Source organism: Martes martes, assembly GCF_963455335.1.
Source record: "Martes martes genome assembly, chromosome: 8".
In the NCBI taxonomy this organism is placed as follows: Eukaryota; Metazoa; Chordata; class Mammalia; order Carnivora; family Mustelidae; genus Martes; species Martes martes.
The window spans coordinates 38,874,137-39,018,315 of record NC_137895.1 but is presented as its reverse complement, the minus strand read 5'-3'; the positions used below and the strand labels follow the sequence as shown (position 1 = coordinate 39,018,315).

Sequence of the window (144,179 nt, the reverse complement as noted above, 5' to 3'; positions counted from 1 at the left end):
TTCAAGTGGGCCATATTTGGACAAAGATTGCTATGTTATTTTTTCTATCTTTTGTATTTTCCCTGCTATATAATAACATTAACACTCTTTACACAGGTCAGCACTATTTACCCAAGACTTTCCCACAGGTTTCTCTTTTTTCCTACCATCTCTTCTCAAAGCATCATGAGTACATGCTACATTTTTTTGAGGGGAAAAATAAAATAGAGGAAAAATATATAGAAATTAGTCAGGTGGGGATTGTAACTCAGCAAATCCACATTTACTGAGGCGAAGATGGAGCTGAAAATTAGTCCCAAGGTTTAAAGATCATGTTTCAACAGAAGACTTCCGGAGAGTTGGGCCAACATTGTGTTTCACAGCAGGTGAGGAGAGAAAAAAATACAGGAAAACAAAGACAAGAAAATGCTGTGGAAGATGACTGACTCCTGAGCAAAACCTGACTAGGTGGACTATTGACAAAGCACGGAGATGGGCTTGGGAGTTTTGCAGATGACACCAGTGGCTTTCATCCACCTCCTCACAAACCCGGGAACATTACCAAGAAGACATCACAGCCTTTTCTTTTACAGGCACCCTCTTTACAGTCTTTACAGGACTGTGCCCCAGGAAATCAGGGAACAAGCACCTCTTTGGCTCCAGCTTCCCTTTACAAATCCAAGATCTTGGCACACTGGGACAAACAAAAACAGAGGTAGGAAAGGATAAACAGGAGATGAGATCCCAGTTGTAACTGCCTAAATAGAGTTGTTTTAGAACACAACAACTTGGCTTTAGTCTGTATTATTCTGAATGTATAATCACTGTGGCCATCTTTTTCCAGGAAAAGAATTTTTGTTTTACTATTTTTCTTCTACCCTTTCACTCAGAATGAATGCCTTCCTCATTAGGCAGTGTTCACATGCCCTGGGAAAATGTGTTTGGAATAGAGACTCCCTGGAATCGCAGATTAAAATGCCAGCAGAGTTGAGTACGTTCTTCCCTATTCTGAGCTCGTTAAATGAGAACTCATGTCGTTCTCCTTGCAGGGAAATTCTCAGGTAAGACTGTTAAAGCCATGGAGCCATCTACTTAGTGTGGTTATTAAAATCTTATCGCACTCAGGTAAATAGTGAGTAAATTGGCAGCTAGAACATCTTTTCCTGTTCCAGCCTCTGTATTTCCTGGATTTATAGAGGCAAAACAAATAGGGAAGATTTGGGCCTTCTCACCCATTTTGAAGATAATAACTGAACACCTACGCAATGTATTAGCCCCTGGAGTGCAACAATGAACAGGGCCTAGTCGTCTTTGCCTTCAGAGTCTAGAGTCATGAGGGAAACAAGCCAGTTAAAGGCAATTATAACTTCACATCTACTAGGGTAACTATCATTTAAAAATCACCCAAAAAGCATAAATAGCAAGGGTTGGCAAGGAGGTGGAAAAATTAGAACCCTCACAGATTGTTGTGGGAATATAAAATGGTATTGAAATGGTGTGGAAAACAGTTACCACATGGTCTAGGAATACCATCCCTAGGTACATATCTGAGAGAATTAGAAACACAGGATTACAGAAAAACTTGTACACAAATGTTCATTAGAAGCATTATTCATAGTAGTCAAAAAGAGAAAATGACTTAAATGTCCATAAATTAATAAACTAATGACTATCGGATAAGCAAAATGTGGTATATTCATACCATGGAATATTATTCAGCCATAAAAAGGGATGGAGTACTGACACAGACTACAAAATGGATGATCCTTACATTATGCTTAGTGAAAGAAGCCAGACACAAAAAGACAAATGTTGTATGATTCCAATTATATGAAATGCCCAGAACAGGCAAATACACAGAGGTAGAAATCAGATTAGTAGTTGTCAGTGGATGGGAGAAGTGGGGGGGATTGGGGAGCAACTATCAATAGATGTGTGATTTCTTTGGGGGAGGATGAAACTGTTCTGAAATTATACAGTGGTGATGGGTGCACAACCCTGTGAATATAAAAACCCCGGAATTGGGGCACCTGGGTGACTCAGTGGGTTAAAGCCTCTGCCTTCGGCTCCGGCCATGATCTCGGGGTCCTGGGATCGAGCCCCGCATCGGGCTCTCCGCTCAGCGGGGAGCCTGCTTCCTCCTCTCTCTGCCTGCCTCTCTGCCTACTTGTGATCTCTGTCTGCCAAATAAATAAATACATCTTAAAAAGGAGGGGGGAAAAAAACTTAAAAACAAAACAAAATAGAACAAAACCTGGAATTGTATGCTTTGAAAGGGTGAATTTTATGGTATGTGAGTTATATCTCAATAAAATGAGTTAATTACAATGCCACATGACAAGTACCTCATGAGAACACAGTGCTGTTTGACATATTTGGAGTGGAGCTGGAGAAGGAGTCCAGAAAGGCTTTCTGAAAGAAGAGGCTCTCAAGCAGAGACCACGAAAGACACGTAGGAGTAAGAGGGACAAAGGAGGGGGAATGATCAAGGCTGAGGAGAGAGCAGAGCATGCCCACTGCTGAGGGGAGAGAACACAGGGCACTGCAAGCAGAAAGAACGTCTGCTAAGCCCAAGCAGTGCTGGCCGCAGGCAGAGGAGAGAAAAGAGCCTAGGGATAAAAGGGGCCAACAGGCTAAAGAATTTGGACTTTGTCCAGATTATAAGAGAAAACCCTTGCAAGAGTTAAAGCTCGGGAGCAACGGATCTGAACCGCTCTTCCAAAGGGTGCTTCCAAGAGCAGTGTGAAGAACAGACTGAGAGTGAGGCAAGGCTAGTGGCTGAGAGATTAGTTAGATTACTGCACTAATACAAGTCAGAACTGACCAAATAGGGGAAACTGGAAGGTACTGGGGAAGTTTATCCAAGCTCTCTGTAATGTTCTGCCAACCCTAACAGCACTGGCCTCCACCAGGAACGAGAAGATGTGGTCCTGTAAAGACGTAGTGCTGAGACTAACAGCAGGCCCTAGCCCTGCCTTTGGTCTAAAGTTTCTATTCAATCCCCTCTAGACTTGGTTTCCCTTTTCCAGCCACCATGACCATAAATATCCTCACCATTTGCAATGGAAAACTAGTCTACTCTTCATAGAGGATGAAATTGAGAGTCAGAAACACTTGGGATTTCAAATTCCTATTCTGCCATTTTCAAACTATGTGACCTTACGTAAGCCGTTCCATTTCTGACCTCAGTTTTCTTCAAATGTGAAATTCGGAAGAAACTGCATATCTCATAGTTTTTACTGAGAGTTATGACTACAGATGTAAAAAGCAGCCTTGTACCAGGCCTGTCCTGTAGTGGGTGTCCAACAGATGTGGTTCTGTACCATTCAAGCCCTCTGAGATGGTAACTCTGTGGTTAAAGTTGCCATCATAATTTCTCAATGCGAGTATGAAATCAAAGAGTGGTAAGTAAGCCTTAGGCCCTGTGCTGTCAATATTTTAGGAAGCGAGGAAAGACTATTCCACTAACAATCTAGAGACAGGTATTTGACCAGATGACAAACCTAAGTCATTTGCATCCATGGCTCATTAAGTACCACTTCAAAATCAAATATATTTAAATCAATTCCTAAAAGGAAAGATCTGAGAGCTCCTCAGACAAGTCATCAAACAGGGCTTGTTTACACCCAAACAGAAAGGCCAAAGTTCCAGGTAAAGGCTCTCCTTTCTGGCGGCTCAGCATAACTCCGGGGCAGCAGACCATATAAATAGTTTGAGGTACTGAACAAATGGAATGCTGTCTGGAATGATAATGTGGAAAGAGAAAAACAGTTCATGTAAACACAGCAGGCAATTTAATTTAAAGAAACACATTTAACAAGCCACCTCTATGGAGCTTTCTAGGCACAAGTGTCTGGTTAGGTTTTTATGCAGAAAGGTACGCATTTAAAGAACAGCTAAGAAGAGAAAAATATCACAAAACGTCTTAAAACCTTACTTAAGGAGCTTATTGTTAATCAGCACTAAAACCAAGGTCTTCACTCTCCTGCTTTACTAGGATGCAGTTTCTAGTGGTAAAATGTAACCTCGTAAATGAGCCCCTAAACTTTTGGAAAGATTTCTCTCTCTCCCTTTATCTCTCTTCACACCCACACTCACACCCACACACACAATTATCTTCCATGCATTTGAAATGTTTCTTTCTCACCCTCTTTTTATCGTAAGAAAATTTATCTCCAAAGAAACAACAACCTTCCCAAGTATTTTTCTTTGTTCGCAGATTACTGTAATGGGTTTCCAAAAGCACAAGGTGGCAGAAGCGCACTAGGAATGGGGCTGGAATCAGCTTGGCTATCCTGGAAACTGCAGCAACAATCAAGTTATTTTTTAAGAACTTGTAAGAACAAATATGCTCAATAAAGCATGTGAAATAGGACTGTAAAAAGAAGAAAGAGAATGCTATCACCCAGAGATACAAATGTTTAATTCTTCTTCCAACTATCTCAGTAGTTGTGACTATACTAGAACATGCAACTTTATGTCTTCCTTTTAAAACTTTAATAAGGTAAGCACTTTTGAAACTTATTTATTCATATAGCTCATTCCAAAAAAGATCGTTCATTAGAATGTGGCTTATTTAATCTAGCCATTTTCCTATTACCAACAACTACTTTAAGTGAAACATAACCAATAATGTCTCACTAAGTAAATTTACATTTTTAAGATGCCATTTCCAAAAATAAAAAGCCAGTTATCAGAGAAAATCAGAACTGAGCAAATATAACGGTAACCATTTTTTTTTTTCTAAAACAGAGAATGAAATGATGGTATCCTTCTCTGTCCAAACAGCATCTACTCAGACTTTTGTAACTCCAGTAAACAAATACAGAACATATGATCTCTTGAGCTGACCTATATGTAATTGGATCTTATTTTTCAAAACTGTATCTATTGTGTATAATATGTATTATATGTGTGTATACCTGTTCATTTATGTACAATTTTAAATGTAGAAAATATACATAATAAATTAGTTTTTTAAATATTTAAGTTCTTCCCAAAGCAGCCAAAAGTCATTTATATTTTTAAAAGATTGCTATAATTAGCTTTGCTCTTAGAAAATTAGCCAAAGCCAAAATTTATTGCTGCTTTGGAATCATGAATCTGAATGCTGAAAGGAACTGCATACAAATAACATTGTTCGAATAAGCCATTATTGTTCCCCTCTGTTCAGGCAAGTGAAGCTTGCACCAATATCAGGCAACTAAGGAGGAGACGTGGTACTTAGAACTCTGTAGCAATTGGAAAAATTTCATATGTTTTGGGTCCTTAATTCACACCTTTAACACACAGGTCAAACTGAGCAATTAGAAATAATGTGATGACTCCTCTCCTTTTTTAAATGAAAACTTAATTTGCTCTGTTAAATGAGCAAAATACTGACTTCTGTAGGAGGGAAAATTCAATTGTCAGGAACAAATACTATTACATTCAAGAAACTCCTGAATGCTAAGTCTTGACTCTCTCCTTTGTAAGAACTTAGTAGGTATCACATGAAATTCTCTTTGAAGAACAACTCTATTCATGACTCCCCCTACCCAGTCAGAACTTCAAACCAAAGGGCTCTCACTCTGATGGTTTCACTTGCTCCTTTCCAGCCTCCTTACCAGGCGGCTTTGAAGAAGTTTCTCATTTTATTCAAGTGCTCTCAGTCAGTTCACAGAGGGGATTTCTTCTCCTCTGAACACCAAGGTTAAGTCTTCAGGGTTCAATACACTGCAGTTGGAAAATAGCTGAAGAGGGGAAAAAAATCACCTTAAAGAAATTAATAGTGCAGGAACTTACTGCACTTTATCAACATTTCTTCTCTTTAGGCCTATATAAGAAACTCAAGAGTCTAGATAATCTGTCTATAACCTCAGTTTCAGAAACTTTTTCTGCCTCCGTGATTGCTGAGGTTCCCCAAAGATTGGGCTTATCCATTTCCAGAGCCCTGGGGAAGATGAAAAAACAAGAACTATATTAAGTAGCAAGCCTTGTCTTCGGAGCATCCACATGTTAAAAGCCTAGAGATTCTGGTTTGGAAAAGCTAAAAAAGTAAACACCAACTATGATGACTGGAGAAGTTAATCTTTCCTTTGCTCAATCTTGTCCTCAAACTTCCAATAAAAATAATTTAGGTTTTTGCCCTCGGAATTATTTCCTTACAGAAACTGCTTACCATCATACAAGAATAGCTTCCCCTATTTTTTGTTTATTTGTCTTTCCTCTATTTCTATTCTTTCCCACATAGATTAAACCAAAATAAGATTAGCCAGACCTAATTTGATTCCAATCCAAACCACACACCCTATGTATTCCATTCCAAATCAAGTTTAATTTACTGACTTCCTTGGGTCCCAACTGAATGACCTACTGGAATTCATGAACGAGGTCACAGAATATTATTGCAGGCCAAAAAAAGAATGTGAAAAACACAAACAAGCCTGGAAACAGATTGGCCCAAAGACATGACTTTCTTAAGGATGTTTTTTGTGGAATTCAAATGATAAAAGATCAAGTCTTCCAACAGGAAAAGCAGATGAAGAGAAGCAGATGCATTTGTATTTACCTATCATTCATTCATACATTCATTTGTTCATTCATTCATTCATTCATTCAGCAAATATTTATTGAGTACCTATCATACCATCAGCCCTTCCATACTCACAGACCTTACAAAAGCACAGGAGACTTGAAGAAAACATCTGCTTTTCTGGTTCCCAATTTTGCACTGAACTGTATGTTGTAAAAACTGCGAGCATGAGCTTTACTTTTTATCTGCTTTATCTTTTGGTAATTTAGAAGCTAAATTAAAAACCTCCCTTTTGATTCTGGCAACCACAGCTTTTGGATTCTTTAATCCAAAGGATTTTAGACTTTTTTAAAAAAACCTTTGAAATAAGATTGACTGCTAAAAGGTAAAGCCAATTTCATTTGATAACAATACAAGAGCTAATAAGATAACAGCTTTATATGGTTTTATACTAGTGGTAAGTCACTAATACTGTTATAGCTCATGTTACAAACTTCCACAGTATTTTTAATCAAGAATTCCTCCTTATGATTCAGAAGATTCCTGCTTAGTCCTAAATCTTTGGTTTTGCTTTAACAATATATCATCTGCTCCATTTGGTTTAAAAACAGAAATTAAACACATGATAACAACAGAGTATAAATAGATAAGACTTCCATAAATAGAACAAAAATGGTCACTTCTTGGTTATAGCATGTCATTTTGGTGGACAGGAAATCAGAAAAACTATTTTAGTCCCCATTTCAGCATTATTTAGCTAATTAATTTTGGGCAAGTCCCTCAAGTTCTGTGCCACAATTTTATACACTATTAAGTGGGTATAAAAATTGTCCTTTTAAGTTTTACAAGCAGTACAAAATCATTAATTGTAAAGTATTTTATTGTAAAGTATTTTAAAGTATTTTATGTAAAGTATTTTATGTAGTTCCTAGTGCTACTGGTATACGAATTCTGAAAAGGTCCAGAAAAAAGTCCATTTCCAGTTTCATTTCATGTAGTATCTTAAGAGACAAGGTACATTTTTTTTTTTTAGGTTTCTTGTTTAATATCTAGAATATTGTGTTCAGATTCAATGAATTCTTTAAATTCCTTTTACTGACATTCATTTGGACCATGAATCCAGAATCATGTAGGCATTTTTGCTATTACATGAATATACTAACTAGTTTGCTCAAGTTACACAGTAAGTTAGTAGCAGGATCAAAGGTCAAAATCTCTGATCAATATCCTAAGATGCCAGGATCATTAGGTGACACCTCTGCTAACAAGCGAGAACTGTGACACCCTCTCTAATATATCAACAGAATTCTCTAAGCAGAGCCTTATTTTAGCTATCAGTTTCTCTCAATTCAGATACTAATTTTTTTTTTTAACCAGATCTGCTTCTTTCTCTTTCTCTATTCATGCCTAACAAGCAAAGACACAGATAAAAAGAAACCTGTAAGTGCAGAGGCAAAGAATGTGAATAATCCACAAGCCAGAAAAACCTGACTAAATGAGAATTAACTAAATGGATTTCTTTTCTACAGTTTAGAAAGTGGATTACCTTAAATCATATGGTTAGTCTCAAGATATACGGCAAGGTACAATGTGAGTGCAATTAAATTTCATTTTCATGAAAACTTTTACATAGTCATAACCTGGAGATGAGGAAGTGTGTAAGTTGGCTTATCCTAAGAGAAAGAAAAACATCTGTTACAACTCTGTCACCAGGACAAAACAGTAAAAAATCATGAAAAGCTTTCAGAAAAGTTAGTATAGTCATCGAAAGTAATTTATAAATTGGCTGGAGATCTATTAGTAGTACAGAGTCCTTAGAGATTAGGAAGAACTGGAATATACAGACAAAGCATATATGGAAATAACAATACCAATGGTTCTGCATTTACCATATGACACACATTGATTGATCCAGGAATTCTTTAAAATCTTACTTAATTCTTACAAATGCTAGATCCTGGGGCGCCTGGGTGGCTCAGTGGGTTAAAGCCTCTGCTTTCAGCTCGGGTCATGATCCCAGGGTCCTGGGATTGAGCCCCACATCGCATCGGGCTCTCTGCTCAGCAGGGAGCCTCCCCGCCCCCCCACCGCCTGCCTCTCTGCCTACTTGTGTTCTGTCAAATAAACAAAATCTCTAAAAAACAAACAAACAAAAAAACACACACAAAAAATGCTAGATCCTTAAAAAGTTCACCAATCCTTTCAGAGAATTAATCTCTCCTTCCTCTGTACTTGTTTACATTATGTCCATCCTTTATGTAAATTTACCGAAAACAGAGGCAGTCTGATTGCCTGTAGTATGCCTTGGGCATCTATCATAGTGCCCTGCCCAATAAATAGTCTGGTTTAAGTGAGTGGTTTTCAAACTTTGGATGCATAATGATTACCAACAGATTTGTTAAAAGGGCAAATCCCCAGGCTCCAGAAAACTGGACTCGGTACAGCTGAACTGAATCTAGTGATTAATTCAGATATTCAATAAACATTTATTAAATACTTTATGTGGTAGGTGTTATTAACTCCACTTTATAGACAAGGAAACAAAGCCATGGGTAAAGTAACTTCCTAATGGTCATAAAACTTGTAATAGATAAGACTCAGGGTTAGGCTAACATAGCAATCAATCAATGTTTCTCATTCACTCATTCATTCTTTCTTGCATTTACTTATTCAACAAGTATTTGAAAACCTCCTATGGGCTTTCAAAAGGAAAATGGAGGCAGACACTAAATGCCAATTATTTCAGCACCATTAACTAGCAGTCCTGGAAAAGCTTTCCCCTACTAATATAGCCTGGAGTAGCCATCAGAAAGGGTGCAAATCCAGAAGACAAAAGGGATGTCCTAGAGTTTTATTTCTAGATACAGCAGCGCTTCACTATTTTAGGAATAGCTTTTTACTTTGTACACTAAATTTATTCTATTGGGAATGTATTCTTTAAACTACTTTTTCGATCTCTTTTTCTGTGTAGCAGCTTAGTTGGCCATTTTTAAGACATCAAGAAAATCCAACTATATTCTCTAATCCATATTACCTTTGGTAACCCCCACCAATTGAAATTTAAGTCCCAAATATTTTTAGTTGAAAAACTAAACTCTATTGCCTGCCTTTTCTTATTAATGTCACTCATAGGGAAAAGTTCCTATTTCTGAACTTAATTAGAGATTGGAACACCTTGGTGGCTCAGTTGGTTGAGCACCCTACTTTTGATTTCAGCTCAGGTCACAATCTCAGGGCTGTGATATCGAGCCCCATGTCGTCAAGCTCTGTGCTCAGCAGGCAGTCTGCTGGAGATTCTCTCTTCCTCTGCCCCTCCTTCTTGTGTGTGAATGCTCTCTCTAAAAATAAATAAATCTTAAAATAAATACAAAAGAGATTAAACTTTCTTATACTCTACAAATTTCATATAATGAAAAGTGAATCACCTGTTTAAGCTGAGCAAGATAGTATCCTGCTAGAGTGATACTAATCAGAAATGTAAGATCTAGGAACAGACAAGTATAAAATCCAGTATTTGAGGACAGACTACAAAAGGAATTAAGACTGTGTGTACAATTTCAAGTTAATACATATTATTGGACAATAAAATGTTCACATCCTAGTTAACTCTTTTTTTAAGTCAGAAGATAAACATTGCTTTCAAATTTGTGCAATTCAGAGGGAAAGATGTTTTGTTCTAATCTTTTTGAATACCCCGTGGCATTCTGCCACAGTGGTCAAAAAAATCATCCCCAGTAACACCTATAATTGCCATTCTCTATTTTACTGACTTACAGTAAGCATATCCAAATCAACAAAAATTGCTTCTTGTTATCAAGGACCAGGTCAGTAGACAAACAACTTCTTGCTTTGATATGCTTCCTGTTCTCTGTTATTAGGACATACTGGTCATAATAATCAGGTACACTGAAAAGACAAGTAAAGTAGAGAAAGAAATTGATTTGTTGCCAACCTTCGTGAATTCACGCTGATTCATCCTGTTTGTTTAGTTCTCATAGCAGCTTGGCTAATGACACTGCCCTGGAATATATTTGTTCAGGAGTCCAGGCAGAGGCATTTCTTAGCAGGAAAGCAGGCTGAGGATGAGGCTGGGGATTTGGAAAGAAGGGAGACCTAACTGGGAAATACTCAGAGCTTCTCAAGTAAACTAACTCAAGAAGCTCTTTATTTCTAGAAGATATTTTCCTTTATCCAAGACTTTGTCCAATGTTCCTTCAGTAGCTACATTTAGCAGGGAATATAGAAATTGTATTAGATTTTTATCAATACATACTGCATTCTTTTTTAGCGCAGAGTTTTGACTTGCTTCTAAGGACAACCTCCCTAGAAAAGCAGCAATATAAATCCAAACGGTAGTTTTATTACTTATCCAGAGCTTCCTGACAACTTTTTTTTTTTTTTTTTAATTTCAGGAAAGACAACCATTATAATGTTCTCAACTCCATTGGTACAAATCATACTATAAGAATTACCTCACTTTAATTCTTCTCCCTCATAGCTATGAACAGGCATTGTATCACACATTTTACATGTATTATCTCATTTATTCTTCACAATGACCCAGCTAAGTTGGCACTACTTTGTCTTGTTGCAGATGGTGAGATTATAAAGCAACTTGTTCAAGGTCACACATCTAACAGTGGTACAGCCAGGATCTGATTTCAAGTAGGTCTAACTTGGAAACCAGTGCTCAAGTGGGTTGGAAGCTACCCCTTCAATAGGTGGTATGCATACAAAGAGCATTAGATGAGGCCCTTCGCTGTAAAACCAGGATTCATCAGATGAATACATTTTCTAAATATTCCTGGCTATAGTTGATACCAACCCTTCCTCCCCAACTCCTTCAAAGTTTGCTTCAAATGCTAGGTCCTAAAGAAGTCTTTCCCAGGCTTCCGGGAATTCAATCTCTTGCTCCTCTTTTACTTGTGTAGATTCTATTCTTTAAACATATGTAAGCTTTTCAGGAATAGTCTGACTCCTTTGAGTATTCCTGTGGATGCCAAGGGACTCTGATGTAGGAACAGAACAACTATCACACTTGAACACTGCCTTCGACTATTTGTGACACTGAATTGAAATCATGTTCTAAAGAGGTAAGGTTAAAGTAAGAGTTAATTTCAATTCTCCATCAAACAGTAAGTTTTATAACTTTCTGTATCTTACAGTATTTTGTAATCTCTAACATTCCCTTTAAACAGACCCGTGTTGCAGACCAATCTTGTCAGTAATCAGACACCTCAGTTTTCAGGTCCTAGAAAGATATGATTCCATTTATACCACCATGTGAAATGAGGGTAAATGACATGTTATTCTCAGGCTTACTTCCTCATGTACAGAGATCATCGGCTTTTTAAAAGTTAGGAAGATGTTATAAACCCATTTGAGACCAAATAAGAGAACCTCCTCAAGTAGCCTGAAAAAGAGAAATAGCTCTTACCAAATTGCTATTTTTAAGAGTTTTTAAAAATCTAAGTATAAAAAGACTAATGCTATTCTATAAGTGAACCAGGGGTAAATCCTCAAAACTGGATCTAATTCTCCCACATATATCCTTTCCAAATAAATCTTTAGGCAAGGACCACAAGAAAAGGATAAAATGTACTAACCACTCAATTACCAAAAAAAAAAAAAAAAAAAAAAAGGGGCAATTGATGATTTCATCACAGGGGGAGCATTTCTCAAGTAACTAGACAACAAAAGCCTGTGAAATACACTGTACTTAGTTCTACCTCAACGGCAGAGCTCAGAAGAAAAGAAAAATCCAGGAAGAAATAATTTTATTTAGCTGTGGGTGACTTTGGGGCTCTAAATCCACGATCACTTTCAATTTCTCAAGATTAGGGGAATAAGTCCTTTCCAAACATTAGATTTATAAGCATGATTTTGAGAACATAACTATATAGCCCATGACATGTATTAGGGCTACCACTGCTGTCAAAAGATAAATGAATTTCAATTCTCATCTTTGGAAGGTCCAAAGTACATTCTAAGAAGCAACCACTCCTCAACCCTGTGTCCACATTTTTATTGGGCAGTAAGAATAAAATGATGTAGGTTAGGATTTTTTCACTGCTATGTCCCCCTTGTAGGTAGAGCAAAACCTAGCACAAAGTAGTATATAATAAGTATTTGTGAATCAATGCAATATGCAAGAATTTAGGCTAAGGTTGATTTCCATATTCAGGAATAAGAGTGGATCCTTCTTTTTGGATGGTATTGGCAGGGGTAAATGATTTTGCCAATATTAATAATTAGGTAGTCCCCTAGGTGATGACTGCCAACAGCTAGGTTTTATTCTAAGCACTGTTTAAGGACTCTTGATGGCTCAATCAGTCACATGGTAACTTCACAACCTGCCCTCTAACCATCATCCAACATTTTTTTTTTTCATTAAAAAAGTAAGGGAGTTTATATTAAGCAACATGTACCCTAACACTCAAGTTGATGCCTTTTTAAAAATAAAACCTAGTGTAGTTAACATATCGTGTGATATTAGTTTCAGGTGTACAATATAGTGATTCAACAATTCTATCATGTCACTCAGTGTTCATCAAGATAAGTGTACTCTTAAAACTCAATGACCTATATCACCCATTCTTTCTCTGGTAACCATCAGTTTGTTCTCCATAGTTGAAGCATCTGTTTCTCATTTTATCTCTTTCTCTTTGTTCATTTGTTTCTTAAATTCCACTAGTGAAATCATATGGCATTTCTTTTTCTGACTTATTTCACTTCTACTCTCTGTCTCCAACCATTTACTACAAATGACAAGATTTCATTTTTTTTATGGCTGAGTAAAATTCCATTGTATATTCCATATTGCCCCCCCCCCCCCAACACTCACATTTTCTTCATCCATTCATCCATCACTGGACACTTGGGCTGCTTCCATATTTTGGCTATTGTAAATAATGCTGCAATAAACACAGGGGTGCATGTATCTTTTCAAATTAGTGTTTTCATATTTAGGTAAACACTCTGAAGTAGAATTACTAGATCATATGGTAGTTCTATGTTTAATTTTTTAGTAATCCCCACACTGTTTTACACAGTGGCTGTACCAGTTTGCATTTCATCATCCAACATTCTTATTGCCCTCCACACCAGGACTGGCTCACAACCAGCTATGAAGATTAATCAATGGCTGGCACCTCTGCATAGACTCTCATTCAGAGTTGATTAGATATAGAAATGCCTAGTCTCTATTAAAATCCACAGGATGAGTTTGAGTCAAATTTTAATGTGGTGGGGTGAAGAAACTGCAATTCGGGCACTTTTTTATTATGAATTTTAGCTTATTATATAAGCTGTCTTTTCACACCCAACTTAATATTTATACATTTTTACACAGTTATGTGGCTGCATTCTAACTTGGAACACTTTAAAGTGACTTACCTACTTAAAAAAAAAAATCTGGACTTTTATAATTAATCTCCTGAGATTCTCAATAAACATGAATAGATTTAAATTTCAAAAAAAAAATCAAGATATATTTAGGATTTACCTTTTATTTGCCCAGAAAATGGGTAAGAAGATAAGTGAAAAATGGCAAAGGATCAAGTACATTTCTGTCATCTCCTTAAAAATTTTCCCATGAAAACATAAGTTGGAATATTTCAATATCCACATAGCTTTCACAGTTAGGAAGAGCTCTATGAATGTCCTCTGGTTTTTATATCGTCTGATAATTTCAATGACTATCAAGGCTTTAATTTTTCACAAAGAAAGGTAGCTCTTGATTCTGTGTCCTGAAAGGGAGTATACAGGATAAGACTCTAAACCTTATGCTGGAAAACCAGGAAGGGCCAAAGGGAGACAAAAGCCAACTTGGAAGGGACTCCTACTAGCTAAACATGAGACAATTTGGACATAAAAATAGTAACTGCAGTGGACTAATACACACTAAATATATAAACATACATATGACTTACCTTTGGAGATTGCTTTAGCTGTGGTCTATTATTACTAAAATGATAAAGGGAAACAACCAATGTCATCTTATCTTACTCATATTTTAAGGAACCAAGGATTGGTAATTCAAAGTTTCTCTTTAAAGAATTCCAACTACTAAGGCACATAGAATCAAAGAATTAGAAAACTATATGATATAATGGGTCTGGGCAATAATTATCAATGTCTGCTAAAATCATTACATAAAAGGTTGAGGAGGAACTTTAAAATAGTATAATCAAGCTAACACTATCCAAATCTGTTATTCTTAACATTACTAAAAGTGAGAAAAGACACAGGGTGCCTCCTCATGTGATTCAATACAAAGTACACACCACCTATGAATTACTGTACAAAGGGTATATATATTGAATCTAATAAAGCCTCTATCTAATCAATAATTTGCAGGAAACGGTGGGGGTAGAGGAACAAATTAAACAGCATCATTAAGATGCAATCTGTCAAATCCAGAGTGTGGGAAATTCTACAGAGCAAATTATCTAATTTCCTCAATTTGAAAAATGGCATAAAAATTGGAGGTATAATTTATATGCTAAAAAAGACTTAAGAGACAGATCGACTAAATGACTCTCATTTAGATCTTTATTTGAATAAACTACAGTAAGGACATTTTTGAGGTGTCTGGGGAAATCAGAACATAAAGTACTTACCATCTATGTGAGAGCCATGCAAAGGGGTCTCTCTAGTCTCCTACTGTGGGGAAGGTAATTAACTGATAGTTCTGTGGTCTGAATTTACCATGGTCTTCAACTAAGGCCCTGTTTCCTGCAGCTGCTCCCTGCCAACAAAGGAGCATAGCATAGAATACAAAGTCAATCCCACCCCTGCAAGATGTAGGTCTACTCTGATGAACAGGCACCTTTGGTTTGAGGACTTTTACACTTCCCTAAAACTTCTTTCAAACTGCACTATTATAAAGACTTCCTGCTCAGCCATCCTTCTTCCCTCTCTCCTTCACAGTAATCAGACCTGTATTAAGATCTCCCAGCCTCTCCTAGGTCCTCACGGGTATTTTCCCCCAATAAATCTCTTGCAGGCCTTCCCCTCAGGAACCTACGCTAAACAGATGATATCAAGAAATTAGCATTAAATTTCTTAGGTATGATAATATTATGGTTATTTCTTAAGTTCTTATCTATTAGAGATACATACATGAAATGATAGGATGATTAAAATTTAACTTTACAATACCCCAGGATAAAAAGAAAAACGGAGGATAAAATAAGATTAGCAATATATGAATCATTATTTTCTCAACTTCTGTGCATATCTGGAGATGGCCATAGTAACAAGTGAAAAATACCTGACCGGTAATCCTCAAAACTGTCAATGTCATCAAAAATAAGAGAAGAATAAGAAACTCTCACAACTAAGAGGACTGTTCAGAAATATAACTACTAAATGTAATGTGGTATCTTAGACTGGAACCTGGAACAGAGAAAAGACATCAGGGGAAAACTGAGGAAATCTGAATCAAGTATGGACTTTAGTTAATAATAATGCATCAATATTGGTTCATTAGTTGTGAAAAATGCACCATACTATTTTTTAAAAGATATATTTATTTTAGAGACAGAGTGCAAGTCAGAGGTGGGGAAGGGCAGAGAGAGATAGAGAATCCCAAGCAGACTCTGTGCCTAGCTCAGAGTCCAGTGTGGAACTTGATCCCATGACCCTGACATCATGACCTGAGCTGAAACCAAGAGTCAACTGTACCACCCAGGTGCCCCCAGTGACATTTTTTTAAATTAACATATAACGTATTATTTGTCCCAGGGGTATTGGTCTGTGAATCATTAGTCTTACACATTTCACAGCACTCACCATAGCACATACCCTCCCCAGTGTCCATAACCCAGCCACCCTATCCCTACCTCCCAACCCCCCAGTAGCCCTCAGTTTGTTTCATGAGATTAAGAGTCTCTTATGGTTTGACTCCCTCCCAATCCCATCTTGTTTCATTTCTTCCCTCCTTATCCTCCACAACCCCCTGCCCTGCCTCTCAAATTCCTCATATCAGAGAGATCATATGGTAATTGTCTTTCTCCAATTGACTTATTTCACTTAGCATCATACCCTCTAGTTTCATCCATGTTACCGCAAATGGCAAGATTTCGTTTCTTTTGATGGCTGCATAGTATTCCATTGTATATATATACCACATCTTCTTTATTCATTCATCTGTCGATGGACATCTAGGTTCTTTCCATAGTCTGGCTATTGTAGACATTGCTGCTATAAACATTCAGGTGCACATGCCCCTTCGGATCACTGCATTTGTATCTTTAGGGTAAATACCCAGTAGTGCAATTGCTGGGTCATAGGGTAGTTCTACTTTCAGCTTTTTAAAGAATCTCCATGCTGTTTTCCAGAGTGGCTGCACCAGCTTGCCTTCCCACCAACAGTGTAGGAGGGTTCCCCTTTCTCCGCATCCTCGCCAGCATCTGTCATTTCCTGACTTGTTAATTTTAGCCATTCTGACTGGTGTGAGGTGATATCTCATTGTGGTTTTGATTTGTATTTCCCTGATGCCGAGTGATGTGGAGCACTTTTTCATGTGTCTGTTGGCCATCTGGATGTCTTCTTTGCAGAAATGTCCGTTCATGTCCTCTGCCCATTTCTTGATTGGATTATTTGTTCTTTGGGTGTTGAGTTTGATAAACTCTTTGTAGATTTTGGATACCAGCCCTTTATCTGATAGGTCATTTGCAAATATCTTCTCCCATTCTGTCAGTTGTCTTTTGGTTTTGTTAACTGTTTCCTTTGCTGTGCAAAAGCTTTTGATCTTGATGAAGTCCCAATAGTTCATTTTTGCCCTTGCTTCCCTTGCCTTTGGTGATGTTCCTAGGAAGAAGTTGCTGCGGCTGAGGTCGAAGAGGTTGCTGCCTGTGTTCTCCTCAAGGATAATGATGGATTTCTTTCTCACATTGAAGTCCTTCATCCATTTTGAGTCTGTTTTCATGTGTGGTGTAAGGAAATGGTCCAGTTTCATTTTTCTGCATGTGACCGTCCAATTTTCCCAACACCATTTGTTGAAGAGACTTTTTTCCATTGGACATTCTTTCCTTTGTCGAAGATGAGTTGACCATAGAGTTGAGAGTCTATTTCTGGGCTCTCTCCTCTGTTCCATTGATCTATATGTCTGTTTTTGTGCCAGTACCATACTGTCTTGATGATGACAGCTTTGTAATAGAGCTTGAAGTCTGGAATTGTGATGCCACCAACTTTGGCTTTCCTTTTCAATATTCCTCAAGCTATTCGAGGTCTTTTCTGGTTCCACGTAAGTTTTAGGATTATTTGTTCCATTTCTTTGAAAAAAAATGGATGGGACTTTGATAGGGATTGCATTAAATGTATAGATTGCTTTAGGTAGAATAGACATTTTCACAATATTTGTTCTTCCAATCCATGAACATGGAACATTTTTCCATTTCTTTGTGTCTTCCTCAATTTCTTTCATGAGTGCTTTATAGTTTTCTGAGATTCTTTGCCTCTTTGGTTAGGTTTATTCCTAGATATCTTACAGTTTTGGGTGCAACTGTAAATGGGATTGACTCCTTAATTTCTCTTTCTTCAGTCTTGTTGTTGGTGTAGAGAAATGCAACTGATTTCTGTGCATTCATTTTATATCCTGACACTGTACTGAATTCCTGTACAAGTTCTAGCAGATTTGGAGTGGAGTCTTTTGGGTTTTCCACATAAAGTATCATATCATCTGCAAAGAGTGATAGTTTGATTTCTTCTTAGCTGATTTGGATGCCTTTTATTTCTTTTTGTTGTCTGATTGCTGAGGCTAGGACTTCTAGTACTATGTTGAATAGCAGTGGCATGCACCATACTAATGAAAAACATTAGTAATGAGGAAAACTGGGTGTGAGGTATTCAACTACTCACTGTACTAACTTCTCGGTAACTATCATTTAAAATTCCTCTCTAGTACTTAAAAAGCAGAAATAATTAAAAATAAACTACCTGCGGGGCACCTGGGTGGCTCAGTGGGTTAAAGCCTCTGCCTTTGGCTCAGGTCATGATCCCAGTGACCTGGGATCGAGCCCCGCATCAGGCTCTCTGCTCTGCGGGGAGCCTGCTTCCTCCTCTCTCTCTGCCTGCCGTTCTGCCTAGTTGTGATTTCTGTCTGTCAAATAAATAAAATATTTAAAAAAAAAAAAAACTACCTGGAAAGAAAAGAATTATTCTAAATCAATAAACATAGACTTTAAATTTTTTCTTTACTCACTGATATGCAACACTGAATTTCTCCTTACTGATGAATTAGCTAGAAGATACTACTGATTTTCTGAGTTCACAGTGAACTTTGAAGACTCAACCTCCCCATGGGCCACCCCAGTGTCCATACATGGAAAAAAACAAACCCCAAAACCAACAAAAACAAAACTGTAACTGATGAAACATATATTTATTTGTTCCAATCAAGTTTTAAAATTTGAAAAAAAAAAAAAAAAACCATGTTACTAAAAACCTTCACGCAATAAGAGAGATCAAGCTTAACACAGTAAAACAAAGATTTCATTCCACAGTCCCTTGAACTTAAGAAACCATTTTAGTTCCAGAGATAATACTAAACTAATGCAGTTATGTCAAGCTGCCAATATCCACGCTGGGTCTTTTCCTAATACACTCTTTTGCATTGTAAACAACAATGAAAAGATCACCTTTTTTTTTTTTTTAAGTCCACATTATATTATTTATATAATGTCCAAAAAAAGACCAAGATCTTTACCTAAAAATAGAAATGCACAATGCAAATTTGCAAGCATTGATCTGTATCAGAATCACTTCAAGGGCCTGTTAAAACATAGATTGCTGGGCCTTACCTCATTCAGGATCCAAGAGTTACCATTTCTAATAGGTTTCAAAGTGAAGTCAATACTACTAGTGTGGGGACCACACTTTGAGAACCACTGGCAGACTGTTGAATGGTACAATGATTATGTCATAAAAGTGAATATGTTACAGCAAAGCACAAAGCACTGCTTTGTGACTTTGGGCAAATTACCCTTCCCAATCTGTATTTTGCACAAGTTTTAAAGAGTCAAATAAAAATATTTAAAGCACTTAACACAATGCCTGGCAAATAGTGCTACCGAACTTCTAATTATTTAATGCTGTTATGCTATCTTGCATTAGTGTTAAAGTTGTGCTCAGACTGTCAGCTGAGTCACTATACTTAGCTGAACCTCTTAAGCTACCCTGATCTTAAAGGAGTTACAAGAAACATACTTAGTTTTTTGAAAGTGAAGAGTAAAGTTGGGCATTTGGTCCAATATTAAAAGGGAAGGTTTGTTTTCTAGCTTCCTTTTCAACCTTATCTGGTTAGACATCAAAATAAAATGAATGAATTGTAAAGGATATTATAACCAGTCCTATCTCTTTAGTATGAAGGTCCAAAATTACATAATTTCTCTCCAAGAAGTTAACCAGGAAGAAAATGTAACCGCTTATAGACGTGAAAAGGAAACTAGACACAGGAGATTAAGAAAATATGTGGGTAGTATACGGCTACTGATAGAATTGTGTGCAGGCACAGAGTGAGTCAGAAGAAAAAAAATAGGGATTTGATGAAGTCTAAGATAAAGGGCTCAAGGTCCCATTACGACTAAGAGACCTTACAATTTTTTCAACAGGCTTACTAATGGAGTAGGTTCTTATGTAAGGACTTGAGACATTATCTAAACAGTCTGACTGAAGGATGCTTGTTCACTTGTTAGACACGTATGACATTACTGAGAAGATTAATTTAGAGTTCTAGAAGTAAAGAAGACTGATTAGCTTGTGCAGGTGTATGAAAAACAACACATTAGCAAAAGGTTATGTAAACCATTTACTCAAAAAACAAAGACCAGATTTTTACATTCCCAGACTCCTACTTATCTTTTTCAAACTATAAAGGACCTGAAATTCTTTGAACACCATCAGACTTAGTTGATAATAGATCCAATTTTGAATCAGGAAATTATTCATGTAGTTTTAAAACAAAGACCATTAAAATTTTCAGTCAGATTGAACATGTGTACACTTCCTCACTTCTTCAAGAAGTCCCACCACTGAAGTATACAGATCTTATCAATACGGCATTTTTATTTTTTACAACATTTTTCCTTCTACAATAATGTATACTAAAGATTCAAATGTACTGTTTTAGTAAGAGGCACACAAATTAATTAGAATATTAACATTATCCCTTAACTCCAAAAGTAAAACTCAAGGTCAGGGTTTTACTGATAGTTCAGGGAGGAAAAAAAAATAATTAACCAGTGTTGAAAAATAAATGAAAATTTATTTTTTATTGAGTATTATTTTACATGCAAAACATATTAAAAGTGAATCTATATCAAGTTGACTATTCCAACATGAAAACCTATGCCATGGGAATTATAAAAGCTCTGTACACAATACTAATGTGGTCAATAAATTATCCAGGTGTTTTTCTATAAATATTTAATTACCTGAATTAACTGATTTTTCAACAAAACAGTAAATTTTAGTTTTCATATGGTTTTTGCTGGTAGCAGCAGCCATCTGATACTTAAACTCAGAAGAAAAACCCTGATTAAAATAGCCAAATCTTCCCAAAAAAAGTTCACCAAAAAAAGCAATGTATATCTGTTAGGTATCCAGAGGAGTCAAAACAAAACAGGTACGTAATTAGTGTCCATCAAGAGATCATCACTAACACTCTATTATTACCAAAGAAATATGTGTCAGGATGTGAACTGCTTATTAAATGTTAATACTTTAAAACAAACTAGTAATCAATAATGTACAGAGAGAATACCATTAATAGTTTGTTGTATCATTATGAGTTCTTTTTACTTCATTACTGCTATATTCCTTAAAAACATTCTCTTCATAAAGAATAATTACCTAAATGAAATATAGTAAGATATTTCCCAACATGCATCAGGTCTTCCACTCCACAATTCAGTAAATGCTGCAGCAAATTAAATGGTACCTATTAACTAGACCTGAAAGACAATGGCTAGATAATACCAAAACCAAAAACCAAAAACCAAAAAACAAATTTTTGAATGAACTATTCAGATTAGACCAGCTAATGTTAATTAAGGTTATACTTTGTGCTACTGACACACACTACACAGACTGTACACTGCTAAATGAAAGAGCTGATCCATGTCCATTTTTAAAAAAGTCTATAAAAACTATAATTAGATACCTATCAGATTAGTAAATACTTGTGAAAAGATATGAAAATTTAATATATTTATAGTCCTCATCCATATTCCTCTCATATACTGACACATAATTACTTTTAGAATGGGGAGAACATTTTAACATGCTGTGAGAGTCTAGCTAAGTAAAATAAAAAACAATATGGGTTTAGGTTTTCTATGATAATTTTTTAAGTCTTAATACTGAGAATGAAACAACCAACTTCTATACTTTAATGAGAAACTTAACAACATGGGGGAAGCACCTGAAGGGCAAAGCATTTGTTGTCTATTAGTATCATGCTTTCAGCTTAATGGAACAACAAAAGTGGCACTAGTTCTCAGATAAGTAATATATAAATTATAATCCTAGTTGATGGGATGTCCTTTACTTATGAGAGTGAACATAGTTCCAAAGCAAAGGAAGTAAAGCTTACCGTTACATATTAGGAATGGTTCAGATACAGTAAGAGAATGTTTAGCACTGACTTTAACATGTTATTTTGAAATTCTAACTCCTTGAATGCTAGTTCTTTCTAACTTACTATTTCTCCCAATGAAAAACTGGTGTGTTTGGTTTCTTACATTACAAGATGAAAATCTATGCCGGAATCTTGTAACAGGCTATTAACTAAACCATGAACAGTTACTAAATAAGTGCCAATACTGCATGGAAATTACTAGACACGGACTCAAGATTATAAAACTACAAAAAAGACGAAAGATGACTATCACTATACATATGAATATTGTCTAGGACATCAGATCAATGATCAAACCATAGGTCTTTCCTGTTTTATATTACAGTGTTGAACTTACAAAGTCATTATACTGACTTATATTTTCAACAAAGTGTTAGTGGACTCAAAATGTTACATTTTAATTTGCAATTATAAAAATCCAGATTAATCCAGAAAACATAAACCCACATATAATTGAGGTAGGGTTTTCACCTTAAGAATACATTGCTTTAAACCACAATTAAAAAGTTAACTTAAAAAAAAAATCATTGCTACATGTGTCTGCCCTGATACTAATTTTTTATGTTTTAAACTACTTGAGCCAGTGTGACTGTGCTAATCTTAATCTCTGTATTTAGTAAATTCCCTTAGAAATACATAACCACCAACCTCTTCCTTTCTAAAAGTAACTGTAGTACAATAAAATTAATAACAATTCTAGAAAAATGAAAAATGGAGGTTACTTTGTAATTCCAAGTTACTGCATGTCAGAAATCAGGGGAGACAAGTCATGTTCATGCTTCAAAATTAATAAACTTATTGTTTTGAAAATAATATCATAAACACATTAAAACTTTGAATATGCTTTATTATGCCATAAATTCCCAGGAAATATAAGAAATATCATTTCTGAGTGGTACTAAAAATTTCACAAATACTAGCATTTTACCGACAACAGCCAAGTTTTCTAAGGTAGTGCACATGTCTTTACCTTTTTAAAATCTCAGTGTTTTCAACCTCAATGCTTTTTATACATTTTAAAGGGAAATTGTAAAAGATCCTACTTAATTTTTCAATATTCAGTGTCAAAATCTGTAAGTGATATAAATATACATTTTAAGGCCAAGAGGAAGGACTGCTTGTGAACTGCTTTGCTTAAGTTGTCAGGCTCCTGTATTTGCACTAGGTATTACATAAAAAATCATTGTTGGAAATTTTCCTAACAAACCGAAGAAAAGGAAAATTTAAAACCAGCCCCATCTTTAAAAGCACTAATAACCGGCATAATTTTAAAAAGGGAAATGAAATATTCCTTTATTTACATATGGATTAAATAGAAGTTTCAAAAACTTTACTGAAAAACCAGCACACTAATATATTTTAAGGATACTGGATACTGACAGCATTTTCACAACATCCAAAGCTTGGATGCAAACTAGGAAATACCACTATTTCTGCCACATACTTAAGGGTAATTGAAGGGAGATGAGTGCCTCAGAGCCAAGGCAGTAACTGAACCTGGCATACCACTCTGATATGTGGAAAGCAGGTCACTATTCCCATGTTTGCTAACATTCTTCAAAAAGGATGCCCTTATGCAATAATTCTGTAACTATATCAAGTTTGGTAATCTAACATTGAACTTTTGGGTAAATATATTTAAACATATGAAAACTTCCCCAGAGACCAGATAAATTATTAAATAAACTAAAAGGGGGACAAAATGCTCATAGCTAACATATGTTAATTCTAGGGTCTGCAGTGGAAGATACAGAAAGGAAAGAGTTAACAGGAGCTATTTCCAAACCTAGGTTATGATCAGAATCATCAGACGGTGAGATTTAAAAATTCTGTCCAGGGTCTCAACCTGAATCTATGTAGAAATTACAGCCAGGGAATTCTTTGTAGGCAAAAGTGATTCTGATGATCAACCAAGGCTGAAACTTCTGAATGAGAAGCCAATCTAGGTTAACCACAAAGAATTATAGAATTCAACATGGGTGATATTTATCATTTACTCTACATTTTGTCCAACTGTCTCACTTCCCTATTTTTCTAATAGTAAATAATGAAGAGACTTGGCAAGCAAAGAAAAAGTTAGTAGGTTACCCCAAATGGATTTTACTATGTTTAATTGGACAAAACAGCATTAGTATACTGTTTGGGATTCAATTATCAGACAGACATTTCTTAATGTTTATATATTTTAAAAGAGGGGGTTTTCCTTACTCAACATGAAAATTTAATATACAACTCTAAACACTAAGTGATATTTAATAGAAAATTTATATACTTCAAAAATTTTAGAAATTGTTTTTAAAAATCCAATGTTAGGAAGAAAATCCCTTAAATTTGAGGTAGGGGAATAATTCTCTCAAATGAGAATAACTGTATCACAGTGTTATTCTCTAAGTTAGAAATAAGCGAAGTATTTTGATACTATTTCTGTTTATGTATTGTTTTGTAAATGTAAGTATAAATGTTTAAAGTGTGGATAAATATTTTGGTTTTGTTTTTAATGCAAATGATAATTAAAAATATAAATTTTTTTCTTTTACATTGAAATTGTACACACTCTCCTGGAATGATGAGTTAACAACTTTTTAAATATTCCATGTTCATTTATAAACCTTGGAATAATAAAAAACATAGTACCTACATAAGAAATTTTACAATGAAATTACAAGTTTATGTTTTTCAGAAGCTAAAGTGATTTTAAATTTTTTTCAATATTCAAATACAAAAATTATATTTTAAGTTACTGTAGCACAATTCAAGTATTCTCTAAAATTTTTTATATTTAGCCAACTGGTACATGATATTAAATGACTTTTCATAATAGCTTTCCTTTTTAAAGATGACTGTTAGTACAAAATGGTATGACACTCTATTACTCTAAACTGCTTTGAATAAGTTGAAAGAACAAATGACAATAGAAAAAGCCTCTATGAGTAAATCAACAACACATAAGTTTGCACACATCAGTAATAAGGCAATTGCAGGTAATTCCCCAAAAGTATTTGAATCCATGTAAACAAAGACTATGTATATTCCTTTAGGGAGAAAACATACTACCATAGATAAAATATATTCAAATGGTTGTGACTTTAAACCATATATTATTTGAATACCACACAAAACCAAAAGAGGCATAACCGATCATTTTAATAACTGAAAGATGTTACTTATTGGTGAAACAGAAGGTTGATACTGTTTTGAAATAATGAAAAAGAAGTACTTTGAAAATAAACACCCACTGTTTTCTAGAAATAAATATACATACTTAATGTATTGCAGCATAGGAATATTATCCTAGCATTAACCATAACATTCAATCAGTAGTTTTAAAATGTTTTTTCCACACTGGGTCTTGAATCTTCTACCTTGTTAGCTGACCAACAACTTTCAAAAGAGTTTTATTTTCCTGCTTTAGTTGTTCATTTTCATCTTCTATGTCATCTAGGTCCTTAAGCAAACAAAAAAGAAAATAACATAGAGGAGTTTTTTAAGTACTTAAAAATATTCTAAAGGTGATTTAGAAAAACACTTTAAAATAAATACATTCAAAGATAATTCATACATGCACTTAATTTGGAAACAAGGACAAGTTCCAAAAACAACTTTAGATGGAGTATGCCCCACACCTGAAGGGAGCACCCACTACTCAACTCCTTCTCGTTATTATCATGGTTAAAACTAGATCACGTCTTGCCAGATTTTTCATTTTTAAGAAGTCAAAAATCAGAATTCTTTAATTGTGAATCTTCTAATTTTTAATCATTATAAACAGCTTAATTTTTTAGTTAAGAACAAATCTCCCCTTACCTCAAATTGAGGGCTAAACAAAATAAATATGTGGGCAGTATGAGGTTCAGGGTCTCGGATAACAGACTGTGTCAAATGAGACATCAGAAAGATCGAGGTACGAGTTCTGGATGTACTCCTACCACCTTGTATGATCTTTAACAAGAGTGTATGTTGTGAGGTGAAAATCTGAGGAAGTGATCAAATGGAGGCATACAGTAAAGGAGATGTGGAACACAGAGAGTTGATCTGGTTCAATTCATGTTAGGTTCCTCTATAACATTTTGTTTGAGAAAAAGGGTTTTAAAGCTCAAAAAAAAGAAAGCCACTAAACTAAGTAATCATCCTCCAGCTTTAAAGTTATATGATTCCAGGTCTATGTTCCCTATGTTAATCCCAGCACCATATATACAACAATATACAACAATTTGGTAAATATGAAGATAATCCACTCTAAGTTTTAGTTAGAAGAAACTATTTCAAGGCAGAATGCTTACTGATAGTTGTAAAAGCACATATTTTAGAATTATCCTTGTAATTCAAAATACTAAAACTTGGAGTAATCAATTTAAATTATAAGCATGCTGCCAGATAGCAGCATTCTGATAAATTCAGCATACTGCCTTTGGACAATTATGTAAATGTTTTTAAAATGTGCAAAAATAGAATCTGCATTTACTCACAAACCAAATGAACGATGCTGGGGAACTTACCTGTTGAAAGCAACAATAATATACAAGATTCTGAAAATTACTACAACTGAGACCTTTCTAAGATATAGAATTAAATATGATATATTTCTGTATCATTACTAGATTATAAACTCTGTAAGAGCAGGTGTTTTATTATTCTTTTTATTAATGCACAGTGCCTAAGACAGTGCTAATATATCACAGACTTCAAAACTATTTTCCGATTTTATTAAGTCATATTCCAAAACCAGTACAGGAACACCTGTGTTCTAAACCAAGATGGAAGACTGTCTACAAAAATGGAAGAGCTCAGAATTAGGATTTTGGAATACCTGATGTCAAATACTGGCTCAGATAGTTACTCTGTGATTACCACCTATGACCTTGAGCAAGTTAAACTAAGTTTTGCTGTCCTTACCTATTACCTATAGTTAATGCCTTAGAGCTTTATTTAGAATGGGTCTATATAATGAAGCCTCTTTATTGCCTCTTCTTTCATTCTTAGTGTTAAGACCAGATTAGGAATGTTTCCCTCCCCCCACCCCCAAGCAAACTTTTTTTTTTTTAAAGATTTTATTTATATATTTATTTGACAGACAGAGATCACAAGTAGGCAGAGAGGCAGGAAGAGAGAGAGGAAAGACAGCAGGCTACCTGTCAAACAGACAGCCTGCTGCGGGCTCAATCCCAGGCAGGGTTCAATCCCAGGACCCTGGGATCATGACCTGAGCCAAAGGCAGAGGCTTTAAACCCACTGAGCCACCCTGGCGCCCCAAACTTTTTTCTTTTATCTAAAGCATTCCAGTATGCAAAACTATGGAATCTCTTCTCATCAGCATTACTTAAGTATGGCCCAGCACTAACACTTGCTTCTTAAGCAAAAAGTAAATTCTAGGGCGCCTGAGTGGCTCAGTTGGTTGAGCGACTGCCTTCGGCTCAGGTCATGATCCCGGACTTCCAGGATCGAGTCCCACATCGGGCTCCCAGCTCACTGGGGAGTCTGCTTCTCCCTCTGACCTTCTCCTCTCTCATGCTCTCTCTCACTCATTCTCTCTCAAAAAAATAAATAAAATCTTTAAAAAAAAAAAAAAAAGTAAATTCTAGAGCTGAAAGCAAGAAAAAGAATTACAAAATAGTATAATAGAGACCTAGTATAATGCTAAACTTAAAGCTGGACATGCATTAAGTACAACTGGGGGGAAAAAGGTGGTAAAACACAAAGACACCTCAAGTTTCTTATGGCAAGAAAGCAGCAAGTTTTGCTCTTCACTGAGGCAACTCTGTACCAATGTCTTTTTATGTGTGGTGGTGACCAAGCTGCCTCTCACCTCCAGACTCTAACAAAACACTAAACAAATCCATTCATCAGTCCATCCCCAAAAGAACAATATTAACTGAATACAACTGATAACTGGCCAGAGGAAATCAGTTTATAGAAAGAAATGATGATTCTTATTACCACAAATTACCATCTCTTTAATAAAATAATGAATTTACACAATCTCTTCATATATATGTATTTTCATCCAACTGCCAGGAAAAAAAAACAACTGTGAAACTGAAATGTGTGAATACTTACTCGATTTAACAAATCAATTTCTTCTTTGAGTTTTCCGATCATTTCCTCTTTATCTTGCATTAGTCTCACAAGTCTTAAGTTTTCTTGCCTTTCTCTTACTACTTCCTGGTAGATATAATTAATATGAAGTATTAATTGTGAAGTAACTGGTTGTATTTAACCTTAAATGACATGTATCTGCCAAGTTTGGTGAGGCACCTTAGATATACAAAGATTTCAATGGATTTCTTAAGTCACCTGGTGAGGGAAGGAAAAACCCAGCCTAGGAAAGACCCCAAGAATGAGAGGAATACAGGAGATGTAAGATATATTCCTTCTTCTTCTTCTTTTTTTTCTTTTTAAAGGATTTATATATTTTATTTGAGAGAGAGAGAGAAAGAGAGAATGCCCCGGTAAAGGTGAGCATGGGAAAAAGGGGAGAGGGAAAGAATCCAAGCAAAATCCCAAGGCGGGGCTTGATCTCACAATCTATTAGATCATGATACGAGAAGAACCCAAGAGTCAGATGCTTAACCAAATGAGCCATCCAGGTGCCCCATATTTTGATTAAACTGATGTTTACACAATTCTTTAACAAACAGTAATACCCAATGACTTACCCTCTTTAGTTTATTACCACCATTAGTAATGATATATCTTATTTTTTAAATGGATAATATCCTGTTTGAAGAAATTCAAATTTGTTATTCAAAATACAAAGTTTAAGGTGCACCTGGGTGGTGCAGTTGGTTAAGCCTCCTATTCAGGTAGTGATCTCTGAGCCCCTTGTCAGCTCCAAGCTCAGCAGGGTGTGCTTGGGATTCTCTTTCCCTCACCGCCTGTCCCTCCCCAACCAAATAATAAATATATGTTAAAAACAAAACAAAACAAAACAACAAACCCACAAAGTTTAAGAAAAGGAGATGGCTCTGGAAAACTAAACAGAAAAACAATGGTTCTCAATGTTACCTGTGGCTCTACCAGTTAATGGATAAAATAAAGGAACTGAAATAGATTACTGGTTTTTAAACTTTTTTTTTTTTTTAAACAATGCAACACCTTTTTCAAAGAAATCTGATTTAGAATCCGGGGCCTTGGGCTGGGTTGACTACCATGGGGGCAAAAGAAAAGCAGAACTGAAAAATTTTGCTCAGAATTTAACCTCTTTTCTGCTAGCCCTCAGAAAAAGCAGCCAGCGGGCCTCATTAAACAGCTGCTGCCAAACTAATCAGGACTGGATCCAAACTCATGTGGAACTGCAAAAGCCTTTCTAAAGAAAGCTTTTAAACCGGTTAGACTATGTATTCCTTGAAGTTTTTAATTTAAACTCACAGAAACTGGTATCAAAGCTGAAATATGAACTAAAAAACAATCGTAATGCTATACAAATTTTTTTAAATTAAATTTCTACTTAAAGCAATCTTTGTATCATAGGGAGTAATTTCAAGTCAGCAATACAAAACATTTTCAACAATCAGAAAGTAATCAGCACCATTACCAACTTTACATATTAAATGTCGAAAGAAAAAAAAAAAAACCCCAGAGACTGTATGGTTAATATATTTATGACAATATTCATTTAACTTGTTCTCAACTACACTCCTGAATAGGTCTATTCTGACAATTGTTTCAAACACCAAAGATGACTCTAAGCTCTAAACAAAATCCAGAAGAAAGTCTACAAATGATACACTATACAGATAATATAATAAACACACAGCAGGGCACACTGCCAGCATAGACTTAGAATCATTTAAAAACAACGACTGTCTTTTAAAATGTTAGCGGTAACATGTAGCAGAATGGGAGTATACATTAAATATTAAAGAATACAAGAACTGGCTCCATTCCTAAAAGTTTTAACAACAGAACTGGATAGGGAAATGTTAATGGAGTCAGAAAATGTCTAGCCACAATGCATCTGGAAAATATATACTTAAGACAGTGATTTCAAGATGCAACTTGACTATATATGGAAATACCAATTAACCCTAATGGTATCTTCTGCTAGCACCTCTCATTCTTTTCCTTTTGTTGGCACTATCTCTCCCATACAAATTTCAATTTATTTTCTCAGCTGCTATGAAGGTAAAAAAAGGAATCCCTACGGTATATGAAATTTATCAATCTTAAAATAGTTTGTAATTCATACCTTTTCAAGATCTTCAATTTTCTTTTCCAACATGCTACTCGAGACCAAATTAACTGAAGCATTTGCATCCCTGTTATATCTGCTGAACCCACTTCTATCTGTTCGGGGATATCTACTTGAGACATCTTCTTCAGAGGCAGTTGTGCTATGGAAATAAAAAGATGTATTTTATAAAAGTATCTAATACCAGCAAGAAGAATGCCAAGAATATTTTCTATTCACCATAAATAATTACCATTCCCTGAGGACATATGGTTATAGTAGCCAACACATTTATAACTAAAGAAGTTAATCATTATTCCAACACAACGAAAAAAAAATAAAAAAACAAAAAGTTAATTCTTCTGACCAATAACTACTGAGTAGCCACTAAGTACCAGACACTATTCTGTGCATGAAGATATAGCAGCAAAGAAAGACATGGACTCTGCCTTTCAAAGAGCTTTCAGTCTAACAGGGAATATAACCGATCACAATAAAGCAAGATGATCACCACAATAAGGTTAAATGTAGGGTACTATGACAACTGACAGGGAACTTAATGTAGATTACCTGTGGTGGAAAACCATTTTGTTTTCTTTTTCCATTTTTTTTTTTTTTAATTCTAATCCATCATGGACCAATAGATCAAATGAAAACAAACTAGTGGAAAAACGGGCCATATAAAATACAAGTTCACTGTTTTATTAGCTATGTCCATAAAATTATATTTCAATAATTAGAATGAACAGAAAAAAGAACTACATAAAATTGTGTACGTTCACTGAACTGTGCATATAGGCAATCACAAAAAACAGCCATCACACTAATAACTTTTGCCATTTCATAATTATAAGTGAAAGTGATGACTGAAATGGCAATTCTTCATATTAAACACCAATTCACATTCCCTGAACTAATAGCATATATGCTCATATTTAAAGTTTTTAACATAAGTGAGTTTGCTTCTTGTTTTTCATATTAGTTATTTATTACTACATTAAAAGTTACACCAAAACTTAGTGGCTTAAAACACCACACACTTACCTCACAATTTCTGTTGGTTAGGAATCTGGAAGCAGTTTAGCTGGGTGGTTATGTTTCAAGGTCTTATATGAGGTTTTGGTCAGGACTACAGTCATCTGAAGGCCTGACTAGTCTAGAAAAATTTGCCTTTGAGCTCACTCATATGGCTGATGGCAAAAGGCTTCAGTTTCTAACTGGCTATTGACCAAAAGCCTTAGTTCCTCAGTATGTAGGCCTCATGTAGGGTTGTTCACCACATGACAGCTGGTTTCCGGAGGCAGACAAGACAGACACTGCAGTATCTATGACCTAATCTTATAAGTGACATACTATCACATCAACCCTATATATACTGCCATGTGGAAGGAGATTACAAAGATGTAAATACCAGGAGGTAGGGCATCCTGGGAGCTCTGTCAGAGGCTGGCTACCATGCTTGTTAATTGACCTATACTAGGCTCGACTGATGACAATGCCAGCCATGAGGGATAAGGTATATCTAAACTACTTCTATGTTTTCTTTTAATAGCACTCATAAAAGAAAAAGTAGTTTCATAGCTGTATGTTAACAGGAATAGAAGATATTTTAAAGCAATTTCAGCTCAGGATACTAATTTTTAACTTTTACCCAAAATCCAGAAAATGATGCTTTTTAAAATTTGTCTTCAATCCTTTTTTAGTAGCTAATATCAATAATTTATCCATCAAAATTATAGTTCAATCCACAATAGTTTTTGATGAAAAAAAAGGATTCTTGAGCTATTGATTTTATATGCACTGACTTTCTTTTAATAAAAAATAAAATTCAAAGTGTGTCTTACCAAATTTGTAAATCTGACAAACTTCTTACCAAGTCTGCCTTACCAATTTGATATTAACATTTTATAAATGTGCACTACAAAAATCACCAACGATTTTACTGACAATTGTTATTGTGAAACCCATCATAACAATCTATGGAAATTTTTTCCCAAAATTTCTAAGTTTCATTTTTGTCCTTTGATATTATATAATATTAAAAACATCTGATTTTCTTTCCTTGCATGGAAAGCTAAAATCATTTTTAAAAAAGAATAAGGCTATCAGACAAATAAATCTAATTCACATATTCAAAAAGTTTGGGGACCAAACTGGTTCCCTGCAAAAACACTACGCATTCATCCCAAAGTTCAAACACTTCTGTCTGAACATTTCCCTTTGAAAATTATTGTATTCCTTAGCATATGGTAACAATTGACTGGCTCAGCTTCCAAACTATAGTTTATTTTTTTTAATCTCAAATTTAATGCATTAGTGTTTGAGCAATTCACACTTTTAGTGAACTACTGCTAATTTAGCTGATAAAGGAAGTATACTGTTTAGTTCAGCTGACAATAGCAAGGCTTTCTCAATGAAAGAAGCAGGACATTGATTCACATTATGGCACAGGTTCCAGCTTGTTTTTCTTGTCACCATCTCTCTATAATCAGAACATACTCCTACAAAAGCAAAAAAACCCTCCAAACCATATCTGTTGATTTGTTAACCTTTTAAAGTTTTACATAAGTCCTAGTAAGTTGTGTTTGTCAATAAGGAAGCTGAAAAATAAATTCTGCCTTCCTATCACTTTCATATTAACAAAATCAACGTGATCATCAAATTGTAACAAAAAATTCCTTTGCTATTCCTATCTGTCCAAGAGTCAGTCTTCTGTATCACTAAACTATTCCTAAACACATCAAGCTATGGTGTTGTCAGAAAGTATTACATAAACTACCTTCTCTGCTATGGATTCATCCAACATTTCCAAAGAAACACCTTTGTCTTTTCATTTTTGTGTAGTTGTTTTTAATGTTAGCAACATGAAAATGAGACTTTGAAAGAAACTAAAAAAGCCCTAATGATTACATAAGAAATCCTGCAGATCTGCTTCTGTCAGCTTAACTGTAATATTCCTTCTTTCAAATAATTCATTTGTGGTTGTGAATGTACTTATGTAATACATATAAATGCCACTTAAATTTTGATGTTATTATGTTGTAGCAGCCAGCACATCACTGCAAATAAACCACTGTGGTTTTAGCACTTCACCATCAATTACGGGTAAAAACCGAACTCAACACAGGCATCCCTCGGCGATACTTTGGGTTTGGTTCCATACCAACACAATGAAGCGCGTATCGCAAAAGAGTCAAATGAATTTTTTGGTTTTCCAGTGCATATAAAAGTTATGTTTACACCATACTGTAGACTATTTTTAAAAATTTTATTAACTACAAAATATTTGTAAGTTTTTTTTTAAAGACTTTATCTATTTATTTGACAAAGAAAGAGAAAGAGATCACAAGTAGGCACAGAGGCAGGGGGAAGCAGGCTCCCTGCTAAGCAAAGAGCCTGATGTGGGGCTTGATCCTAAAACCCTGAGATCATGACCTGAGCTGAAGGCAGACGCTTAACCGGCTGAGCCACCCAGGCACCCCTGTAAGTTGTCTTTTGTTTGTTTGTTTTTTTACTATTTAAATTCTAGTTAGTTAAAATACAGTACAATATTGGTTTCAGGAGTAGAAATTCAGTGATTCATCACTTACATACAACATCCAGTCCTCATCATAACAAGTGCCCTCCTTTATCCCCATCACCCATCTAGCCATCTCTCCCTCTCTCAACCCTCAGTTTGTCCTCTATCATTGAGTCTCTTATGGCTTGGCTCCCTCTCCTTTTTTCTTTTCTCCCCTCCCATATGTTCATCTGTTTTGTTTCTTAAATTCCACATATGAATGAAATCATATGGTAAGTCTTTCTCTGACTTATTTTGCTTAGCATAATACTCTCTAGCTCCATCCACATCATTGCAAAAGGCAAGATTTCATTCTTTTTGATGGTTAAGTAATAATCCATTGTATATACTACTACATCTTCTTTATCCATTCATCAGTCGATGGACATTTGAGCTCTTTTCATAGTTTGGCTACTGTTGATAATGCTTCTTATAAACATCAGGGTAAATGTACCCCTTTGAATCAGTATTTTTGTATTCGTTGAGTAATTACCTAGTAGTGAAATTGCCAGCTGATATGGCAGTTCTATTTTTAACTTTTTGAGGACCTCTATACTGTTTTTCCAGAGTGGCTGTACCAGTTTGCATTCCCACCAATAGTGCAAAAGGGGTTTCCCTTTCTCCCCATCTTTGCCGACACCTGTACTATAGCCTATTAAGTGTGCAATAACATTATGTTAAAAAAACAATGTACATGCTTAAATTTACAAATATTTTTTTAAATGCTAACCATCATCTGAACTTTCAATGAGTCATAAGCTTTTTGCTGGTATTGGGGGGCAGGGGTCCATACTACCCAAAGCAATGTCTATACTACCCCAGAGCAATCTACATCTACCTCTGTGTTAATGGCTGCTGACTGATCAGGGTGATGGTTGCTAAAGGCTGGGGTGGTTGTGGCAATTTCTCAAAATAAGACAACAATGAAGTCTGATGGGTTGACTGAATCTTTCTTTCACAAACAATTTCTCTGTAGCATGCAATGCTGTTACATAGCATTTTATCCACAGCAGAGTTTCTTTCAAAACTGGGAGTCATTCTCTCAAACCCTGCCAATGCTTCATCAACTACATTTATGTATTATCTAAATCCTCTGTTGTCCTTTCAACAATCTTCACAGCATCTTCACCAGGAGTGAAGATGAAAATACCCATCTCAACAAACCACTTTTTCTGCCCATTCATAAGAGGCAACTCCTCATCCAGTAAGGTTCTATCACAAGACTTCAACAACTCAGTCACATCTTCAGGCTTCACTTCTAATTCTACTTCTCTTGTTTTTTTCCTACCCCATGTGCAGTTACTTCCCTCTACTGGTCTTGAACTTCAAACTATAAAAAACACAGTAACTACAAAACAAAAAAGCAAAGTGCAATAAAAGACGGTATGCCTATATAGGAAAACAAATGCTTTCCAACAAAACTAGCACAAACTCTTTTGGTCTGTAACTCTTTGAAATTATTTGCATCATCATCGTCATCATCATCATCATCATTTGGTTTTGCTAGTGTCGCATTCAGAAAAGGTATTCTCTTTTCCTCTCAAAAGAAGTCTAGTAAAGCTTGTTTTATTATTTATAAATAGGATTAAAAATAAGGATTAAAATTTTACTTCCTAGATTTAGATAATACTAACAAAAGCAGAAATGGAAAAGAATGAAAAAGATTTTCTATTTATTTTTAATTATTACATACTCACTTTTTAATTATCTTCTTTATGAAACAAGAATAAATAATGCCAGATTTTTAAAGTAAATAAATCCTTGTTGTTTCCTTCAGTTCTTACACATTTTGGATTACAACTGACTAACATAAAAATATTCTAGACCATAAAACACACCTTCACAAATTTAGAAGAACAGAAATCATACAAGGTCTGCTTTTAGACCAAAACAGAATTAAACTGGAAATTAATAACAGAAAGATAACCGGAAAATTGTAAAATGTGTAGAACTTAGTTATCGGAGTTCTAAATAATACATGAGTCAAAGAAGAAATCCCAAAGAATTTTTAAAATGTTTGAACTAAACAAAAATGAACCCACAACCTAAAATTTGTGCAATGAAAGCAGTATTTGCAGGGAACTTTATAGCACTGAATGCCTATGTTAGAAAAGAAAGAAAATCTAAAATCAATACTTTAGGTTTCTGCCATAGGAAACTGGAAAAGGCAAATTAATCCAAAGCAAGCAGAAGAAATAAGAATCAGACCAGAAATCAATTATATTGAAAACAGGAAATCAATAAAGAAAATCAATGAAACCAAAAACTATCTCTTTGAAAAGATCAATAAATTCAATAGGCTAGGCTAACTAAGCAAATGAGGGGACACAGATTATTAGTATCAGAAAAGAAAGAAGGGACAGCACTAGAGAGTCTATGGCCATTCTGGACAACAGCATGGAGGTTCCTCAAAAAGCTGAAAGTAGAACTACCCTATGACCCAGCAATTGCACTACTGGGTATTTACCCTAAAGATACAAATGCAGTGATCCGAAGGGGCACGTGCACCCGAATGTTTATAGCAGCAATGTCTACAATAGCCAGACTATGGAAAGAACCTAGATGTCCATCGACAGATGAATGGATAAAGAAGATGTGGTATATATGTACAATGGAATACTATGCAGCCATCAAAGGAAATGAAATCTTGTCATTTGTGATGACCTGGGTGGAACTAGAGGGTATTATGCTAAGCAAAATAAAGAAGATGTGGTATATATACACAATGGAATACTATGCACCCATCAAAAGAAATGAAATCTTGCCATTTGCGACGACATGGATGGAACTAGAGGGTATCATGCTTAGTGAAATAAGTCAATAGGAGAAAGACAACTATCATATGATCTCCCTGATATGAGGAAGTGGAGATACAACATGGGGGGTTGGGGGGTAGAAGAAGAATAAATGAAACAAGATGGGATCGGGAGGGAGACAAACCATGAGTGACTCTTAATCTCACAAAACAAACTGAGGGTTGCTGGGGGGAAGGGGGTCGCGAGAGGGGGGTGGGGCTATGGACATTGGGGAGGGTATGTGCTATGGTGAGTGCTGTGAAGTGTGTAAACCTGGCGATTCACAGATCTGTACTCCTGGGGATAAAAATACATTATATGTTTATAAAAAAATAATAATAATAAATCTAAAAATTTAAAAAAAAGGGAATACTGTGAACAACTCTTCTCACAAATTAATAACCTAGGTGAAATGGACCAATTCCTTAAAAGATACAGTCCACCAAAACTCACACAAGAAGAAGCAGAAAATCTGAATAGGCCTATATCTGTTAAAGAAATTGACTCGATAATTGATAACCTTCCAAAACAGAAACTACCAGGCCCAGACAGGTTCACTGGTGAATCCTGTCAAACATCTAAGGAAGAATTATACCAATTCTCTACAATATCTTTCAGAAAGACAGAAGCAGAAGGAATACTTCCTAACTTATTCTGGAAGGCCAGCATTACTCTAACACCAAAATCAGCTGAAGATATCATAAGAACACTACAGACTGTTATCGCTCATGAACATATAGATGCAAAAATCCTCAATAAAATATTTGCAAATAAAATTTAACATTGTATAAAAAAATTATAGGGGAACCTGGGTGACTCAGTTAAGTGTCTGCCTATGACTCAGGCATGATCCCAGGGTTCTGGGACCTGGCCCCATGTTGGGCTTCCTGCTCAGCGGGGAATCTGCTCCTCCTTCTCCCTCTGCCTGCAGCTCTCCCTACCTGTTCTCTCTCTCTCTCTAATACACACATAAAATCTTTTTAAAAAAATTATATTAAGCAGAATTTCCCAGGTATTCAAGGTGGTTCAACATTCCAAAATCAATTAATGTAACTGACAGCTTTCCCCTAAGGTCAGAAACAAGACAGGATGTCTACTCTCACCAGTTTAATTCAACACAGTACTGGTGGCCTTAGCCAAAGCAATCAGACAGCATAAAGAAATAAAAGTCATCCAAATTGATACAGAAAAAGTAAAACTCTCACTATTTACAGATGATACAATACTATATACAGAAAACCCTAAAGAATCCACAAAAAGACCACTAGAACTAATAATTGAATTCAGTAAAGTAGCAGAATATTAAATCAATGTACAGAAATCTGTTGCATTCTTATACACTAATAATAAAACAGCAGAAAGTGAAATTAAGAAAATAATCCCATTTACGAAAACTGCAACAAAAGCAATAAAATACCAAGGAACAAATTTAACCAAAGAGGTGAAAGACCTATACTCTGAAAATTATAAAACACTGATGTAAGAAATTCAAGATGACACAAACAAATGGAAAGACATTCCATGCTCATGTGTAGGAAAAATAAATACTGTTAAAATGTTTATACTACCAAAAGCAATCTATACATTTAATGCAATCCCAATAAAAATACCAACAGCATCTTTCACAGATCTAGAACAAACAATTCTAAAATTTTATGGAACTACAAAAGACCTTGTACAGCTAAAGCAATCTTGAAAAAGAAAAACTAAATTGCAAGTATCGTAATCCCAGATCTCAAGTTATATTACAAAGCAGTGGTAATTAAACAGTATGGTACTGACATAAAAATAAATGCACAGATCAATGGGACAGAACACAAAAAACCTGGAAATAAACTCACAATTACATAGTGAACTAATCTTTGACAAAGGAGGAAAGAATATACAATGGAAAAAAGACAGTCTCTTCAACAAACGGTGTTGGGACAACTGGACAGCAACAGGCAAAAGAATGAAACTGGACTACTTTCTTTCGCCATACACAAAAATAAACTCCAAATGGATTAAACATCTAAATGTGAGACCTGACACCATAGAAATCCTTGAAGACAGCACCGGCAGTAATCTCTCGGGGCCATAACATCTTCTAGCTATGTCTTCTAAGGCAAAGGAAATAAAATGAAAAATAAACTCCTGGGACTACATCAAAACAAAAAGTTTCTGCACAGCAAAGGAAAACAACAGAAATGAATGGGAGGTTATATTTGATATGGGAGGACATAGCCGACAAATGATTAGTATCCAAAACATATAAAGTACTGATACAATTCAATACTTCAAAACAAATAATCCAATTAAAAATGGGCAGAAGACATGAACAGACATTTCTCCACTGAAGACATACAGATGGCCAACAGACACACAAAAAATTCTCAACATCATTTATCATCGAGAAAATGCAAATCAAAACTACAATGAAATACCACCTTACACCTGGCAGACTGGCTAAAATCAAAAACACAAACAGCAAGTGTTGACAAGGACATGGATCAAAAGGAATCGTCTTGCAGTATGGATGGAAATGCAAATTGGTACAGCCACTGTGGAAAACATCATGGAGGTTCCTCAAAGAATTAAAAACAGAACTATCTTATGACCCAGGAATCACACTACTAAGTGACCAAGAAGTATGAAAACTAATTCAAAGGGATACATGCACTCTTATGTTTACTGCAGCATTATTTACAATAGCCAAGATATGGAAGCAGTCCAAGTGTCCATCAATAGATGAATGGATAAAGAAGAGGTGATATATATATATATCATATATCTATAACATCATCTTGATATATATATATATCAAGAGGTGATATATATGTATATATTTATAGCTGAATAATATATACATTATTCAGCCATAAAAAAATTTCCATTTCTAACAACATGGACAGAGTTAGAGGGTATAATGTTAATCTAAGTCAGTCAGAAAAAGACAAACAGCATATGATTTCACTCATATGTGGAATTTAAGAAAAAAACAAATGAGCAAAGGAAAAAAGACAGAGACAAACCAAGAAGCAGACTTTTAATTATGGAGAACAAACTGATGAGGTTACCAGAAGGGAGGTGGGTGGAGAGATGGGTGAAAAAGAGGATGGGATTTGGAGTATACTTATCATGATTGAAAAAAAAAAAAAAACCCCAATTAAAAAAAACAAAAATCAATATAGTCCATCATATCAAAAAGCTAAAGAAAAAAATCAAATGATCATACCAATAGATGTAGAAAAAAATCACATGACAAAATCCAACTATTATTCATGAAGAAAATCTGAGACAAATTAAGCACAGAAGGGAATTTTCCTCAACCTGAAAAAGAATACCTACAAAAAAACCTCCATCATACTAAATGGTGAGACACTTGAAGCTACTCCATCAAAAGACCAGGAACAAGGCCAAAACGTCTCCTCTCAGCCCTCCTTTTCAACATCTTAGAGGAATCCTAGCTAATGCAACAAAACAAGAAAAGGAGATAAAAGGTATACAGATTGGGAAGACAAAAATAAAACCGTATTTGTTCACTGATGACATCATTGTCTATGTAGAAAATCTGAAAGAATCAACAAAAAAATTCCCGGAACTAACAATTATAGCAAGGTTGAAAGATACAAGTTTAATACACAAGTCAATCAATCACTGTACTAGCAAGTGGAATATGTAATTAAAATACAATATATTTATATTAGCTCTCCCAAATGAAATACTTGGCTATAAATCTAGTAAGAAAGTACTGTATCTATAGGAGGAAAACTACAAAACTCTTGATGAAAGATATCAAAGAAGAACTAAGTAACTGTAGAGATATTCTCAGCTAATGAATAGGAAGATTCAATATTGGTAAAATGTCAATTTTTCCCAACTTGGTCTGTAGTCAACACAAGTCCAATCACAATCCCAGCCATGTTATTTTGTATTGACAAACTAATTCTGAAGTTCACACAGACAGGCAATAAATAAATAAATAAATATGTAAAAATCCAGAATAGCTAACACAAGATTGAAAAACAAAGCTGGAAGACTGATTATACTCAACTCAATACTTACTATAAAGCTACCGTAACCAAGACAGTGTGGTACTATTGAAAGAATAAACAAATAGAGCAACAGAACAGATAGGAAGCCCAGAAATAAACTAACATAAATAACCCACAACTGATCTTTGACAAAGGAGCAAAGGCAATACAATGGAGAAAAGACAGTCTCTTCAACAACTGGTGCTAGAACAGCTGAACATTCACATGAATTTTTCAAATTAAAAATTAAGACAAAGATCTTATACCCTTCACAAAAAAAACAACTCAAAATGGATAACAGACCTAAATGTAAAATGCAAAACTACGAACTCCTAGAAGGTAAGCAACATAGGAGAAAACCTAGAAAACCCTGGTCATGGCAATGACTTTTTAGATTCAACACCAAAGGCATAATCTACAAAAGAAACAATCAACAGCAGGACTTTATTAAAATTAAAAATTTCTGCTCTGTAAAGGACAATGTTAAGAAAAAGGGAAAGGGGATCTTGGGTGGCTCAGTCGGTTAAGCATCTGCCTCCCATTCAGGTCATGATCTCAGGGTTCTGGGATCAAGCCCCATGTCTGGCTTTCTGCTTAGCAGGGAGTCTGCTTCTCCCTCTCCTTCTGCCTGCCACTCCCCTTGCTTGTGTTCTCCCTGGAGCTACTACTCCCTCTGTCAAATAAATAAATAAAATCTTAAAAAAAAAAGGGAAGAGAAACCACACTGAGAAAAAATACTTATAAAAGACACGCACAACAAAGAACTATTACCCAAAATGTACAAAGAACTTTTAAAATTCAATAGTAAATAAACAACCCTTTTTAAAAAATAGGCCAAAGACCTTAACAGACACCTTATCAAAGAAGATATACAGGTAGCAAATCAGCATATGAAAAGACGTTCCATATTATGTCATCAGGGAGATGCAAATTAAAACAATAATGCACACCCATAAGAATGGCTAAAATCAGAAACAATGACAATCCCAAATGCTATTGAGGATTTAGAACTGCTAGTAGGAATGTAAAATGGCACAACTACTATGGAAGACAGTTTGGTAGCTTCTTATAAACTAAATATACTCTCAACCACATGATCCATCAGTCATGCTTCTTGGCATTTACCTGAAGAAACTTCTGTCTACACAAAAATCTGCACAGGGATGTTTACAGCAGCTTTATTCCCAATTGCCAAAATTTAGAAGCAATTATAATATCCTTGCATAGATCAATGGACAAATAAACTGTGGTATCTGCAGACAATGGGATATTATTCAGTGCTAAAAAGAAGCTTAAATGCCTATTACTAAGTGACAGAAGCCAGAATGAGAAAACTATATACTGTATGATTTCAATTATATGACATTGTGGAAAAGGCAAAACTATGCTCCAAGTAAAGATAGGTAGTTTCCAAGGGGTCAGGGGAGAGATAATACAGGGAAGGATAAACAGATGCAGTACATAGGATTTTCAGAGCAGGGAAATACTCTGTATGCCATAATGATGAATACATGTCATTCATTTGTCCAAACCCATAGAATGTACAACACTAAGACTGACCCATAATGTAAACTATGCACTTTGGGTGATCATGATGTGATATGGAATTTATCAGTTTTAACAACTGTGCCTCTCTGTTGGGGAATACTGATAATGCGGGAGGCTATGAGTGAGGGGAGGCAGGGGATATACTGGAAACCTCTGTACCTTTCCCTCAATTTTGCTGTTAATTTTAAACAGCTCTAAAAAAAACCTTGAGTTAAAAAAGGAAATCACACAAGCATCATGGTACTTGAACTAGTTAATATCCTATTGAGAAAGGAGACCACTGATCATGCACTTAGATGTGAGGATGACAATATCAAAATGCAATTCAAGCTTCGAAATGTTTACTCTCAAGTTCTGTTCTGTTCTTGTCATGGGCTGGTAAGAGTTGAAGGACCATACTTTGAGTAGCACTATGCATGCTAGCGAATATTTAAGCTAAGACTTAAAAGAGGAATAAGAATGTACAAATATCTACAAACAAAGAGTATATGGCTCATTTAAGAAACAGAAAAGTCCAATATAGCTAAGGTATGAAATATAAATATAGGCATGGTAAGATATGATTCTTGAAAAGCAGACAGGAAACCTGAAAGGTATTTTATAGAAAAATTTGAACTAATGATCTCCAAACTTTACTTACTACATAACCATGTTGGTATGTGTCTTTGTCTACTATTTTTATAATGACTTATAAACATATTATATAAATAATACATTTACATATTATACATTACCATACAAATATGAAATATATAATATATAATACATGTACATAATATATATAAAATATTATTTACAATATAATCATACCATGAAAATGTTATCTGTATCACAAAAAATAGAACACAAAGGGATGAAAAGAATTTATGTTTTAATTATTTATGATACAAAATTTTTTTGTTTTCTTAAAAACAGACTATAGTATTTTTAATGAAAGTATAGTTGAGTATGTTTCATTACTTCTTAGGGTCTTACTTTAACACTCTGTGACATAGAGATTCAAAGAGCTAGTTCTAAGATCAGTTAGCAAATTTGATCTTAAGTGGCCATTATAGCAAAAAGAGGTAACTGAAAATAAGAACTTAAATTTTAAAAACCTTTCACTTAAAACTCCGAAATAAGGGTATAAGAACAGATCTGATTTTGTGTATTTTGCCTGCTGACCAACCATGAGATCATCTTTGTACCTTTTTTTTTAAAGATTTATTTATTTACTTGAGAGAGAAAAAGTGTATGCGCACATGAGTGGAGAGGGAGAGGGGAAGCAGACTCCCCACTGAGTGCAGAGGCCCAGATGGGGCTCAATCCCACACCCTGAGGTCATGACCTGAAATTTTTAAAAAGATTTTCTTCTTGCATACTAGCATTATCTTGTGTATCACCCTACCTTGGAGACTAGTTTAGACTTAATTCAAAGGTCAGAGGAAGCCATTAAAGCAGGGAAAGTGAAAAACTCATTTAACAAAAAGCATGAAAGATAAACAAAACTGGAAGCCAGGAAGCCAGTTTGGAAGCTATCCTAATAATCTATGTAAGAGATGATAATGTCCTAGACTGGTGTGTTGGCACTGAAGATATGCAGGAGATATAAACTCAGTCTTGATAAATGCCTGAATGTAGATGAGGCAGTGGAGGGAAAACAAAGGTCATAAACAATGTCCAGATTTGTAGCTTGAGCAAAAGTAGATTATGATGTCAACTACTGAAATTTAGCAGGTTTAACAAGTTTACTTTTGAACATGCTGAGTTTTGAAATACTCCTGAGATACCTCTAAGTAGATGTTTAAAAGTTGTTGGTTATACAGATACAGAGTCAAGGACTTAGGAGCCACAGGTGTATGTATAGGTAGTACTGGAAGTCTGAGAAGTAAAGAAAATTTCTGGCACAAATACACAAATACACAGAACAAAAAGAAAATAAAGTTGAAGACAGATAGCTGAGTAATACCAACACATAAAGAACAAGTACAGGAAAGGATGAACTACAAATAAGACTGGGAAATAGCAGCAAAATGGTAGAGAGGAAATCAAGAGAGTAAGGTATCACTGAAGCCATATCATATTATAGAAGGGCACTGGAATAACTCTTAAAAAGCTTTTCACTTAAAAAATCTAGTTATCTGTATCAACCACAACACCATTTATGTAGAAATTACAATGCTGGCAACCACGAAAATAAAAGCCTAGAAATATGGATATCCCTTAAGAGTTCGTATTTGCGGGGCACCTGGGTGGCTCAGTGGGTTAAAGCCTCTGCCTTCGGCTCAGGTCATGATCCCAGGGTCCTGGGATCAAGCCCCACATTGGGCTCCCTGCTCATGGGGAGCCTGCTTCCCTTCCTCTCTCTCTGCCTGCCTCTCTGCCTACTTGTGATGTCTGTCAAATAAATAAATTAAAAAAAAAAAGTTTTGTATATGCTTGATGCAGAAGCTTAGGACAGTATTTCAGAAAATTTAAACCATTAACAATTTCTGAAATCCTTCATATTAGGCTAGTAACTATATAAATGATACTATTATATAATTTCAAAACAAGGAATAATTACTACTAAAAACATCAGTGCTTTATGTGTTATGTATTAGGTTTATAAGGAATAGTGTCAAAATTATGAATAGTTATCTTTTGCCAAATTTAGCACTGTTTATTTATTTATGTATTTATTTAAAAGATTTTATTTATTTATTTGTCAGAGAGAGAGAGAGGGAGAGAGAGCGAAGGAGCACAGGAAGGCAGAGTGGCAGGCAAAGGCAGAGGGAGAAGCAGGCTCCCTGCTGAGCAAGGAGCCCAATGCGGGACTCGATCCCAGAACGCTGGGATCATGACCTGAGCCGAAGGCAGCCGCTTAACCAACTGAGCCACCCAGGCGTCCCAGCACTGTTTATTTTAAAAACAGAAATGTTTTCAACCTATTTTGAGGGACAGATATGTACAGTACAAAATATACAGAATAAAAGGTTGTTTCGTTAACTCCAAAGAGTTTGTAATATTCTACTTAGGAATGTTAACATAAAGCTCTAATACAATTCCAAAAAGAATCCCCTCTGCCCTTAGCTATTAAAGATATTAACTATAAAGTTCAGAAGAGGGAAAAGAATAAAGTGTCATAAAAGACATTCACTGGAAGTTTTTCCCCTCTGGGAATTTTCACATCTTCTGTGGAAAGACTAGAAGGTGTTACATTGGGGAATAAAAAACTGTTATTCTAAAACTATCATGAGAACAAGATTGACACAGCATTATAAGATTACAGCTAGAGGAATTTTCCACTAAAATAGGTATTTTAAGGCTTAGCAATTAGAAGAAATACAAGACTCATGAGTAAAATCCCACTTTTAGAATGGTATCAAATATTTAGCAGTATTGGATAAACTATGAAATCCCTAAATAACCAACCAGTACAGGATCGTCCTTCATATTTTTAACATGTTTTGCTATCTTATTCTCTCCCACCGTTACTCACACTCCTCCCTCAAAACAGCCCCTTTCTCTGTGTAAGTCTTCACTTTCTTCCTATACAAACACACATACACACAGAGTAACAACTAAAGATCAAAATAAAAAACTCTCAGACTCATTCAAATTTATATATATTAACTGCAGGAAACAAAAAATATAAATCACTCATCTCAGTAATCCCACCAATGCAGAGATAACGACTGATATATTGTGCAACATAGCAGTTCTTAACTTTTTTGGATCACAGCCCCCTTTGAAAATCTGATTAAATGATAATTATTTATTAATAAACATTACATTCTACTACATATAATTTTAGTAGATTTCAAGTTATGAAGACTTAATATATATTATGATACTTTGTTTTGTATCATTCTCTTTGTAACATGCCCACCCTCTACCCATTTAACATAAATAGGTAATAATTGTCCTACATAATTGTTTTCTACAGCATCAGATTAATGTCTGCATTATAACTATTTATAATATATTAATATATTATAGCTAATAACCTCCTCATTGTTAGAAATTTAAGTTTTTCCAGTTAGGGGCTATCATACATGCTCATTTCTGGTATATTACATATATTGAATTATCCTAACGAGATCAAATATGACAGTTATCTCACCAGATTTTACTCAAATACCTGGTTGCTAAATTTCACTACCTGAGGGACAGACAAAACAAACCCAGAAAACATTCTTCCACAGGTAAGTCACTGCATTTGCTAAGAACAGCTAAGACTATATACTTTTCATTATTCTCTTAGCACGTGTCTCCCAAACACCAAGCATAGTACCTTGTACCTCAGAATTATTCAAAACATATTGACATAAAACATCTACTTTTTTCAGAAAAATTTTCAACTAAGCAATATGGAAAATTTCTGTGTATTAAGAATAAGTAAGAACCACAAAAATTTACACATGAATGTTCATAGCATACTATATACTACATATCCTAATATAATTCCTATGAGCCAAAAGGTGGAAACACCCTAAATATCCACAAATGATGAATGGTTAAACAAAATGTGGTTTTATCCAGGTAGGCTACAACACAGACAAATCTTGGCAGGATTATGCTATATGAAAGAAGTCAGACCAAAAAGCCACATATTATATGATTTCATTTATATGCATTACCCAGCATATGAAAATCTATAAAAAAAAAAACACAAAACAGAGTACTGGTTGCTAAAGCTAAGGGGAAGGGAATATGGGGACTGGCTGGCCATTTAACAGGCATGGAGTTTCCCCTTTTTTTTTGGTGTGTGGGTAGTTCTGGAACTAGATCATGGTAATGGATATACAACACTGCGTAAGTACTATCAACCACTGAATTGTATACTTTCAAAGGATGAACTTTATGATATCTGAAGTACATTTCAAAGCTCTTAAAAACAGAGATTAAATATGGAAGAGCAAATTCAGATTAGTGGTTAATTCCTAAGGAAATATAATACATAAAATGCACTTAAAAATAATGTACCAAATGTTATCACACAATTTATCTTCCATGATTATAAAGATAACTTTAGATCTTGTTGGATTTGAAGATTATAAGAAAAAAACTTATTTTCCCATGCTGTAGCCAGAACAAAAGTAAAGATAGCTGAGTGAACTCTGTGAAATCCAAAGCCACATGAGTAGTAAACTATGTTAAACAACAAAAAAATCTAGTTATGGGTACCTTCCAGTTACTTGGGAGTCAAAATAAGCGAAATCAAACTCTGAACCAAATAACTCTACATTCTACCAACACTAAGCAAATTAATATTACCATGAGGTAAAGCAAACATATGTTGATAAAATCAACCATATGTCTGATCTCAAAAAGACATTAAATTTCACTGTTCCTCAGTTTGCTCATTTGTAAAATGGGGATAATAAAACACCTTCCTCATAAGGTGACTAGATTTAACTGAATTAATGTATAAGGAAAGTACTCTGAATAGTGTATATTACATAATAAATACTATATAAATCCTAGCTACTAATATTTATAGCATAGATAAAAATTCGCAGATCCACAAGGGAACCATGAGGTCCACAAAACGTACCAGTATCTCCATTATTTTTAAATTATCATTTTTTTGACATTCACATTCATTTGTAATATCCATTCACCAGAAGAACCACAGCTAGAACATACAGCTACTGTATGCCTTATAGCATTAGGTAAAATAAAGAATATATTAATAAAAAAATAAGACATTTTGTAAAGGAATATATTTCCTTAGAAAATACATAAAGTCCAAGAAACCTGGTTCCTCTTCAGTTACCAGAAGATACATTTGGTCTTTAGTCTGTAATTCTCACCTTTAAACAATCCAGCTGATTGTTTTGGTTTGATCCCTAACCAACAAACCAAAGAAATTTCTTGTGACTCAGTGGTTCTCAAAACACATGTGCAATCAAACAAGAACTACTGGTTTTAAAACAATGGTTATAGAGAAAGTGACATTTAGAAAAAAGTTGCAACATCTTAAAATCTTTGCATGAAATTTTTCTGAATAAATTATTTACCTTCCAAACTTAAATAGGTTCTATTTAATTTCCTATGAAAGAGCCTCAGAATCAAGTGACAACTAAAGGTTTGAATTTCTCTGTTTGGTAGTTCAAAACAACAGATCTGAGATAATATCTGAGAAATAATCTGAAGATACAATATCTTTTAAAAGTGATCCCTCTTTTTTTTCCACAAGAAGTATAAGAAGGAGAGTTATCTGAAATCAAATGGGAAGTTGTGACACCACATGTGAATGAATGGCTGTGACTCACACTCAAGTCTAGCTGGTAGATGTCTGAAGTGTATGTTTTTTGTGTCTTCCTACATGGTTCAGTTAAGCTGGGTACAGTTTTAGGTGCTTACCTAGTGTTTCTGATGAATAAAATTGTGTATTGGCAAACACAAAAATCTGTGTTATGGCCAAACTGTTCCCTAATATATCCACTGGGACAAATTCAAGTTTCCAAAAACATGTATTATAGCAGAACTGACAGGAAGATAATGCTGTAGTCACATCTGTCCTAATAAAGAATTGAGGGACCCTGGCTGGCTTAGTCAGAACAGCATGCAACTTTTTGATCTCAGGCCCATGTTGGGTATAGAGATTACTTAAATAAATAAAAACTTAAAAATAAAAAATAAAGAAATTAAGGGTCCCCAAAGGAGTTACAATGAGTGTCTCTGGTATATTTATGCTATACTTCATACATCCATTATGCCCATGGTCATTCAAATAAAAGCCTAAAAAATAATGTGGAAGTAAAAAATTAAAATAATGTTAATAATGATTATCTTGGAGGGTAGTGTTATGAGTGGGCTTTTCCAATTCAAATCTTCAATAGTGAGGACTGCCTTTAAAGAGAAGAAAACAATTTTTTAAATCATATAGAAATTCTACCCTGATCGCTTTTAGTAACAGCAAAAAATTATAAGGGAAGAAAAGTCCCAGTGAAGGTACACACATTAGAGTTATAGAAAGAAGTAGAGGGCGCCTGGGTGGCTCAGTGGGTTAAGCCTCTGCCTTCAGCTCAGGTCATGATCCCAGGGTCCTGGGATCGAGTCCCGCATCATGCTCTCTGCTCAGCAGGGAGCCTGCTTCCTGCCCCCCTCCCACCCCGTCTGTTTCTCTGCCTACTTGTGATCTCTCTCTCTGGCAAATATAAATAAAGAATCTTAAAAAAAAAAAAAAAAGAAAAAAGAAAGAAGTAGAGTAATAACATAAAACACTACAGGTCTGAAATAGGATTTTGCACCTCTGTTTAAGACAATTTTTCTTCTTTCTAACATTCATATCCTGATGTGTCCATGCTCTTTGTAAAAGCAAAACCTTGTGGTGCCCAGGTGGTTCAGTCGGTTAAGCTTCAAGACTCTTGATTTCAGTTCCCGCTCCTATCAAGATCATCATCTAAATGACCTTGAGATTAGGCTCCTTGACAAGCTCAGTGGGGAGTCTGCTTCTCCCTTTGCACCCCCCCCACCCCCGCCACTGGGGGTAGGTACCGTCTCTCACTCTATCAAATCTTTACAATAAAAAAAATAAAGGAAAACCTTGTAATATTTCCTCTCTTGTAACTTAACTAATTTCTGCTCAGAGGGCATGTGGTAAAACAAAGGGTTCACTGAACTAAAGCCTTTTTCTTCACTTTGGAAAGAAGATACCTGTCCCGCTACTTGATAGGATTACTGTTGGGTAATGTCTGTGAAGGTGCTTTGCATACCATTAAAAACTACATAAATGTAACCTAATGTTAAGGTTACTAGAGGGGGGAAGGACTTAGAAGCACTTATGACTCCGTAATTACTTAATAAAACAATACTGCATTAAATACATTTGTGAAAACAAAGAGAACAGTTAATTACTATGTGAGAATGATAAAACTTAGTATTTGTCCTAACTCGCTTCCCTATTTTTTAATCAGAGCCATCCCTGACGGCTGAATTACATACATAGATAAAAATGGTAAATTATACACCCCGGTTAATCCTGCCCTTTGCAAGTCATGTAGAACTGTCTTGCCTTTTTGGGTTTTTTTTTTTTTTTTTGGTGTATGACAGTTTTATTTAGATATCACACTAAGTAGGGTATCTGCAAGCACACGTCTAATAACCTGTCTTGCCTTTTTAAAAAAACCTTATTTTGACAAATGCACTATAAACTTAAACAAGTAGGCATATTAAGAAAAATCACACACTGAAAAAAACAAAAACAAAAACCTACGAATATATGATACTGATTCATTTTTCCTAAATCTTGAGTTGCAGAAATTTCATGATTCCCACTTTCAAATAGTTTCTAAATATGGGGTTTTTTTTGAGATTTTATTTATTTGAGGGAGACAGGAGAGAGAGACAGGGCACAGGCAGGGGGAGGAGCAGAAGAAGAGGGAGAAGCAAACACCTCTTTGAGCAGGGAGCCCAATGTGGGACTTGATCTTGGGACTCCCCATGACCTGAGCCAAAGACAGCCACTTAACCAAGCCACCCAGGTGCCTCTAAATATGTTTTAAAAAGGAAATTAGTCCATATATAAGAGATGCCCGAGATAAACAAGAGTTGATTCAATAAAATACAGCCTAACTAGTATTTAACAGACTCAATTCTCAAAAACTACATTCTTGCTATTTGTAAGAAAAATTAAATATTTAATTCATAATTTATAACAGCACACAAACTAGTTTGGTGAGTTCTTGTATCCTCCAATTACTTTTTAAGAATTTGTCTAGCTGTGTACAGTATCTCATAAATTATTTGGTAGTGGAAACATTTTTTTTTAAAGATTTTATTTATTTATTTGACAGACAGAGATCACAAGTAGGCAGAGAGGCAGGCAGAGAGAGAGAGGAGGAAGCAGGTCCCCCGCTGAGCAGAGAGCCCGATGCGGGACTCGATCCCATGACCCTGAGATCATGACCTGAGCTGAAGGCAGGGGCTTTTACCCACTGAGCCATCCAGGTGCCCCTAGTAGTGGAAACATTTTCTAACATATGAGGCCAAATTTCTATTCTTTAGGCAGTCTTCCTTCTTTTAAATGCCCATTAGTCAGCAGACACCCTCACCAAGAACATCCATTCTCTAGTCCCTGCAACACGTGCTGACACATTAATGAAAGTAATGAGCTGCTGATATACAATTTAACAAATTCTTTTAGATAAGGAATTAATAATTTCAAATTAGATTCTAGATTTTATGTTATGTTTTTATTTTTTTAGTTATTTTTCTCCTTTTTAAACAGTATTCAAACTACAAGTTGCTGTAAGTCAGGGAATAATGACTAGAAGCTTTAAAAAATGTTTGTTTTATAACAGAATTAAACAGGGCTAAACCTTTGAAAGCTGAAAATTAACAAAACATGCTCTAGGTCACGAAAACAAAAAAACTATCAGTATAGGAACAAGTCCCAAGTGAAATAATGGTCTGAAAAGCTTAAAAATAGAAACATACATGTTGGAGGGGCGCCTGGGTGGCTCAGTGGGTTCAAGCCTCTGCCTTCGGCTCAGGTCATGATCCCAGGGTCCTGAGATCGAGCCCCGCATCGGGCTCTCTGCTCAGCAGGGAGCCTGCTTCACCCCCCTCTCTCTGCCTGCCTCTCTGCCTACTTGTGATCTCTGTCTGTCAAATAAATAAAATCTTTAAAAAAAAAAAAAAAAAGAAACATACATGTTGGAAAACCAATCTTCTTCCTGATTTAACACAATGAAATGTAAATGAAGTATTTGATGAGTATTCATAAGAAAATTATTCCCTTGTTGATCCTACTTAACACTAATCTGAGAAGTATCAATTATAATTCAAGGTTTACTATTTAATAAGTAAATATTTATACATTTACTAAGTTACTGAAGTTTATCTTTATCCCCAAACCAAAAACTAATGATAAAAATGTTTCTGGTTTGAGAATGTGGCCTGGAAATAAGCCAAATCAAAGCTATTTGACTGGCAATAATTTCTGGCAAAAGAAATGAGATTCTTTCCAGTTTAAGCTACTCATGTTAAGTAAAAATTATTAAGCAATGAAAAAAAATTATTAAGCAATGTACAAATGTTAGACACTTAAAAAGAATCACAGGTTTCATTATACCTAAATCAAAATTACTCAGAAATGAAAATTAAAACAGAAGCAGTAGCAAATATATTAAGTTTACCTGAGACCGTTTCACTTTCTTACACTCAATTGTTGCTTATTTTGGTCTTCTTACCTTTTTCTACTACTAGTAGATATTATGGCCCATACTAAAAATTAAAAATTGAGTTTTATTTATATGTAATAGTATTAAAATTAGAGCTCCTCTTAATCAATGTTTTATTTTAGATGGAATAACCAAAACTTCCAACCAAACACTTCAAACTTTAACATACAAATAGAGGAAATCGACGGTTTTGTGTGTATAGATCTACATAGATGGTGCAGGCATGTATATTCTGGAATCAGGCTGTTTGAGTTCAAATCATGACTCTGCTAATGACTAACATGCCTTATTCCCTAGTGAAATTATTCTACCTCTTGAATCCCACACTTCTCTCATCTACAAAATGAAAGTAAACATTGTATCTGTTGTACCTACCTTTTAAGATAATTGTGAGAATTGAATGAGATCGCTCTATGTAAAACACCTGAGACATTATAAGCACTTCATAAGGTTTACCACTATTCTATGATTATTAGCGCATGTATGACCATATCTTCTGTAACCTTTATGACGTCACCAGGGAAAGAGGAAGCTAAGAGCCCAAGCATCTCCATTAAACAACTTCTCCTATCTAATTCTGATTTTCCTCCTATACACGTACATACATACTCAAACACATTTTTTGGTAAAAGTATTACTCATAGTGTAGAAGACTTGGTATTGTCTGAGTGTTCTGCAACCTCCCAAAAATTGTATGTTGAAATCCTCATGTTCAATGTGGTAGTATTAGGAGATAGAGCTTAGAGGTGTTTCAGAGGGTCTTAGGTCACAAACACAGAGTCCTCATGGATGGAATTAGTGGTCTGATAAAGCAATCTGAGAGAGCTCCTTGGCCCCTTCCTTACCACCATAAGGACAGAGCAAGAAGTCTGCAACCATGAAGATGGCCTTCACCAAAATCTGACCTTGGTGGCTCTCTGATCTCTAATTGCCAGCCTCCAGAACCATGAGAAAAGTAATTTGTTTACACCCTCCCTTTCTATGGTGTTTTGTTATGGCAGTCCAAACTGACTAATAAAGGTAGTATACTTATATTTTCAATGTTCAAATACATAAGGGGATATGATTCTTAGTTTCTATTTTGCTTAATTTCATCAGTTCCATATAAATTCATGGTATGCACAGTTTTCAAAGACAGCAGGGTATAACAGAATAAGTCATGATCAAACAGACATTACTATACTCCTGCCTACAATGTAATTTCTTAACAGCACAATATTAAGGTTTCTTGTTTTTCAACAAGCTGTTTGAAACAGTTCTACTTAGTTAAGCCATGGTCAGACAGATATTACAGTCACATCTATAATATGTTGTAAGTTAAAACTTAAGGAGTCTTACCTTTTATATCTGCCCGAAACTGTTCTAGATGGGTCCTGTAAAGCAATAATAATGACATCAATTTCGGTGTATGTGCAAGAACACAATTCCACATTACATAAAACAGTTAATAAATGATTTTGAAAGAAATTAATTTGGAACAAATATCACTGCTTTAAAAACTTGACAATGCTGGTCAAACAAAATAAGAGTCTACATCTGATTTCTCAGACAAAACCAACCAGCTTTTAAAATTGTATTTTTAATTTAGAAGATTTTTAAAACTCAGAAAATTGAAAAAGGAAGCATTATTTATCAACCAATCAGCTTAAATCACTTTGGAAGTCACTGAGCATTTAAAAACACAATTAGAATACACACACACACACACACACACACACACACACGATACAGATACATATACATATATAATGTATCTCCCTCTTCTGCTTTTTTATACCCTCAATTAAAAAAAGACTCACCTCAAATACATATAATGATTAATGCTTATTTTAAAAGACAGCTAAAAATTAAAAGAAAGAAAGTATTCTTTATGCTGATTGTATGCTATTCAAAAGAAAGGCTGTTGTAAATTAACATTAACCACTGGGATGGGGAAATTATTACCTTGCAATTAACCAGGCATTTTTCTGTTCAATCTTTTTTTTTTTTTTTTAAGATTTTATTTATTTATTTGAGAGGGAGTGAGTGTGCGCACCTGGGAGCACTGGGAGGAGCACCGGAGGAGGGGAAGGAAGGTGGAAGAATCTCAGACAGACAGTGCTGGGCTTGATCCCTCCACCCTGATCATGACCTGAGCTGAAACCAAGAGTCAGACACTTAACCAAGTGAGCAACTCAGGCACACCATTCAATCTTTGTTTTTTTTTAAGATTTGATTTATTCACTTGAGAGAGAGAGAGACATCAAGAGACAGCATAAGCGGGTAGGAGAGAGAGAAGCAGGCTCCCTGATGAACAGAGATCCCGATGCAGGGCTCAATCCCAAGACCCTAGTAACATGACCCCTAAGCAACTGAGCCACCCAGGTGCCCCAACCCCTTTCAATCTTTTAATACCCCGGGCTCTCCAAATATTTTTTGCAGTTTCATTTTAATAAAACCTGTCAAAATGAAATGATGAGTCTTTTTAAAAACTGATCATTCTCTTCTTCTAGTTATCATTTAAAGTATTCAAGACTCTACAGTTAAAGAATGTCCCATGTTAAAATCAGAGAATCCACCCCTTTTATAAATAAGATAACCAGATTCCAGATTAAAACAGCAAATACTGATTGCATGGTGCAATAAAGGACTCATCAATGTAGAGGAAACAGTATAGTAAACCACATGGTTTAGAGTAAGATTAGATCCAAGTTCCAACCAGACAGGCTTCAGTAGCTGTGAAGCAATGGTAAGTTATTTAACTTCTATCAGTTTCAGTTTCCTCATCTCTAAAATAGGAGTAACAATGTCTATGTTATTGGATTATTGTGGGGATTAAAGGACATAAGTGAGTAAAAAAAGTCCTTTACAATAGGCTTACAATTTAAATTTTGAAGCGAAGATTTTTTTTTTTAACTGGGATACAGAATAATCTTTACCAATTTTTCTATGTGGAATTTTAATAAATCTGTTTCAATTGTTCCAAGTCAGTACATACCCATTACAACAGTCTAACCAACTTACTTAAATAAAAGTTTATCTCATTTTTTCATGTCTGGTATATATCTTATTTTCTGGAAGATGGGGATTCCCGGGGCACCTGGGTGGCTCAGTGGGTTAAAGCCTCTGCCTACAGCTCAGGTCATGATCCCAGGGTCCTGGGATCGAGCCCCGCATCAGGCTCTCTGCTCAGCAGGGAGCCTGCTTCCCTTCCTCTCTCTCTGCCCGCCTCTCGGCCTACTTGTGATCTCTGCCTGTCAAATAAATAAATAAATAAAATCTTTAAAAAAAAAAAAAAAAAAGATGGGGATTCCCACCTTTGATAACTTTTTTGTCCCAAACCCCAGCTCAAATAGTATGGAATAAATATATATGGGCAATGTATGAAAATAGCCTCTCTAGTAACCTGCCACTAGAGAAAAATACCACTTTGGAATTAAGCAGTTGCAAAAAGTAACCAGGTGACAGATAGGATGCTAGAAGTGTCCGTATGTATGGGCTTGACCCCTAAACAGATTACCTTTGAGGAAGTTATGCTTTGACAGCTGGTTTAAAGACATTTTAAATCTCCCCACCCTGACATCAGCTGTTCTTACAGAAGGGAGTAACAAAGCCTACCAAGTAAATGTGAAAGAATTTATCAGCCTGTATTAAAGTGGCAGTACCTAAAGATAAGGCAGGTGAATCTTTGTACTTTATACATCAAACATGTAAACAAATTGTTTACAAAAATATTTCTTAAAATCAACAAAAAATAAACTTTGTAAAACCTAGCTTTTCAGTTATTTTTAAAACCACAATAACTAGATTAAAATGTCTAATCACTTGCTGAAAAAGCATTTGACAAAGTAAAGCATTCTTTCCTGATCAAAACTCTTCAAAGTGTAGGGATAGAGGGCACATACCTCAATATCATCAAAGCCATCTATGAAACACCCACCGCAAATATCATTCTCAATGAAGAAAAACTGAGAGCTTTTCCACTAAGGTCAGGAACACGGCAGGGATGTCCATTATCACCACCGCTATTCAACATAGTATTAGAAGTCCTAGCCTCAACAATCAGAAGACAAAAAGAAATAAAAGGCATCCAAATCGGCAAAGAAGAAATCAAACTATCACTCTTTGCAGATGATATGATACTTTATGTGGAAAACCCAAAAGACCACTCCAAATCTGCTAGAACTTGTACAGGAATTCAGTAAAGTGTCAGGATATAAAATGAATGCACAGAAATCAGTTGCATTTCTCTACACCAACAACAAGACTGAAGAAAGAGAAATTAAGGAGTCAATCCCATTTACAATTGAACCCAAAACTATAAGATACCTAGGAATAAACCTAACCAAGGAGGCAAACAATCTCAGAAAACTATAAAGCACTCATGAAAGAAATTGAGGAAGACACAAAGAAATGGAAAAATGTTCCATGTTCATGGATTGGAAGAACAAATATTGTGAAAATGTCTATGCTACCTAAAGCAATCTACACATTTAATGCAATCCCTATCAAAATCCCACCCATTTTTTTTAAAAGAAATGGAAAAAATAATCCTAAAACTTATGTAGAACCAGAAAAGACCTCGAATAGCTTGAGGAATATTGAAAAGGAAAGCCAAAGTTGGTGGCATCACAATTCCAGACTTCAAGCTCTATTACAAAGCTGTCATCATCAAGACAGTATGGTACTGGCACAAAAACAGACACATAGATCAATGGAACAGAAGAGATAGCCCAGAAACAGATTCTCACATCTATGGTCAACTAATCTTTGACAAAGCAGGAAAGAATGACCAATGGAAAAAAGGCAGTCTCTTCAATAAATGGTGTTGGGAAAGTTGGACGGCCACTTGCAGAAAAATGAAACTGGACCATTTCCTTACACCACACACAAAAATAAACTCAAAATGGATGAAGGACTTCAATGTGAGAAAGAAATCCATCATTATCCTTGAGGAGAACACAGGCAGCAATCTCTTCGACCTCAGCCGCAGCAACTTCTTCCTAGGAACATCACCAAAGGCAAGGGAAGCAAGGGCAAAAATGAACTATTGGGACTTCACCAAGATTAAAAGCTTTTGCACAGCAAAGGAAACAGTTAACAAAACCAAAAGACAACTGACAGAATGGGAGAAGATATTTGCAAATGACCTATCAGATAAAGGGCTGGTATCCAAAATCTACAAAGAGTTTATCAAACTCAACACCCAAAGAACAAATAATCCAATCAAGAAATGGGCAGAGGACATGAACGGACATTTCTGCAAAGAAGACATCCAGATGGCCAACAGACACATGAAAAAGTGCTCCACATCACTCGGCATCAGGGAAATACAAATCAAAACCACAATGAGATATCACCTCACACCAGTCAGAATGGCTAAAATTAACAAGTCAGGAAATGACAGATGCTGGCGAGGATGCGGAGAAAGGGGAACCCTCCTACACTGTTGGTGGGAAGGCAAGCTGGTGCAGCCACTCTGGAAAACAGCATGGAGGTTCTTTAAAAAGCTGAAAGTAGAACTACCCTATGACCCAGCAATTGCACTACTGGGTATTTACCCTAAAGATACAAATGCAGTGATCCGAAGGGGCACGTGCACCCGAATGTTTATAGCAGCAATGTCTACAATAGCCAGACTATGGAAAGAACCTAGATGTCCATCGACAGATGAATGGATAAAGAAGATGTGGTATATATGTACAATGGAATACTATGCAGCCATCAAAGGAAATGAAATCTTGTCATTTGTGATGACCTGGGTGGAACTAGAGGGTATTATGCTAAGCAAAATAAAGAAGATGTGGTATATATACACAATGGAATACTATGCACCCATCAAAAGAAATGAAATCTTGCCATTTGGGACGACGTGGATGGAACTAGAGGGTATCATGCTTAGTGAAATAAGTCAATAGGAGAAAGACAACTATCATATGCTCTCCCTGATAAGAGAAGGGGAGATGCAATGTGGGGGGTTTGGGGATAGGAAAAGAATAAATGAAACAAGATGGGATTGGGAGGGAGACAAACCATAAGAGACTCTTAATCTCACAAAACAAACTGAGGGTTGCCGGGGAGAGGTGGGTAGGGGAGAGTGGTAGGGTTATAGACACTGGGGAGGGTATGTGCTATGGTGAGTGCTGTGAAGTGTGTAAACCTGGCGATTCACAGACCTGTACCCCTGGGGTACAGGGGTATTATGTTAATAAAAAAATAAAAAATTAATTTAAAAAATGTCTAATCACTTATTATTTAGAAAAAGCAGAAATTCTAGGCGTATGTGTATCCAAAATACATTTTATTGAATGCAGATGATGATTTCATATGAAACTTTTACCTCTAAATTTTCACAAACAGTACTCAACTAACATTTTATAAAGGCTGTCATATAAATTTCCCTGATCTTATTCTACATGAACTAAACAAAGACATAACATTAAATGATGTCCGTCTAAATATGCATTAGAAAAAATGTTAATGCCATAGATTCCAAAACAACGCTCTCTCTGTTTGGATATAACTGAAATATTTTAAAACATGACATCAGCTTGATTGCCCAGACTACCTTTTCCTGAAAGGAGTAATAACCAGAATTGCTGAACGAGAACAGCCTTTACTGGATTTACTGATTTGTGGGTTACTGAGAACACTGATTGAAATGATATGAACATTGCAATAAATAATATTTATGAAGCTTAACACAGGAATTTTCTTGAATATGGTAAATTTTGATTAATACAGAGTTAGAGCAGAATTTTTAAAAATATAGAAATATGAAATGAAGGCTGTTTTCAGCAACACTAAACTATAGTGGCATTATACTAATTTTATACTTTGACCCAATTATAAATGACTTAAAGTCAATATCAGAGAAGTTTCTAGTTGAATGTACTAATAGGAAGTTATATAAGTTTTCCATATTTCTTGCAGCTTTTTAAAAAAACAATTAGTCACTTAAAACATATCTCAATCAAGTTTCACACAGTATTTTCTATATAGCTAGTATAGAAATCGGTAAAATAAGAATTCTGATCAAATCATTCCATGTTTATATCCAAGATGTGTAAACAATTAGAATTTAAGCTTATTTCTATATAACCACTGTTTCAATAGTGAAGATTCTGAAGCAGACAGAAGACACTTAAGCTTATTCTTTATTAGTAGATTTAAATGGGGTATTTTATTAGATTATATATTTTGTAGCTAAATGTTATTTTGCAGTAATTCTAGTAATCAAATTACATTCCTTTAACAATGGAATGTTCCCCAAACTGGACAGACTATATTAGTATGAGAACTAGTACCAGAAGAAATTGGGAGGAGTGGTAGTAGTCTGCTTCTCATGTGCATTTAATATGGTCAATTACAGATGGAGTTTAAAGAGATTTCTAACCTCTATCCAAAGAGAAAAAACTGAGCATTTCTTGAATGAGAAATATTAGACAGAAAAAGCAAAATCAACCTCTATACTGCAGCAAGAGTCTCCTACAATTTTAAGAAGGAAAATGCTTGATGTTTTTACACATTAATACACAAATATAAACTTCACCTCAGATTTTTTAACAAGAAATCTCTGTATTTCTGTGGCAATAAAGACTTCCAAACAAAGGATGACAACTCAGTAATTATGATACCTGTTAAAGTTGGCAACTGCATTCTAAATGGGGGTGGGAGGTAAAAGAAATACCAGTATCACTGAAACCACTTAGAAGAACTACAACTGCTAAGAGTGACACTGGTCTTAAAAGTTTCAAAGACTATGTAATTAGACCTTCCAATAACCCCAAAGCCTGTTATACAACTGATTTAAATATGCTTTGCCTGAAATAATCTCCCTTGCAATGAGATAGTTTATATTACTAAAGGGAGGGGTAAAGACCAAAATGTTGGCAAGACACAAACTGTTTTGTGTAAGTTTAAATAAAACATGCTGCTTCAGTCAAGCTTAGAATGGTCAATGAGGAAATCCCATGAATTGTCTTTACAGGTGCAGTGGCAGATCAGAACTAAAGTATAAACAAATATAAAAGCATATGTGAAATAAGATCAGAGAAAATCAAGACCAGCTAAATATAGCAAAATAATACTGAAGTTATTCAAACAAACTAATTACTGACAAAGCCATAGCCCTCAATAAAATTAGGGCATTACATGCTAACTGGCCCTCAGGACTAACTTACAGGACTTATACTGGTACACATAATGTAGCAAGATATACTGTCGAAGATGAATTCAGAACAAAATATCTGCAATGTGTAACTGATAAAAACAGCTAAGAAAATGAAAAACAAAACAAGAACTTTATAAAATTAACAAAGATTTTAAAAGGAAAAACTCATCATTCCCCTTCCTTTCTGAATGATTCAGTCCTAAAACCATTAGGTGGGGCAGAGCTAGATGGAGAGGAAACATAGTGGCCCAAACCAGTGTATCAGAGTACTAGAGCCCTATATGAAGAAGAGCTGCCTGGCACAGAGAATCAGAGTCTAAGCAATCTGAAGAGAATATCCATACAGCAGGGGAACTTTGCTTAGACTGAGAAATCAGACCCAGAGCAGAAATGAGGGTGTCTACAGAGCAGGAAGGGGAAGGCAGACTATCAGTCCTGAGACAATGTCAGAAGCGAGCCCCATATACAGAACATCAAGAGGCCCAAGCAGGGTGTGAGGGTCATCCACCCAGGAGCACAGAGAACAGGTGGCAGAGAACAGAGTTTTAGAGCCCCAGAAGAGTACAAAAGCAGCATGGCATAGGAAGTTCGCAGCACTTGCAGAGAGCCTCTCTACAGAGAGATGAACAGGGATGATATGCCAGAGCCAAAACACGATGAAGAGAGTGTCCACATTGAATGGTATTCTGGTCTGAAGGTGTCAAAACCCAATCAGGTTGATGATGGGTCTCCATGGAGAAGCAAATCAGCATGAGGTCTCAGAATCTGAACATGAACAAAGACCCTAGGAAGGGCAGCCTATCATAAGATGACAGAAGCTAAGCGGTATAAGGAATCCCGGGGGGGGGGGGTGCGTTGTGATCCAGTGTGGGGAGTCACAATTCAAGCAGGGTATGTAGGGCATCCTACAGCCTTGCATAGGATGCCCAAGCCTGAAGAGGGTCAACAAGTGTTCATGCACAAAGAAAGCCACCAAGGGATGTCAGAACCCACTTGTGATGAGGAGGGTATAAATATGGGGAAGGAGTGGCAATGGGAGATAAGTTACATAAAAGGGGATTGAACAAATAAGAAAACATTAAGGATAACGGGAAACAAGTTTCTCAATGTCACAAAAGGGAGTTACAACTACTAGAATAAAACCCTATAGTATTAGATTAGATTGGAACTTATCAGTATAAATTAGTTTCAGTATCTACACAGATGTAGGCAGGTGGGCAGACAGAAGACTGATATGTATATATACAGATATACATATATTCTGTAGGTCTAAACACAGAGACGGACCAGGAATGGTGCCATTTCAGTATCAAGAACAAACCTACAGCCCAGATCGTGGCTTCAAAGTACTTTCTAGTGAAAGGAATCGGAGCTCCTTAGCTTCTCAAAGAAATGGCTGCTTCCAATGACTGTGTAGGAAAGTTAAAAATGAGCCTGTTAACATCATATTATGCCAAGAAGTATTCCAAGAATGATGGAGATGTGGCAAAGGATACAAAAGCTCGAAAAAGTTTCCACTGGCAAAATCTAAGATAATGTGAACATCAAAATAAATAATAACGGTGTGGTAGGCAGAATAATGACCCTCAAAAATGTCTATGTCCTAATTCCTATAACCTTCAAACATATTAGGTTATCCAACAAAGGGAAATAAAGGTTGCTAATCAACAACCTTAAATAGGGAGATTATCCTAGATTGTCTGACAGGCTCAATGTAATCACAAGATTCATTAAAAGTGGAAGACAGAGGCAGAAGAAGGTCAGAGGGAGATATGATTAAGAAGAAAGGTCAGAAGGACAAGCTGCAGGCAGTACTCAACCTACGGCTGCAGGCTTTGATGGAAGAAGGAGGGCCATAATCCAAAGAATGTGGGTAGTCACTGAGAAAGAGCTAACAAGGTAAGAAAATGGATTCTCCCCTAAGGCCTCCAAAAAGGAATGTAGTCCTGTTTTCCCCTTTGAAGCCTTTGATTTTAGTCCTTGATTTTGGCCAATTAGAACCGTGCTGGACTACCAAATTACAAAACTGTAAAATGATAAGTTTGTGCTGTTTTTAAGACAACAAATTTGTAGTAATTTGTTACAGGAGCAACAGTTAACTATTAGATTGTAACAGGGTACACAACCCATCAGATAAAATAGGTAACAGTGAGTCAATACAGATATACAGATATAAAGGCAGGAAGATGATAAATAAAGTTCGATGGAGATTAAGATATCTACATGGTTCAAAGCACTTACCCACAAAATACTTTTTCTTTTTCTGTTAAAGGACTCATTTGATCATCAGTTCCACAAAATACTTATTAAGAAAGGGAAAGTGAAGCCTGAAAAAAAACTACCTTAATCACATGACCAGAGTGACCAGCAGCCATGAGGGGACAAATTACAATTATGTGTGAACTGATAGGCTACATAACGAGAAGAATATAGCATCAATTCTGTGATATTCCTGGCACAGATCTATCACCTGAATCTAGAAGTAAATAGCAGGTAACCCAAACTGAAGGTATATCATAAAGTAACTGCCCTGTAACCCTACAATCTTTTATTATTTTTAAAGATTTTATTCATTCATTTGAGAGAAAGAGAGAAAGCACAAGCACGGGGAGAGGCAGGGAGAGAGGAAGAAGCAGACTCCCCGCTGAGCAGGGACCCCCCCCCCCCAATGAGGCAATCGATCCCAGGACCTTGGGATCATGACCTGAGCTGAAGACAGACGCTTAACCATCTGAGCCACCCAGGCGCCCACCCTATAATCTTTTAAAGTGGGAAGATTAAGAAATTTATTTTTTTAAAGATTGATTGATTTGACTGATTTGACAGAGAGAAAGAGCACAAGCAGGGAGAGTGGCAGGCAGAGGGAGAAGCAGGCTCCCGCCAAGCAGGGAGCCCAATGTGGGGCTCCATCCCAGGGTCCTGGGATCATGACCTGAGCCAAAGGCAGACATTTAACCAACTGAGCCACCTAGGCCCCCATGATAAGACACTTAAAGAGAGACTATTTCAGATTACAGGAAACTAAAAGGATAACAGCAACTAAATGCAACACCTGATTTTGAATGAGATCCTTCTGCTATACTTTGGAATATCACTGGGATAACTGGTGAAACCTGAATAAGGTCTAAGTATTAGATGGTAAGAATGTGTTATTTTTAATTTTCTATTTTTAAGAGCCATGTTGTTGTTATGTAGGCGACTCTGTTTGTAGAAAATACTCAGTAAAGGAAAGAAAGGCTCTTTCCTTTCTCTCTGGCAGCCATCAGCTCAAAGGTAAGCCAAGATGGGCAAAATTGTTCCTACCAACTCAGGAGTCCATTCAGGAACTATGGAGGAAGAAGTAGTCCACTATAATGCCCTTTATTCTCAGGGTCCACTGCTGGCAGTACCACCAGCTCTCTGCACTCCATGGGGCCCCTGCTCAACCTGGCCCAATAAAGCAGACAGACTAGGGTACAATGCCAAGCAAAGTTACGTCATATTTAGGATTCGTGCACAATGTGGTAGCCACAAATGCTCAGTGCCTACAGGTACGACCTATGGCAAGCTTGTCCACCATGGTGTTAACCAGCTCAAGTTTGCCAGAAGCCTTCAGTCTGTTGCAGAGGAGTGAGCTGGACACCACTGTGGGCATCTGAAAGTCCTAGAAATTCTTACTTGGTTGGCAAAGATTCCATATACAAATTGAGGTTATCCTCATTGATCCATTCTATAAAGCTAGCAAAAGAAATCCTGACACCCAGTGGATCACACCACCAGTCCACAAGCACAGCGAGACACAAAGGCTGACATCTGCAGGCCACAAGAATGTGGCCTTGGAAAGGGTCACAAGTCTCACCACACTAATGGTGGTTCTCACTGTGCAGCATGGGGTAACTCCACCATTACTGCTAATATAAGTAATGTTTGTAAAATTAAAAGCGTTCTTTGTCAAAATTAGTTGTCTACAGAATGTTCCATGAATGCACTGTCAAATTATGAAAGTTAAAGTGCAATAACGTTTGAAGACTAAAAGTGAGGGTGAGGGTATATCTTGTTTCTTACAAGAGAAACGCTTTTATCTTTGCTCTACCTTATTAGAGTGTTTATACATCAGTGTTTAAAATGCTATTTGGTATAACAGGTATAATACAAATTCTGTAAAAGTGGAATGCAGAAGTTAGCCACATAGATTTGCTGGTGCATGTAATGAAACCTACAGCTTCACTGTAGGCTGATGTTCACTGTACATCATCCGAGATGATGTAATGCTCTGCTGGTTTATTCTCAAATGGCTGTTTTTAAGGGTTTGGTAGGAACATTTTTTTTTTTAATTTTAATTTTTTATTATTTATTTGTTTTTTTTTAATTTTTAATTTTAATTTTTTTAATTTTAATTTTTTGTTATTTATTTGTTTGTTTGTTTGAGAGAGAGAGAGCACTGTGGGGGGGGAGGGGTCAGAGGGAGAAGCAGATTCCCCGCAGAGGTGCCTGGTGCTACTTGAATATACCAAAGTGGTATGACCAAGAATTAAAATTTTAATTCTTAATAAATTTTTTAAAAGATTTTATTTATTTATTTGACAGAGATCACAAGTAGGCAGAGAGGCAGGCAAAGGGGTGGGGAGGGAAGCAGGCTCCCTGCTGAGCAGAGAGCCCGATGACAGGCTCCATCCCAGGACCCTGAGATAACATGATGAGTCGAAGGCAGAGGTTAATCCACTGAGCCACCCAGGTGCCCCCTTAATAAATTTATTCTTAATAAAAATACTGTATTGTCTCTATTTCAATAAATTAAGCCTCTATCTTCACCTGGAATACACCCAGATTTAACTTCAATTTTGTTAAACAAAGGATACAAAGATGTTTTAGACTATGAATAGTCACACAGATACTGAGAGAAACATGGCTTATTAGCTTACACCATGTCATAATAGGGTAGGTACTTCTAGTAACAGCAACTTAGATACAAAGAACAGATAAACTTGTATCACTTCATCATTCTTCAGATCAGTGTATCTGCCTCAAAGAGCAGATGACAAAGAAGCTTTTGCACCTGCATTTCCAAACCACTTCAAAAATATCTGCCTCTTTCAAATGCCTTATCATAACCTTACAAAGTAATAGTTTATATTTAATTTTTTTCATTAGTAAAATGGGGAGATATTCGACCTGCTCAGAAACTCCTTTTAAAGTGATATATAATAAAATGCATTTAAAAATTCAAAACTAGAGGCACCTGGCTGCCTCAGTCAGAAGGCATACAACTCTTGATCTCAGGGTCACATGTTTGAGCCCCAAACTGGGTACAGAGGTTACTTAAATAATTATTTTCTTGACATCAAAAATGAACTCTGAGAAGATGACAGAGTAGTTTATGATCTCAATCATCAAATTAACATAAGATTAGATTATATCACAATCATTCCCAAATTCCAATTTAAATTAAACAATTCTGGAGGAGTCAAGATGGCAGAGAAGTAGCAGGCTGAGACTACATCAGGTAGCAGGAGATCAGCTAGATAGATTATCAAACCATTGCAAACACCTACAAATCCACCAGGAGATCGAAGAGAAGAACAGCAATTCTAGAAACAGAAAATCGACCACTTTCTGAAAGGTAGGACCAGCGGATAAGTGAATCCAAAGCGACGGGAAGATAGACCATGGGGGGAGGGGCCGGCTCCCAGCAAGCGGCGGAGCAATGGAGCTCTAAATCAGGACTTTTAAAAGTTTGCTCCACTGAGGGACATCACTCCAGAGGCTAAACCGAGGTGAAGCCCATGCGGGGCCAGCGTGGCCCTAGGTCCCGCAGGGTCACAGAAGGATCAGGGATGTCTGAGTGTCTCAGAGCTCACAGGTATTAGACAGGGGAAGCCAGCTACAGAGACAGAGCCAAGGAGTGAGCTCTCAGCTCGGGGTTACCTTGAACCGGTCGCAGGCTCGGTGAGCTCGGAGCACGGCCAGAGGCCAGGGAGACGAGAGTGATTGGGCTCTTTTCTCTGAGAGTGCACTGAGGAGTGGGGCCCCGAGCTCTCGGCTCCTTTGGGCCGGAGATTGGAAGGCCGTCATTTTCATTCCCGTCCTCTGGAACTCTACGGAAAGCGTTCAGAGGACAAAAGCTCCCAAAAGCGAACCTGATCATCGGATTACTTAGCCTGGCCCCTGGTAAGGGCGGTGCAATTCCGCCTCGGGCAAAGAAACTTGAGAATCACTACAACAGGCCCCTCCCCTAGAAGATCAACAAGAAATCCAGCCAAGACCAAGTTCACCTACTAAGGACAGCAGCAGAATTCCAGAGGAGGAGAAAGCAAAGCACGGAACTCATGGCATTCTCCCCACGATTCTTTAGTCTTGCGGTTAATTTAATTTTTTTTTTATTCTGCTAAATTTTTTTTAACTTTTACCCTTTTCTTTTTTAATGTTTTTTAATTAGTTTATCTAATATATATATATATACTTTTTTCTTTTTTATATTTTTTATTTGTTTTGTTTTTTTAATTTATTGTTTTCTGAACTTCTTTTTATCCCCTTTCTCCCCCCCACAATTTGGGGTCTCTTTTGATTTGGTTAAAGTGCATTTTCCTGGGGTCTTTGCCACACTTTCAGTATTTTATTTGCTCTTTCATATACTCTTATCTGGACAAAATGACAAGGCGGAAAAACTCACCACAAAAAAAAGAACAAGAGGCAGTACCAAAGGCTAGGGACCTAATCAATACAGACATTGGTAATATGTCAGATCTAGAGTTCAGAATGACGATTCTCAAGGTTCTAGCCAGGCTCAAAAAAGGCATTGAAGATATTAGAGAAACCCTCTCTGGAGAGATAAAAGCCCTGTCTGGAGAAATAAAAGAACCAAAATCTAACCAAGTTGAAATTAAAAAAAGCTATTAATGAGGTGCAATCAAAAATGGAGGCTCTTACTGCTAAGATAAATGAGACAGAAGAAAGAATTAGTGATATAGAAGACCAAATGAATAAGAAATGAAGACCAGAGAATAAAGAAGCTGAGCAAAAGAGGGACAAACAGCTACTGGACCACGAGGGGAGAATTAGAGATATAAGTGACACAATAAGACGAAACAACAGAATAATTGGGATTCTAGAAGAACAAGAAAGAGAGGGGAGCAGAAGGTATATTGGAGAGAATTACTGTAGACAATTTCCCTAATATGGCAAAGGGAACAAGCATCAAAATACAGGAGGTGCAGAGAACCCCCCTCAAAATCAACAAGAATAGGTCCATACCCCGTCACCTAATAGTAAAATTTACAAGTCTTAGCGACAAAGAGAAAATCCTGAAAGCAGCCTGAGAAAAGAAGTCTGTAACATACAATGGTAAAAATATTAGACTGGCAGCAGACTTATCCACAGAGACCTGGCAGGCCAGAAAGAACTGGCATGATATATTCAGAGCACTAAACGAGAAAAACATGCAGCCAAGAATACTATATCCAGCTAGGCTATCACTGAAAATAGAAGGAGAGATAAAAAGCTTCCAGGACAAAGAAAAACTGAAAGTATTTGCAAACACCAAACCAGCTCTACAGGAAATATTGAAAGGGGCCCTCTAAGCAAAGAGAGAGCCTAAAAGTAACAGATCAGAAAGGAACAGAGACAATATACAGTAACAGTCACCTTACAGGCAATACAATGGCACTAAATTCATCTCTCTCAATAGTTACCCTGAATGTTAATGGGCTAAATGCCCCAATCAAAAGACACAGGGTAATAGATAAAAAAACAAAACCCATCAATTGTTGCCTACAAGAAACTCATTTTAGACCCGAAGATACATCCAGATTTAAAGTGAGGGGGTGGAAAACAATGTACCATGCTAATGGACATCAGAAGAAAGCTGAGGTGGCAATCCTTATATCAGATCAATTAGATTTTAAACCAAAGACTATAATAAGAGATGAGGAAGGACACTATATCACAAAGGGTCTGTCCAACAAGAAGATCTAACAATTTTAAATATCTATGCCCCTAACGTGGGAGCAGCCAACTATATAAACCAATTAATAACAAAATCAAAGAAACACATCAACAATAATACAATAATAGTAGGGGGCTTTAACACTCCCCTCACTGAAATGGACAGATCATCCAAGCAAAAGATCAACAAGGAAATAAAGGCCTTAAATGACACAGTGGACCAGATGGATACCACAGATATATTCAGAACATTTCATCCCAAAGCAACCAAATACACATTCTTCTCTAGTGCACATGGAACATTCTCCAGAATAGATCACATCCTGGGTCATAAATCAGGTCTCAACCGGTATCAAAAGACTGGGATCATACCCTGCACATTTTCAGACCACAGTGCTCTGAAGCTAGAACTCAATCACAAGAGGAAATTTGGAAAGAACCCAAATACATGGAGACTAAACAGCATCCTTCTAAAGAATGAATGGGTCAACCAGGAAATTAAAGAAGAATTGGAAAAATTCATGGAAACAAATGATAATGAAAACACAATGGTTCAAAATCTGTGGGACACAGCAAAGGCAGTCCTGAGAGGAAAATATATAGCAGTACAAACCTTTCTCAAGAAACAAGAAAGGTCTCAAATACACAACCTAACCCTACACCTAAAGGAGCTGGAGAAAGAACAACAAAGAAAGCCTAAACCCAGCAGGAGAAGAGAAATCATAAAGATCAGAGCAGAAATTAATGAAATAGAAACCAAAAAAACAACAGAACAAATCAATGAAACTAGGAACTGGTTCTTTGAAAGAATTAATAAGATTGATAAACCCCTGGCCAGACTTATCAAAAAGAAAAGAGAAAGGACCCAAATAAATAAAATCATGAATGAAAGAGGAGAGATCACAACACCAAAGAAATACAAACAGTTATAAGAACATACTATAAGCAACTCTACGCCAACAAATTTGACAATCTGGAAGAAATGGATGCATTCCTAGAGACATATAAACTACCACAACTGAACCAGGAAGAAATAGAAAGCCTGAACAGACCCATAACCAGTCAGGAGATTGAAACAGTCATCAAAAATCTCCAAACAAACAAAAGCCCAGGGCCAGACGGCTTCCCAGGAGAATTCCACCAAACATTTAAAGAAGAACTAATTCCTATTCTCCTGAAACTGTTCCAAAAAACAGAAATGGAAGGAAAACTTCCAAACTCATTTTATGAGGCCAGCATCATCTTTTTATTTATTTTTTTTTTTTAAAGGTTTTATTTATTTATTTATTTGTCAGAGAGAGAGAGAGAGCGAGAGCGAGCACAGGCAGACAGAGTGACAGAGGGAGAAGCAGGCTCCCTGCGGAGCAAGGAGCCCGATGTGGGACTCGATCCCAGGACGCCGGGACCATGACCTGAGCCGAAGGCAGCTGCTTAACCAACTGAGCCACCCAGGCGTCCCCCAGCATCATCTTGATCCCAAAACAAGACAAGGATCCTATCAAAAAAGAGAATTACAGACCATTATCCTTGATGAATACAGATGCGAAAATTCTCACCAAAATACTGGCCAATAGGATCCAACAGTACATTAAAAGGATTATTCACCACGACCAAGTGGGATTTATTCCTGGGCTTCAAGGTTGGTTCAACATCCACAAATCAATCAATGTGATACAATACATTAATAAAAGAAAGGACAAAAACCATATGATACTCTCAATAGATGCTGAAAAAGCATTTGACAAAGTATAGCATCCCTTCCTGATCAAAACTCTTAAAGTGTAGGGATAGAGGGCACATACCTCAATATCATCAAAGCCATCTATGAAAAACCCACAGCAAATATCATTCTCAATGGAGAAAAACTGAAAGCTTTTCCGCTAAGGTCAGGAACACGGCAGGGATATCCATTATCACCACCACTATTCAACATAGTACTAGAAGTCCTAGCCTCAACAATCAGACAACAAAAAGAAATAAAAGGCATCCAAATTGGCAAAGAAGAAGTCAAACTATCACTCTTTGGAGATATGATACTGTATGTGGAAAACCCAAAAGACTCCACTCCTAATCTGCTAGAACTTGTACAGGAATTCAGTAAAGTGTCAGGATATAAAATGAATGCACAGAAATCAGTTGCATTTCTCTACACCAACAACAAGACCGAAGAAAGAGAAATTAAGGAGTCAATCCCATTTACAATTGCACCCAAAACTATAAGATATCTAGGAATAAACCTAACCAAAGAGACAAAGAATCTCAGAAAACTATAAAGCACTCATGAAAGAAATTGAGGAAGACACAAAGAAATGGAAAAATGTTCCATGTTCATGGATTGGAAGAACAAATATTGTGAAAATGTCTATGCTACCTAAAGCAATCTACACATTGAATGCAATCCCTATCAAAATCCCACCCATTTTTTTTAAAAGAAATGGAACAAATAATCCTAAAATTTATATGGAACCAGAAAAGCCCTCGAATAGCTTGAGGAATATTGAAAAAGAAAGCCAAGGTTGGTGGCATCACAATTCCGGACTTCAAGCTCTATTACAAAGCTGTCATCATCAAGACAGCATGGTACTGGCACAAAAACAGACACATAGATCAATGGAACAGAAGAGATAGCCCAGAAACAGATTCTCACATCTATGGTCAACTAATCTTCGACAAAGCAGGAAAGAATGACCAATGGAAAAAAGACAGCCTCTTCAATAAATGGTGTTGGGAAAGTTGGACGGTCACATGCAGAAAAATGAAAGTGGACCATTTCCTTACACCACACACAAAAATAGACTCAAAATGGATGAAGGACCTCAATGTGAAAAAGAAATCCATCATTATCCTTGAGGAGAACACAGGCAGCAACCTCTTCGACCTCAGCCGCAGCAACTTCTTCCTAGGAACATCACCAAAGGCAAGGGAAGCAAGGGCAAAAATGAACTATTGGGACTTCATCAAGATCAAAAGCTTTTGCACAGCAAAGGAAACAGTTAACAAAACCAAAAGACAACTGACAGAATGGGAGAAGATATTTGCAAATGACCTATCAGATAAAGGGCTGGTATCCAAAATCTACAAAGAGTTTATCAAACTCAACACCCAAAGAACAAATAATCCAATCAAGAAATGGGCAGAGGACATGAACGGACATTTCTGCAAAGAAGACATCCAGATGGCCAACAGACACATGAAAAAGTGCTCCACATCACTCGGCATCAGGGAAATACAAATCAAAACCACAATGAGATATCACCTCACACCAGTCAGAATGGCTAAAATTAACAAGTCAGGAAATGACAGATGCTGGCGAGGATGCGGAGAAAGGGGAACCCTCCTACACTGTTGGTGGGAAGGCAAGCTGGTGCAGCCACTCTGGAAAACAGCATGGAGGTTCTTTAAAAAGCTGAAAGTAGAACTACCCTATGACCCAGCAATTGCACTACTGGGTATTTACCCTAAAGATACAAATGCAGTGATCCGAAGGGGCATGTGCACCTGAATGTTTATAGCAGCAATGTCTACAATAGCCAGACTATGGAAAGAACCTAGATGTCCATCAACAGATGAATGGATAAAGAAGATGTGGTATATATACACAATGGAATACTATGCACCCATCAAAAGAAATGAAATCTTGCCATTTGCAACGACGTGGATGGAACTAGAGGGTATCATGCTTAGTGAAATAAGTCAGTCAGAGAAAGACAACTATCATATGATCTCCCTGATATGAGGAAGTGGAGATGCAACGTGGGGGGTTAGGGGAGTAGGAGAAGAATAAATGAAACAAGATGGGATTGGGAGGGAGACAAACCATAAGAGACTCTTAATCTCACAAAACAAACTGAGGGTTGCTGGGGGGAGGGGGGTCGCGAGAGGGGGGTGGGGTTATGGACATTGGGGAGGGTATGTGCTATGGTGAGTGCTGTGAAGTGTGTAAACCTGGCGATTCCCAGACCTGTACCCCTAGGGATAAAAATACTTTCTATGTTTATAAAAAATAAAAAAATTTAAAAAAAAATAAAATAAACAATTCTGTAGAGTAGTTTGCTTTCTACTGAGGCATTCTAATATGATCAACTCCCAGTTTTCTTTGCCACAAAACCCCAAAATAACAGCTAATTTGAAACTGAGTTTAATTTTACTTGTATAATTATACAGAAGTGCAGATGTTTCTGGCAATTCACAATACTACATACAGTTCATTCTTTAGTTGCTATATAATTCTAATGCAGTATCAGCCTAGAGCAGAACTGTCCACTCAAAAGCTTACTAATTCTAACTTTATTAAGAGGAAAGAGGAAATTATTTTTTCCTAGCTATCACTGATCAGGAACCAAGAACCATACGTACTTGTATTTGAACAGAAGGAAAGTCAATGGTTAAATCCATTGAAAATACTTAAATGGAGCAGATGTAACCAAAAGGAGAATGGAAAAATTATTAAAAGCTACTTAAAAATGTTAAAATAGCAACTGACATCCTATTTTTAGATATTCATTTGTAAAATAAAAAAATTTAAAAAATAGATTTTTAGGGGTGCCTGGCTGGCTTAGTTGGTTGAGCACGTTACTCTTGATCTTAAGAGTTCACAATCAACATATAGTAACTCATAAAAAAATGAATTTTTAAGGTAATTCTTTAAAATTAAATTTAAATAAATACTCACTTGTAGCAGGTAGGAACTGCCTGGATCTAATAAGCTGACAGCTTCATTCTGCATCGTGTTCTGTTGTGTAATTGCATCCTCACGTTTCCGCTCCTTCTGCCCTGCTTCATCATCTTCATATTCATCTAAGCACTAGAAGAAAAAATAGTTTCCATTTTATTTCCACATAATACTAATAGACTGTATTGACAGTATGTGAGGATACATTTGGATAGCATTAAAGAAGTATCTGTGCATTCAGAAACTAATTTATATGATAATGGTGTTCCTTTCAGTAATGTGTACGTTTAATTCCTGTAAATTAAATTATCTGCTCAAACCCCAAACTCCACATTCACACCCCTGACAACTTATCTTTCCTGTAGACTCTAAATAGCAGTGACAAAGCTTGCTTAAAAGGCAAGGTTTACTCATTCTTTCACATTCATTCAACAAGTAAATGAAAGGTATCTACCTTAAAAAAGGCACTTTTCAGAGGGTAACAAATGATATACCCAAGACATGGAATTTATAGTCTAGTGGGAAGTTAACATAGAAGATATAAGATATACAGAGATATAGATGCGAATAACTCAATGATAAAGGCCATTTTCCAGCTTAGTACTACCTAAAAGTATATACAGAAAGTATTTTCACCTGGGGAATAGTCTTCTATAAAAACTCTGTAGAAGAGTTTATAATTTAAAAGATGGGTAAAATTTAGAACTGCAGATATAGAAAAAAGAAAATTTCAGATGGTGGGAAGAACATATGGAAAGGTTGTTGCTAAAAAGCTGAATCAACATCTGCATTATCAATTTCCATACCCTGCATGAAAAGAAGTCATAAATAGAAACAAATGTCTATTCATTACAAACATTGTGGAATGGGCTGTCTGTTCCTTGCAAATGAACACATTCCTTTTTTTTTTTTTTTTAAGATTTTATTTATTTATTTATTTGAGAGAGAGAGAACAAGAGAGCACAAAAGCAGGGGGAACGGCTGAGGGAGAGGGAAAAGCAGGCAGCCCTAAGTGGGAGTCGATTCCAAGGACCTGGGATCATGACTTGAGCCAAAGGCAGATCCTTAACCGACTCAGACACCTAGGCACCCCTGCAACTGAACACATTTTTTTTTTTTTCTTAAGATTTTATTTATTTGACAGACAGAGACCACAAGTAGGCAGAGAGGCAGGCGGGGAGGGGAGCAGGCTCCCCGCTGAGCAGAGAGCCCGATGGGGGCTTGATCCCAGGATCCTGGGATCATGACCTGAGCTGAAGGCAGAGGCTTTAACCCACTGAGCCACCCAGGTGCCCCTGAACACATTCTTAACCAATATCGCCCTAAAGGGTTCTGAGACATGAAAAATAATGTTTCAGCAGGCAGCCTGTAAACAAGGCAGCACTAACTAAAGAAACAGAACCTACAAATTATAAAAAGAGAAAAAAAGTTAAATTAGATCACTGTGCAAACCAAGAAGGAACACTGGAGTATCTGGAATAGGAGGGACACAGTAGACAAGCAGCACATTCAAAGACACAAGGTCCACGATGGGGGATATGGAAGAAAGTGCCTGAGATGAAGTCTTAAAAATTACAATGATATGGAAAGGAAGTGAGGGGAAAGAATGAAATCTCCTGCCCTCCCTATAATGGAACTGACTGTGTGTACAGGTGTCATCTGGCTCTAAATGGGACTTGGGTTATTGGTACAAAAAAAAATTATGATACTGAAGCTACTTGACTCTGAACCAGGAGACTAGTGTATTCTGCCATGATCCATCAAATTTCAGCAGGCTAACATGGTTAGTTTGCAAGTAGGGTAAGATCTCAAACCCTTCACAGTTCTTGACAGAGGTGAAGATTGGAAAGGCAATGCTCTGATCACAAAAAACATAAATAACCTGAGAAGTGTGGACTTTTCACTACATAACACAGAAAGATGTTATGGTGCTACAATTCCCTAGAATGTAAGTAAAACGTAATCAAAACTGATGCAGGAAAAAACAAACAAACAAACAAACAAAAACCCAACTGATGCAGGGGTAAGGGGCGCCTGGGAAGCTCAGATGGTTAAGCATCTGCTTTCCGCTCAGGTCATGATCTCCAAATCCTGGGATCCAGCCCCATGTCTGGCTCCTGGCTCTGCAGGGAGTCTGCTTCTCCCTCTCCCTCTACTCCCCCCTGCCCCCAGACTGTGGTCTCTCTGTCTCTCTCTTTCTCAAATGAATAAATAAAATCTTTTAAAAAACAAAACTGATTTTGGAAATAGAATCTATATAAAGCAGTTCAGAGTGGAAATTAACAGGGACCAAAAGTGGAGAGTAGACAACAAAGCAGACAATTTGATCCTATGAAAAATACCATATCCTAGGTAGAAAACAGAATCAATTAAAAGAAATCTAGTAAAGGGTACTAAAGTTTAAGAAACTAGTCCCAATTAGAAAAAGAATCTCTCTTAGGACTCTTTAAAAACCTTTCTCAGACCAACAGATGGTATCACGTTTAACGGCAAAATATCAACAAAATTTAAAAGCAAAATCAGACTTAAGACACTGATATCCATTCTACTATAAACAGAGTTATTAACATCATTCTGGAGGTGCTATCTGATGAAACCAGGTAAGAAAAACAAAAGATTTCAGCAATAGGAAGAAGGCAAAATTCCATCACTTCAGATGATACAATTTTGTTGAAATAACATAAAAATATTTTAGAATTATTAAAGTTCATTACAATGGTTTTTATAGACGTATGCAAAAATTGCTTGCCAAAGTAATATCAACAGCCAGTCAGACTGTATAATTTTAATAGTAACTATAAAAATAAACCAAAAAACTTTAGGAAAAAAACTACACAATTTTACTGGAAAACACAAATTAAAATCTATTCTTACATGGAGAAAAACCTAATATTGTGAAGATGTCAATTATCTGTAAGCCAATTTATAAGTTGAATAAAAATTCCAATCAAAATCTTAAGGAAATTATTTGGAAAGTAGGGGTGACCATCTGGATAAATACATAAGACATCCAGAAAAATTAACTTTTTAAAAAAGTTATGACAAAACAATCATTCTAACATTAAAATATATAAAACCACAATAATAAAAACTTTGTAATCGAGGTCTTAGAATAAAAATTCCAATCAAAATCTTAAGGAAATTATTTGGAAAGTAGGGGTGACCATCTGGATAAATACATAAGACATCCAGAAAAATTAACTTTTTAAAAAAGTTATGACAAAACAATCATTCTAACATTAAAATATATAAAACCACAATAATAAAAACTTTGTAATCGAGGTCCTAGAATAGAAAAGGAATTTCTCAATACACATTACTGAGATAAAAGGTCAATTATTTAATGCAAAGTCGGGGCTGAGAAGCAACTGTATAAGACCTGGAAAAAATAAAGAGTAGTCTCATCTCTAGGCTTCTACTCCGTGAAAAGAATCATCTCATTCTCCAGTACCTGGACTGCAAAAATCCCTGACCTTAGGATCAAATGTCAGTAGCATAATGCTAGAACTCTTAAATCCTAATGTAGTATAGATAGAAAGTAAAAGTTGAAGCAGATAGCCACGAACTCCCTGAGCACTGGCGTATTATTTATCTTTGTTTTCATTTTCTGAGATCCAGTGCCTCAACACTAACCTCCCTTCCTTCCACTACCTCAATAAACGTATACTCCCTTACCAACACTTTAAAAAGAAGAAAAAAAAAATTCAGTGAATGCTTGATAAATGAATGAATGAGTTACCAAGATGAGACAAATCAGGGAGATGGACTATAGCACCCCAAGATAAAATAGAATATTCTTTTCTGTGGCAACACTGTTACCCACTGACCTGGGAACCTATTCATCACACATACTATCTCTGAGAAGAATGTGTGCATCTTACATTTCAGGCAGCTTGGATTACTTGATGAATCACAACTTCCCTCCAAGGTTCTTCTAGCAACCCGTAGAATTCTTTTAGCAACAAGCATCCTACAAATTCTCTAAGCTATCTTATGTAACTGGGATAAATACACCTAGAGGAAACTTTGGTGGAAATGATGAGAAGAAAGAATGAAAGCAAAAAAGAATTGAGTTAGTGGACCGAAGTGGTTTAAGACATTTTCCACTATTTCTTTTCTTTTTTTTTTTTAAAGATTTTATTTATTTATTTGACAGACAGATCACAAGTAGGCAGAGAGGCAGGCAGAGAGAGAGAGGAGGAAGCACGCTCTGCAGAGCAGAGAGCCCGATTTGGAGCTCGATCCCAGGACCCTGGGATCATGACCTGAGCCGAAGGCAGAGGCTTTAACCCACTGAGCCACCCAGGCGCCCCTCCACTTTTATTTCTTGCAAAGATTAAGATTTCTCTACATGCACAGCTGATGGTATCCTTAATGGAGACAGAGTTATTTTGGGGTTTTTTAAAAACATTTTTTCATTTTTAAGTAATTTTTATTTTTAAGTAATCTTAAAAATTAAATTTTTAAGTAATCTCTATACCCACCACAGGGCTCAAACTTACAACCCCAAGATCAAGAGTCACATGCTTTACTTAGACAGCCAGTCGTCCCAAGAGTAATTTTTTTTTTTTTTAAGATTTTATTCCTTGACAGAAATCACAAGTAGGCAGAGAGGCAGGCAGAGAGAGAGGAAGGGAAGCAGGCTCCCTGCTGAGCAGAAAGCCCAATGCGGGGCTCAATCCCAGGACCCTGAGATCATGACCTGAGCTGAAGGGAGAGGCTTAACCCACTGAGCCACTCAGGTGCCCCCAAGAGTAATTTTTAAGTAAGTACCAGCAAGAGAGAACCAAAAAGAACTCAAACATGTTTTAAAGTTTATTTCTGGGCACCTGGGTGGCTCAGTGGGTTAAGTGTCTGCCTTCGGCTCTAGTCGTGATTTCGGGATCCTGGGATCAAGCCCCATATCAGGCTCTCTGCTCAGCAGGGAGACTGCTTCCCCTCCCCCTCTGCCTGCCTCTCTACCTACCTGTGATTCTGTCAAATAAATAAATAAAATCTTTTTAAAAAATTAAGTTTCTTTCTACTAATCAAAAGCTTTTTATCTGAGAGAGAAAAAGATGAGATGAAAATAAATGCTGGTCCTATATTATAATTACACCAACAACGTGGAACTTAATGCACTCTCTTCCCGGCTCTTATTTCTAGATAAACATAATCACATCGAAGTTACTGTGTCCCTTTACATAGAATAGAGAGAACTGCATGAGAACAGGGTTAACAATTATTTTAAACTGAAACCAAAAAGTCTTATGAAATGAGATTTTTTAAACAAAATGAGAATAAATATCACTGATTGTCACCAAGCTCTTTACTATTCCCAAAACTGCATTTTGGAGCACCAGTATTTTGGCAAATAAAACTCCTGAATAAAACAAAAGTATGATTTTTCATTTCTTTTTTGTGTGTGTGTGGCCACATAATGTACCTTGTCTTTATTTCTTTCCAGTGTTCCAGAATTCATTGTTTATGCACCACACCCAGTGCTCCATGCAACATGTGCCCTCCATAATACCCACCACCAGGCTCACCCAACCCTCCACCCTCCTCCCCTCCAAAACCCTCAGTTTGTTTCTCAGAGTCCACAGCCTCTCATGGTTCATCTCCCCCTCCAATTTCCCCCAACTCACTTCTCCTTTCCATCTCCCAATGTCCTCCATGTTACTCCTTATGCTCCACAAGCGAAACCATATAATTGACTCTCTCTGCTTGACTTATTTCACTCAGCATAATCTCTTCCAGTCCGGTCCATGTTGATACAAAAGTTGGGTATTCATCCTTTCTGATGGAGGCATAATACTCCATAGTACATATGGACCATATCTTCTTTATTCATTCGTCCGTTAAAGGGCATCTTGGTTTTTTCCAGTTTGGTGACTGTGGCCATTGCTGCTATGAACATTGGGATACAGACGGCCCTTCTTTTCACTACATCTGTATCTCTGAGGTAAATACCCGATAGTGCAATTGCAGGGTCATAGGGAAGCTCTATTTTTCATTTCTTAAGGAATCTCCACGCTGTTTTCCAAAGTGGCTGCACCAACTTGCATTCCCACCAACAGTGTAAGAGGGTTCCCCTTTCTCCATACCCTCTCCAACACATGTTGTTTACTGTCCTGTTAATTTTGGCCATTCTGACTATTTTAAGTGTGTTATAAGGTGGTATCTCTATGTGGTTTTGATTTGAATCTCCCTGATGGCTAATGATGAACATTTTTTCATGTGTCTGTTAGCCATTTGTATGTCTTCTTTGGAGAAGTGTCTGTTCATGTCTTCCGACCATTTTTTGACATGATTATATGTGTCTTTTGCAAGTATCTTCTCCCGTCCCGTGGGTTGCCTCTTTTTTTTTGTTGACTGTTTCCTTTGCTGTGCAAAAGCTTTTGATCTTGAGGAAGTCCCAAAAGTTCATTTTTGCTTTTTTTTTCCTTTGCCTTTGGAGACGTATCTTGAAAGAAGTTGCTGTGGCCCATATCAAAGAGGTTACTGCCTATGTTCTCCTTTAGGATTCTGATGGATTCCTGCCACACGTTGAGGTCTTTAATCCATTTCGAGTTTATCTTTGTGTATGGTGTAAGAGACTGGTCAAGTTTCATTCTTCTACACATATAGCTGTCCAATTTTCCCAGCACCATTTACTGAAGAGACTGTCTTTTTTCCACTGTATATTTTTTCCTAGTTTGTCGAAGATTATTTAACCATAGAGTTGCGGGTCCATATCTAGGCTCTCTACTCTGTTCCACTGGTCTGTGTGTCTGTTTTTGTGCCAGTACCACGCTGTCTTGGTGATCACAGCTTTGTAGTAAAGCTTGAAATCAGGCAACGTGATGTCCCCAGTTTTGTGTTTCTTTTTCAACATTTCCTTAGCAATCTGGGGTCTCTTCTGGTTCATACAAATTTTAGGACTGTTTGTTCCAGCTCTTTGAAAAATGCTCTTTGAAAATGGTATTGAAAGTATAGACTGCTCTAGGCAGTATACACATTTTAACAATGTTTATTCTTTTGATCCATGAGCATGGAATGGCCATCTTTTTGTGTCTTCAATTTCTTTCATCATAAGTGTTCTGTAGTCCCTCGAGTACAGATCCTTTACCTCTTTGGTTAGGTTTATTCCCAGGTATCTTATGGTTCTTGGTGCTATAGTAAATGGAATCGATCCTCTAATTTCCCTTTCTGTATTTTTATTGTTAGTGTATAAGAAAGTAACTGATTTCTGTACATTGATTTTGTATCCTGCCACATTACTGAATTGCTGTATGAGTTCTAGTAGTTTGGGGTGAAGTCTTTTGGGTTTTCCATATAAAGTATCATGTCATCTGTGAAGAGAGTGAGTTTGACTTCTTCACTGCCAACTGGAATACCTTTTATTTCTTTTTGTTGTCTAATTGCTGTTGCTAGGACTAGTACTGTGTTGAACAAGACTACCAAGAGTGGGCATCCTTGTCATGTTCCTGATCTCAAAGGGAAGGCTGTCAACTTTTCCCCACTGAGGATGAATTCGCTGTGGGTTTTTCATAGATTTCATGAAGTTGAGGAATGCTCCCTCTATCCCTATCCTCTGAAGCGTTTTAATCAGGAACGGATGCTGTGTCTTGTCAAATGCTTTTTCTGTATCAACTGAGAGGACCATGAGGTTCTTCTCTCTTCTCTTACTGATTTGTTCTATCACATTGATTGATTTGTGAATGTTGAACCACCCCTGCATCCCCTGGATAAATCCTACCTGGTCATGGTTGATAATCTTTTTAATGTATTGTTGGATCCTATTAGCTAGGATCTTGTTGAGAATCTTAGCATCCATATTCATCAGGGATATTGGTCTGAAATTCTCCTTTTTGGTGGGGTCTTTGCCTGGTTTGGGGATCAGAGTAATGCTGGCTTCATAAAAAGATTCTGGAAGTTTTCCTTCTGCTTCTATTTTTTGGAACAGCTTCAGGAGAATAGGTATTATTTCTTCTTTAAATGTTTGGTAGAATTCCCCAGGGAATTCGTCAGGTCCTCGGCTCTTGTTTTTCAGGAGGTTTTTGATCACTGCTTCAATCTCCTTACTAGATACTGGTCTATTCAGGTTGTCGATTTCTTCCTGATTCCATTTTGGAAGTTTATAGGTTTCCAGGAATGCATCCATTTCGTCTAGGTTGCTTAACTTATTGGCATATAACTGTTGATAATAATTTCTGATGATTATTTCTATTTCCTTGGTGTTAGTCGTGATCTCTCCCTTTTCATTCATAATTTTATTAATTTGGGTCCTCTCTCTTTTCTTTTGGATTAGTTTGGCCAATGGTTTATCGATCTTATTCTTTCAAAAAACCAGCTTCTAGTTTCGTTGATGTGTTCTACTGTATCTCTAGTTTCTATTTCATTGATCTCTGCTCTAATCTTGATTATTTCCCTTCTTGTGTGGGGGTTGGCTTAATTTGTTGTTGACTGTCCAGTTCTTTAAGGTATAAAGAGAATTGGTGTATTCTGGATTTTTTCAATTTTTTTGAGGGAGGCTTGGATGGCTATGTATTTCCCCCTTAGGACTGCCTTTGCTGTATCCCATAGGTTTTGGACTGAAGTGTCTTCATTCTCATTGTTTACCATGAATTGTTTAAGTTCTTCTTTGATTTCCTGGTTGAACCAAACATTCTTAAGCAAGGTGGTCTTTAGCTTCCAGGTGTTTGAATTCCTTCCAAATTTTTCTTGTGGTCGAGTTCCAGTTTCAAAGCACTGTGGTCTGAGAATATGCAGGGAATAATCTCCATCCTTTGGTATAAGTTCAGTCCTGATTTGTGATCCAGTATGTGGTCTATTCTGGAGAAAGTTCCAGAGAACTTTTTTTAACCTATTTAACCTTTTTTAACCTCATCACAAAGAGAGGTTCAATACAACAAATTCCATAAGAATAACCTTTTAACTTGAACTTTTTTTGATACATATACCTGTGTTTTTCTTTTTGCTTTTCTATTTTTAATATTCATATAGAGATAAGCTTCAAAGTAATCCTCTTTCCCCAATCAATACTATCCCTATATACTATCCCTATAAATAAACCAGTTTTAATCCCCCTTTATCTCTAGGAAGTTGAGTCCTTTAACAAAGATATCAAGATATACCCAGGAAGAATCAAAATAACCTTCCTTGCCCACACTGAGGATTTATAACAACCCTCCCATCTTTTCTTCTGTCAGTGTTTCTGTATATTTGTTTTTCTGGTAATATATAAATGTTCTGATAATATATAAATCTTATACTTGGGGTTCATTTTGGCAGGGTTCTTTTTTCCTTGTCATTTACTTTTATTGGTCTTTTTGTCTGTTTTTGTTTGTATACCTTATAAATCTTACCTTTGGGGCCCATTCTGGCTGGGTCTTCTTTCTCTCTCTCTCTCTCTCTTTTTTTCTGTCTCTCTCTTCCTTTTTCTTTTTTCTTTCTTTTTGGTGGGGAGTCCCAATAGCTCAGAAGTGTGCCAGGGTGCACCTTGTCCAGATCACGGTTGATATATTCAGCTACACATCCCCTCAGCCATCTCTCACCAAAATGACTAGGAGGAGGAATGCCCAACAGAGGAAAAATTCAGAGACTGTGCCCTCTCCATCAGAGCTATTGGATATGGATATAAACAGTATGTTGGAAAGGGAATTCAGGCTAACAATTATCCAGGCAATGGCTAGGCTGGAGAAAACCATTAATGACAACATGGAATCGATTAGGTCAGAAGTGAAAGCCACCAGGGAAGAAGTTAAAAATGCTATCAATGAGTTCCAATCTAATTTAAATTCTCTAATAGCTAGGGTAACTGAGGCAGAAGATAGAATTAGTCTTTTTTTTTTAAAAGATTTTATGTATTTATTTGTCAGAGAGAGTGAGCACAGGCAGACAGAGAGGCAGGCAGAGGCAGAGGGAGAAGCAGGCTCCCTGCTGAGCAAGAAGCCCAATGCGGGACTCGATCCCAGGACCCTGGGATCATGACCTGAGCCGAAGGCAGCCGCCCAACCAACTGAGCCACCCAGGCGTCCCAGAAGATAGAATTAGTGATCTAGAGGACGAACTGAGAGAAAAAGGATCAGGAGGAGGCCTGGAACAAAGAACTTAGAAGCCATGAAAACAGAATTAGGGAAATAAATGACTCCACAAAACGTTCCAGTGTCAGAATTATTAGAATCACTGAGGGGGAGGAGAAAGAAAGAAGACTAGAAGATATAGCTGAACAAATTCTCCATGAAAATCTTCCCAATCTAGGGAATGGAGCCAGCTTTCTTGTCCTAGGGCAGAAAGGTCTCCCCACCAAGATCACAGAAGAAAGACCTCAAGACACCTGATTGTGAAACTGATGAAATCATAATTTTAGACGGGAGCCCTTGAGAGCAGCTAGGGGGAAGAGATTCCTTACGTACAGAGGAAGGCCCATCAAAATAACGTCAGACCTATACTGAAATACCTAAGATACTGATGAGCTAATATGTCATCTGAGATCAGCTTCAAAATAACACAAGAAAAAAAATGGGTAGTGTGTGGTGCGTATAGATAAAACTTGCCAGAAGTTGATAACTGTTGAAGTTGAGGGAGACATACATGGAGAACTTCATTACAACATTTTTCTTAATTTTGTACATGATTAAAAGTCCCATAAGGTTTTTAAAAAAGCAGTAAAATTTAACTGACCATTTACTGAACCACTAAAACTAGATAAATATTTATTCTAAGGGCGTTTGGGTGGTTCAGTTACTAGGCAGCTGCCTTAGGCTCAGGTCATGAACCCAGAATCCAGTGATGGAGCCCCACATCAGGCTCCCTGCTTGGTGGGAAGCCTGCTTCTCCCTCTCCCACTTCCTCTGCGTGTGTTCCTTCTTTCTCTATCAAGTAAATAAATAAAATCTTTAAAGAATACATATATTTTATTCTAAGTAACACAACTCTTCTGCTTCTAGAGAATAAAATCGAGTATTATTCACAAAGTGTTTTCCAAGAAATGGGACATGTTTGCAATTTCATGCAGAGTGAAAAAAAGATACGAAATTCACTCAGCACATCACAACCCAGAATTTTTTTGAAGAAAAAGAAAACAGAACAGAAAATAGCAAAGAACACTTTCTTGTACAACTTTTGTTTTGGATTGTCTGTGAATGTACTGCCTCACTTAGTACAAGACAGAATTAGTAGGAGCTGCAGGGAAAAGAGTGGCTATGAGTTGACAATGGCTATAGCTAGATGACAGCTGGATAAGCATTTATCTACCCTGCAGTTCTATACATGTATATTTTTATTTTTTTATTTTTTAACTTTAAAGAGACTTTATGGAGGGATTCCATCAGATCTCATTTCCACATCTACTCTGGACACTGACAGCAGGCCAAGCTTCCCCGGGTCTCATCCATCACTGTACAGACCCTCATTTCCATCTTACTCTGTACATTCTATAACCTGCTTCAATCCTATATCCCCCTCCTCTCCCTTCCAAATCATCCCATTGTATCCTCTGAATTCCTGTAGATTAATATTTTGCTCTCCTCAACTGCAGAATGAAGTCTAGCTGGTTCCCTGAAAAATCCCTTTCCCCTATGGCTGTCTCAACTGAAAGCTATTTGTGTTTTAATTTCTCTAGTGTCAAAAAAAAAAAAAAAAAGTCTCTAGTGTCTTCTCTGACTACCAATCTAGAACAAGTCTCTCCTTTGGTCACAAAGCTCTAGCCCAGTGATTCTCATTCAGTCAATACCACTCCCTACAAGGCATGGAATTTTTTGAAGGCATTTTTGGTCATATTGATGACTAAGCCATGCTACTGGTTTATGGATCAGAGGCATGGAATGAATATCTTGCAATTTGAAAAACTAGTCCCTCTAAGAAAGAACTGACCCATATCCCATTCAACCGCAGAATACAATACTGAACAGTCATGCAGGTGAAAAACCCATTATTATAATTATCTGAGCCTAAACATATTCTACCTCTAAAACACAGTATGTTCTGCGGGTGGTTTATAGCATTTTAAAATATATAGAGATCTTTCCAGGAAGACAACTATATCCTGTAAAGGATATTTTGTTAGTAATCTTATGAAAAAATTTGCTTGACATTTCAGAAAATGTCACTAACAGCAAAACTATTCATGGTATTTGAGTCATTAATAAAGCACACTTTTATCAGTCCAAAACAAAGTTTGAAAGCCACTGCATTATGTTTTTATAGCTCTAAGACTTTGCTTAAGGCAACAGATTCTGCCATCACAATAGCAACATCACCACAGTATATCACACTTATTACAAAACATGGCATATATAGTACATATACAATGTTTGCTGAACTAAATACTGGGTTGCATAGTGAAAAGACAAGACTAGACTGAACCAGGTTAAAAAGGACACTGAAACTAAGGAGAAGTTGGGGCTTAAAGTCCTAAATACAAAGTAACCAGACAATCATCACTTAATTTCTTGAACAAATGAGAGGCATACTGGTTTTCAAAGACTAACCAGAGTGATATATATGTGAAATATGCAAATAAACTTGGCTTAGAAATCTTAAGGCTGTAGTTTCCCACTACTACTAAAATTTTTATTACTATACCTCAAAGGTTTTGGGGTTTTTTACTTCTTTTCAGTTCAAACTCATTTCCCTTTTATTAAAGTCCAAGTTACCATTACATCGTTTGGTATTTAATAAAGGAAAACTTGTTCAAATAAGGTAAAATGTCATCCAGGATGATGTCATCATCCAGGTCCATGATGACCATGGAGTATTTCCAATGTCATCCATGATGACCATCATCCAGGTCCATGATGACCATAGAGTATTTCCAAATACTGGAAATCAGTATTTCCAGGTGGTTGTTTACAGCCAAGTAGCATCGTGCATAAATCTTTAAGAAGCCCATCTATGAAGTTTATACTTTGTCAAGGCCCAATTCCTCTGGAGTAGAGATTCTCAGTTTATTTAAAGTTAATCTAAGTTCCTGAATGACTTAGGGGTAGATTTCCTTATGAGGTCCTACTTTGTTCTTAACAACCTCTAGAATGAAAACTACACTAGCAAAATCATTTAACCACCTACATGCCAGCAAAGCAGCGTCATTGATTTTGGATTCTGGAACCAGATCATAGCCAACAAGCATGTTCATCCCTTCACAATTTCCAGGCATCAATATCTGGCTTGTAGAAGTATGTCACCGAGTAAGCGTTAAATTCCTCATATGTTTCCTCTGACCCACAAGAGTAGCAGCAGTTTAACTGGACAGTGGCAGTGGGGCAGGGGATCTGGGGCCAGGTACAGGAGGCCTGAAGGGCTGGTAACAGCCATTACAGCTACTGCTACAATACAAAAGAGAACAACGCCAAGCCTAATGGTGAAGTCAGCATGTACTCTATGTCAAGGTTTTTAATATATCAAAAATGTAGTAGGTTCATAGAATAAAATAACTAAAAATGATCCATTTCATAGCCACTTTTCCTTAACAATTTTATAAGACAGAATTCCATGAAATTCAGGAGTTCAGAAAAAGCAATCAACATACCATTTGCCAACTTTATTTTTTTAAAATATGTACATATGTGAGAGAGGGAGTGTGCGAGGGATGGGGGTGGGGGATGGGTACAGAGAGAGAGGGAGGAGCAGACTTCCCTGCTGAGCACAGGGCCCCACATGGAGCTCAATCTCAGGACTCTGAGATCATGACCTGAGCTGAAATTGAGAGTTAGCTGCTTAACCGAATGACCTACCCAGACGTCCGTCCCCATTTGCCAACTTTAAACACAATTTTATTAAGGTATTTTTAAACGTTTGTAATATATGGAAAACAGCACACTCCACAGGACTTTTTACTTACATTAGTAAGAATTCTTGGACAGTAGGGGTATACCTAACCATAACAGATAACCATCATTCACAACTATTATTTATCTAAAACTATGCATACAAAACAAAATACAATTTAAAAAAATTCTGATTCGAACACACTGAGAATTGTTAAAATTAATTTTTGTTAAATATAAATGCTTAAGCCTAGTTTTGAGACTTTGGTATTTTGACAGAATAAATTGTATGGTATACTATCTAGTTCTTGGAGGAATTCAGCTAGATACTGCTTCACATTCCTCTTTTTTCACAGCTATTCTTTTTCATAAGCAATGAGTCTTACAAAGAATGAAATAATTCATTCATCTCCAAACAATATTGAATAGTTCATAAAATCCATTAAAAAATGCTACTTCCTTTAATTTTCAGAATTCCCCCAATTTTAATATTCTCTTCTATCCAAATGCTGAAGTCTGTATAACATATGCATATCTGATCTTAAAATAAAGAATCCCCATAAATTCCTTAAGTGTTCTCATTTTCAATAAAATTTTGCAAAGTATAAATACTTCTCCAGGAAATAGGACATTTTCCTCATATGAATTAGAATGAGGACAAAAATTAAAACAGAACTAAAATGAAATGCAAATTTCAAACAGCCAGGTAAATTTAACTGTATCTATTATAATAAATCATATGAATGTGGCTCTAAAAGCATTCTCACTGTCCTTTGCATTTAAAAGAAAATCAAGTAAGCAATCCTAGCAAAGCTTTTAGGGAAAAGAAAGAAAAGCTATATAGCTCCAAGAGAATGAAAAAAGTTTCTATTCAGGATCACACAATTACAAACCATAAATGTGGATAAGTAGCTATGCTTTTTCAAAATGAAAGTTACTATATCCATGAAAGGCATTAGGAAAGTTGAGATTTTGTTCAGTAAGACTATGTCAATCCCTATCACTACTGCTGCTGCTTTATCTGCCCCCCTCTCTGGTAATACCCTTTTTACATCCTCCATTAGTTCTTTATCTAGCATATAGCAGTCTGCCATCACTCAACCTCTGCCTAGCTTCTCCTCACCTTCCTCCCTGCTAGGCCAAGAGGTTTATTTTGAATGGTTAAACAAAAGAAACTTTTCAATAACAAAAAGAAAACTAAAATAAGATTGAAATAATAAGTATCTGTACATGAAAAGAACTGAACAAAATGAACAAATGACTCCTCTCTCCTCTCATCAGGTGGCTGAAAAAGCCATGTACCTCTGTACCACAATGATTAAAAACTACTATTACCACAACAAACAGCCCTAAGCCAGAAAGTATGGAAAATAAATGGAGTAATTTCTGGAATGAATACGAAAGAGGGTCTTCTCATATCCCTCAATTGTAAAAACAGGTAATTCAGAAGCGAGTCCTGACCAGCAGGATATTAACTGTGTAATTATACTTGAATATATTAACTAGGCTAGTATCATTTCCCATCAAAACTGACTCCCCTGTGGAATTTTTTTTAAGTTATTAAACTTAGTGAATCCAGGATTTTACTAGTTTTTGGTAGATTTTCTTTCCATAGCCTTAGATTATACATTTTCTTCTATTATCCACAACCCAGGTCTCAACCTAGCTAGACTTGTTCTAATGCTTAGCAGTTGGGAGTAATAGGCCTTGGTATTTATAATATACGAATTCCTCAACATGAGTCACAAAAACAATGCTAGGAAAACAAACTAGGCACTAGTATAAGTAAAGAGACTATCTTCAGAAGAAACTATTAAAAAAAGACAAATATGCAAAACATATTCTATCTTAAATGTATCAATGATGGCTCTTAAGCTTAGTGTTAAGATCAGAAAAATAAACATCATACTCTTCAGCTCAAGAGTTCACACATTACGGATTACAGCCCTAGAGAGCAATATGAATAATCAAAGAAAATGAACAATCCAAGTTATCTGTAGTTTTCAACTATTATCAGATTTAAACAATCCAGGATTCACAGGCTTTCTTGAGCTACATCCAATGATGCAATCTAATCCAATGATAGTTATTCCTCAACTTGCAAAATATTTGGGCAATATACTCAACCACTCTATGCTCGTTCCACTCATCTACAAAATGGGGATAACACCAATAGATATTCCCATAGAACTGTAAGGATTAAAGGAAATAATGACCGCAGAAAAATTAAAACAGTAACACACAGCGCTTAGTAAATACTGTACCATAATGCTCATCAAAGAACACTCAGACATACATTTAAGCATGGTAATGACAGTAACGGCTAACTTTTACTGCATACTTCCTATGTACCAGGTATTTTTCTAATACTTTACTTGGATTATTTCAGTTAACCCTCACTGGTAGGTACTACTAGATTTATTTGGTCAATGTTGCTTCAACAGGAATCTCCTTCTCCTTACTTCTCTATGTTTCCAATTCCCAGTATCGAATTCTCCCACATAGTAGGGATACAGGTATTTATTGAATGAAACCTTGTCTGATTACTTCAAATGTAAAAATCAGACTATAAATCCTTAAATTCTTAATATTTAACTCATTCTAGTTCCTGATTACCTACCACTACATTGCTCCTTTCTTTCATGTTACCTACTTAATTAGATTTTAAGGTTCCCAAAAGCAGGTACCTCATCCAGTATTGTTTCTGGATCCTTCAGTCTCTTGTCAGTAATAACTACAGAATGGTAAGTTAATAAATACAAACGCATATTTCTTAATTTAATATTTCCTAAGGACTTCCAATAATATTTTAAAATAATTTTAACAGCAAATTTATTAACTTATTCAAGGACATTCCTTTTTCTTAAAACTACAATTGGAAAAATACTCAGGAGAACTCTCATACATAGCATGCTCTAAGAAACACTATACAAATGCAGTAAAGTCTTACTTCTTCTGCACTGAACAAGCCAAACCTCCCTATGTTCTAAATAATTAATATGGGTCACTCAACCTCAAATCCCTCCCCCTAAATAATGAAAAGCAGTGATTACTAAATTCAGAGGATCGAAAATTAAGTCTAAAAAGACTGCAGGCAGAAGTTCTGAAACTTTTAAAGTAAGTTATGTCTTTCTAGTTTTTGTGGGAATGTTTACTATAAAATCATTCAGAATTTCCTTTAAACTACCTATTGAGATTTTGGGAGGCAGGAAGAAAGAAGACCACGGAACAGAAAGCAATCTACCACATGTCGAGATTTCTCCAATGCAATGTGCTTTTTCCGAGAATTTAGAAATATTTGGATAAACACAATGACAGAATAATTTGTATACATACTTCAACAAAAGGAATGATAGCACTGAATCCTTTGGAACTGAGCAATTATCCTGGAATCTCTTTTATGCCTGGAGTAACAAAACCACCAAAGAGCTCTTCTCTATTTTAGCCAGAATTTTCAATAGAGAACATTACCATTTGGTCAATACTACTAAAAAGAAATTAGTAAATAAGGGAAAGTTATAGGAAAAGGAATCCTAAAGAAAAGATGGAGAGTCACAGTTTTGCTAAGGTTTCCACTTGTACACCATAAAGTTTTGTAAAGTTTCTACAGAAAACTTACCTTCTCGGTTTAGTGTCTCTTAAGTGTATCTTCTTTTTTCCGTTAGGAACATTCATCTGGCCCCTCTTATGAAGTTATATTTCTGTTTAAATTTTCTTGTTCCCTATACATATCCTCTCCCAATATAGTTCTATGAAAATAATTCAACTTAAACTTAACATATAAATCATTCATAATAATATGTTATTCCATTAAGAATGGTTTCTCTCGGGCGCCTGGGTGGCTCAGTGGGTTAAAGCCTCTGCCTTCGGCTCGGGTCGTGATCTCAGGGTCCTGGGATCCAGCCCCGCATCCGGCCCTCTGCTCGGCGGGGAGCCTGCTTCTTCCTCTCTCTCTGCCTGCCACTTGTGATCTCTGTCTGTCAAATAAATAAATAAATTCTTTAAAAAAAAAAAAAAAAGAATGGTTTCTCTCTAAAAATAAATAAATAAATAGATAGATAGATAGATAGCGTACGTCTACATAAAACAAACTAAACTGATCTTGAATGTAAGTCAGCACTTAGCACAGAGGCTGGCACACTGCGGGTATTTAAAAATTAAGTAGATGAACAACTTAACATGTGAACCAATGAATCTACTTTTGCCTAGCATGCTCCCACCCACCAAGGGTCTTTCCTCAGCACTCTCTTCGTCCTAGATCCTCCATTTTTCTTCCATCCGTTGGCCCCAAGACTCAAGGACCCAAGTCCTACATGCTGTACCTTATTCTTCTATCCCAGGCGTACAACCACAGAGTGACCCACACAGGCAATCCAACTTGTATAACCAAGAGAGATTCGCCTTCTCAAACTCTTTAATCCTTTGGATACACATATCTCAGGCATTAAGAAGAGAAAGAACCTAGGAGAAAGACTACTTTGGGAGCACAGGGGTATAACTTAAAGGAAGTCAATCCTAGAATAGTTTGACAGGTAGGGATCTTGGAAGACAGCTTATGCGTATATGTATCTGAGAGTCTGAGATCAAGAGGAATAACTAAAAACTGTAGTAGCAGGTTTTAGCAGATAGTAAAGAAAATATAAGGAGAACTAAAAATTTAATCTCAATTTTGTCTAATTACCATATAACACCCACCATTGAATGGTGGATTCATTTTACTTTAAATTTTATTAGATAACATTAAACTATTTGTGCCCTTAATTCTCAGGTTTTATTGATTATAGAAATGTAGATGAACTGATTTTTTTAAATTTTCTATACAGTACATGACCATGCTAACTCAAATGTAGTAACAACAGTAATAGTTAACAATCATAGAACACTTCTAGGTCAGGCACTGGCCTAAGTGTTTTTCAGGGAATAACTCTTTTAACCTTCACAACCCTGTAAAAGAGAGGTATCATCAGACCCACTTTATAAATTTCGAAGCAGTTAAGCAACTTACCTAAAGTCATACAGCTAACAAGTGATGGAACTGTGATTTGAACTCAGATAATGTACCTGCAGGGCCTATTTTATTTTATTTTTTTTTTTAGGGCCTATGTTCTTAATCACTAACCAGTATTTACTATTCTGTGGTGACTAGCTTATTCCCTACTCTTATAAAAATTAAAAAAAAAAAAAGTCTCAAATACAACAAATATTTTATAAAATGTTTACTAACAGGATTAAGAAAATCTAATGATTTACCAAGGGAAACTGCGTATCTCCTTTCCTGAGCATTCTGAAAAATCATAAATATTTACCTGCTATGCTATAAGATGAAGATGGGGGAAGGTGCATAACAGGAATACTATTCTGTGGTGACTAGCTTATTCTCTACTTTAGAAAAATTTTTAAAAAAAGGTCCCAAATACAACAGCTATTTTATAAAATGTTTACTAATAGGATTAAGAAAGTCTAATGATTTACCAAGGGAAACTGCCTATCTCCTTTCCTGAGCATTCTGAAAAATCATAAATATTTACCTGATATGCTGTAAGATGAAGGTAGGAGAGGGTGCATAACAGGAAAAATACATTTTATTAAATCAAAGATGCCAGTGATTGAAAACATACCATTATTTTACATGCCACTGATCAAAAAAAAAAAAAAATCTGCCAAAAGATAATACAGTGTTATTTTAAAACATATCATATCTTAAATGAAAAGGGAAAAAGGTATAACTATGTCAACAAACTACAGTCACTTATCAAGGAAACTTCAATATATAGTTACTTAATAGATGAGACCATGTAAAGGAAAGTTAGTATTTCCTGAAATCTGCTTTATTATTCTGGGAATCTACATATGTAGAAGAAATTAAAGACTTGAAAACAACCTAAGACTAGCATTTAAACTATGGTTGTAGAGAATTTTAAAACTACATGAGAAACTGGTTTACCAACCATATGCCTAGATTAGTTAGCTGGGGCTACCATTAACAAAACACAACACAATGGGGGCTTAAAGAAGAGAACTTTAATTTTCTCACAGTTCTGAAGGCTGAAAGTCTAAGACCAAGGTGTCAGCAGGGTTGGTTTCTACTGACACCTCTCTCCTTGGTTTGCAGACAGCTGTCTTCTCACAGTACCTTCATATGGCCTTTTCTGTGTGGGTGTGTTTCTCTGCTGTCTCTCTCTCTTCTTATGGACACAAGTCATATTGGATTAGTGTCCCCCTCTCACAATCTCATTTAACCTTAATTATCTCGTAAGGGCCCTATCTCCAAGTACAGTCATACCAGAGGTTAGGGCTTAGGTGGATGGAAGGAGATAAAATTCAGTCTGTAATAAAATACAAGAGCAGATCTTATTGGAACCCATTCCTAGAATGCAAAACATCATTTCTGTATAGGCAACTATTGTTGATGTAATAGTCCTCAGTATAAAAATCATTTCTACATTAGGATAGACAACTAAAAAAAAAAATAATAATAATAATAGCCCTTCATTTGAGACTAAAATAAATTATTCTGGGATTTTTAAAAATTGTTTAAGGCTCAAGAAATTACCCTTAATTCTGGTTCTTGCTATATTCTCATATGAGAATCAATTTACATTTTATATGACAAATACTGCTTTCAGGCAATTTTTGCACATTATTCTATGTATTACTTAAGAATAAGAATCCTACGGCCACCTGGGTGGCTCAGTGGGTTAAAGCCTCTGCCTTCAGCTCGGGTCATGATCCCAGGGTCCTGGGATCGAGCCCCACATTGGGCTCTCTGCTTGGTGGGGAGCCTGCTTCCCCCTCCCCTGACTGCCTCTCTGCCTACTTGTGATCTCTGTCAAATAAATAAATAAAATCTTAAAAAAAAAAATAAGAATCCTATTTACCTTTGATTCCTTAGCACCTCACAAAGTGCCTGCCATGTAGTGGCTGCTTAGTAAGCATGGGGGGAGGGGGAATTGAAAGAAAAGAAGGAAGAAGTAAGTTAATTTAGATACAGCGCTCTTAACTCTCCCCAGTTTCTTCTAGTAGGTACTCTGTAGATTACCGGAACAAAGTACTTAACATTCAAAAAAGGTATAAAGAAACACCTAGCAAATTTAAGGTCTAACAGACTCGCTTCGTGTCACAAATCATAAAAGTAGAAAGCAAGAAAATCTCATGAACAAAATGTCAGCTCCCCCTGAATAAGCATTTAAATACTACTTGAAAGCAGAAAACAGACACAGTTTAAAAGACTTTTCAAAGCTTAGAGGGTCTGTTTAAAAGTCTACTAGTTCAAAAGCTGGTTTTTGAAGGCTGCTGATTCTACTGTTTCAACAAGAAACTTCTACAAAATTTTATTGGCTTTGTCCCCCAAAAAGCCTTCATAAAACACAGCATTTACTTACAATGCCTACTCTAAACCCTAGATATTCAGAAACCATCCATGCAAGAAGTCATCAGCTCATTCAAGGTTTATCATCTGTATGGCTCTACTGCACATGGGAGAAAGTGGAAGCATACAGTAGGCTAAAGATAGGTGAAAAGAAACATTCTGAAGGTGGTTACCTGCTATTTTTCAACTGTCAAAGAGTATCAGAATGTATGTACAAACCAAAAATAAAGCAGTATCTAAATATTCAGTTGGGGGCATTTGGGTGGCTTAGTTGGTTGAGCATCCAACTCTTGGTTTAGGCTCAGGTCATGATCTCATGGGTGGTAAAATGAGCCCTGCATCAGGCTCTGCACTCAGAGGGGAGTCTGCTTAAAGATTCTCTCCCCCTGACCCCCACCACTGGTGCACTTGTACTTGAGCATGTGCACATATGTGCTCTCTCTCAAATAAATATATAAATTTTTAAATGTTTGGTTGGGATCTTAACCATAACAGATACATGAACAAAGGTGGACCATTTTTAGATTATTTGTGTCCATGCTTCTCCATAAATTTAGACTATTAAGTATGAAAGCAAACAGTAATAACACTACTTTGACTTGACACATCTGAATCAATGAACATTAACACACAATAGTTATTTAGAAAGGAAAACATCCTTCAGTACAAATGTGCTTATTACAAGGTTTCTTGTCTTTGTAATTGAAATTTAAGATTTGTTTAAATTGCCAAAATCCCATATCATTGAGTTTTAGTTTATTTTAAAAGGATCCAAAAAAGTTCTTGGTCTCATTTCAGAAGAGCTGAATAAGACTTTTATAATGAGAGAGAAAACAAAACGCCTACAGAAAATGATAAGTTCATTTTGTCTTAAATCTGAGATTTACTGAAACATGTTCTTGTGTAGCATACTCTTCAAAGCCTTTCAAAGAATGATAATAATATGCTTTTCCTATTACATAGTTCAGATCAAATTATATGCCTAACAGTTACAAACATTAAGTACTCATTTACATACCTTTTTTCAGTGTTCAGAATGCATTTCCTATTGACCAAATTGCTTATGTGAAAGATTTAAATAAGACATTAGGTAACAAAAGTCCATTTCTCCTTATTTGTTTTCCCATTCCTTTTAGTAAATACTTTCTGAGCCATATCCTTAAATATTGATATCCAACTATATCCAAAATGTATTTTATATATATATACATATATCTGCAACTATATCCAAAATATATTATTCCAACTATAGCATTGCTTTATATAATCTGGAGCCCCATGGAGCCAGCTCAATGTTAATCCGGTTTTAGCAATTCAAACAGCTCCTTTCAGTAGTAAGCCCAGTATCTCAATCAGGAACATGATAGCTGCAGTCAGGTTCTACTACCATGTACCTACCCTTAAACCCACGTCTCTACTTTTTTATATAACCACATTTAGTGTTGTTCAAATGAAATTATGCTTATTAAAATACCTTATAAAATGTTACTTGTTACACAATCTAATGGATACACCATTCCTTCAAATATTTACATGCAAGGCACTATGTTAGCAAATGGGGACTGAGAAAACAGAAAGAATCCCTCTCCTCATGGAACTCAGGTTCTAGCTGTGGAAATAATTAATATACTTAATCTCAGTTTCCTTCCACTAAAGACGACAATGAAGAAATGTAAAAAAGACATTAGTACATTATGACAAAAAAAAAAAAATGAGGCAGCAGAAGGAGAGATGACGGCTAAGTCTTGGACTACAAAAAGCAGATGGACAACTGCTGATTTAGCAAAGCAGATAAAGCTGAAATCTACACATCAATCAAAAAAGAAAAAGTATATCAAGGAATTGAAGAAAAGGCTTAGGAACTAGAAGTATTGGAAGTCCCCTAAAGACAAGGAGGGAGGTTGGGCAAAAAAGGGAGGAACAGTAAAATCTCTATGTCAAAGGAAATTAGGACAACCTGCTCCTACCCTCCTCTAGTCAACTATTTTCTCCCCACAGACAAGGTTTAACTCTTTACAAATACTGAACCAAAGAGGTGCCTGACTCTGAGACTTCAGTAACAGCGACATCACTAACAGTTAAGGGTAGAAGTGAGGAATGAATCACCCTGAAACAAGGAGTGAACATATGTACATATAAAATAGTGTCATTTTTTAAAAACAGTGCCATTTCTTTTTTTTAAAGTGTCCTTTTCAGGGGCGACTGGGTGGCTCAGTGGGTTAAAGCCTCTGCCTTCAGCTCAGGTCATGAATTCAGGGTCCTGGGATCCCCATCAGGCTCTCTGCTCAGCAGGGAGCCTGCTCCCCCCCCACCTCTCTCTGCCTGCCTCTCTGTCTACTTGTGATCTCTGTCAAATAAATAAATAAAAACTTAAAAAAAAAAAAGTATTTAAAAAAAAAGTGTCCTTTTCAGTCTTCTTCCATGACAAGGATATTAAAACATCCAATGAAAAAACTGCACCAAGTATTCTCCATAATTTCAGACTTATCCATTAAGTCACATATTAAATGCAATAAGTATTTATAATATTTCATCAAAAAGCTATATTTCCCTATTAAAATAATTTATTTATTATGTTCAGAGAAAAAGGACAAAAGGAATTATTTTTGGAGGTTAGATGATCATCCTATCAGGGATTGCTTTAGGCAATGAGTAAAAAGGTAATCAACACAATTTTAAATAGCATACAAATGGTTATTAGTTATTTTAACATACATTAGAAAAAATACTGCTAGCATACTGAATCTGTAATTTCACAGATATTATTGCTTAGCCAAGGCTAAATTTAAAAAAATATTACTCTAAATACTAGCAAAGCACTTTGCAGAAGCAACAGCAGTATGTAAACATCTGAACTTCTAAGCACACTACTGCAGAGACAATGACTTAGTTGGCTAATAACATTAAGACCAGATAAAATTCCTTCAAACTCCAAGGATTACTTCAAATCTGATTCTAAAAACACTTTCAATAGGGGTGTCTGGCTGGCTTAGGCCATAGAATATGAGATTCTTTGAGCTACAGTAATTTAAAATTTGAAAACAGAATAATAAATTAATAAAGAAATAAGGAAACACTTGGAAAAAAAGGAGAATTAGAAGTTATATTAATAGAAACTACCACTTAGGAGCGCCTGGGTGGCTCAGTGGGTTAAGCCTCTGCCTTCGGCTCAGGTCATGGTCTCAGGGTCCTGGGACCAAGCCCCACATCAGGATCTCTGCTCAGCGGGGATCCTGCTTCCCTTCCTCTCTCTCTGTCTGCCTCTCTGCCTATTTGTGATCTCTGTCTGTCAAATAAATAAATAAAATCTTTAAAAAAAAAAAAAAAAGAAACTACCATTTACTGAAGTTCTACTCTGTACTGAGTCAGACAATAGAAATAGGCAGTCTTCATAAAACTGTCGTTTATAGATTAAAAATCTAAGACTCAGAGATTAAGTAATGTAGCAGTGGTCCCAACCAGGGGAAAGAAGGGTGGAAAAATTGAGACATAAGGGAAAAATTATCTGAATATCAACTAAGTATCACAATCAAATTCTTCATATAGTTTTCTAACATTCCTAACATCTAAAAATCCTTATAAAAATCCATAAAGTAAATGACTAAAGATTATGAGGCAAACAAAATAAATTAGGCAAACAATAAATTAGATTTACTACAATTAACATTCCCAGGAGTTATTATCCCCAGAAAAACCTTCAATTTGATAGAATAGATTCATCATGTTCATCTTATTCTAGCTGAGAATTTAATTATATTGCTGGTTCAGCCAATGAAGAGTCACAGCAAAACAAATGCCCAAAACTTAAATGGTCACATACCACTTTTCAATTACACAAAGTCATTGAGCTGATAACACAGTTACTGAGCAGCCCAACGAAACAACAACAACAAAACCTGGCCACATGCTTTGTATTTCTCTGACCTGTGTCCTTAAAATGTCAAAGGACCGCATTAGCAGTTAAACGTAAATTCTCTAAGTTTTCAGAAATCCTCCCATATTTGTATTATCATAAAAAGTAGTATTTTGTGAAACTGAAGGGAGACTCTGCTATTCATGCTTTTAAAATGTGCTTTTAATTTTTCTGACTACTAAAGGCTATAATAATGTCACTTGGGAAACAGAAGGCTGAGTGAGCATCTGAGGGTAAAAAGGAATGTTTTCACAGGCGCAGTTGGTAAATACCACTGGCTGTAGATGGACATTCTTCCCTAGCTGGAAGACAAACACAATTCAACTTGAAAAATCTCCTTGTTACACGGAGCAATGGGAGATCGTATTATCTCAATTATCCCTTCACTTAAACACAAGGGTTCAACTAATACTTTAAACATTATCAACATCCATTCCTTTTTACTGTTTCTAACTAAATCCATAACCAGAGTTAAGATTTAGCTAAACCAGTCAACAGGCCTACATGTCAGTTCTCTAGTTTGGGTACAACAAAAAGCTGATTTTTATACTCCATACTTTGCAAACATTCCATTTACAAGTTATAATACAAGTGCTCTAAGGGAAGAACTTGAGACCCCCAGTTCAAAATTTTAATGTCATAGCAATCATTCCTTGTATTATATGCAGCAGTATTCAGCACAGCTGAGTAAGGACAATATTATGGGAAGATGTAATTCTATACAATTTCTAGAATTAATAAATCTGCAATCAGTAAATCTATTTGGATACTAGAGTACATGATCTTGAACAGAAAGAACTAGATGTCCAGGAGATACATGAAGTATAATCATATGAAGTAAAGATTTTTAAGTTAAGCAAAATGTTACATTTCTGAAAGTTATTTTTCTCTCCTCCGACATAAATTTTTACTCAATGTGCCTGAATAGAGAATACATCATAAACATGAACAGGCAACTCAGAAAATACCAACACCCAGTTAAGTAAGTGTAAACATTTACTATCTCAAAGAAAAGCAAATTACAATTAAAAAAAGAGAGAACTGATTAAAGACATTATGGCACACAATTCGAATTTGAAGCTTTCCCTCATAAGCCTGAATCCTCAATCCCAGATCATAGTCCTCCATATCTTGACTCAATCTCTCAATATAGATGCCCCATGTGATATCTCAGCTTCCATCTGGCCAGAGGAGCAGGTTATGCTCACCTCTAGGCTGGACTAGCAAAACCAACACTCAAGTAACAATAAGAAAATTGAGGAGGAAAGGAAGAGTACCCTTGGTCCCTTCTACAGTGGATTTCTGAAACACTGTTCATAATTGTAAAACACTAGGAAGGACTGATATGATCTGTATTTAAAATTTATGCTATAAAAGGAAAGAAAAGGAAGCAACCCATGTCACTCAGCTGATGAATGGATGAACAGACAGAAACAAAAGTGGTATATATGTGTGTGTGTGTACACACACATACACAGCCTTAATAGGGAAATTCTGATACACACGACAACATGGATGAGACATAAGCTAAATGAAATAAGTTAGTAACAGAAGGACAAATAACAGCATGATTCCACTTTTATGAGGTACCTAAAGCAGTCAAATTCATAGACAAAAAGTAGAATGATGGTTACTGGGGGTGGGGTGGGAAGGAAGGGGAACTAGGGATTTACCGTCCAATGGAGTTTCAGTTTTGGAAAATGATTAAATGGCTGCACAACAATGTGAATGTATTTAATTTAATGTATACTTTAAGACAGAATGGTAAATTTTATGTTATGTATATTCTACCACAATAAAAAAGGAAAAGAAAAGATAAAAACAATTAAGCTCACAAGTACAAAGATCCTTTAAGACTCTCAAAAGCACTAGTAGAATTTAAATATTTAATTGACTAATACAAGGATATTCTTTGGCTAAACATACCTTGTAAAACAGACTACAACCTGATGAATGTGAGGATTTGAGCTGAGAAAGGAAAGGCTTTCAATACAAGTCCATTTAAATCTTTCATATGGAAAAATTCTCCGATTTGTGATTCAATGGAGAATGTCATTTCAAAAGCTCTTTGGAAAGAGTTCAATGATAAAATAAGATAAAAATATGGACCTTGATGCACTTACTTCATTTTCCAAACTCTATATTAACCTCTTCCTGAAAGGAATGCATATTCTGCAGCAAATCTTTTCATCAATCACCATGTGAAAACCTTTGGCAGGGACACTGTGCATTCCTGGGAGGATTTAAATGCGTTTGTGAGAGACTAAAACCTGGCTTAAAAGCAAAGAATTGGATTCAGAATTTGACAAAGAGTTTCTTTTCTGAAGAACTTAAAATGTTCTATCATGAGTTTCATATTTATTTTCTCCATCATTACCAAAGAAGCAAAATAAAATTATCATTTGGTAGTTTTCTACACATTACTGCCCTAGCTCTATCTGTCTACACTATAGTCCTATATTTGAAATCATATTCCTATTTTTAGCAAAAAAGGAATAAATTAAAAATTCCAATTACAGAAAATCCTATTTCAAATCCATCATTTAAAAACTCTTAACTCATCTACTTTTGAACTCATTCTCTACTAGAAAACAGGATAATTTTTTTAAATGATGAAATTTCAATCTCTGTAAACATTTCACATGAATTGATACCAGTGCTTATTAAAAATAAATCCACCCTTTATTTCAAATTCTTGGGGTTTTTCTTAATGTTCATTTGTCGTGACAAATTATTTTAATTATAAAAAACAGACACTCATTTAATTCTGCAACATGTCGTTTACACCTAAAAACTGAAATTGCTCTAAAGAATCCTTATTTGTAGGGGTGCCTGGTGGCTCAGTGGGTTAAGCCTCTGCCTTTAGCTCAGGTCATGATCTTAGGGTCCTGGGATAGAGCCCCCGCATTGCATCGGGCTCTCTGCTCCGCGGGGAGCCTGCTTCCCTCTCTCTCTGCCTGCCTCTCTGCCTACTTGTGATCTCTCTCTCTTTCTCTGTCAAATAAATAAATAAAATCTTTTTTAAAAAATCCTTATGTGTAGTGGAACAAATTACAGAATATAAAGTACTCATACAGGTGCTATCTGAATGACACAAAATCTTCCCAGAAGAGCCAAATTGTCAGATCAGCTTAATTTAAGTACTCAAACATGTTAAAACAGCTGCTGTAAGCCCAGGAGAACAAGATAAAAAAAATTAAGAAAAACAAATTGACAGTCCTTGAAGAATAGAAGGGGGAAAACCAAAAGGTCCTTGTGAAGAATATTCCAGTCCTATGACTCACAGAAATAGCATCCTACTGGCACAACAACAATGGTAAGAAAAACAGAGAAAAGTCTACCCATAATGGCATCACCCACCATTTCCATAGGTAATATTTGCTTAAATACAACTGCATTTAAAATTTACCATAATTACAAATAATATTCTATTAATTAAAGCAACAAAGTGTGGGGGGGGGTGAGGAAGAAGACATGAACTAGTCAATCCACTGGTTATAATATGACCAAATATAATAATAATAAGGCAGTCTCTGTGATCGATTTATTAAAAAGAGGGAATACACTCCCATGTAACAGACAAAGCTTTGCATCAATTATAAGACAATGATTCAAATGACAGCTCTCTTATCCCTCTGTACAAAAGCATGTGTTTCTCCTTCCCATAAATCAACTGACCAAGAAAGGCTCTGGAGGAGTTTGCTTTCCTTCTTAATATAGAAAACTGCTCAAAAAAGTCTAATTTTAATGGCGTTTTAAGACCCCATGCAAGGGGCAATTATCACTTGGGTACTGGGGACTGCAGGCACTTCAATGCCCTTTCTTCTTTTCAGTAACAATCAAGGAATACTTTCATCTTGTGAAGTATTGCTACTGTACTATGAGGAAAAAGCTAAGGTAGTAGAAGAAAGTTCATTTATTTTTATTAAAGCCACTTAACATCTCTATTACTTCTCTAATGCATTTCAGTGTGCTAAAAATGCAGAATCTCAGGCCTCTCACCAGATTCTTTCAACAAAATATGCATTTTACAAAAGCCTCAGGTAATCTGCAGGCACATTAAAGTCTGAGGTGTATTGGCCTAAAATGGCCACACCTGCCAACCTCTGAATCAGCCCAGACCTAATTACATATCAGCAGTCTCCAAACATTTTTAAGCTTTAAAGTGGAAGTGTGAAAGGAGCTCAAAATCTGAATATGAACTAACATTTCCTCCAGTATCAGACTAAAATGAGAGAGGACTTCAATGAAAGTGTAGGATCCCCTTGGGAGTGTTAAGAAAATATGCATGTCCAGGACGCACACCAGAGGATTAAATACCAAGCATCAGTCCTCCAGATGACTTTAACATACAGCTAAAAGAGATAACCAATAAACTAGAGCCTGGCTTCTCACTTTAGTGCACCTATCACCTGTGGATTTGTAAAAGTGCAGATTCTAATTCATTCTCTGAATTGAGGCCTGAAATACAACAATTCCAAAAAGATTCTCAAAAGCAACAGCCTCTGTCCATGTGGTCTTAACAACTCAGGAACAGGTTGTCAAAAATAGAGATTTTGAGTTATTGTGCACCTTATTTTCAATAGTCAAGTCTGAGTATGGATGATCTCCAAATTCAGAATATTCATATTATGTGTCAGACACTGTTTTAGACAAACCACTACAAAAATTAACGAGATACATAAAATTCCTACCCTCATGGGGTGGATCATCTAATACATGAAAGAGACAAGCAATTAAAATAGTGCTGAGGGGCACCTGGGTGGCTCAGTGGGTTAAAGCCTCTGCCTTCGGCTCAGGTCATGATCCCAGGGTCCTGGGATCGAGCCCCACATTGGGCTCTCTGCTTGGTGGGGAGCCTGCTTCCCCCTCCCCCGACTGCCTCTCTGCCTACTTGTGATCTCTGTCAAATAAATAAATAAAATCTTTAATAAATAAATAAATAAATAAATAAATAAATAAATAATGCTGATGGGGGCGCCTGGGTGGCTCAGTGGGTTAAAGCCTCTGCCTTCAGCTCCGGCCATGATCTCGGGGTCCTGGGATCGAGCCCCACATCGGGCTCTCTGCTCGGCAGGGAACCTGCTTCCTCCTCTCTCTCTGCCTGCCTCTCTGCCTACTTGTGATCTCTGTCAAGTAAATAAATAAAAATCTTAAAAATAAAATAAAATAAAATAAAATAGAGCTGATGGAGATACCTAATGTAGACCTGGAATGGAGAGAGATTTTGTAAGTACCATATGACAGAGATGAGCACATTTGGGACAGAACTCCATCAGGGGCAGAGGACAGTGCATGTGAAGGTATCAAGGTGAGGAAGACATCACATTGAAGAATCCAGTATTCACTATGTCTAAAGTTCAGAACATGAAGGAGAGAATCTGGGAGATGAGACCGAAGGGCAGACTGAGCAAAGGCCAAAACATGAAGAGTCTGGTAAACTAAGAGTCTAGACATTTCCTAACTCCTTTTTGAATAGGAGAATTATATGACCAGATTTGTGTTTTGAAATCTAGCTCTCACTATAGGACAGAGAATAGACTGGAGGCAGATAAATTAATTCAAAGCTACCACAGCAATCCAAATTAAGTGATACTGGTGGCTTGAACTACTGCAGTAATAATGAGGATGGGAAAAAAGTAGATGAATCCGAGTGATATTCAGGAACTAAAGTTGACAAGATGTAGTGAATGAATGGATGTGATATGGAAGTGGAGCAAGAAAATATGGAACATAATCATGTTAATTCAGAGCATTCATAACAATAACTTAGAGAAACTAGATGGTCATACTACTCACAAGTTAAGGAACACAAGAACAATAAAGTTCAGCAGGAATAGGTTATAAATTTTTAGGGAAAAAAGCAGAAATATTTAGTAGGCAGACTGCACACAAGTCTCAAGCTCAAGAGGAAAAAAGACACTGGAAATACAGTCATAAATTAACAGTGATGACATCAATTTCTGGCCAAGTTGGAGTAACAGGGACCAGACTTACCTTCCTGTCTGGGGTGGAAAAACAAACAAAAAAACAGCTGAAATATATGAAATAATGATTTAAGACAATGAACATAAGGCAGCATACAATAATGACCCCTGAGAAAGAAAACTAAGAAGTAAACTCCAAAGTTACTGCTTAGTTTCCAGACTGCAACACAGTGAAGAAGAACCTGGGCAGAGCCCAGCAATCTCTAGGAATTGAAGAAATAGATGTGGGAGTCTTGGAGTGGCTAGAATTTGCAGGGCAGAATTCTGAAGAGGACAGAGGCACAGAAATCTCCAGAGATGGAACCGCCTCAAAATTTTAGCTAAGTATTGATCAATGCATGCACATGAGAAAGTACCCCAAAGCTGGGGAGAAAACCATCCATGAGGATTAGTGGGAAGAAATCTAAACAAAGCTAAATAGGCAACACCACTATGCTGAAAGAAGCCAAATTTAAGAGTATATACTGTATGATTACAGGTATATAAAATTCTAGAAAATGCCAAGTAATCTACTGTGACAGAAAACAGATCACTGGTTGCCTTGGATGGGGGAAAAATTACAAAGGGGTAATGGGTAAACTACTGAGAGCAATGGATGTGTTCAGTATCTTAATTCTAGTGGTAGTTTCATGGGTGTATACAAAAGTCAAAACTTGTATACTGTACACTTCAAATATGCATGGTTTACACAGTGTTTATTATCTCTCAATAAAATTTTTTTAAAAACCATCAGCATATACATACAAACAGGCTATGGGGTAGCTGAGATTACTGAGCAATCACATATAGATTCAGAAGATGATCTAGGTAGGACCATAAGAATACCAATATTTAAAGAAGTAATAAAGCAAAGAGATTGTGAAGGAGTGTCCAAAGAATTAAAGGAGAAATCTGGAGAGTATGGCATCACTGAAGCAAAAAAGTAAGTTTTCTCTCAGGAAGTCTGTTAAGGAAAGAGCAGTCTATGATGTCAAATATAAGGCCCACGGAAAGTTCAATAAGAGATGAAGACTATGAGGCAGGCAACACGGCTTAGTAGAAAGAGCACCAAGACAAACATTCTTTATTCCATAATTTGTCAAATTTAACAAGACAGACTAAGAAATACGGTGACATTTTTATTTTAGGTTTGACAGCTAAGAAAAACCATGAATCCGGGACGCCTGGGTGGCTCAGTTGGTTAAGCAGCTGCCTTCGGCTCGGGTCATGATCCCGGGGTCCTGGGATCGAGTCCCACATCGGGCTCCTTGCTCAGCGGGGAGCCTGCTTCTCCCTCTGTCTCTGCCTGCCTCTCCGCCTGTGCTCACTCTCTCTGACAAATAAATAAATAAAATCTTTAAAATAAAAAAAAAAAAAAGAAAAACCATGAATCCTAGATGCCGACAGATTGTTACATCTGGCACTAGCACCCTCCTGATATACTATATACAACATAAACAACAGTAATTAATTATCCTTAATTGAGTCCTTAAAAGAAATTAAATCAGAATCATATTCTCATTAAGTATGAAAAAAAATCCAACTTGGAGGTCTATCTTCCCATCCAAATTTAATAGGAAACTAAATACTTGAAATTCTTCCAGTTTTTCTTTTTTAATGAGTAATAGGGTTATTTATGTTCTTCCTATCAACCAACCATAGCAGAACAAGATTTTTTTTTGCCTCATGCTAAAATAAAAACTTATGTTTACATACAGATGCGCACTATCAGAACACATTAGAATTTAATTGAGTAAATTAAAGTTAGTGAAAAATCTTTAAAACAAATGCAGATTTATCTATGTTATATATCACTAAAATTCCAAGAGAATAAATTAGTCATCCTTCAAAGTAAATACCAGAAAGTAGTTGTTTTATTGCTCCTTTTAATGTTTATACAGATTCAACTAAATATCTCAAAATGAAAGTTATAGATTCTACCTATATGTTAGTCTCTTGATTCTCTCTATATATTTTAATCCAAATTCAAGCCACAAACATTGATAATATTTTGTAGCAGGAGCACTTTATTTTTTACTCTTTTCAGTGTTCCCAGATTCACTGTTTATGCAACACACCCAGTGTTCCATGCAATACATGCCCTCCTTAATACCCACCACCAGGCTCACCCAAACCCCAAACCCCCCTCCCCTCCAAAACCCTCAGTTTGTTTCTCAGAGTTCAATCTCTCAATGCTTCGTCTCTCCCTCTGATTTCCCCCAATTCACTTTTCCTTTTCTTCCCCTAATGCCCTCCATGTTATTCCTTATGCTCCACAAATAAGTGAAACCATATGATAATTGACTCTGTCTGCCTGAGTTATTTCACTCAGCATAATCTCCTCCAGTCCCATCCATGTTGATACAAAAGTTGGGTATTCATCCTTTCTGATGGAGGCGTAATATTCCATTGTATATATGGACCATATCTTCTTTATCCATTCATCTGTTGAAGGGCATCTTGGCTCTTTCCACAGTTTGGCGATTGTGTCCATTGCTGCTATGAACATTGGTGTACATATGGCACTTCTTTACATTACACCTGTATCTTTGGGATAAATACCCAGTAATGCAATTGCAGGGTCATAGGGAAGCTCTATTTTTCATTTCTTAAGGAATCTCCACACTGTTTTCCAAAGTGGCTGCACCAACTTGCATTCCCACCAACAGTGTAAGAGGGCTTTCCTTTCTCCACATCCTCTCCAACACTTGTTGTCTACTATCTTGTTAATTTTGGCCATTCTAACTGTTGTAAGGTGGTATCTCAATGTGGTTTTGATTTGAATCTCCCTGATGGCTAATGATGATGAACATTATTTCACGTGTCTGTTAGCCATTTGTATGTCTTCTTTGGAGAAGTGTCTGTTCATGTCTTTCGACCATTTTTTGACATGATTATATGTTCTGTGTGTGCTGAGTCTGAGGAGTTCTTTATAGATCTTGGATTTCAGCCCATTGTACTGTCATTTACAAGTATCTTCTCCCATTCCGTGGGTTACCTCTTTGTTTTCTTGACTGTTTCCTTTGCTGTGCAGAAGCTTTTGATCGTGAAGAAGTCCCAAAAGTTCATTTTCGCTTGTCTTTCCTTTGCCTTTGGAGACGTGTCTTGAAAGAAGTTGCTGTGGCCCATGTGAAAGAGGTTACTGCCTATGTTCTCCTTGAGAATTCTGATAGACTCCTGCCTCACATTGAGGTCTTTTATCCATTTCGAGTTTATCTTTGTGTATGGTGTAAGAGGCTGGTCGAGTTTCATTCTTCTATACATAGCTGTCCAATTTTCCCAGCACCATTTATTGAAGAGACCGTCTTTTTTCCACTGGATATTTTTCCCTAGTTTGTCGAAGATTATTTGGCCATAGAGTTGCAGATCCATATCTGGGCTCTCTACTCTGTTCCATTGGTCTATGTGTCTGTGACAGTACCATGCTATCTTGGTGATCACAGCTTTGTAGTAAAGCTTGAAATCAGGAAACATGATGTCCCCAGTTTTGTTTTTCTTTTTCAACATTTCCTTAGCAATTTGGGGTCTTTTCTGGTTCCATACAAATTTTAGGGTTGTTTGTTCTAGCACTTTGAAAAGTGCAGGAGCATTTTAGATACTGGATAAAATAAGCCAATAGAGAAGGCCAAATACAGCCACAGGAATTCACAAGCATAGACAGGCTTTATTTGATCTTGTCATGAAAAACACTGCCCCACATTCTACCTCATTTTACTAGCATCATCTCCACCTGTACACTAGTAATACATGACTAGAGAAAACCCACTAGTTCTCATATAGTCCATACCAACTGATCCCTAAATAAGATTAAAGTGTTAAATTTTTTTTTCACAGTAAATTCCATTTTATAACAATGCATATTTCTATCTGTGGTCACTCAGAATATTTACTGCATTCTCATGTAACTGTAAGAGAAAAATAAGCTATAGCAGCTTAAGACTACACATTAATTATCATTTATCAATGATAAAGAAGATTTAAGGTTTTTAAAAATAATTTACCATGATATTTAAAAAGGATTTTGTCTCTGGTCTATCCGGTTTCCCTTTTTTTCTTTTATGATATTTAACAGAAGAAAATATTTGGGTTTAAAAGAGTACATACTCCCCAAACACAGTGATACAAACTGTTCAAAAGTAGAAAGGATAAAGAGAGGTGGGGGAGAGAGACATGGAATGAAAAGAGTAACTCTTACTAACCAACAATTTTATTAGACGAGGCTGCAAGAAATAACAGTAAAAAGAAAACGCTGAAAACAATATATTCCTCGTGTTCAGTGTACGGCCCATGTTAAAAGTCTGGGAGACATAACTAGCCTTTAAAAGGCATTAAAATTACCACAGACATATGAATTATAAATACAAGTATTTGGGAGCTCTACAATCACCTACAGTGAGCAGCCCAAAGTCTCTGATGAATATACCCTGGTAAGGAGTAGCAAGGGAAATGAAGCAAGGGAAACAGGAAACAGCATGGATAAAATGGTTTTTCCTAGGGTAAACTTCAAAGTGCCACTGACAGGAATCTGGTCCTTTCCTGATCAACTGAACATGTTAAGAGGCGGAGAATGAAAGTACATAGTTATTAGGTACCACAATACAATTCAAGACGACAGAAAGAAACATGCAGCAGAAGTGCAAAGAGAAGGAACAGGGAAAAGAGAGGAGAATGAAGGGAAAGCAAAGATTAAAAAACACCTTCCAGGAATAATCTTCTTAAACACACACTATAACCACCACTATCACCTCATAAGACAAGGATACTTTCCTGTCATATAGACTTTCATATGAGCCTATACCAATAGTTTTTTTTTTTTTTTTTTTAAGATTTTACTTATTTATTTGACAGAGATCACAAGTAGGCAGAGCAGCAGGCAGAGAGAGAGAGGAGGAAGCAGGCTCGCCGCTGAGCAGGGAGCCCGACGCCGGGCTTGATCCCAGGACCCTGGGATCATGACCTGAGCCGAAGGCAGAGGCTTTAACCCACTGAGCCATCCAGGCGCCCCTATACCAAAAGTTCTTAAGCTCTAGCATCCATCAGTAAAATACTCACGGAGCTTGCTAAAACACTAGGTCCGGAGTGAAGTACAAGAATTTGAATTTCTAACAAGGCTGTTAGAAACGCTAATATTTGATGAGGCTGCCAGACCCAGAACCACACTTTAAGAAGCACTGCTCTATATTTATCTTTTTATAACACTTATCCTACTCATGACCACTTATTTAATATCTGTCATCTGGGAGGTGAGAGACTCTGTTAAATCCATCACTATATGCCTATCTCCCAGCACAATAGGTAATACATCATAGTCTCCAAATATTATACAATGAATAAAGACCACCATGAAAAACCTGGAATGCACATAGAACAGAAGTAAATGGGGGGTGGGATGCACTAAAAAGAGAAATAAAAGTTCAAAGCTGTGGGGCGCCTGGGTGGCTCAGTGGTTTAGGCCTCTGCCTTCGGCTCAGGTCATGATCTCAGGGTCCTGGGATCGAGCCCCGCATCGGGCTCTCTGCTCAGCAGGAGCCTGCTTCCCCCTCTCTCTGTCTGCCTCTCTGCCTAGCTCTGATTTCTCTCTGTCAAATAAATAAAAAAAAAAAAAAATTAAAAAAAAAAAAAAGTTCAAAGCTGTAGGAAACAAAGGCACAATATAAATTTACAAGCATTTACCAACAATAACTGCCCAAGTGTTTTCTTTTTTTTTTTTTAAGATTTTATTTATTTATTTGACGGAGAGAGAGAGATCACAAGTAGGCAGAGAGGCAGGCAGAGAGGGGGGGAAGCAGGCTCCCCACTGAGCAGAGAGCCCGATGCGGGGCTCGATCCCAGGACCCTGAGATCATGACCTGAGCTAAAAACAGAGGCTCAACCCACTGAGCCACCCAGGTGCCCCAAGAACTGCCCAAGTCTTAATGAGAACGGCACCAACTGTACACAGATCTAATTTCACACAGAGGTAGTAAACAGAGAAATGTGTATGACAATGAGCCAGAAAAAGCAAAAAAGTTAGAAGTAAAGGAAGAAAAGTCAAAGAGTATTTGATATCATTAAAAAGATGGTATTTTAGATAGAAAGAGCGGTAAATTACATTCAAGTGGAGAAAATTTGTTATGGACATACTGCTGTTAGAAAGCTATGATCCTAATCATCAACATCACTACTAAAATTCATTAAGTACCTATGAGTCAGATACTACATTAAGCAGTTACATTTGACTAACCACTCCAGATAGTTGTTCTCTACATTTTACAGATAAGGAAACTAGACTAAGTGATAAAATCATTGGCCTTTAGAGTCAGACGGACCTAGACTTGAATCCCTAGAATAGCCTTTAGCAAATATTTTAGCCTTTTAACCTCTTGCTTAACTGTTATTCCTCCCATTAAATCAATTTTTTCTTATGGTTGTTTATTTTGTTTTTAACTTAGCATTTAATGAGTCTCCTGTGTGCTAAATAACATGGTGGTCAAGAGCACCAAGGTGTAAACTCAATGCCTGGGTTGATTTCACAATAAAATGGGTATAGTATAATAATAAGACCACTAGCCACACAGGCTTAGAAAAGTGTCTGGCAATAAAACCTAACATCTATTACCATTACACATCATTGCCATTATTACTATTAATCCATATACCAACAAAGATATTAGTCCAAGCCAAAAGAGAATAGGACCTGGTAATTAACTGTTATCTACTTAAGTATTTGTTGGATTTAGTTGTTTTATCTATACTCAAAATGCTACTAATTTTTTACAAAGTTTAGAGAATTGAGTCTTCTCATTTACAGGAAATGATTTTTCTATATGCAATGGGGGGGAGGGGAGCAAAACTGTCGGGCGAGCTGTGTAACAAAACTAACATCTAAGTAAGAATAGAGAGTAAAAGAGAAAAGAAAGCAGAAGGTGACACCTCTTGTTATGTCCAGAACTCTTTATAAAAGAGGCGCTCAAGATATACTTGATCTTATATATTTCTACTTTCTTGGAAGGTGTATCTCTCATTTCTAGATACAGTCACCCTTCCTGGAAATACACCATGATACTCTAGTATGCAGAGGCACAAAACATATATGATCTATTCTTACAGCACCAAATATATTCAAAGATGCAGGAGGGGGTGGAACATAGAGGAGAGGAGACTTCAAAGAACTATGCAACCATACCAGTACAACTTGGGCCACTTGTGATACACAGAACTGTATGCTCTCCTGCCCAGGAGTTATTTGGTGGCAGTTTGAGAAGTACTGGTTTCTATAATAAACCTATCAGTGGTATAATACTAATTCTTTCTCTCCAATTACTAAAAATGAGGTCAGTATGATCAAATCAGATAACACATGTACATTTTCTTCAAACTGTCAAGACCTACCACATAAATTTGTATTAATGTCCTCTTCAGTTTTAAAATACTATGACTCGGGGCGCCTCGGTGGCTCAATGGGTTAAAGCCTCTGCCTTCGGCTCAGGTCATGATCCCAGGGTCCTGGGATAGAGCCCCGAATCAAGCTCTCTGCTCAGCAGTAAGCCTGCTTCCTCCTCCTCTCTCTCTCTCTGCCTGGCTCTTTGCCTACTTGTGATCTCTGTCTCTCAAATAAATAAAAATGAAAAAATCTTAAAAAAAAAAAATACTATGACTCCCCTCCTTGAGGAAAGGGCTCATGTAACAAATAGTTATTTTTCTCTCCAAAGCCATTTTTTATAACTGTCATTTATAGAAGATTCCCTACCACTATATTTTTAGAATACCTATGCAAATTGCTAGTGTCAAGCCATTTAAAGATAACAGATCTTTGTTAATCTTTTTTTTTTTTAAAGGATTTATTTATTTGAGAGGCACATGTGTGCATGAGTGGGAGAGACAAAGGGAGAGGGGAGAGAGAATCTCAAGCAGACTCCATGCTGAGCATGGAGCCCAATACAGGGTTCAATCTCAGGACCCTAAGATCATGACCCAAGCCAAAATCAAGAGTCAGGTGCTTAACCAACTATGCCACCCAGGTGCCCCTGTATTAATCTTTTCCTAAAATTATATGATTCACTATCTAGGTTCACCTCTTTACTTACATCCAAAGTTTTTTCAACCGCTGACAAATACCAGAATGTTAAAAGTCAGATGTTTCTATTATGATTTTCCCTATCCCCAGATTCATGCTGTCCAATGGAAATAAATTATAAGCCAGAGAGATTATTTTACATGTTCTAGTAACCACATTAAAAACAAGTCAAAAGAAGCAGGTAAAATTAATTTTGATACTATACTTTATTTCATCCAATAGACCAAAAGTATAATTTTATTTTATTTAAAGATTTTATTTATTTATTTGACAGACAGAGACCACAAGTAGGCAGAGAGGCAGGCAGAGAGAGAGGAGGAAGCAGGCTCCCTGCTGAACAGAGAGCCTGATGCGGGGCTCTATCCCAGGACCCTTGGATCATGATCCGAGCCGAAGGCAGTGGCTTTAACCCACTGAGCCACCCAGGTGCCCCCAAAGTATAATTTTAATATGTAATTCATATAAAGTTTAACATTTTAATATTCTCGTAATTTTATATTAATATTTTTTCAAACAAAGTCTTCAAAACCCAGTTTATATTTTATTTGGTTCCCTCCCCCCCCAGTGTGATTTTATACTTAACAGCACGTCTCAACTCAGACGAGTCACATTTCAGGTGCTCAGTACCCACCTGTAACAGTGGCTATCATAAGATACAGAAACCCTATTTGGTGACACAAACAAGTTTCACTAACCTAAACGCTACAAATTCCTCATCTTATGCCTACATAATCTACTAAAGGAATTAAGAAAGAAAATGTTTACTCCCTCTCCTTTCATTGTGTATCAGATTAAAACTGAAATTGAATGCAAAAAAGATCTAATTCAACCAAATAAATACAAGAAGTATAAACCTCTGCACTAGCAAAATTAAAAAGATTCAGTAGTACATGAACAAACCAGAAACAAGAAAACCCATGAAAGTGAAAATTCATTAACTGAGTACCTACTGTGTCTAATAATAAAAAATACAGCTCTAAGTATCAGTTAGTGATTCTCAAACATGGCTGGAATTCAAACACAGGCAAACTAACTTCAGAATTAGAAAACTCCACTAGGATTTTTTTGCTGGGTACTATGTTCTTTCTATCATAAATCCAAATGACTTCCCTCTTGGTAACTGCCAATACTTCCCCCACTTTTACACCACACCCACTTCCCCTGGCCAGCCTAGATATGCAAGAGTCCCTACCGTAAACCCTTCTTTCCCTCCTGAAGGCAGGTATACAGACCTTTTCTTTAAAACACACAAATTCTTTCCTCAGGAATTTCTTAAATCCTTTACCATGTTTGTGTGTATTCTGAAACATCCAAGAAACAGTAATAGGACACAAAAAATATTCCAAATTTATTTAACTATTACAACTCTTCTCCTCCTCCTGGACAAGATTTCACCCCCACCTTACTCCATCCCTTGACTGCATTAACTAAATAAAGATGCTCAGTGCTCAGCTCTCAAAATTCTGCTCTTGTATATCTAAGCTACCTCCCTATATCTACTCTTACATGGTTTAAACAACACATATCATTAATTCTCAAAGTGTGGGCCGCAGAGTAAAAGCAGCATCACTTGGGGACATGTGCAAAATGTAAATACTTGGACATCACTCCAGACCTACTGAAGAAGAAACTATTTGGGTGGACCCCAGCAATATATGTTAGAACAAGTCTTCTAAGTGATGTTAATGTGTGCTGAAGTTTGAGAACCACTGCTCATGACAGACCTTCTAGCTCTAAATTATTATCTCTAGGCCAGACCTCTTCCTTGAAATACAGGCTTAGCCTATGTAGTAAGATAGCCAAAAAGCATCTTATTTTTTTAAAAATGGGACTTATATAAACTAGAGAATATAAATAGTAAATATTTACCTATAGCTAAGAGAAAAAATATCAGCCCTTAAGAACTTCTATTTCAATTTTTTTTTTTTTAAGATTTTATTTACTTATTTGACAGAGAGGAGACAGCAAGAGAGGGAATACTAGCAGGGGGAGGGGGAGAGGGAGAAGCAGGCTTCCTGCTAAGCAGGGAGCCCGATGCGGGGCTTGATTCCAGGACCCTAGGATCATGACGGGAGCCGAAGGCAGACGCTTAACGACTGAGCCACCCAGGCGACCCTATTTCAACTCTTAACCATAACATAAGATTTCTAACTAAAAAACTTAATAACAAAAGATTTCAAGCTGAGTATGGTATTCATTATCAGCCTTGAAAGAATCTCTGGGGATATTCATATATATTTGCTGGTAAAAAAAAATCTCTGGAAGGCACACAAGTCAAGTAACAGTGGTTATCTATATATACCATTTGATTTTTGTCATGGGCATGTTGTTTTAAAAATTAATATATTTAAGGTACTATTTCACTTTTAGCTGTAAGAAGATAGCTTTCTTACTTTCTTGAAAAACTGTTATTATTAGTAGTTCTATCTCTCTGTCAAATAAATTAAAAAAAAAAAAAGACCCTATAGATAGGCTGTGATATTAGAATAACTAGGTTATGATGTCTTTAACAAATAAAGAAATCAAAGACCAGAGAAGTTAGGTAACCGCTCAGAGTCATATAGTCACAGAAAAGTAAAAAATATTTTAGTCCTTAATCTGTGACCTTCTACTGTATCTCCGTATGGGAAAATCTAGATCATCTGGAATTATTAATCTCTTGCTTCCACTCAACATCCTCATTCTGGCCCATTCACCAATGGACTCTACTGACAAACTGAACTAGAATTCAGTTCAGCTTGCTTCCCTCTAGCAAAGCAAAAGGAATCATTCACACATAAAGGCCCAGCTCTTCTGGATTCCAGAGTAAGAAATCTATACAAAGGCTTAAACCAAATCACATAAAGTCCTTTTAAGCATCTGCAAACTGTTAACAAAATGGCATCCATTCCAATCAGGCCTATTCTAGAAAACAGAGGATAGAAATAAACAGAAACAGCTCTAGAAGGTATGAATCAACACTTAAAACCATAAGCGAGACAGGAAAAATGGGCAGGACACCAACAACAATCTCAGCAGATCTCCACACACCTGCTAAAATACAGAGTAAGTGACTGGGGTTCATTCCACCACAACACTGATCCTCACTTTATCAAACACTTACCCATTCATCAGATTTATTAATTCTTAATATTTATCCTTCATATTCATTCTTAATTATTATTATTGAATACTGTTAACTATTAGAGATGTTAATTAAGAAGGATGGATGTCCAAGTGAGATAAACCTGAATTTCAATCTTAACACCATCAGTTAGTAGCTATGTAAAACTGGGTAGGGGCACAGGTGGCCCTTTAGAAAAATGGAGAGTCACTCAACTATCTTTAGATTAAATTAAATAAATTAAATTTAAATTTAATTTTTAAATAAATTTACTTATTTATTAAATAAATTAAATAAATTTATTATTTAGGATTAAATAAATTTATTTCTCATAGTTCCGGAGGCTGGGAATTCCAAAATCAAGGTGCTGGCATATTGGTTGTCTGCTGAGAGCCCACTTCTTCATTCACAGACAAGGGTCTCTTTTGCTCTCCTCTCAAGGTGGAAGGTGCAGGGAGCTCACCAGAACCTTTTACAAGGGCACTTATCCCATTCATGAAGGCTCTGCCTTCCCAACCTAATCACTTCCCGAAACCCCCCACATCCAAATACCATCATCACATATGAATTTGGGGGAAAACACTTAGTCTACAGCAGCTTATAATGAAGTTGTCCTTTGCACTCTAAACAAAAAATTGCCCATTAAAAATAAACAGACCTGGTGAGAAATTTACTATTTATCTACTTTTCATAAGTGATTATTTTCTTAAGAGCTGTACAAAATAAATCTCCTGAAAATAGTCACCAAAGCCCACCACTTCAAAGGCTGAATAGCAACTAGCCCCTAATATTTCTTTAAAGATTTTATTTATTTATTTATTTATTTGAGAGAGGGAGAGCGTACACAAATGCGGGCATGGCGGGGGGGAGGGGGTGCAGGGAGAGGGAGAAGCAGACTCTCCACTAAGCAGAGAACCTGATGCAGGGCTCAATCCCAGGACTGTGAGATCATGACCTAAACCTAAGGCAGATGCTTAACCGACTAAGCCACTCAGGCACCCTGCCCCTAATTTTTTTAAGTGAGTTTTCTTTAGACAAAATGATTTGGAGATTAAAAAAAAGGATCCGAATAATCCTCTTCTTTGACTACAACTCAGCAACACCCTCCCCTCAATTAAAAAAGAAATCACATAATAAATTAAGCACTCAAAAAGGAAGTCTCTTTACTATCTTAAGAGTCTTCTCTAAATTTTGGCCCAGTAGGATAATGCAGTGTTTTTAAATTATTAATTACCATGAACTATCATTACCAAGTTTTTACACTGAATCGTATTGACAGGAACATGCCCTGGAAATATATTTTTATTTTGTTTTTAAATCCACGACATTATCTTGTTTGGGGTCATATTATTGTTTTTTAGTAAGTTTTTTTTTTTTTTTAAGTAATTACACCCAACGTGGAACTGGAACTCACAACCCCAAGATTAAGAGTCACATGATTCAATGACTGAGCCAGCCAGGTGCCCCAGAAAGCCAGTGTTTTTAAACATTAAAAAGGAAATCCTAAATGTGATAGCAAATGATTTCTCCTTTTTTTTGGATACCAAATTATTTCAAAGTCAGAGGAAACTTTTTTTTCTTAAAGCTCCGAATTTTATACTTTAGAAAGAAGAATGGGAACAGAAAACATACTAATAATTACGTAAATATAATCAATATGCATCTGTTTATATTAGTAAACCAATAAATTTTTTTTAACTTTGTAATGAACATTCAGTCACTGCATTCATCATTTACAACTAAACAACTTCTCTTTAATTTCTAGGAAGGAGAGGCAATTCACATATTTTTCCAAAAATCATTATTGATATTTTATGGTTCAACTTTGATATATACTTCCAATAAATATTCTTTGAAAAACAAATTAAAACAATGAAAGAAAAGATTTAATTTCTTTTCCAAACTGAGATATGTTTCCATGGAATGATGGTGGTTATTTATAAGATTCTCAAAAAAAAAAAAAAGCAGGAATTTTATAAATGCAAAAATTAATTTTTTAAATTCTTCTTATAGTCTACAAATACAAAACTAAAGTAGATACCTTCAAACCATAGCTATGCTATTAAATTCTAATCTCTAAAATAGTTTTCAACAGCTCCAAAAACAACAAGAGTCTAACTAGAGATTTATTTTGCTGACAGATTATTCTTTGTGGTTCAGCTTCCTTCCATCCTTCAACTCACATCCTTCTTACTTCTAACCCACATTAAATAACCACTTAAACTGCCAAATATTTTAAGATCTATAGATAGTTGGCTTAATAAACTTGTCTCAACATATTCCTATTGTATTGTAAAAATTCCAAAAGTCAATTAAAATAAAAATTGTTAAGTACAAGGAAACTCATTCCACGTTTCATCTCAAATATACATAAGTAAGGAATTAAGATGACCTCCCCTCTTTCATTTATGAAATTTTATTATGACTAATTAATCTATTGCTTATACTACTCTGACACACATCTTCTCTCTCCAGACTTCATTCCATTCCAAGTTTTAGTCTCTGGGCTTTATCATTTTTGACAGCTTACAACTCCCAGTCTTGCTCAAATTTTGGAAGCAATTCTGGAACTGGATTACACAGTTCAGTTTTCTAAAATCAAACTGTGGTAAAGCCTAACATCCCATAACAGAATCTGTATTTTTCCTTCTATGGAGTTAACAATAATATATCTCACAATACCCAAGAGCTTTAAACTATTCACAGACATTATCTTGTTAATTGTCACAACATTTCTATAAGGAAGCGATAGGTAAAAGCATCAGATAACTTGGAAGCTTTCAATCCTTTTTAAACTCAAGTAGTTTCTTAGAGATTATGTTATTTGACATACTACTAAAATAAGCAACCTGTAAGATACAAACTGCATCCAAAATAAGAAGGCAACTCAAATGGATTAGCAAAGGGCTTCCTTTCTCTTGTAGGAGTCTAACTGAAAGTAGTTTCAGTTAGTATAAAGGGGGTTTTGTGGTCCTCTTTCTCACACAGTAAAACAAATGCAATAAAGCTTTTATCTCCCTAAAGAGAAAGAATTAATAATTTAACTCACCTTATTTGTACAAACCATATCTCAGGGTAACTAAATAGTTGATAAAAGAAAAGTTCTTTCTATAAAATACTCCAGCTAGTAAGTCTTTAAGATTTATTTGACAGAGAGAAAACACATGCGCACACAAGTAGGGGGAGGCAGAGGGAGAGAGAGAGAATTTCCAGCAGACCCTCTGCTGAGCACAGAACAGACGCAGGGCTCATCTGAGCCAAAACCAAGAGTCTGCTGCTTAACCATCTGAGCCACCCAAGCACTCCTAGCTAATAAATTTTAAGGGTATGACAGAATTAGAATATCACCATTTGCAACCCCTAATAAAATGGATCCTGACCAAGAGTCCCCAAAGCATGGTCTGGGCATCCCCCTGGGTCCCTAAAACCCTTTCAGAGATCTGCAAAGTCAAAACTATTTACATTACTAAAATGTTGGGGCATCTGGGTGGCTCAGTCAGTTAAGCGGCTGCCTTTGGCTCAGGTCATGATCCCAGGGTACTGGGATTGTCTCCTGTCAGGTTCCCTGCTCAGCAGAGAACCTGCCTTTCCCTCTGTCTCTGTCTGCTGCTCTGCCTACTTGTGCGTGCTCTCTCTCTCTCTCTCTCAAGTAAATAAAATCTTAAAAAAAAAACAAAAAACTAAAATGTTACTTGTGTTTCCCCCTCATGCTCTCATTTGTGTACATGAAGCTTCCAGAAGCTAGAGGATACAGACACCACAAAAAACTAAATGATAAAGATATGAGAATCCAACAGTCTTTTTTTTAAGCCAGACAGTAGAGATTTACAAAAATGTAAAACAATGCCACTCTTCTCACTAAGTTTATGTTCTTGAAATAGTCTTCACAAAAATGTTATTCACATAAACATGCAGTTTTTGTTATTTTTAAATAAATGATTATTTCTAAAATTTGTTTTAATTTCTATTAAAATAAACACCAATAAATACGATATTTATACATAAACAAACTCTTTAGGGTCCGTAATAATTTTTAGGAATATAAAGGGGTCCTGGGACTAAAAAGTTTCGGGATAACTGATCTAAGCAATTCATTAGTAACTGCTAACATCATAAAAATCAAAAAGAGAGATAACCAAATAATTTATTCCTCCTGACATAAGTACCAAATATCGACTATGAAGTATTCTTGCCCCACAAAAAAAACAAAACAAAAACAAAAACCCACAACACACCTGAACATGACTCTGATCAGCTTCTAGTTTAAATAAAATCTACCAACTTACTGGAAATACAGAGTGCACAGGTTTACAATAAATATCACCATGGGGATGCATTCAGCAAAATCCAGACTACAGTAAATACTACACATCAGCTTTATTCAATAAATAAACTGCCAAAGAATATAGGAGAATGTAAAGATTAAAAAAAGTAAGAGACATAGCAACCAACTGCAGCGTATAAACCTTATTTAGGCATAATATAACAAAACATGTATGAGACAATTATACAAATGTGAACAATGGATATTTGATATTAAGGAATTATTATCTACCTGTAATCATATTATAAAAGTAATATTGTGGTTATCATTAAAAGAGTCTTTATCTTTTATAAACCTTTTCTATTTACAAATGAAATGACAGGATTCAAGGATGTCTCAAAATAATGAGGACTGGTGGAAAATAAAATTACTGAATCCAGATAGTTATGGTTGTACACAGGGTTCACTATTCTATTTTGTTTACCTTTGTTCTTTTGGTTTTTCTATAAGTTGATGTTGCTTTATAACATCTGAAGTTAGGAGAAAATGTATTTCCATATGTTAAGGTCATTCACTCACTCTGAAACCAGAGAGAGCTATAACCAGTATTTCCTCCCATTAAGCTACCTGATAACGTGTTGTTTCAGCTTCACAAGGCAACTCTACGCAGTTTGTCATTGGTTATCCAGCATCCTACTTCTGAACTTTTCACCTCCAAGAATATTATAAAACAAAAACAAAAAACAAAAGAAACAACTGAGAAAGGAATCCGGAGAAGTTGGGGACTTCACACTAGAAGGAAACAGTCTCTTCCCAATAGAACAAACATAGACATGCTTACACAGAGGCACATATTGTCCATTATAGCCCAGAAATGGGAAAGTTCAAAACAGAGCCAGGGAAAGGAAGGAATGAGTGCATTGCTTTTTAAAGATTTATTTATTTGAGAGAGAGAGAGAGAGAGAAAGTGAGTGAGCATGGGCCAGGGTGTTGGGGGGGGGCCCAAGGGAGGGAGAGAGAATCCCAAGCAGGCTCCCCTCTGAGTGCAGAGCCAGATATGGGGCTCAATCTCATGATGCTGAGACCACCACCCAAGCCAAAATCAAGAGTTGAATGTTCAACTAAGCCACCCAGGTACCCCTGGAATAAGTGCTTTTTTTTTTTTTTTTTTTAAATTTTTTATTTATTTATTTATTTGGTGCAGAGAGAGACAGAGACCACAAGTAGAGAGACAGGCAGAGAGAGGGGGGAAGCAGGCTCCCCGCCGAGCAGAGAGCCCGATGTGGGGCTCGATCCCAGGACCCCGAGATCATGACCTGAGCCGAAGGCAGAGGCTTTAACCCACTGAGCCACTCAGGCGCCCCAGAATAAGTGCTTTTTTTTTTTTTAAACTTAAGTTCAATTAGCCAACCTATAGTAGTACATAATTGGTTTTTGATGTAATACTCAATGAGTGCATTTTAAAATTATTTCACTCCTATCTTTTTCTATTGCAGACACATCAAAAATTGATTAGTTTTCACATTTCAATTTGAAGTCTTCAGTCCTAGAGTTGTTGAAAGGCAAGCCCTAAAAGTTACTGCCTTTAGTTATCTATAGGATACCCCACCAACTGGAGACTATGTAAAGATTAAAGATATAAAATCAATAATCTTAAATTTAGAGTTTCTTGCACATGATATTACTTGTTTTTTAAAAGTAATCTCCATGACAAACTTATGAATCACAAAGGCTTCAATCTTTCCCTGCATGGGAGGAAAGGGTAAGCCATATTCTCAAATAGGACCATGTCCATTTATCTAAGATCATCCACATTTCAAATTTCCTATCTTGTCATCAGGTCTTACATTCTGATTATTGGTTTGGGGAAAAAAAGTCATCAGATCCACAAAACTTAAGTAACTAAGAAATATATTTAAATAACATCTAAACAAACAAACAAACAGCATCTATCATCTTTCCCAATATAAGGTTGCACTTCCCAGACCTCCAAAAGAAGCAACTCTATCAATAATATATCCGGAGTTGAATAACTCTCACTCAAGTGTTCTTTAAAAAACAAATCATATAATAAATGGAAAAATTAACTGAAACTGTTAGATAAGTTATTCTATACCGATGGTAGTTAGTCTTTGTTTTTAATGATCACTTTTCAAGAAAAAACTCAGTATTTTTAACCTATGCATGGACAAAAAGCAGAAGAATCTGTCTTCAAAATAGGGAAGAAAGCTGTTAATCACACTTTCATTCCTTGAACCAGAGCACATTTTTAATATTTTCCATTTTAGCAACATAAACAGTTTATACAAAACAACAAAAAGTTTTAAAGAACTAACTGATAGGGTCCCTGGGTGGCTCAGTTGGTTAAGCGACTGCCTTCAGCTCAAGTCATGATCCTGGAGTCCTAGGATCAAGTCCCACATCAGGCTCCCAGCTCCAGGGGAAGTCTGCTTCTCCCTCTGACCTCCCCTCTCACGCTCTCTCACTCTGTCTGTCTCTCTTTCTCTCTCTCTCTCAAATAAATAAATAAAATCTTAAAAAAAAAAAAAAAAGAATAGATAGTATGTAACCAAGGCCAAGAGAAAAATGCAAGGGAAAATTACAAAAGGGTTTTTCTGTTTGTTTTCAAAACTATATTCTCAAAGACTACCATGGAATCACATAATTTAAACCTAAAAAATGAACTATCATCCTAGTTAATACAGTAAGAAAAGAAAATGTATACAGACTGGGAAGGAAGAAATAAAACTGTCTTTGTTCACAGATGACAGGATGGTCTATATAGAAACCTCAAAGAATCAACAACAAAAAAAAAAATGCTGGAAATAGAGCACCAGAAATGGGGTGGTTCAGTGGGTTGAGTATCTGCCTATGGTTCAGGTCATGATCCCAGGGTTCCAGAATTGAGCCTAGCATTGGGCTGGTTCTCTGCTCAGCAGGTGTGTGCTTTTCTCTCTCCACCCACCTTCCCCCCTCACGCTCATTCTCTCACTCTCAAATAAGTAAATAAAATCTTTTTTAAAAATTCCAAAAATGATAAGCAATTATAGAAAAGTTGCAGAATACATAATACAAAAAATCATTTTCCCATACATCAGCAATAAACAAGTGGAATTTGAAACAAAAACACATTTCCATTAGCACCCCCAAAAATAAGAAACCTAGATATAAATCTAACAAAAATATATGTAAAATCTATATGAAGAAAATCACAAAACTCTGATGAGAGTTATCAAAGAAGAGCTAAATAAAGGGAGACATATTCCCTATTTATGGTTAGGAAGACTCATCACTGTCAAGATGTCAGTTCTTTCCAACTAATCTATAAAGTCAATGAAAGCCCAATCAAAATTCCAGCAGTAAATATTTTGTGGATATAAACAAACTGATTCTGGAAAGGCTAAAGTCCCAGAACAGCCAACAAAATACTGAAAGACAAGAACAAAGCTGGAAGACTGACACTACCCAACTTCAAGACTTACTATAAAGCTTCAATAATCAAGACAGTATGGCACTGCTGAAAGAATAGACAAAAAGAAGCAATGGAATAGACAAAGAGCCCAGAAATAGATCCATGTAAATACAGTCCACCTGACAAAGGAGCAAAGGCAATACAATAGAGCAAAGATAATCTTTTCAACAAATGGTGCTAGAACTACTGGACATCCATATGCAAAAAATCTATCTAGACACAGACCTTACAACTTTCCAAAAAAATTAATTCAAAATGGATTACAGACTTAAGTACAAAACATTAAACTATAAAACTCCTGGAAAATAACTAACATGGGGGCCTGGGTGACTCAGTGGTTGGGCATCTGCCTTTGGCACGGGTCATGAGGGTAGGGTCCTGGGATCAAGCCCCATGTCAGACTCCCTGCTTAGTGGGAAGCCTGCTTCTCCCTCTCCCACTCCCCCTGCTTGTAAGCTCCTGTGCTCTCTGTCAAATAAATAAATAAAATCTTAAAAAAAAAAAGAAAGAAAGAAAATTACTAACATAGGAGAAAACCTATATGACTTTAGGTTTTACAATGACTTTTTAGATTTAACACCAAAGCCACAATTCATGAAAGAAATAAGTGATGAGCTAAGACTTCATTAAAATTAAAAATTTCTACTCTGAAAAAGACACTGTCAAGAAAATGAGGAATGGAAAAGAATATTTACAAAAGAAAACATAAAAGACTGTTATCCAAAATACACAAAGAACTCATAAAATGCAGCAAGAAAACAACCCAAAAAATGGTCCAAAGACCTTAAAAGACAATTCACCAAAGAAGACATACAGATAGCAAATAAGCATATGAAAAGATGCTTCATATCACATGTCAGAGGGAAATGCAAATTAAAATTACATAGGCATGTTACATACTATAACGTGCCTATCAATCAGAATGGCCAAAATCAAAAACACTGACAACCCCAAACGATGTCAAGGATATGGAGCAATTGGAACTCTCACTGTTCATAGGAATACAAAATAGTACAACCACTATGGAAGACAGTTTCTTTACAAAACTACACACTTGGGTGCTTAGGTGGCTCAGTCAGTCAAGTATAGGACTTTTGATTTTGGCTCTGGTCATGATCTCAGGGTCCTGGGATGGAGCCCCGTCTCAGGCTCCCTGCTCAGCAGGGAGCATGCTTGAGATCCTCCCTCTCCCTCTCCCTGTGCTCATGCACACATTTTCTGTCTCTCTAAAATAAATAAATAAATAAAAATGGATATAAAACTAAACATACTTTTACCATTCAATCCATCAATCACGCTCCTTGGTATTTACCTAAAGAAACTGAAAATTTAGAAGAAAAAGGAACTGAAACTGAAAATTACGTCCACAGAAAAACCTGCACATGGATGGTTATAATAGCTTTAATTATAATTGCCACAACTTGGAACCAAACTTCTTTAGTAGGTGAATGGATAGAGTGGTACATCCAGACAATGGAATATTATTCAACACTAAAAAGAGCTAGGAAAAGATGGAGGAAACTTAAATGCATATTACTAAGTGAAAGAAGCCAGTATGAAAAGACTACATACTGTATGATTCCTACCATATGACATTCTGGTAAAGACAAAGCTATGGAGATAGTAAAAAGATCTGTGATTGCCAAGGGTGGGGAGGCGAGTTCTGAAGAGATCGAACACAAAGGATTCTTAAAGGTGTGAAACTACTCTGTATGATACTGTAACAAAGGATACATACCATTATACATTTGTCCAAACTCACAGAACGTACAAAACCAAGAATGAATCATAACATAAAATACAGACTTGGTAATAATGATGTGTCAGTGCGATTCATCAATTCTAAACAAATATATCACTCTTGTTAGGTGATACTGATAATGGGGGAACCTATGCACAGGTGGGGGCAGAAGATACATCGGATATCTCTGTATCTTCTGTTCAGTTTTGCGCTAAGTATAAAATTGCTCTAAAATGTAAAGTCTAGGGGCACCTACGTGGCTCAATTGGGGGTTAAGCTCCAATTGGGGGTTAAGTTGATTAAGCTGGTTAATAAGCTCCTTTGGTTAGGAGTCCTGCGATCAAGCCCTGTGTCAGGATCCTGGCTCAGCCAGGAGTCAGCTTGTCCCTCTACCTCTGCCCTGCTCATGCTCTAATAATAAATTAAAAACCTTATTTTAAAAATCTAAAAATAAAATAAAGAGCCTATTAAAAAAAGCTATCAAGTCTGGTCCTGGAATCAAAATTAAATGGATGAAACATCTTAACATTAAAATACCCATTTTATGTGTTATTATTATAAATTTTTTTTCTTGAACAAAAAATTCCAATTAGTTAAGAGTAAAAATTCTTCATAGAAAAATCAATTGGCTTCAAAAACACTAAAAATAACTCATTCAGTGCCTGGCTGGCTCAGTCCATAGGATTCTCAAAGCATACTCTTATCTTAGGATTGGGAATTCAAACCACATGTTGGGTATATAGCTTACTTTAAAAATAAATAGGAACTCCTGGGTGGCTCAGTTGGTTAAGTGTCTGCCTTTTGCTTGGGTCATGGCCCCAGGGTTCTGGGATGGAGTCCCACATCAGGCTCCTTGCTTGGTAGGGAGCCTGCTATGGGGATTCTCTACTTTCTACTCAATTTCCCTATAAACCTAAAACTGCTCCAACATGTTACTATAATCTAATCTAAGTGGTTTAGATCATCCAGAGTAGAGCTCTGAAAGTAACATTAGGGGTACCTGGGTGGCTCAGTCAGTTGATCATCTAACTCTTGGTTTAGGTTTGGGTCATGATCTCAGGGGAGTGGGAGTAAGCCCCACGCTGGGATCCTCACTTGGTGCAGAATCTGCTTCAGATTCTCTCCCTCCCCCTTTGGCCCTCCCCCTGCTCGTGCTCTCTCCCTAAATAAATAGATTCTTTAAAAAAAAAAAAAAAGAAAGAAAGAAACATCAAACCAAACTACCAATTTTAATACCTGTATCCCTCTACTACGTGTTTGAAAACTGAGATTTTATAGTTATGTATTTTTTCCATTATTAACCGTCTGCTTATAAGATGTAATTCTGTCAAAGTTCAAGGAGAAATTGACAAGCCAACAGCAATGAACATCAGTATATCTTCTAAGAAACAACAGATCAAACAAGACAGAAATAAGTAAGGTTAAATGATATGGAGCATAATTTGGGAGATTGGCTTAACAGAAAATACTCAGAATTCTATACTCAGAAAATACACATCTTTTCAAATACCCCTGGAATATCTACAGAAACTTCCTGTGCCTTAGGTCACGGAGAAAATCTCAACAAAGAAAGATCACACAAAGAACATTCCAACAACAAAAATCTCCTCAATTCAACCATCCAGAGATAATCACTATTAATCAGTACATGGATATCTTTACAAATCATTTGCTATGTCTCTCTCACATGCAGCTTTTACCTCAAAATAAGCAGGAAAGGGAAAAAAATCTCTTAAAACAAACTACTTAATTCAAAACCTGAAAGATGGAACACCTGGGTGGCTCAATCAGTTAAGTATCTACCTTCGGGTCAGGTTATGATCCCAGAGTTCTGGGATCCAGTCCCTCTGATGAGGCTCCTCGCTCAGCAGGGAGCCTGCTTCTCCCTCTCTTTCTGCCTGCTGCTCCCACTGCTTGTGCTCTCTTTCTCTGACAAATAAAAAAAAAATCTTTAATAAAATAAAAACCTGAAAGCAAGTTAAATATAAGGATGTCAACTTTGCTCAGGCTAATGCTAAAAGGTGATATTACTGCTCCTACTATAAACTTGAAAGCAAGGGGGCAAAGAGGCAAAGTTGGCATCTAATTCTTCAAATCAGAAATTCAATATGGCTTATTATCTCTGTACTTCACTTTCCTCATCAGTAAAACATATAGCAGTTACCTTCCTGGAGTTTTCCTAAAAATTTAGTGAGTTCAGGGCGCCTGGGTGGCTCAGCTGGTTGGGTATCTGCCTTCGACTCAGATCACGATCCCACGGTCCTGGGATCAATCCCCATGTCTGGCTCTCTGCTCAGAGCCCACTTCTCCCTCTCTGCCTGCCTGCTGCTCCCCCTGGCTCCCCCTGCTTGTGCTCTCTCTGTCAAATAATTAAATAAAACCTTCAAAATAAATAAATAAAATAATAAATAAAAATAAAAATTTAGTGAGTTCATACCTATAAAGGGCTTAGAATAGTGCCAGGCCCAGTAAGCATGGAAATGCTATCTATTTATTAACATGGCTTGCTTATCCTAAGAGACAAATGTCTTTCTCTTCACCTACAATCTAAATAATAAAATATTCTAAAAGCCAGTTTGTAGTGTAAGTGATTTCTGGTTTATTATCTTTGAAATATTCATGTGACTCATAATAAGCTCCCCTAAGCATTCCAACTGAAGACAGTAATAGTCAATTAAACAAGACATAAAACTAAGAATGTTAATGAACTATATTCTACTACAACATTCTAATGGTTTTACATACAATGTCTCCCCACTGTGTATGACAACCTCCTTTCCTTACTTATGTTCTCCCCTTCCTCTAACCTATTCTACACACCACTACCCAGCTGATCCTGTTAAATTCCTGGTGTCACAAATATGAACATATCCTGCTCAAGGTTCTCCTTAGGCTGACACGTCAAGCCTAAAATTTTCAGCCCAGTTTTTAAGATTCTTCACAATTCTGCTCCCTATTATTATTTCCTAATATAAACCACTTATTCCAATCAGGTTGCTAACTCCAACCTTTGTAACTTTACCCACCCTGCTCTGTCAGTCTGAAATAATGACTCCCTTCTTTATGTGTCCACTTCTTATAGTCCCTCAAGATCAGCTCAAATCTCACACTCCCTCCATGAAACTTCATGGCTCTCTGTACTAACAGCATGGCATAACATTTAACACTTTATTATATTATACAATTCTTTTTAATGTTTCAAAATTATCCTACATAATACATATTTCTCCAAATTAGATAACTTGCTCAAGGACAAAATGATGGAACTACAGTACATTCAAATCCTGAGTGCAGGTAACAGAACAGATACAGCAATTCATGTGCCCAAAAGGCCTACATCAGTGTCTAACATGTATTACGTACTGAGACTGAAAAATCAAATAAATAAAATACGTACTAAGATTGTAGCAAATGTATGGTAGCTTTATCGGAACATCATACTATGAAATATTCTATATTAAGAGTAACAACAACACAGTAGGGCACCTGGCTGGCTCAATCAGAACACATGACTCTTGATCTCCAGGCTGTGAGTTCAAGCCCCATACTGGGTGTAGAGATTACTAAAAATTTTTAAAAATTTAAAAAAAAAAAAAAAACAACACAGGTATATATTTGCTGGCATACAAAGATGCTCATGAGATACTGAAAACAAAAAGGTTTAACAGTATTTGTGGAATGATTAAATTTCTGGATATATATTTTTTATACTCAAGAATTATATGCCAAAACTATAAAGGAAGAGTTACCATTGGACAGTGGGAGTTATGATTATGAAACAAAAAATATTCAGCAATTAACACCTTTTCCAAAAAGTTTAAAAGGAAATAATAATATTATTATTGGCCATGTTCAATGATAGGTCATGTTTAAGTTTCTAAAAATGTACACAGAATATAATCCCACTGTGTAAAAATAAAAATGGAAAAACATGTCAAATTGATATAGTAATCTATAGCTGATCTTTGCACAATCCTGTTTTTGCTAATTTTACTTCTAATTTTCTACAAAGAAGTAGGCATTACCTTTGCATCACCAAAAATAAATACTATTCCTAAAACATCATTTGGAGAAGCACTTGACTTCCTCTAAGATAACAGAGGTAGAAGGGATAAGGGGGCAGGCGGGGAGCATCTCTGGAAGTTGAGCAAATAGTATGTGAGAAATGATTCAAAGGCAATGCTCACCCTTTAACACCTGTATCCCAAGAATCTATATCACAAGATCAATCGGAAGAAAGTGGGAATGGAAAAAACATCACCTTTTACATCAAGTACAGGGCCACATCTAAACCCAGGGACAATATTAAACTATAAACTTCTTCATGATAACACTCAGTACAGAATCTGGCAATTTAATACCATCAGAGTCCCCATCTCCTCCATCTTACTCCACTAAAAATGCCACTCCCAAATCTACCTATAGTACAGAATTATTTTTGTAATAAAAAGAATTACTTGGGCACAACTTTGCTTAGAGGCTATCCTCTCATTTCTTTTTAACCCATATGGAAATTCAGAATTATTTATTCTATTATATGCATATAATTTTTACCTGATTTTATATTGTTTATTATTCTTGAACAGATACCTGCCTCTAAACAAGAAGATCCTCTTAGTGACTTCAAATTAGGCAGGCTAAAGTTTTCCATTCCAGAAGCAGTCAGCATTACTAGATATACAGGTATGGAAAGAGGAAGGAAATACCCAGTCAACAACACTAACAGAGAACAGCAGAATAAAGTCTGAATTCCTTGGCATGACATTCAGATCCATCACAATTGGTCCATACTATTCCTCTTCAGCCATTCTCCATTCACTCCCCACCAAGAATTCTCTGAACATCAGTTTCCTCTGTTAGAACATATCCCTCCCTCTTTCCAACAATGATAACCCATGTGTATGCACTGGCACCCAAACAAATCTGGAGTCAAATCCAAGTTCTGCCAGTATGGCCTTTGGGCAAGTCACAACTTCTTCGAGGCATCTTGTAAAACAAGGAATATATTTTTAAAATCCACCTTGTGAATTAATGTGAAGATTAGAATTAACACAAGGAAATCCCCCAACACAATGCAGGGCACAGAGGAGATATATTTGTAATAGAATGTTATTATTTCCTGGCTTTGTGCCTTCACAAATGCTATTTCCTCCACACAAAATGTTACTGAGACTCCCCTCTCCAACTGGGAAATCCTTCTTATCAGTCAAGACACAGGGCTCAATACTACTTTATCTTATGTAAAGCCCTCCTTGACTCCCTCATGTAATTAATGGCTCCCTTTTCAGAGCTAGTTCAGTACTCTGTTCTTTTCTCTATCATAGTTCTCATTATACCAAATTCCATTTATCTGCTATGAACTTAGTATTTGTCTCCCCAAAATTTCTATGTCAAGACCCTAACCCCCAATATTGCAATATTAGAAGGTGGGTCCCTTGAGATTAGCTCATAAGGATGGGGCCCCTCATGAGTGGGATTAGTGCCCTGATAAAAGATAACTCTCTCACCGCTTCCACCATGTGAGTGAACCAGGAAGCAGGCTCTCACCAGACACCAATTCTGCTGCTGCCTGACACTTCGCAGCCTCCAGAACTGTGAGAATAAAGTTCTGTTGTCTGTAAGACACTCAGTCTATGGTATTGTTATGGCAGCCTGAACTAAAAATTATTTTTTTCTCTGAGAGATGACAGAAAGTTCCTTAAAGACTGGTGAGTATGTAATTCATCTGTGTATCATCTACACTGAGCTTGGGGCAAATGGCAGGCACTCAAATGTTTCTGAGTAAACCAAGTAAAAAAGAATCTAACAAAAATGCTGTAGCATCCAAAGGAGAGGAATGACAAGGGCAAATACTACAGGGAAGTCAAATAGGCTGAAAGTAGAAAAAAAGCTATCTCATTTGGCCATTAGGAGGTCACAAGCAACCTTGCAGAGATCAACTTCAATGAGGTAACAGGAAATGAGCAATGAAATGGAAGTTAGCAGGTGAAAACAATACTGCAACTTGAGCAATTAAGTTGAAAGTGAAGCAGAATTAAGGTAACAGTTCTTCGTGGCAAGATGAACGAACCAAGAGGGAAAGTCAATGTATTTAAGAAAGAAGGAAAACAATAAGCAAGATTTAGATAGGAATCTGGGTACAGGTAGACCTAGAGGGTGGGAAGGTAGGTGTGTGCTACTCTCAGCTAGAGGCAGGAAGGTTGAGGAGAAATTTTCCAGCTCAAAACATTGTTAAATAATTTTCTAACACCAATGAAATACCTTTTTTTTTTTAAGATTTTATTTATTTATTTGACAAACAGACAATCACAAGTAGGCAGAGAGGCAGGCAGAGAGAGAGGAGAAAGCAGGCTCCCCGCTGAGCAGAGAGCCTGATGTGGGGCTCGATCCCAGGACCCCGGGATCATGACCTGAGCTGAAGGCAGAGACTTTAACCCACTGAGCCACCCAGGCGCCCCTGAAATACCTCTTAATCCATCCATTCCTTTCCTTTTCTAACTGCCATTGCCCTAGCAATCAGTATTATTATACTCTTAAATAAGTATTCTTATCTCTAGTCACACCTGCTCCCTAGCCCTTTCTCCATCTCATTACTTAGATTGATCTTCTCAAGCCACTGTTTCACATATTTTGGATAGATGAATGAGGATGTGCACATAAATGTATAAATAGATGTATATGTATGGATATTTACATATACATTATAATATTTGTTTAGAAAACTGATTTATTTGTTCCAACTGATAAATTAGGGAGCAAGTCAAGCATAATACAAATATCACATCTGCTTACATGCAACTGAAAGAAACACTAGGTGAGCACAGAAAATGCAACCCAATCACACAGAATGACACAGAACACACACATCTTAAATATCTGCCAGCTCACTCCTGGTGTAGGAACCCATCCACATCTGGAGTTAACAGTTTCAGTCTAATTCAGATAACCCTTCTTCCAACACTTCACAAATTGTCACCCTTCTGACACCCACTTCTACAAGAAAACTCGGGTTTTTTCCAAGGTCAAGTTTCCTATCTATTGTAGTATTTGCGTATTTCTTAACCATTTAACATGTGTAAAATTGTGCTGCTCTTTATTATATTTCTATCTTTTTACATGTTACTGACAAAATTTCTGCATATTATGACCCTAAACTCCATTTTTCCTTATGTCCTATAGTTTTCATTGTGTGATTTTGCATGTATAATTAGGAGCTTTTAGGTTGAATTACAACTTACACACACTTATAATTATTGCAGCTGTGATCACCAACTTCCCACTGAAATCAAAGGCCACAGAGGAGGTTAAAAAAAAATATGGCATGGGACATCTTAGTCAGTTAAGTGTCCAACTCTTGATTTCAGCTCAGGTCATCATCTCAGGGTCCTGGGATCCAGCCCCATGCTGGGCTCCATGCTCAGCTGGGAGTTCACTTGAGGATCCTTTCTCTCCCCCTCCCTCTGCCCTCCCTCTCTCTCCTTCTCAAATAAATAAATCAATCTTGAAAAAATTGGGCATCCCTCACAATTATCTGAAGGTCCTAGTATCTATGAGGTGCTTTGAAAGACCCAACACTTGTCTTGAAGAACGCTTCAGGAAACAAATACATGAAAACAAAAAATATACATCTGTTTATCTTAAGACAACTTACTTATCTGCCAATCAGACAGCTACATAATAGAGCAAAGAAGCAATAGAGTCCTTTACCAATGAAGTAATACTCAAGTATTATAATACCAAATAACACAACCATATCCATCCCTAAAGACAAAGTATAATGGAAGTTGCCAGGGACTAAGTAGGTAGAATGAGGAGTTATTGTTTAATAGGTATAGAGTTTCAATGTTACAACATGAAAAGAGTAATGTGATGGGCTGTGATAACTGTACAGTAATATGAATATATTTAATACCACTGAATGTACACTCAAAACAGAATTTTACTAGTATTTCACTACAAAGAAAATAATCCCTATATTGCACACCTGAAACTCATTTTTTAAAAATCCATCCTTATTTTTGAAGAACACATCATAAAAAACTCACGATGAATTACTAAGTGCACATAAAATATGTATAGTGTGGTTCCATTTTTTATGTAGATATAGAGAAAAAGGATCCGAAACAAATATTTATATAAATAACAGGTGATGTTTATCTCTTCCTGTATTTCTACAAGGAACTACAATGAACATATTCCTTTTTTTTAAAACACATTACTTTTGCCAGCAGAAAAAATTAAGATTATGTAAGTTTAGTGTGGATCAATTTTTGCCTGCACTACAGGATATCAAGTCCTGCCAAGAATCTGAAACCCAAAGTAACCTCTTTGACTACTGCAGCTAATACAATCCTACTTTTTATTCCTCAAGTACCATATTCTGAATGTTTATACTGTTCTTCAAACTGATTTCCATTCTTTTTTGAAGTACTACTAAAAATATGCTAGGGGCGCCTGGGTGGCTCAGTCATTAAGCATCTGTCTTCAGCTCAGGTCGTGATCCTGGGGTCCTGGGATCAAGCCCCGCATCAGGCTCCATGCTGCGCAGGAAGCCTGCCTTTCCCTCTCTCACTCCCCCTGCTTGTGTTCCCTCTCTTGCTGTGTCTCTGTCAAATACACAAAATCTTTAAAAATAAAACAAAATAAATAAATAATAAAAATAAAAATGTTCTGCATGAAATTCCAAAAGTAATACAAAGTCATTACATACTTTGTGTAACTTGTGAATTTCACTTTTATGTCCATTAGCTTAATATTAAATAGCATCTTTTAAAGTTAATTTTATTATAAAAAATGTTTTTATCCTGTATTTCAAACTGTATTATTTTTATTTCTTATTCAGCTAGTCCCCTGGAGTTTATATAAAGAAACTGCAAACACAATTTTAACTATTACAGAAATGTAATCTGTAAATTCTCTCCTTTCTATTCATTTCAGCAAAACCCTAAAATACCTTCAGAATACAACAGACTGTTTAAAAAAAATTCAGCCCTATAAAACAAATGAAACTGTTACTGAAAACTACCTTATGACCCACAGAATTTGGTGAAGGAATTTTCTAAAGACTATCACAGAATATATATTTATTATCCAATTTTCGCATGCTAGGTTTTGAACTTACTGGAGCAGTTTCTACCTTTTCAGATATGTAATTTTGCCACGTGTAGAAACTACATGTTCCTGCAATTTCATTCAGACGTGGTGCCTAGTGTATTTTTAAGTAACCCAAGAAGAATATGATAGATGGCTAAGGCTTGATTCTATACAGTGTCTACGGCTATAAACACAAATGCCTAAGATTTAAACTGAAAAGTTCCCTCAGCAAAACCAGATATTTTAAGAATCAACTGGCTAGCTAAGAATGTCTATAGATTTAATATGTAATAGTGAACAAGAGAAAAAAATCATGCAGTTGGGAATATTTTGTGATAAGATGGACAAAACCTGATTTAGGAGTCTGAACCACTAATTATTAAATACACTTACAAACATGATTATACACCTTCCCTTAAAGATATGTGAAAATGAAAAATGAATGAAAGTTCAAATTACATACTAAGGTAGAGTTTCGGGTTTTTTTCCCTATAGTCTATGCTTCTAACAAATTCAAAAAATGTTTAAGGTGCTTTGAATTTCCAAGTAGTTCAAGATATCTTTGTTAAAATGTTTAAGAAGTTTTTAATTAGAGGCACCTGGGTAGCTCAGTGGGCTAAAGCCTCTGCCTTCAGCTCTGGTCATGATCCCAGGGTCCTGGGATCAAGTCCCTCATCATGTTCTCTGCTCAGCAGGGAACCTGCTTCTCCCTCTCTCTCTCTCTGCCCACCTCTCTGCCTACTTGTGATCTCTCTCTGTTAAATAGATTTTAAAAATCTCAAAAAATTTAAAAAAAAAAAGTTTTTAATTAGAGGGAAAAAAAAAATTTAACATCCCAATAAGAAATTTCCATTAGACATCAACAGTTATCGATATAACCACAGAGTAACTATAATTTATCACTTTATCATTTTTAGAACACATATACCAACATTATTTTATTTGATTCCTGTAACAATCCTGTTAGATAATCAGTATCAATTTCATTTGACAGATCAGTAAACCATTATAGGGCATTTAAGTCAGTTCTTCCCAAACTTTAGGGTGTACAAGAATCACTCAGGAACATGTTAAGACTTTGCAGTCTCAGTAACCCCTCCCTCTCCCCAGACTGAGCTGGATCCTTGAAATTTCCATTCCAAATAAACAACAAAGGCGATACTCGTACAGGTGGTCCCAATCCCCACATCCCCAAGCCGCTAAGATACTGACTTAAGTAACATGACTAAGACTTCAGGTGGTTTAAAATTCCATTTTTACTTTGAATCAAAGTTCCCAAATGTTTAGACAGCAGAGCTTTGCAGAGCTCCTTGAAAGATATGTAAAATTTTAATTTTTAAAAAATTTTATATTTATTTAAAATTTTAATTTTTTTAAAGATTTTATTTATTTGAGAGAGAGAGAGAGCATGAGAGGGTGCAGGGTCAGAGGGAGGCGAAGACTCCCTGCTAAGCAAGGAGCCAGATGCAGGACTCCTTCTGGGACTCCAGGATCATGACTTGAGCAGAAGGCAGTCACTTAACCAACTGAGCCACCCAGGCACCCTAAAAATTTAATTTTTAAAAAATTTTACATTCAGTTTAATTAAATACCTCTTATACTAAACTCCTATACGAACAAATGGTAGATGTTAAAAGAAATATAAAATGGAGAAAATTCTACCATAATTTCATTTTCTCTGTGAGATACAAGAAAAGCTGAGATTGAATTATTGGAATACTGCTGCATTTTATAGGGTGGGAAGCTAAAACTTAAGTACCACATGTTCTAAAAACATAATGAAAAATTAAGATGAAAATATAAAAGCACTTAGAGCACAACTTTGTGAGTACATTAAAAACCACTGAACTGAATAATTTAAAGGATGAATTTTATAATATATGAATTATATCTCACTTTTTAAAAAGAAGAAAGCACTCAGAAAATTTGAAACCCTAATTTGTCAATCATTTTAAATTTCTACAACATATATTAGCCTTGCTACTAAACAGCACAATTTATTTTCTGGCCTACATCACAGGTGCTAAAAACCAATGCATAAATAATAAAGAGCATAAATAAAGCCACTAGCTTGATAGTGATTTTTTTTAAGATTTTTTATTTATTCATTTGAGAGAGAGAGAGACAGATAGCAACAGCAGGAGAAGAGGAAAAAGCAGGGAGAAGAGGAAAAAGCAGGCTCTCACTGAGCAGGGAGCCCCAACACAGGGCTCCATCCCAGGACCCTGGGATCATGACCTGAGCCAAAGGCAGATGCTTAACTGACTGAGCCACCCACGCAAACCTTGAGAGTGATTTTGAATAAGAATTTTAATGTCACTGTTTATTTGCTCTCAAGTTTTTCTAATAAAGTTCCACTTTATCTGCCTTTTATTACAGGGCTATTTTCAAATTCTATAGTCACATGTTAGCATCTTCTAGTTTACTGCTAAAATAATCTTTTTCTTAAACTAGGTATAAAGTATCAATACACTGAAATACAGTAAGTTTAAAGGCAGACTATCTCTACTCTGCTCCATACCACATTTGTGACTTGAAGCAAATACACTCACTTGCTCTCCTCCATCTTCCCATAGGGTCACAGTGGGAATTAAATGCACCAATACATGTGAAGTGCTTAGAACAGTGCCTAGCACTTAATAAGCACACCATAAATGTTATCTATTTTAATTACATAATTATTTTTATAGAAAAAGGCATCTCAGCTTAGACGACTCTTTACAAATCCTAATAATATTAAAATTTTAATTTATCAATGAGTTCAAACATTTAGGGAAGTTTGGCTTCATATCTTATTAAGCAGTCTTAATGTTTTTGCTATATCTACTCTATTCACAAGTTCAATTTTCCCCAACCCTGAGTCACTATTAGTTCCTCTTCTGACTCATCACATAGAAAGGTAGACAGTCTGGAACATACTGGGCATACCGAGAGACATTTCTTAATCTACCTGGATTTACATGGTTTACTAAGTAGAACTTGTCCTACATAATGCTCAATAAATATGTTGAATAATTATAACTTAAAACTGTGCTCACTTAAAAGTGCTTTCCATATATCACATGCTCCTTCAAACTACAGGGCAGGTGTTTAGCCCCATCTTGACAGAAAAACAACATATCACTTAAGTAAAAACAAAGACACATGTTCTGACTTCTAGCCAAAACAGATTTTGCTGGTGACCTGGTGTTCAAAATCTTGCCAAGCAAATTATAAATTAGAGTCAGAAGCAATGTCTGAGCCTACAAATTTGACCTTTATTTCTATTCAGTTCCTTTCACTGTTTTCCCCAATCAGTTGTTTAAATTATTTAGGAGAACCTCTAATAAAGAGTTAAAGAAAAAAAATAAAAAGCTATAGAGAAATAAACTAAATAATGCAAAATAGGTTCTTTTTTATTTTTATTTTTTTTAATTTTAAGTAGGCTTCACACTCAATATAGGGCTTGAAATCATGACCCCGAGATTAAGAATTGCACACTCTACCAACTGAGCCAGCCAGGTGCCCCCAGAGTAGGTTAATTCCTAAAAACACTTTCCCAAAATGCACATACACACACACACACACACACACACACAAACATTTAAAATCTTGCTCTACCACTTATTCACCTTCCATGTGATCCTGAGTCATTTAAATTCTCTAAGCCTCCATTTTGTCTTCTGGAAATGAGGATAAAAAGAGAAACTATAACTACCACCTGGGATTGCTGTGAGCATTAATTAAAACAACACATAAAGCACTCTAGCCAACCACTATGAAAATAGTAAGTTTTGATATATATTAACTTCATATTTAAATCAAAACTTCAGTGCCAGTTGACCTCGACCGACTGAATTATTTTATCTTCTAGGATAACCATATCTGTTAACCCCTCTTGCAAACCTATTAAATGACAATAACTTCATAAGCACTCTGAAACCTGGAGTGGTATTGTTCAGCAATCCTTCCTCAACTATCCCCTCCACAAGTTAGGTATCCTGCTCAGGAAACAGGCTGTACTTAACGCTGTACTTTACCACAGTTCCCTATATTACTTGAGAGGCCCTGTGGACAAGGCCTGTGTCCTATTCATTTTTCTATCCCCACACTGCAGCCCAAAAGTTCTGAACCCTGACTCACAGCAGAATCACATGTGAAGTTTATCAAAATATTAATGCCTGGGATCCATCCCAGACCCATTAAATCAAAAGGGAGTCAGGGAGGGAGAGGGCAAGTATTCTCCATGGGGTGCATTTTTTTAAGATCCTCACATGATTTTAATTTGCTACAATTAAGAACCACTGCACTCTGATATTTAAAATACTATACAAACAGGTATATACATGTATGTGTGAATATATGTTTAAATATGTAACTACAGAAATATAAGTCTCAGCTCAAGACCCTCATCCTCAGTAGCTTCTCACAGCCCAATCATCACTTGCCTCTAAACACAAAATATATAGAGATTTTTTTAAAGTAATCTCCACACCCAATGAGGGCTTGAACTCACAACCCTGAGATTAAGGGTTGCACACTCCACCGAGTCAGTCAGGCGCCCCTAAACACAAAATATTTCTAATAAACAATTTGCTGTGTTAAGATGGCTTTTCAATTGTTAACTCAGTACTTAAGTTTTTTCATATAATTATGACTTATCCTTCCTCCTGGATTATAGTTCAGCTCCTTGAGAATATACATTGCCTTACTCTTCTTTTTCTACAGCACTTACAACAGTGCCTTGAACACAGACATGTAATAAACATCTGACTGATCTAATAAACATATACCAAAATGACTGTCAGGAGGTATGTCACATCCAAATTATCCAATTTGGGCTACTGTCCCCAAAAGTAAAGTAAAAATTTAGAAAAAAAAGTTTTTTAAATAATCTTTACCTCAGTAAATGAGAACTAAAGTTTGTCCAACAACTGAGTATTTGCACTTTTTATTAAAATTATTACAAGCAGTATCTCCCCCCTCTAGCTTCCCATCCCCATCTACCACTTTTAGTTTTTGACTTGCTTCCTCACTGAAACTATCTTCTGGCTATTTGTGGTATCTTCAGCTGTTGTCAGGTATCTTTACAACAATTTTTTAATACTCTGTAATTACTAAAATAAGTTAATGAAAGTCACAATGTCACACAGATGTTTAATAAATACTTCTTGAAGGAGCTTAATGTTTATCAACCACTAAAATAGGCTTTTGCATACAAGTTACATGCTACTCTTCTAATATAACTTGGTTGAGAATATTGCCTGAAAATAAAAGTCTTTCTCAACATTATATAAGACAAGTCCACACTTGAATGACAGATTGGTGATTTTCTGTTTTTATTATATTTGCAAACCTGAAAATTTTTAAAAATATTATGACTTCTTAAACCAGGATTGCTAAGTTGTATTATACAAGAAATTCCACAGCAACTGACATTCTCAATGTTGAAACTACTAGGAGAAATGAATAGCGCACAATTCTAAAAAAACAACCACCTACAACAGCCTAAAGATATAAAGATGGCCCACCTTTAAAGTTTTGTGTCATATATTTACCACTATTAAAATAATCTGAATGACTTACGTGGTTTTAAATGAAAATGAGAAGGCCCTTAAGAAGTATGCCTGCTAATTAGATATTGCAGTAAAACGTTACCATGTTTTGTTGCGTCCTACACCAGCAACAGATAGAACCATAGTTACCACAAAAAGAAAGCAGTCTTCAATTCCCTATTCAATAAAAAAGGTTCAAATTCCACAGACAAAAAATGGTACCCTGAGCTGTTTGTTTTTAAGGAAGATTAAATTTAGGAGTTGCCAACACCCAAACGAAAAACATTCCAGAGTATTAGACTCAATTGTAGTGGGGAGTCATCTACATTCTCAGCACTATGTTCTCTAACCCAAAGCAGCAGTATTAACTAACAAAGGATGTTTCTTAGGATCTCATAAGATACACCACATTTATTTCCCCCAGTAAACATTACCCTTGTTTAAAAAAAAAAAAAAAAAAAGGTACTTGAGAAGTAACAATTCTAGCACAAGCAGCCAGACAAAAAATGAAGTTTAACATCTGCCAAAATATTTCCCAAAATAAGACCCCTGTCAGATGAACAATGAGGAAAAGATTGAAATGACTAATTCTTTTATTTGGACCATCAGCTACTTTTAAAAATAAAGTTGAGGAATGTAGCTTTTCCAAAGCCTTGTCTTTAGTTTCCCCTTAATCTTCATATTTTTAACTAAAAAAAAAAAAAAAAAAAACACCTAGAAATTTGATTACCACTCTCATGAAATTCCTTTTAAAGCAATTTAATGAATAACAGATCTTTTGTGCAAGTAGCAAACCACAGAGGACAGTTCTGCTGGCTGATAAAAATGTCTGAAACATGCATATAAAAATATGCAAAGACAAACCATAATTTTCCAGGTATGGAAAACATATTAACACTTAAAAAGTTAGGTATGTTTGACACACACCCTAACTTCGAATGCTTTTACTTAAATCACAATTAAAGTTAGTATATTCTTATTATTTACTGGTCATCAAAGTTGAATAAATTAGAAAGCCACAAGTAAAAAAAATGTAAAAAAATAAAAAAACCTAAAGAGCCAATGAGAAAAAGATGCAACTACTTTGGGTGAAACAAAGTTGTGTAATCACTTCCCAAAACCAGTGCGCTTCTATTAAAGTAACCAAAATTGTTTAGGACTTTTTTTTTTTTTTTTTTGAGGGCAGAGATAGGTGCGGTTACACATTAAGTAAAAATGTTTCACCACTCTCTCTAATAGGAAGATGCTGCTGCCTGCAGGAATGTTGAGACAGCTCAAAAATACAAAACAAAAACAAAACCCCTACCACAACTCTTTTCCACAATATACAGAGCCAAATACTTAAATACAAGGAAAGATCATCTTAGCAAAAAGAACTATGGATTACTACAACGTTCCTACTGTCCTATCACTCAGAATTAACTGCGGGGTGGGGGGCTGAGGAGCGCTCTTCCCCAAAGCTGGTTTATAGATAAAACAGTAATATCTTTTTTGGATACTCATCTGGATACACTGAAAAAGTTGTGCTGGATAGTGCTAAGGACACGTTTTTTTACAGGTGCTATTAAACACTGTCAAGAGAAAAGAGATAAACAATCTGATAACTTCAGATAGACACGTGGGAAACTAAACTTAGTATGTCGTCATCGCCATTAATCAATTTTTCTAACTGATTAAGCGAAAACAAACAACCCTAGGTGGGCAACTCTGGGAGCAAGTTTTAGGAGTTTTGTCTTTCCACCGCTACAGAGAAGGATCCTGAATCTTGAGACCTCAGCCAGGAAGCCTGAAAAGCACGTGTCCCACTTGGGGTTTGGGGAACTTCCCAGGAAGCACTGAGTAAAACTCCATCACCCTTTGCCTGCCTAACCCAGTGAAAGGATAAGTAATACCGGACGGGCTAGAGCGAGGAAACCCGGCAGCCCGGGAGCCGGGGGAGCTCCCCCCCGCCGCCCCCGCCCGCTCACCTCTGCCGCGGGGATGTTGACCACGCCGGTGGAGCGACGCTTCTCCCGCAGCTTTCTCTTCTCGATCTGCCCCTTGCCTTTCCTGGCACTGGGGCCCGAGCTCTTGCCTTTCTCCGGGGCGCCGTCCCGCTCCTCCTCGTCGCCCCGGGCCGGCGGTGCCCCCGAGGCGGAGACCGCGGCGGTGGCCGTGGGGGGCGGCTCGTCTTCGGGCCGCCGGGAGCCGGGGGTGGACCGGGGCAGCGCCGCGGGGCCCACCGCGCAGTTCACGCCCCCAGAGCCGGGGGCGGCAGGTGCGGCCGCGCCGCCCGGGAGGTTGTTGTTGAGCTCGTTGGCGGCGGCTGCGGCCGAGGTGCCCGGAGCCCCGGCCGGGGGCTTCCCGGTCGCGTCACTGACGCCCCCGCTCGGAGCAGCCGGGCCCGGGGGGTTCTGCTTGGCGCGCATCTTCTCGCGCTTCGCCTTCCACTCCTCCAGGAAGTCTGTGGTGCTGCCGCTGCTGGTCCGGTAGCCACCGGTCGCCATATTCCCAGCGGGGCCGGCCGGGCTCTCACCTCAGGCCGCCCAGCCCCGCTCAGGCCGCCGCCGCCGCCTTTGCCTTCCCGAGGCCGGGAGGATGCGAGGGAACGACCCCCGGGCGCGGGGGCGGCCGAGGCTCCCCCGGTGGCCGGTGAGTCTGAGGGGAAACACAAAAGGGGGCGGGGAAGAGAAGCGTTTAGGTCCCTCGCCCGGCCGGAGGGTCTGCCCGCCGGCCCGCCTCGGAGCCCCCCGCCCCCCGCAGAGCGCTCTGACCAGTCCCCGCCGGCAAGTGGCTGCCGAGTCCCCACCCTGCAAAGTTTCTCCGACGCACCTACACAGCGGGCCTGGACGATCGCCGCCCCTCGAGGGGAGGAGAAAAGGGCCTGTCCCCACCCCCGGCCCGCCCGCCCCATCCCCACCGGGGTCTGCGCCTGCGGCGGTCGGGGGACCAGGGCCAGACCCCTCCACCTGTCGGTCCGTCGGATCTCCTGCCCCTCGCTCCGGCCACCGTGGGCCAAGGTCCCCACCACCAACACCTTCGTTCCTGGGCGAGGCGCGAAGCCCCTGGCGGCTCGCTGAGGAGGCGGGACGCGTACACACACCAGCTGTCCAGCCGCGTCGGGAGGGTCGAGCTCGGGCGGCCCAAGAAGCCCCTTACCTGAGAAGAGTTTTGGTGGGGGGCGAGGCGTGGGTCTGGGAGTAGGCGTCCAGGTGAGCCCGCCCGGCGGCGCGGAAGGAGCTGTTGCAAACTCGCGGCCAGATCTCACAGCTCCGCCGGGCCAGAGGGAGGGAGAGAGGGAGGGTGCGAGGGGCGGGAGGGGAACCGAGCGGCGCCGAAGCGCGGGCGGAAAGGGCCGAGACGGCGCGCGAGGGGCGCGGCGCGCAGTGCGGGGGGTCGTGCCCGCCGACGCCCCGCCCCCGGCGCTCAGGTGCGCGCCGCCCGGTCCAGCCCGCCGCTGCAGCCCGCCCCGCGCCCGCCTGTCCCACCGCACATTCCTGGGCTCGCGGCCCTGCAGCGGCGGGCCCCGCGGCAACGCTGACTCGGAGCGGGACAGCCCTCCACGCCCTGCACCCCGCTCCTGTTCTCCGCCTCTCCGCCTCTCCGTCTCCCACCGCTCTTCCTTTTAAGTACAAGATATATTCTTCGAGGGAAAATCTCGAATGGGGCTGGCCGAGGGGGAAAATGCAGTGAAGTTAGGATGATTCAGCCCTGACTGGCTGGGATGGGAAAACAGTCGCGCGTCACTTTTCCTGGTCGCTGCCCCCTCTTCAGATGTACTAGAGTGGCAGGCAGAAGAGTTGGAAAACAACAACAACAACAACAACAAAAAACCGAAACAAACCCAGACCCTTCTCTCTGAGCAAAGCCTGTAGTTTCTGGGTGAAAGGGTGGGCTGAAAGAAGGAAGGGCTTAAATTATCAGTGAACTGTCAAGGGTTTACTACTATTTTAGGCTTGCAAGAGAAAACGAAAAACTCATTTTAACAGTGTTTTGCATTGGCATCCGAATCCTATTTGGAATTGTCCTTTTAACCCTTCTCTACACCTCTTTACAGAGAGAATTTAACAGTAAACCTCTCTACCAAGATACCAGAGCTGCATTGATGCTGATCTGATGTGACCTGGGGCGGTGATTGACTCTATTTTTCTATCTTGAACATGTCATAGGGTATATCTTATCCTCAGATGCAAGTCATCTAACATTTCTGGATCAGGGCTGGGTGGAATGCCACCATCACACACCTCGAGAGCCAGATCTCACTATATTACAAGTGGAGCCAGGGCACATCATTGTCACAGCCTACAATTGCCAGGTCACCACTTTGAAAAAAAAAAAAAAAAAGTAAGCGAGCCCTGAGTCACACTCTTACCTAACATAAATCTCTCTTCCTACTTAGTATTCCTGTTTTGCCCAGGTGGCACATGGTGGGTGGGCAGTCAATGTGTGCCTGCCACAAGAATGAGATTGGGAGAAAGTGATTCACATGCTATTTATTTCTCAGAGGGAAAGTCACACAGTTCTCTCTTTGGTCTGGCTGTTGGGGTGAACATGTGGGTAGCAGGGAGAGAACTCTGGAAAAATCCTTAGAAAATTAAAGGCCTTCCTTGGGAATTGGTTTCAAAGGCTGAGCCTAAGTGGTACCATCCTGGGTGTGCCACCTGAAATTCCTCAATTACAGATTCACTAGAGTGTTTTGTTTTCTGAGTTTTAAGGGGGTAGTAGAAGGGTTGGGCATTAGACAGATTCACATTAATGCTTTTTAACTTACCAAAGGATTTTCACCTGGAGGGGCCTGCAGGATACAGTGGAAAGAGGATTCAGTGTGCCTGAACACAAATTC

At 36.8% G+C, this 144,179-nt stretch overlaps 1 protein-coding gene and 1 pseudogene across 2 annotated transcripts; one reads left to right on the top strand and one right to left on the bottom strand.

Annotated features, from left to right (window-relative positions):
• Positions 1-22,964: 22,964 nt before the first annotated feature.
• Positions 22,965-142,143, bottom strand: PAWR (pro-apoptotic WT1 regulator). The gene is made up of 6 exons (XM_080811429.1): positions 141,325-142,143; positions 73,117-73,248; positions 53,711-53,745; positions 30,322-30,466; positions 28,191-28,295; positions 22,965-25,581 (listed from the first exon to the last, which is right to left on the bottom strand). Exons 1-6 carry the CDS (start codon positions 141,841-141,843, stop codon positions 25,495-25,497), a joined length of 1,023 nt encoding a protein of 340 aa, XP_080667555.1. The 5' UTR covers positions 141,844-142,143; the 3' UTR covers positions 22,965-25,494.
• On the top strand, positions 63,878-64,464 carry LOC308347994 (large ribosomal subunit protein eL15-like; annotated as a pseudogene). Its single transcript has one exon. The product of its transcript is annotated as a large ribosomal subunit protein eL15-like (transcript).
• Positions 142,144-144,179: the final 2,036 nt, after the last annotated feature.

Coding starts and splice junctions, on each gene's coding strand:
- PAWR (XM_080811429.1), bottom strand. CDS start 141,843: ATGGCGACCGGTGGCTACCGGACCAGCAGCGGCAGCACCACAGACTTC. Junction 53,746..73,116: donor GCAGTTCCTACCTGCTACAA/GTGAGTATTTAT, acceptor ATTGCTTTACAG/GACCCATCTAGAACAGTTTC. Junction 28,296..30,321: donor AAATTGAAGATCTTGAAAAG/GTATGAATTACA, acceptor TATATCTACCAG/GAAGTAGTAAGAGAAAGGCA.